At 44.3% G+C, this 144,179-nt stretch overlaps 3 protein-coding genes across 21 annotated transcripts in view; 1 reads left to right on the top strand and 2 right to left on the bottom strand.

The window, feature by feature from the left end:
- Window positions 1-8,325, bottom strand: part of ATP10D (ATPase phospholipid transporting 10D (putative)) — a 79,686-nt gene extending 71,361 nt beyond the window's left edge. For 9 of the 19 annotated variants that reach the window (XM_028745105.2, XM_028745106.2, XM_077934334.1 and 6 more), the window contains exon 1: window positions 7,947-8,324. Coding sequence is in view for 3 of the 19 variants with exons in the window: in XM_028745103.2 (XP_028600936.2) it covers window positions 2,331-2,377 (47 nt within the window). In the remaining 16 variants the exon portion in view is untranslated. Of the gene's footprint in view, window positions 1-2,330; window positions 3,859-7,946 lie in introns of those variants that run through there. The other 10 variants (XM_028745111.2, XM_028745113.2, XM_077934337.1 and 7 more) reach the window with 8 other exon arrangements.
- A 3,172-nt stretch (window positions 8,326-11,497) lies between these two features.
- COMMD8 (COMM domain containing 8) lies at window positions 11,498-20,187 on the top strand. The gene is made up of 5 exons (XM_028744096.2): window positions 11,498-11,695; window positions 12,946-13,101; window positions 14,823-14,975; window positions 17,851-18,006; window positions 18,849-20,187. Exons 1-5 carry the CDS (start codon window positions 11,498-11,500, stop codon window positions 18,867-18,869), a joined length of 684 nt encoding a protein of 227 aa, XP_028599929.2. The 3' UTR covers window positions 18,870-20,187.
- A 12,548-nt stretch (window positions 20,188-32,735) lies between these two features.
- On the bottom strand, window positions 32,736-117,492 carry GABRB1 (gamma-aminobutyric acid type A receptor subunit beta1). Its single transcript, XM_028744163.2, has 9 exons — window positions 117,117-117,492; window positions 116,819-116,910; window positions 116,292-116,359; window positions 61,568-61,788; window positions 48,037-48,119; window positions 41,137-41,274; window positions 40,890-41,042; window positions 38,969-39,210; window positions 32,736-33,272 (listed from the first exon to the last, which is right to left on the bottom strand). The coding sequence occupies exons 1-9, from the start codon at window positions 117,323-117,325 to the stop codon at window positions 32,925-32,927; spliced, it is 1,554 nt and encodes a 517-aa protein (XP_028599996.1). The 5' UTR covers window positions 117,326-117,492; the 3' UTR covers window positions 32,736-32,924.
- Window positions 117,493-144,179: the final 26,687 nt, after the last annotated feature.

Here is a 144,179-nt window from a genome sequence, read left to right as displayed (position 1 = left end):
CCTCAGGAAAAACGTACAGGAACTAGAAAGTCAAATTGTTGGTGGGCTGCATTACCTAACCTGACCCAAATATAGTTGTTTCTGCCACAAGGAATGCTGCAGAATTGCTCTTCAGTGTGCAGAGAAAGTCGATAAGCAGCTTACGCAACCTTTCTGCACGAGGAGGACTGGATCCAGATAACAAACCTCACCATGGAGAAGTATATATAAGGGTGCTGCCTCCCCGGCCCCTGAGGGCAGCTCTGAGCATTCAACAGCTCAGCAACAGGTAGAAAATCAGGTGCAGCTGAAGGAGACGCAACAAAGAGGAAAGCCACTGCTGTGCTCAGTGCACAGAGCCACTGCTGGCTAAAAAACGAGAAGCACACCTGAAAATAGCAAGGCCCTTTCCGCCAGCTAATAACACGGTAAGGGCCAACATAAAGTTTTATTTAGTATTGTTTTATTATTTCTTAAATCTGCATACCTCCCTATACCCAAAGATCTCCGGGGGTGTGTGTGTGGGTGTGTTTCGCAACACAATATGTCAATATAAAAAACAAAATACATAATAAAAATAAGAACAAAAACAAACTGATAATCCCCATGACCACTCTCTGAAGAGTCTTGGCCCTCTTTGCTGACTCGATGTTTGCGTTGACACAAGCAGTGGAGTTGAACCAGATCGTTACTCCTCCTAGCTCAATACAGTCTGCACTGACTGGCAACAGCCGTCCAGGGCTTCAGATAGGAAATATTTCCTTGCCCTACACCAGGGGTAGGCAACCTAAGGCCCGGGGGCCGGATGCGGCCCAATCGCCTTCTCAATCTGGCCCACGGATGGTCCAGGAATCAGCATGTTTTTACATGAGTAGAAAGTGCCCTTTTATTTAAAATGCATCTCTGGGTTATTTGTGGGGTCTGCCTGGTGTTTTTACATGAGTAGAATGTGTGCTTTTATTTAAAATGTATCTCTGGGTTATTTGTGGGGCATAGGAATTCGTTCATATATTTTTTCAAAATATAGTCCGGCCCCCGACATGGTCTGAGGGACAGTGGACTGGCCCATGGCTGACAAAGGTTGCTGACTCCTGCCCTACAGTGATGCAAGAGATCTAAACAGCAGATGCTCAGCAGATGTTGTACCGCCAAACTAGGACATCCCCCCCCCCCAAAGGCTTCTCACAAAATTCAGTACGTAGCTAGAGCTACCAAGGAGCCTTAAGCCCTTCACAAGACATCCCACATCCCACCACATTTGGGACAACACCTAAAGCTATCCCAAAGGGAGGATTCCCTGGTCCTGAATGGGGTAACTCTGCCCCCGAAGGACCAGGTGCGCAGCCTGGGAGTCATTTTGGACTCACAGCTGTCCATGGAGGCACAGGTCAAATCTGTGTCCAGGGCAGCTGTTTACCAGCTCCATCTGGTACGTAGGCTGAGACCCTATCTGCCTGCGGACTGCCTTGCAAGAGTGGTGCATGCTCTGGTTTTCTCCCGCTTGGACTACTGCAATGCGCTCTACGTGGGGCTACCTTTGAAGGTGACCCGGAAACTACAACTAATCCAGAATGCGGCAGCTAGACTGGTGACTGGGAGTGGCCGCCGAGACCATATAACACCGGTCTTGAAAGACCTACATTGGCTCCCAGTATGTTTCCAAGCACAATTCAAAGTGTTGGTGCTGACCTTTAAAGCCCTAAACGGCCTCGGTCCAGTATATCTGAAGGAGCGTCTCCACCCCCATCGTTCAGCCCAGACACTGAGGTCCAGCACCGGGGGCCTTCTGGCGGTTCCCTCACTGCGAGAAGCCAAGTTACAGGGAACCAGGCAGAGGACCTTCTCAGTAGTGGCGCCCTCCCTGTGGAACGCCCTCCCACCAGATGTCAAAGAGAACAACTACCAGACTTTTAGAAGACATCTGAAGGCAGCCCTGTTTAGGGAGGCTTTTAATGTCTGATGTATCACAGTATTTTAATATTTCCTGGATTATTATTATTATTATTATTATCATCATCATCATCATCATCATCATCATCATCATTATTATTATTATACAAAGGGGCGATGCCAACGATACCTGGGTGTTAGCATTTGCTGGGGGACAAATGGTCTCCCCATCATGGGCGTAGCCAGGATTTTTGTTGTGGGGGGAGCAGAACCTCAGTTCACTATGTATTTTTACACCCATGCTTCTCTTACTCATGGGGAACAGTGCCACTCACTTAATAAGGATGAATGCCTTTCAAATGCTTGGCGCCACATTTTAGGTGACACCAGGCACATAATGATTTTTCCAGCCTAGCAACTGCTACAACAAATCAAGTAGTTTAAGCAAAATAGCACCTTACCTATTCTGGATCCACACAGCTCCAAAGCAAAGTAACATTATTTTCATGCAACAACATTTAGCGACTCTTTAGCCATCGCCGCTGAAGGGATTTGCAAAAGGAGCAGCACAGCAGGCTTTCTAAACATAATTCTTAAACGGAAAAATACTGGATTACGGGACTGCGGCCTAGGCGGTCAAACCGTTTCTCACAAATCATATATGGCTGCCGTGCAGTTCAGGTGCGGCTCCTGACAGGTTTAGAAAGGTGAAGGGAAGAAGCTGATCTATAAGGGTAAGTCAAAAAATGTGTGAGAGAATTGGAGTGCCTTTTCTCCTTCTCTCATCCCTTTCCCTAGCCACACAGTGGCCAAATGGATCCCCGGAGCATGGGGTAGGGCTTAAGGCTCAGGAGGAAGCAGTAATCGCTGGAAAGCAGAGGGAAAGGAATAGTATTATGCCTGGCTGAAGTTGAGGAAAGGGAGAGGAGGAAGCAAGGCCCTGGCAAAGGAAGGGGGTGGGAATCATAGGGGGAATAAGGAAGCAGTGTTGACAGCCAGGTCCGTTGACAGAGAAGATATAACTAGGGAAGGTACTGTATGGGGATCGTTGCAGAAGGAGAAACAGCAGCGAGGCTGTGCCTTGTGGCTCTCAACCATTGGAAGATATTGGCAGGATTTCCTTTGGCACAGAAACTTGGGCCGCCCCTGAGCTGCAACCGCCTTCCTTAAGCTCAGGGACTTCCTCTTCAGAACTATAAACTAACTCCCACTGTTCTCAAATTCTAGAAGAGCTGGAAAGAGAGTCATGTGACCCACAAGATGGCTGCTCCAGAATTCCATGGCTCCCACACTTGCCTGCTCCTCTCAGCCACACACAGACATGTGTACAACTGCCGGTCCCTCCCTTCTGGACCCAAAAAATAATTGTTACTAGGCTCAGACCACCGACCCTAGGGAACCTGAAGTCTGTAGGAAGTCAGATTCAGAACGTTTCCTCTTTCCCCAGAACCGTTAACTTCAGACTCCCAAGATCCTCAATCAGCCTCACGCTTAATCTCCAACTCCAAGACCCCCTTCCACAGCCTTACTTTAATACTAAAATGTATCAAGGAGGACAGAGGCCTAGTCTCCTTACACAGACAACTAAGAAGAGCAAGCTGATTTTCTGAGGAAAACAGAGGAGCATGTGTACTGCGGGGATCACTGTGAAAATGATTAAATTGGTGGAATATGTGGGGAAGGGATATGTGTCCCACCTTACAGAAGACAGCTGCCAGAGGACTGTCCTCTATTTGAATGATTTTTCTATTTGAAGTCCAGTCTAATAAGGGAGATCAACAGCCTTGTCTATTAACACCATAGGCAAACAGGTCACCTGGTCACAGTCTTCCTCATGACAGTGAGATGTACAGTGGTACCTCGGGTTAAGTACTTAATTCGTTCCGGAGGTCCGTACTTAACCTGAAACTGTTCTTAACCTGAAGCACCACTTTAGCTAATAGGGCCTGCTGCCGCCGCTGTGCCAATGCTGCACGATTTCTGTTCTCATCCTGAAGCAAAGTTCTTAACCTGAAGCACAATTTCTGGGTTAGCAGAGTCTGTAACCTGAAGCGTATGTAACCCAAGGTACCACTGTACTGGGTTTCCATTGAAATTATAGTAATTATTCACAGGTTAGCATATATACAAAAATAAATTGGCATATGCAAATATGTGGCCTCTTTTTGCCTCCTATTTATGGAATTGAGCGTCCTCTTTTTTTGATGTGTAAGTGGTCTTTCTTAGATATTTTTTTTAAATGGATAATTTAAGAGTAATTATCCTTGCAAGCCCTCCCCAGGGTCGGGGTGTGAGCTTTCACTCACAGGTCGTCCGAAACCTGCCTCTCGTTCCGATGGAATGTGGGGCGGCAGTGGGGGGGGGGGAGACACTGAGTGCATAGCACTGCACGTAATGGAAACTCTTCAACGCAGCCACCATGAGCAGAGGTACTTCTGTTTTTTTAAGATGGATCTGAATTTGGACTTAAGAAACAGGTATGTTCTGGACAAAGGAGACAAGATAACCTGCTAAATGAATTAGCCACTGAGTGCCAAGGTTTTGATCTAGAGAGGATTTTCGCCATAGCTGGATTGGTATGTAGGTGGAGGGAAGCCTTTGTTCTCTCGTTACATTATATATGCTACTTTATGATTCCTTCATCGAAGAAAAAATTAACTACTAATGGAATGTAATTATTAATGGAATGCAATTATTAATGGAACGCAAGAGGGAATTAACAAGAACTTCATAATATTTACGGATTGATTGAAAGAATGGAACTGTGTGAAAACATCGGAATGATTTGTGGCATTACCCTCTAAAGAGGACTCTAACTTTGATTTATTATGGCTCTGGCGAGACACCAGCTTATTAACAGATGGGAAAGAAATCAAAGAAGAAAATGCTGAAAGTCTGCCCGGAGCTATGGACAGACACCAGATCTCTTTCAGTTTGGAAAAGCAAGATGGCGTGAGGCTGTGGGGCAACAAGAACCGAATCCTTGAAGTGGGGGGGGGGGGAGGAATACTGCAAATGGTAGATTACAACATAAAGGGAAGGACAAATGTTAAAAAAACAAAACATTTCACACAGAAAGTTACAAGATATAAACTCCTCTTGCATAGTTAAATATGAATGAAATTCATCACATCAGTGGCTGTTAAAATAAAGGATTAAGATCAGAACTGTTTTATTTGGATTAAATAAGAGGATTGGAACAGGACGAAGTAACATCATCATCTCCTGAGAAACAGAAAATGGGAAGTCACCCAAAATGTTTAATTTGGAATTGGATACTTGGCTCTTTTGATTGTATTAAGATTTGGTACTGTATTAATGTGGCTTATATTCGACTGTTGTTAATGAAAAAAAAATCATTTTTTTTAAAGGGGGAAAAGAACACAAACATATAATATCTAGTAAAACAAAACAAAAAGAAAACTCCAGTCTTGTGTTTGAATGTTATGAGGTATATAATTAATAAGACCTTAGCAGATAAATCACAATGTAGCATAGTGAACACCTGTTTATTTCAATAGGACTACAGTATAGTGAGTGACCTGAGACTTTAAAAACAAAACACTGAACCCAGAGTGTTTTAAGAAAGGGAAAAATATGGTCAATGACATTACCTCCTGCAAACCAACTGCACAGGAGGAAGACAGGGGATACTTCATTCAGGGGGTGCTTCTTGTGGCACAATGGATCTGTGTGTCTGGCTGTTAACCAGAGGGCTGGTGGTTTAAGCACCAAATCATGGTTTAGTATTTTGTGAAAACCAGGCCAGAATACCAAGTAGAAATGCAGGCCTAACTCAATGTCATAGCGAGGCTTATTAACCCTTCCACTTTAAACAAGCCGTGGCACAAACATGGCACTTCAGGTCTCTATGCTGTCATCAGCCATGTGTTAATCCGATTATGATTCTTTCATTGGGGCTGGGAGTGGGGAAGATATAACAAAATCAAAACCCTTTTCACATGATCTGACAAAATCAACTCAGAAAATGGGAAGCCTAATTATCTTGTGCAGGGCAGCATGGTCTGACGCATAATTATTCACTCAGCATTAGAACAGGGCATGATCCTACATGCTTTACTGACACTCAGCTTATTGAGTTAAGCATCTGGTTTTATTTTATTGTTATTTTTGCTACAAGAATCCCACAAGCAAAATACTCACATACAATGCTGATTGCTCCCATTTTGCTAGTGTCTCCTAGTTCAGGTTGCTGTAGCAAGCAGGTCTCTAGGCTACAATGCAACAGGTGAGGGAAGTAGATGGAAAGTGCCCACATGAAAAACAGGTGGGAGAAGCCAAAACTGCCTCATCTCCCAGGAGATTTAAAGGCACAAAGGAAATCTCTAGTTTGTAGCTAGGGAACACTAAATGGCTTCCTGGGTACTCTTTTCTTTTTTTACAAAATAAATATTTTATAGTTCCCTGCCTACTCATCAAAGTAACTCAAGGGAATTTACAATCCAAAACACAGGGCAATTAATAATATATATATAAAACCATCTTTATTAAAAGTACAAATTAACATCAAAGCCAATCCGTTACCAAAAAAATCCAAACAAAAATCGTAAGACCACTAGTCTCAATACACACTCAATACGTTTAAAGCACCTGGCTTCCCCCAAAGAATCCTGGGAACTGTAGTTTATCGCTCGCAAAGCTACAATTTGCAGCAACCTTAAGAAACTACAGTTCCCAGGATTCTTTGGGGGGCAATCATATGGTGTGTTCACAGCAGAGAATGATCTACAAGTCAGGAATTCCTTGGTTCAAATTTTGCCTCTGCAATGAATTCACCTGCTGGTCTAAAAGCAAGCCACACACTCTTTCTCATTCTTTATCTCCTCCACCCATGCAATATGGGGACCAATAACACTAACTGCTAGTTCTAAGGGACTGCAACAAGATAATGCACGGGAAGCTCTTTAAACATATGGAAGTACTATATAAATGTTCAGAATTCTGTCTAAAAATTTAATTCCCTCTCTTTACTTCACTATGGTCAACAGGGGCAAAACTAGAAAATCCAGCTTGCTTGTGCCATGAAGCCACAGGCTGAATTTTCCCAAAGACAGAACCCTTAATACTGAATGCAAATGTTAAAGCCCCAATACCAAGATGGAGAACCTGTGGCATAGGCAGTTAGGATTTGCGGCACACCTGGACAAGTGCAGGAGAGCCTACAGGCCTGCCCACAGGATAAGAGTCCATCAACTCTCCTGCCTTTCATTCCTAAACTGTGCTGCTACCTATTCTACAGCTCAGATACTACAGGCAAAGCCACACCAAGGCAAGTAGTATGGGACACTTGTGCTGGCCTACCTTATACAGTGGTACCTCAGGTTAAGTACTTAATTCGTTCTGGAGGTCCGTACTTAACCTGCAACTGTTCTTAACCTGAAGCACCACTTTAGCTAATGGGGCCTCCTGCTGCCGCCGCGCCACCAGAGCACGATTTCTGTTCTCATCCTGAAGCAAAGTTCTTAACCTGAAGCACTATTTCTGGCTTAGCGGAGTCTGTAACCTGAAGTGTATGTAACCTGAAGCGTATGTAACCTGAGGTACCACTGTACAGTACTTTAGATTTGACTTACCACGCATAAACCTAAAAGATTGGCCATCAAATGTCCTAATGAAATGCAGCTTACAAACTCCACACAGCTCTGCCCTGCGTCCATAATTACAAAGATCACATGAGGCTTTATTCTACTTTCCCCAAATCTGTTCTAACTTCCCATAAAGTTCAACAAATAGAAGGACACCAACCTAATTTGCAAATACACACCTATACCTGTCCTGGTCTATTTCAAAGATACAAAACTGAACGACAAAACAGAATCAATCATTCTGAGCAAAGCACAGGTTTGCCTCATGTGGCTGTGATAAAACCTTCCTTAGGTTACTCCTGCCTACTCAGAAGTAAATCCTAAAAGTTCAGTGCGGCTTCCTGTACCAGGTACTGTAATGTTGTAACGTGCCTGCCCCTGGGACGTTAGGGTGAAAGGTGTATACAGTATATTATAATAAAGATGCACAAGACTTGCAGCGTTGGAGAGGGGCGTCTGAGGAATACTTACGTTCGTTTTTCTAGCTGAATAACAAGCACAGTAAAATCCCGATTTAATAAAGCATAGCCAGGAGAATAGAACTTTCTGACTATGTCGAGGGGATTCCGATAGAGCGGGGTGGGTGGTAAACCGCTCTGGATAGAAAGGGAATCAGCAACGCACCAAAAGGAAGGTGAAGACGAGAATGAATTCGCACGAGAAGATGCCTCTTACTACCTCTCCCCCTGGGCGCATCACAAAAACGGCCTCGATTCTCCCCGCGCACTCGAAGGATCTGCCGCCGCTGTTCCCACTACGGTCCGAAACCTAAGCTCGCAGCCAGCCGCCTGCAGCTGGGAGCCGATCCCCTCCCCGCCCACTTCGCCGGCTGCAGTAGGAAGAACCAACCAAGGTGGGGGGGGGGGGGGAGGCTGGGACAGCGAATCGCCTCCACAAAAGCCAATCTTTGCAAGGACCCGGCCTCCGCCCTTTCTGACGCCTCCTTCAGGCGTTTCTCTTCTCCCAACTCTAGCACAGAAATCACAGATCTGCAGAGCTGGAAGGGAGCCCATAGGGTCATCTAGTCCACACCCCCCCCCCGAAAGCAGGAATCTCAGCCCGTGGTCCCCCAAAACTATACCCGACCCTGCTTTGCAAATGTGCCAGCAGTTTTATTTCTGCACCACGAGGACCCGTTTAGAGCAATGCGGCGTTGGCTTCCGTGGCAACTTCTGTGTCGTGTTTACTTTTCTCTTTCACATATTTCTTTTTGCAGCTGCTAACTTCTGTTTAATTTCCCCCTTTTTACTCCTTCTGTCTTTATTAGTTCTAAGTCCCGCCGAGATCCTAGTAACTCTTGTTTAGGAACAGTGCCTTCCTAGAAATACAATATTTGTTTGTATTTGAATATCCAGGAGTTCCCATTTATTTAACAGCAACTGTGACAGAAATGAGATCTCCACATTTTATTCTATGTGACTAACAGTCCTGAATGCCCCCCTAAATTGTCTTCTCCAGACTTTTTACCTGGTGCCTGGGAGACAGGCACTGCACGTTGGGAATCACTAAGATCAGGACTGACCCAAGTCATTTTGTTGCCTGAGACAAAAAAAACTCAGAACAACAACCTCTGTCACTAGTTAACATAGAGTAATTGGCAAATAAGTGGGAGTCTTCTGGGCAGATTATCAATTCAATCTGATTCCCAAAACACAATCTCCCACACTATTGCTTTCAGTGGTATCCCAAACCTGCTGAGGTAACTGCCTCACCTTGTATCATGACAGTCTTTGGCTAGAATGCCAGATTAATATCTGGATTACTGTATTAAAATATTTCTTAATCAACTCTCAGGGCACAACCCCTTAAAATTAACTGTATAAGTTAAACCAAAGTGCTATTATGACAAATGTAGATGAAAATTAAAATACCATATTTTTCTGTGTATAAGACTAGGGTTGTTTTTTACTACAAAATAATGTAAAAAATTAGGGGGTGTCTTATACACAGGGCCATCTCCCCACATTTTCTTAAATCTGAGTCCCCCAAAATAGGGGTCATCTTATACATGGAAAAATACAGTATGTTCATTTAAAAACAACAACTAATAATGATGGAGCAGAGCCACATGGATTTCCAGGGAGAATAAATTTCATAAATTCGGTACTACCACCCCAAAAAGCCATGCTCCCAATACCCATTGGCCTTCAGACATCAGTCTTAATGCACAGGGAGGCTCATATTGGTACAGATAGTCCTTCAGATAGTCAGGCTCCCAAATCAGTAGTCTCTGATGCAAAAAGCAGAAGGTCACACTCTTATTTGACTTTAGAACGAAAGTGACTACCGTGCTAGTTCCATTTCTAATATCATTAATGCACTTTAGAATCCTCAACCATTTTCTTTGGATGTACTATGAAGATCCCCCTCTCCCAATATGTATATACCTACAAACTTTATAGACTACTTTAACCATCTAGCACAAAACATATACCACATTTACTGTATTTCAGATAAAAGACAGTTCAGTATGTTTTGCCTGGTTGGGAATATCATAAGGTACTAGGTTTGTTAAGTGATAATTAACCAGAAGTCATTGACCATGAGAGTATGAACCCAAAAGATTCCTGACCTTTTGCCTCCCACTGAAACCAATAGGACTTTCCTAGAGTTTCATGCAGGTGGCCTGTGGCATGTCCCTATTAAATATCCCCATTGATTTTTCATTGTATTCTGATTACTTCTTTTAACTCTTATAGTGTATTTTATTATACTGTAATTTGAATTTTATGGAATGAAACATGTAATACAATACAATACAATACAATACAATAATAATACAATATAAGAAATAAAAGAAGCAAAGAAATACAATGAAAAATAAAATAGCATCTGGCACAGCACGTTACAATTGTGACAAGAGACATAAAAATCATTAAGTGGTCCTCCAAGGCCACCAGCAATTTTCAAGTGGTTGGCGGGGGGCAGTTTGGGAACCACTGACATAGGAAAACCATGATACTTAAAGCACCAAAAACAACTCTTTGGGCGGAAAAGAATGCTGATGCATCTCAAAGGGCGCAAACTTCATGAATATGTATGATCTGGGATTGTTCAAAGCTTATTTGGGATGGCAGAGGAGCTGCTGTCTATTGGTCAGCAAGAGCTGCTGTTTCAGATGAGAAACCAAGCACCAACTTCAGCCTTGCAATCTTGAACTAGATTGCAGGCAAGCAGGCAGGGGCTGTTGTTTGTTTTTTTATCATTCACTGTACTGTAACTTCCAGTTTCATGCAGCAGCATCTTATCACTAAATAAAATGCAAATTTGTCCTGCAATTTTAATTGAGAATTTCTCTGCTTAGCTGGATGGCCTTGAATTCTAGAGTTATGATGAAGCAAAACTTCTCCATATCCACTTCCTCTGCACTAGGCATGATGGCTGGAACACTAGCAGAGGGAGAATGAATTGTTTCAGGCTCCAGGGTGAGAAAAACCCACTGTTGTAGATCTTACAGAGGAGACAGGAGTGGGTGCTATAGGTCAAGTTTGTACGATTTCTCACCCTTTTTTCACCAGCCTCTGGTTATCCTAGTGTGGGGTTAACGAGCATTTTGTCTGCTGGCTGGTTGGCTACAGTGAGAGGAAAATGCGGTTTCTGTCCCAGGTGAGAATGTGGGTATAACCTGTCCTTCCAGGCGAAAGACCCTAGGTGAGAAACATGGGGTTGCTTGATTGATGGTTTTCTATTTCTTATCACAAGGTTAACTGGAGTGCCTCACATCATCTAATGCGATCGATTAGTCTATTGTGATTTTGCTAATTTATATTGTACTTTTATTATATACCGGCTGGTTTGCAGCTTATTCTGCTGAAACATAAACACATTGATATAAAGATCTGCCTTAGGGTAGGACCACTAACCAACGGCCCTCCCCTCTGGAAGTGCCTGGCTAAGCACTTCAACTCAAATATAACAAGAGCCGCGGCTTTGAAGCTGGGAGGGGGGGATAATGCGTTGAAAGAGTGGGGCGGGGCTTCAGCCTCTGCGCAGGCTCCTTACGCAGGAGGAGGAGGAGGAGGATGACGCGGAGGCGGAAGCGGCTTTATTCGGGCGCTCTGATAGGGCGAAGCCTGGCCAGCGCGCGGTCACGTGGCCCCGCCGCGTTCGCAACTTTCTCCTGGGGAAGCGGGTCGAGACCGCCGCGCGTGCGCAGCTTGGATGGGTGGGGCAGAAAGATGAAGCTGACGGAAAAGTTGCCGGTCGAGGAAAGGCTGAAGGTGAGAACGCGGGGGGGGGGGGAGGGAGGGAGGAAGGCTGGCCGCTGATTGGGTAAAAAAGGCGCGCTCCTGTTTGCCTGCGTTGGAGGGTTTGCTCTGAGGCAAAGAGGTGGTTCTGAAGGAGCGATTGCGGCCCATTCCCAAACTTGGCCCTCCAGCTGTTTTGGGACTACAATTCCCACCATCCCTGACCACTGGTCCTGGTAGCTAGGGATGATGGGAGTTGTAGTCCGAAAAAAAAACATCTGGAGGGCCAAGTTTGGTCATGCCTGAAAGCCAAGAGTTTTGCCTCCAGCATATGTGTGACGGTTTCACAAGCAGGGTGTGGAAAAGATGGGCCGTCCCCTTTCCCGAATGACCCCAACGGCCCTCGGGTTTCAGAGGAGCACTGCTCCTGTTCATGGAGGCTCCATTCGCTTCATGCCAGCAGTGCTCCAGCTTCTGAAGGGTTGATGGCAGGCAGAAGCTGCCATCTGGGCTTTTCTGGTGGAGCCCTGAACTGACTGCATGGCCTCCACAGCGTGACCTGGTGTTTTTGCCCTTCGCCATAGGAGTCAGCTCCTAATGGAAGCCCCCCACCCAATAAAATATTTTTTAAGATTGTTGGGCGTTTCCATTCAAGTTGTCTCACCTGCCCCCCATATTTTATTCAAGTTGGCACCCCATGTCCTTCACTAATGCACCTGAAAAGGCTCAAAGATAGTGTGTTCGTAACACAGACATGGGCACAGAAACAGCAGGTGATCTCACAGGCAGGGCCGGCCCACCCCACCCATGAGGCGACTGCCTCAGGCGGCAGTTTCCACAGGGACGGCAGATCTTTATGGTCCCTCCTTGTTCCTGATGTAGATCTTCACTCACCTCTTTTTCCCAGGTGGGGAAGGGGATGCCATTTTGTGTTTTTTCCTCAGATGCCAAAATGTCTCTGAGGATAGATGATTCTGAACCGTCTCCATATGGGGTGGGTGGGTGATCAGATTGTTAAGTCAGTAATTTCAACAGAACCCCTTGCTGGACAGAGGCATACCCGGAGTCCTGCAGGACCGTTTTGTTAATTTTAATTAATATTGCTAAGGCTATCATTTGGGAGTGATCAAACTGTTGATTGCATAGCAAAGTAGATGTGCAAAGATCCTGTTCACTACTTATAATTACAAACATCACAAAATACAACATCATAAAACCAACAACATGCAACATCAGTAGAACCAGCTGTCTCTTAAAGCTTTGTTTATGCTCATTTCTTCCAGTTTTTTCACAAAGTAATTGATGGGATTTGTGGCCGCGCATACCCTCGATATCAAGACTATAACACTATTTGGAATTTGACAGAATGGATGGAGGTTCTAGAACAAACCTCGGCATTTTTCAAAAGTACCGTTGCCAAAGATCGCTCAGATGAAGAGGTATCCGCACTTGTTTTGCAAATAAAGACTCAGTATTGCTATTCTAATTTAAGTAATAACATAAACTGTTATGAGAAAGTTATAAGCAGAGCTTTTGTGTATCTGCAACAGGTATCTGCTTCAAAATTAAGCAGAGTTAAGTTCAATTTGCACTTTTCAATTAAAATAGATTATACATGAGTACTTCAGACAGTGTATTCTGTAATTCTTGAAAATAATCTAATGAAGTTTAATATGTCTTAAATCTTTCATTTGGAATAATGTTCAGTTAAAGACTTTTCTTCTCAGATGTATTAACCTAGAGCTGGTAAAACTCGTTGAGCTGCCTGTACTTGATTTTTATTCCTGAAATGGTTACAATTTTTCTGATTTTGATTTGATGCTCTAGAACATCTCTTACTCTGATAGCAAACCCAGTTGGTGAGTGCCAACATAGACGAAGCCGAAATGGGGGCACTGAGAAACAAGAGGGAGGTACTAGCAAGCATGGGGGACCCCCAAGGTTTTCAGAAGTAAAAATAATAGTATGTATATATTTTAAGAAACCCAAAAATGAAAGTGGGGGGAGGGAAATTACCCCAACAAGGCGTGTACAGTGGTACCTCTGTTTGCGAACAGGATCTGTTCTGGAGGGCCGTTCGCACCCTGAACAGAACGCAACCCGTGTCTCCGCGTGCACGGGTCGCAATTCGCCGCTTCTGCGCATGTGCGTGACATCATTTTGCGCATCTGCCGAGCGGCGAAACCCGGAAGTAACTCATTCCGTTACTTCCGGGTCGCCGCGGGATGCAACCTGAAAACGCGCAACCTGAAGCAAACGTAATACAGTGGTACCTTGGGTTACATACGCTTCAGGTTACATACGCTTCAGGTTACACACTCCGCTAACCCAGAAATAGTGCTTCAGGTTAAGAACTTTGCTTCAGGATAAGAACAGAAATTGGGTTCCGGCGGTGCGGCAGCAGCAGGAGGCCCCATTAGCTAAAGTGGTGCTTCAGGTTAAGAACAGTTTCAGGTTAAGTACGGACCTCCGGAACGTATGAAGTACTTAACCCGAGGTACCACTGTATGAGGTATGACTGTATTGCCATAATTGTACAGCCAACAACCACAGTCATTCCACTGCTACATGATTAGAGGACTTATAATCAGATGATCAGGGACCATGAAACAGCTGGAAAGAGGGGGGCAGGTGCAGACACCTGCAGCCAAACCAAGCAGTGTTTGCTTCCTCCTGCACTCCCAGGTTGGAGTTTTGCCATGCACTGCTGGATGCCATGTTATTCCTAGCCTGCATTTCTTACAGTCTGCCATATAGTCATTTTCTCTTTCAGGCACTTCCCTACACCATAGCTTTGACAAAGGGGAGGCAGTTTAGGATTTCACAGCTGGGCACATGAAGGATTTTGCGAGCCCAGCTGCTTGTTGCTGGTTATTAAAGCAGTAGGAGAGGAGCAGCCCTTGCCTGCGTATCGGTGGTACCCAGTTGCATGTGGTCCTCAGCTGCAAGACTGAGGCCCATATTTTAGTCAGTACTTATAGTAACAGTAGAACTGGCGTAATATAGACATTCTGGTGGTTTTGATTGTGCCTACAAAACAGACACAGAAATGATGTGGTCTTTAAAAAATAACTCTTGTATTTACAAGTACAAACAATGCCAATTGTTATCGTATAGCTTGTTAGGTTTACGTGTTTTTTCCCATTTTTTTGTTTTGTAGGCACTTCAGCCATTGGACGAGCTGAGTTCTGACTCTCAAAAAGCTGTGGTGACTTGCTTGAAAGGCAGAAAACATGACATCAGGCATGCCCTGATTGAAAGAACAAATGGCATCTGTTCGGCACGTCTCCTGGATTTTGACTGGCAGCTGAAGGTTAGGCTAACAGTTTCATTCCTAGCTGTATAAGACTGCTAGATCAAGGGTAGCCAAACTGTGACTCTCCAGATATTGCTGAACAACAGCTTCCATCAACCCTGAGCATTGGCTACAATGGCTGGGGCTTATGGGAGTTGGAATCCAGCAGCATCTGGAGGGTACCATGTTGACTATCTAGACAAATAGTCTTTGACTATTATCTAGACTTTGAAACAGACTATGGCAGATCAACTGAGGGGAGAGGAGGCAGCCTGAGGTTCCCCATCCCTGCTGTATAGTATGTAGTTAAGGTTCCAAACAATTGTTATTAAACGGTTGGTAGAATAATGAGAGTTTGTTTCTCGTAAGATTGTGACGAGCCATAGAATAGTGGGCTATTATGTCTTATGCCAGGGGTTGGCAAGGTTTACCTCGCCTGGGCCGGTTCACTCCAGCAGAGATCCCTCCCTGGGCCGGATCACGCACGCCTGCAATTTCCGTCGTCTGCGCAGACGTGATTTCCAGCGCCACGGAAGCAAGTTCCTGCGCAGTGCCAGTTTAGCGCAGCGGGCGGGGACTCGCCAAGCGGACAGCTCTGGGGGCGGCTCGTGGGGCTGTCAAACAAACCCTGTGGGCCGCTTGCGGCCCATGGGCCTTAGGCTGCTGACCCCTGTCTTATGCAATAAATGAACGATGTATATAATACAGCATTTCTTCACTATCCTGAATAGGACTGCTTTGCAGCATATTTACTGTATGGCATAATACGTTGTAGCAATGTAACATGCCAATATAATCTACAATTCCCCTTGGATTATATATAGAACATTCAGGTTGTTTATAAGATCTGCATAAGAGGATCTGTGTTAAATCTATTATAGTAGTCTGGTCACGTTAATGAGAATTATGCAGCTGGTAGTTTGCAGAACATCTGGCCATCATGCAAAATGTTTGCTCAGAAGAGTGATTACTCTTCTAATGTGCTTCTGCTTGCTTTGCTGTGGTTATAAATTGCCTCTTGCTTAAATTTGTTCTGGAAGCCATTATATAAAGAGAGGTGGTTTTTTTGTGTCTTATTGGAGTTCTTAAAAGCGTTATTTGTTGAATGTGAACATTTTAGCAGGAACCTAATTGAGAAATTGTGAGCCTTTAATCTGTAGCCACACACGACTCTTCATTTCTGAAGGGCTTGCAACTTTTCTTTATGGCTAAGGTTTAATTTTTAAATCTGGTTAATCTGAAGTTCTTTTCCCCCTCTGGTTAATTTGAGTTTATTATGTGTGCGTATTTTCAGCCTTTGTGAACAATACCTACAGCCAGACCACCTTCTGTACCTTCAGGTATATATGTTGATTATAAACCCCATCAAACATTTTTGCATCCAAACCCTAAAAATACCTCCTTAAAAGTGAGACCCTTTGAAGTCTATGGGAGTATTTGTTGGCTGTTTGTTCTTGAAAGTATGCTTATGACAGCGACTGAGCAGGCTGGAGAGGCATATATGGTTTGACAGGTTGTATTAGCACTGCCAGGGACGCGGGTGGCGCTGTGGGTAAAACCTCAGTGCCTAGGACTTGCCGATCGTATGGTTGGCGGTTCGAATCCCCGCGGCGTGGTGAGCTCCCGTCTTTCGGTCCCAGCTCCTGCCCACCTAGCAGTTTGAAAGCACCCCTAAGTGCAAGTAGATAAATAGGTACCGCTTTATAGCGGGAAGGTAAACGGCGTTTCCGTGTGCTGCGCTGGTGCTGGCTCGCCAGAGCAGCTTCATCACGCTGGCCACGTGACCCAGAAGTGACTTCGGACAGCGCTGGCCCATACGGGCAGTGGTACCTTTATTAGCACTGCCAGTGAGTACTGTATTAGTACTGCCAGTGACAAATCGCAGTGAATCCTGGAAACCAAAGAATTACTCTGATGGAGTAAGAATGTTTTCTGAATAGACAGTCTTGCTTTATTATGGATTATTCCTTGCTAGGTTGGGATAAGCAATGTATTACACATGGACAGCTTCTGTCTGGCCAAGGTTTCTTTCCTGAGTGCTTCTATACTGCCTTGCTAAGGACATAGTATCCAAGCCCAGCTGATTCCATAATGTGTGGAGTTTTGTGGGTTATACTGGGGATCCTATCCCCTGCTATATTTTTGGCAGTTCTGCTTCACAACAATCTATATGTATAAATATGAATTAGTGTATTTATTTAGGATACATACTGCTCTTCAACAACAAGGCAAGACATTCTCAAACTGTACAAGGTGGCTTACAATCTTATTTCAGTAAAGTTTCCATAGCAGGGCTGGGCTTCCACAAGTGTATTCCCCACTCTAGAACAGAGGAACAGATCCATTTATGATACTTGGGTTCTGGCTGCTTTGGCCTTGGTAGATCTGGGGGCAGATTCCTTTCTGCAAATCTGAGGTTAATAACCGTGTCTGCATTGAGGGCTCTCTCATCACACAGCACTTCCTAGAGACAGCTCACCTGATGGCAGCTAGAATTCTCCTAGAAGAAGACATGTTGTAGTTGCTCTCTTCCCTTGCCAGTATCAGTGGGGGAACTCTTGGCCTCTATGTTTTATTGTCACTTTTAAAAAGTCAAATTCACATCCTTTAACTGGGGTATTTCTAGAGGAAATTTCACTCCAGCTGATTTGAAACCTGTGCATTTGCTCCATATAGAAAGCTGCTCAGATCTTTGTTGCTGTTGTTGTTTCTGATTAATTTTTTTTGGTCCAGGGTTCTCGGTTATAGGAGGATACCCTGAATGTACATCTTCATGACTATATAGTTAGTATAAAAAACTTTTTATCAGCCTTTCAGAATCTGGTCACTGTGTTGTAAAAGTGCTATCATAACTGGCCTAAGCTGTTTTTTTCCTAATTATTCTCCTGTATAGCTTGCCCTCTCTAGTGATAAACTATCCATGCTGCAAATGCCGCTTCTAAACCTTGATCTGGATTTGACAGAGAATGGTAACCTCAAGCCGTACTCCATAGAAATGAATAAGGAAGAGCTACAGAACTTAATAAGTTCACTGGAAGCAGCCAATAAGGTGTGTATCCCATTATTTTAGAAAGCTGAAATTACCCAAATGATTATTCTGATAAAACTAGCAACAGTTATTTGTATGCAAAGAGTACACTTTATGGGATGTATCCAACAAAGTTGTCTGTTGGTGCAAGGACGTCTGCCTGTGCAACAGGATATCCTCTCCCTCTCCTCTTCCTGCCTGCCTCTTGCCCTCCCCATTTGCTCTGGAGGAACCCACATTGGGGGGCACAGGGAGAGGAAAAGGAAATCCTCTTGCACAGATTGAAGTCCTTGTGCCAATAGGACAACTTTGCTGGGAAAAAGCCCTCATTATGTAACAGGAACCTTATCTGGGGCTAGGAGAGACTTCTTTAGGTCATATCAGTTAGAAGATACTTGTCTTAGGACAAGGATGGGGAACCTGTGGCCCTCCACAACTTAATTCAAATGCAGTGGGAAGGCTTGCTAGTGTTAGCAGTGGGGTTATTCAGCTGTCTTTAATTCAAAATACTTCACTATGGGTGGCAAGATCTTTGGAGTCCCTTTCAGTTCTGACTTCCTGCCCTTGTTTGTTGCCTTGGAAATGTCTCTTCTGGCAGAAAGTGCTATGAAAGTGAAAGCCTACTATTTTTCAAGTGGAAGAAGATTACCAATCCACCCCTTAGTTGTGTGAAAGCCATTAGAGACTTATTTTATCCTTTAGATGAGAAGACAAAAAGGCAAAAAATGTGTGGGTGTAAGTTTGAAATGTATTCAAACATTTTAAAAGGCTGTGTAAGCCGTTGTCTGAGCATGAGAACCTACATAGTTGTTACACGTTGCTACTCAGACTTACTGCTTCCAACTTTTGTATTCCTCTTGAAGGTTGTTCTGCAGCTGAAATGATTCCGCCATCAGAGGTGTCAGCGATAAGAAAATAGATGTGTATTCTTCAAAACAAAAGGAACTGAAATGCTTCTGAAGTGCTGAGGTTGACGCATTAAAGTGAGAGACGGAAAGATGTTATTCATAATCTTACTGAGAGAACAACTCTTGATCTCTGCTAGGCCAAAATAAATGCAAAATCGCATTGTGGCTAACTGGTGAACATAACTTTGATAGACTGCTGCATTTCTGAGAAGTTTTGAGTGCCATTTGTTGGAGATCCTGAAGAAAGGGTGGACTTTGTCTTAATCATGTTACTAACAAGCAGCCAACAGTTACCTGAAATAACTTGATGCAAACATTCCTTTTCTTCTTCTCTTGGGATTTATGTAACTACATTGCAGACCAGGACTGTGAAAACCATTTTATACTCAAAGACACAATTTGCTGTTATATTTTGGAACTGCATAAAAAGAGGTTTTGTTTTGCAGATTGAGCACAATAGAATGTGTCTACAATTAAGTGTAGTGGATTGAACATGGCTATCACCAGACCATTTTAAGCATTCTACCTAGCTGTACCTTGTAATGTGCTTCTGTGTGAAATAAATTGATTTCTCTTAAATATTAAAGTCGGGCTGTGAAACAGTACAGTTTAAGCCTACACAACTACTCCTGATTGGTGTGATCTAGCTGATATATGCTTATCAGAATAATTGCTGGTAGACTAAGTGAGTACATGATGTCAGCCCATGATTGCAAACAATAGACTCCAAGAGTTTGCACTATAAACTATATGTATCTATGTAACCCACTAAAGAAAGTTATTGAAAGAAAACTTCCAAAGCACTTGACTTTTCGCCTTACAAAGCACCCTACACCATTCTGAACTAGTTCAAAGAAAGTCAGTGCTTTTTTGTGAAGGCCATGGGAGTTTGCCTTGAAGGTTTCTGTCTGCAAAGAGCCGCCATCATATGATGGCTTTTGATATTGCACTTGTTTTGTTGTCTCTGTAAACCCTAACTTACCTGTGAGTTGGTCTTTCAGTTGGCTGCAAAGGTATCTGGGTAGATGGATAGTGCCACACTTCTCTTAAGATTTTCATTTGTGTATCCATTTTGTTGAGAATTAGAGAAAAGACTCACAAATTGGCGAATAGCTATAGTATTGCTGGAATAAGTAATATATCATTTCCTATATACAAAATGCTTCTGAGTTATAGAGAAGATCCATTATTACCACGTGTTGCTACACAAGTACTTCAATGCCAGTATGGAAAGGAGTATTTTTCAAATGCTTAAAGTGTCTGTATGATTGACTGATAAAATATGACCTGAGAAGAGATGTAGCAATATCATTTTTTCATGAATTTTTTTTAAAAAAGGTATGGGGAACAGATTATTCATGGTTTTATTTACACACACACACACACACACACAGCCTCATAATGCATGCTTGAAATATCCATATAAAATTTCAAGCTGTACAATGGAAAAGTTTTTTTAAAAATGTTTATTTGGTTACTAGGAATACATCAGCTAATGAAATTTACATTTTATTACATTTTCAGAAGCTATGAAAACTGGTTTAATGATAAAACGTAAATAATGCTACTTCGTTTGCATCTCTCCCCCGTCCCCCGCTCATTCCTGCGGCATTTAAAAGGGAAGTCCGGAAAATAAAATACTGAGTAAAAGAACAAGGGGATGGTAGTTTCTGTACTACAGCAAAAAACAAAAGACCCCCACAATTTCTCTGAGTGCTGTGTTTCAGAATTGATTTTTTTCCTAACATACATAAAGACTAAAATCAAAATATGTGAAAAATCAAAGTTGGGACTGGGGAAGGGGAGTGAGAGAGGGCACCAGGCACGTTGACACTTCTAAAAGGAGAGGCTGAAAAATCTTCATAGTTAAAGGAACAGCCATATATGTGAACCTGAATGTTATGTTGCATCCGGTATGTGGATGAACAAATAGTCCATTGTAAATGAAGAGCGTGGTATAAAGAAGGATGGCTCTTGTGCAGCTTATTGGATCAGAATGATGCAATCCTGGGCCATTTTAAAGATCTGCAATCTGACTATGCCCCTGATCAGTCTGTGATGTTGCAATGAGTGGTCAGTACTGTTGAGACCTGGGTCCATATCCTTCCGTGGTCATGAAGGTCACTGGATGGGTTTGAGAAAGTTAGTAAGTTAGTATTTATCAACCTGGCTTGTCTTGTAGGATTGCTGGGAGGATTATCCCAGGTGTACACTGCAAAAAGGTAAAGGTACCCCTGACCGTTAGGTCCAGTCGCAGACTACTCTGGGGTTGCACGCTCATCTCGCTCTATAGGCCGAGGGAGCTGACGTTTGTTCGCAGACAGCCTCCGGGTCATGTGGCCACATAGCTGTCAACTTTTCCCTTTTTTTAAGGGGAATTCTATTTGGAATAAGGGAATTTCCCTTTAAAAAAGGGAAATGTTGACAGCTATGTGTGGCCAGCATGACTAAGCCGCTTCTGGCGAACCAGAGCAGCACACCAAAATGCTGTTTACCTTCCTGCTGTTTACCTTCCCTATTTATCTACTTGCACTTGATGTGCTTTCGAACTGCTAGGTGGGCAGGAGCTGGGACCGAACAACGGGAGCTCACCCCGTCGCAGGGATTCAAATGGCTGACCTTCCGATTGGCAAGCCCTAGACTCAGTGGTTTACACCACAGCGCCACCCGTGTATACTAAAAGTGTATACTAAAAATGAGAGAAATAGGTGAACACAGGCCATCATTTTAAATATTAGGTGCAATTTAGGATTGTTTTGTAAATAAGCAATTCTAAACTACAAATGGCTGTCATTACAAGGAGACCCAGTTAGCAACATGAAGATTACTTTGAATGCCACACCCAACTGCATGTTGGTTTAGAACAAGCAATATGGAAGAATGGCGTCAAAGAGTGAATACTGTCTGCTTAACAAGGATCATGATCCATTAATGTTTAGGGAGCAAGCAAATGTGCATTCACTTTGGTGGCAAATAAGCAACATATGAAAGGTGGTGAAGAAATATAGCTTGTTTTTGTCTTGGTTGAACTAACTTCAGTTCTCCTAAGGCTGTTAAAAAAGTGCCCTTTCTGTGCAGATTCATATTTTCTTGGATATAGGTGCTTAGCCTGTTTATCTACAGACACTAGATACTACAATGTTAAGTACTTCACACAATGTAAGTTATGGGGTGACAAATATGATAGACATAGTTTATTGAAAAGGATGGTTCCTCTGTCACACAGCTGCTATTCTTGTGGGTTTCTTTTGCCATGATGTGTGGCTTGCAAAATATGTACAAAATACCCCCCCCCCCAAAGCAGTGTTTTGAATGAAGGCTGCAAGAACAAGGTCACAAACCAGGGAGTTTTCTGGCACCAGCCCATCATTGCTGGACAGAAAGGTGTTTTCCGCACGTGTGATCATTTCTCAGGAGTGTCGTCTTGGCCAAATCACAGCACCTGCACACTGACTTTTGTTATAAACAGAGTCCAGTATGCATGTCAAAGGCAAAAATCTAGCACAAATATTAAACATTGAAAACTTTGTTTAAACAAAGGATAACACTGTTTAGCTGTTGCAAGGTTTAGAAGAAAATTTCACAAATGCTGCTATGGAACACACTGCTTTTTCTTGTTTTGCAGTTTAGCTTTTAAGATCGCCAAGAATGAACTTTGCACCTCAAAGTGAAAAGATGCCACTGCTCTGTTGCAATGAATGAGAACTCAGCAAGAGTAAATGGAGCTTGCACAGGAGACCTTCCTGGTGACCTTTGTCCTATACTAGATCAGTTGAATCAGCGTATGAAAATAATCACAGTATTGTGGGCTTTACAGGTTTTTTTTCCAAAACATACAAAAATGTACAGTTACTCCCAGAAAACACCTTTGGAAAAATATTTGAAAGAACATTTGTGTTGACAGCAATAGAGTCTAGTGCTACATTATGCAGGATGTGCAAAAACAAACAAACATGCAGTTATATACAGTAAGGAAACAGAAGCCTAACAAAAATTATAAAAGGCGCACACTCTAAAAAGTTAAGACGTGGGATGTGTAAAAAGCAAGTACATAAATTCACATTGCATTAACAGATCAGGAATTTTAATCAGAAAATGCAGCATATCTGTATACAAAATAGAAAAGTTAATCATAAAAAATTAGTCTATTTTTCCTCTCTTGGCATTTTGTTGATTTTATTTCCTAGAAATCTTTCCTTTCGTTTTAGAAAACAAATATTTAAAGGGATCCTTTTAGCAAGTGAACTCCAGAAACTGCATGTATAAAAGCTCTTTCATGTCAAATAAATGGTTTGGAAAATGTGTTTGCAATGAAAATTCAGCTGGAATTTATAAGTTTTTATGAAAAATTAACTCAAAATATTTCTTTAAAATACGTAAATGAGATTGAAACGAGCCACAGAGAAAGGCTGCCCCCCACCTTCTTAAGGAGATTCTGTAATGTGTGTAATTGTATTAGGGCCTTGCTTTTATTAGACAAATTCAAAAATGAAAAACAGTTACTTGGAAATAGTTCATTTGTTGCTGGAAGTGTGTTTTGATGACCACATCAAGCTGGTCGGGAACAATTGAAAGTTGTGAAACTGGCTTGGGGAATAGAATCTCGGTGTGTAGATGTTTTAGATAGATTTGAACCACCGTATCGTGGTTCATCTTTGCCTTTGGGTAAGAGTTTCACCTTGATGACCTCATCCTAATAGCAGCCATGGACACCTAATACTGTAAATTGTTTAGGCCAAATTTTTAGATTTCTTGTGGACTGAGGCCTGTAGAGTTCAGATACGTTGCCTCAGATTCCATCCCTGATATATTTCCATTACTAATCAGCTGCTCAAGCCACAACGGCAATCCTTCCCATTTCATTTTTAATTAGTTGGCAAGTTTATACATAAAAGGTTTATGCAATTGTTCTTCAAGTTACTTAGCAAGTACTGTACAAGGTCAACCCAAGCTATCCTGGCTAACAAGGAGGTTGCACCAGGCTGATTCACTGGTGTCTGAAGGCACCAATGGTAGACCACGAGTAGTGATGGAAGACCGAGAAAGTCTCCATCATGTGCAAATGCAACCAGGTGCCAAATAGGCAGCTCCATGCTTATGCAAGAAGGTCCTGATTGCTTAATGATACGACTTGACCTGTCTGCACAACTTGTGACCTACCAAGCTGTTTACAATCCCCACAACCATGTTCAGCCAAGAACCTGATAGACCTCAAATTTTGCTGCCTGCCTGTGACTGCACAAAAAGGTAGGATTATTGATACAACCTGTAGGCTTAGCAGAACATAAGCTGTAGAGACCTGACTGCAGGACAAGCCAGCGTGGTGCCCTCATTTTTGGACACTGGCAACTGGGGGGCACTGTATTGGTTACCACCACCCTACCCTACCATGTTCTTCTGTGTGCGTTCATGTAGATGAAAATGTATTTGCAGCAAAAGGAATACAGAGCAGATTATTGACCAAGAACAAAGCTTCATTTTATTGTTCCTTCCACACGCTAATAAAACTATATAATCAATGTTTTCGTATATTCTTTCCTCCTTCAGTTCTACTACCGTATATTTAATGTGTCTTGTTCCTTTTTTATGCAAGACGGGTAATTTCAAACGTGGGACTCTCACATTCAAGCAATGGTTAAACAATTTCACAGAATGTATGCTGTAATGACTTGCTGGGTTTACATATTGGGTGAATTGCCACCTGACTCCCTAATGACTCATGCAAGAAATGGCACAAGTAGATTTACCACCTTGTTATCTGTGGCAAAATGATGTATCTCTCATGGAATTAGCTGATAAGATATACGCTTTTGTATGATTTCATATCTGCAGAGAAAATGTTAGATAAAGCCCATTAGTGATTCTAGTCAGGGTAGACTTTTTAAAAGGACATTTCTGCTATGTAATCCATTTCCATTCAGAAGCAAATCCTGGTTAAGTTCATTGGAACGTACTCCCAGATGAATGTGTTTAGGATTTGCAGCCTTACCAATTGTATAAGCAGCTAGCTAGGAATTGGTGGAAAGGGGGACTGAAGAGACTAGAAGGTTAGCAAATGGTGATTAGTGCTTCATCTTAATTTTAAAGTGTTTTGACCCTGATGGTCTCTTGTTCCATAAACTTCTGCCCCTCATATTACAGTTAAGAGTCCAAGAGTCGGAATGTATAGCCATGCTCCTCAAACTCTTATCACTCTTATCAACTATACAACTATACAATTTCTTTAGTTGTTGGTGCCACTTTGCTTTTAATCTTAGAGTGGCACCAGAGAAAGCTTTGGCTCTCAAAGGGTTGGTAAATAAAAGAGGAATGAAAGCACACACTCTCTTTATCATCGTAGGAGAGCATTTTTCATTTGGAAATTCTAAAGCAAGCCGTTAGTGCCAATTTAGCTCCTTGAATTCTTTTTTTTTTTTAAGCTCCTTGTATTGATTATATGTACCCCAACTCCCAAAAGCTGGCAGCAATGGTGAATCAAGCTATAGAGCTATTCTTCCTGTTGCTGAATCTTTAATTCAAAGCCACTGATTAGGTTTTTAGAGGTGTATCCAGATGTATGAGCTAACTTTCTCAATGCCACAAGAATTTAAGCATCTCCATATTCACACACACAAAAAAGAGGAACAGATGAAAGTCCAGCATTTGAGAACTAGGCAATGGAGAAGAATTCGTTCCAGTAAATGTCAGCTTTAGAAGATTAAGATGCTGTGTTTTCATGCCTATTTGTACTATCGTTTTGGAAAAGAAGCAGGCTTTCAAAAATAATAATTTGAAACTGAAATTCCAGCAAAGCCGCATACAGTTTCAACATCAAGAATATTGGCGTTAACTTCATGGGATATCGTCCAACCATTTTCCTTAGTCTGTCCTGTATTATCTGCATATACGCTCCCAACTGACAGCACATGGCAGTAAATTAGCTTTTTACATTAAATATTTCAGGGTCCATTTGCGTAGAACAATTTTTTGGGGGGCTATCTTTTTAGGAATCAAACCTCCTCCACCCCCCTGCAATTACCCTCATTTTAATAATAAAAAGTTTGGCTCAGTTCAAAGAAAATTGAACCAAGGTTTGTATGAATAAGGCACTTTGAGGATATGTTGTTTTCATGGATACTTTTTTCATGGATTTGGATAATACTCAAGCATGGATGCATAGAAAGGCACAATGTGAGTAAAACCTCTTGGCTCAAATTTAGTGCTACTTTGAAAAGGAGCTTAAGATTCTGCTTCCCGTTTGGCACTTTGGGTATTTCTTTAGCTGTCAGGATTTTAGGAGAACATTATAACAGATAAATAAGGAATGGGAGTCTTGCTGGGATAACACTGCATTTGGGAATCGAAACCAGGGCTGGCCCAATACATTTTGGGAGGGAATTCGAAATGCAGCGGAAGTGTTGCATGCCTGTTGGGTGTGGTTTGAGAGAGGTGATGATGTGTCTTGTTACTCTTGGCTCTAAGGAGATCATTCAAGTCACATACGGAAGGCCTCCTATTTCAGAAATTACAATTTCAAAATGTCCTTTCTTTTTTTCTTTTTCTTAAAGTTCTGGTCTAGTAACTCTAGGTCTAGATGATGGTAGCACTGCGTTAACCCAAGCTATGGTTTTCACTTCTCTGATAAGATGTTCACTAGTGAGACTGAATATATGGAAGTCCATCACTTTCTAGCAAAGAGGCTCAGCTAAAACAAATGTCCTGGGAGATAGGAGGTGAGCAACATCGTATATTTGTTGATTCTTGCTTTGTTTATTGGGAACAATTTATCCATTGTCAGTAAGGCACGTTCAGCCCCATTCCCATGGATGCTTAATAAGAAGTCCTGCTTATTTCAGTAGGATAGCATTTTAAGTAACGCAAAAAGTTGTGAGTGACTTCAGCTTAAATTACGCATGGGAAGAGCTGGTGATTCATTTTTGAAGATCCAAACTATTACCGAACATTCCACCTTCCTGAGGCACGGAACCCTGGCATGTTCATGATGTATGTGTAGCATCAGTAACCAGATTTATATGTGATATCAAGCACAAGGGACCTATCCAGGTCACCACTTTTGATACCACACCTGGAAAAGAATAGCAGTACCAAAAATTGGGCAGGAGTATGTCTTAAATTCTCATGAACTGAAGGCAATATTGGGCAGGAAAATGGCAAGCTTTGAAACGGATGTGCAAAAATAGCTTTTGACTTAATCGAAAGTGTCAATAGAGTCTTGGGAGACTGTCCGATCATGTATTCACCAAACTAATGATCCTCCACATTGGATGAGTTATCACCCCCCACTTCAAATAACATGCATGACTAGGTGCATATATGGGTGTATGCCCATCCTACTAAAAAAGGGTGGTAATGGTAAAAGTACTGTAGGCATTGGGTATATGTGTATACACACATACTTGCCTTTCCATCGGTCCCACATAATGATGAATGCATGATCTGGGCGCATGTGCATGAGTTCACTAAAACAACAAAGAACAGAGATGTGAAATTTGTAGCTCTTCAGATGTTGCTAGACTCCAGCTCCCATCAGACTTAGCTGGTGTGAGATAAACAAGTCACAGTGAGCTACCGTTGGCTCTACCACCTCTTTTGGGCCAGCCTGTAAAAGGCCTCATACTACAGTGGTACCTCGGGTTAAGTACTTCATTCGTTCTGGAGGTCCATTCTTAACCTGAAACTGTTCTTAACCTGAAGCACCACTTTAGCTAATGGGGCCTCCTGCTGCCGCTGCGCCACCGCTGCACAATTTCTGTTCTCATCCTGAAGCAAAGTTCGTAACCCGAGGTACTATTTCTGGGTTAGTGGAGTCTGTAACCTGAAGCGTATGTAACCCGAGATACCACTGTACTTGGAAAAGCTCTGCCAGACGACATAACGAGGATGCAATAGAGGCAGCAAATTATGCCTTTTTTGCTGCCTTCACTACCACCAGGTAGGCTCGATAATGAGCTCTTACCAGTGTTCAGTTGCATTCATTTGGATCTTTCCTCCACTTGCCATCTCCCACCTTGTTTCCTTGCCCTAAGCTCTGAAGTACACCGGGGGCCAAATGGGCTCCATGAAGTGGGAGAGGGCACTCAGGGGCGATCGTGTCAATAGCCTGAGCCATTTGGGTGTTCAAGAGGTCAGGCAGGGCTTGAACACGGGTGTCAGTCATATCAGCCGGAAACACCCCTAGAGCTGTTTGGAATCCCACTGGATCCATCAGCCTCCGAGGGCAGACTTTCCTAATAGGTCCCCCGCCTCTGTAGAGTGGGAAAGGTGCTGACAGCCTAAATCTCAATAGGAAGTGATCGAACCACGACAAGGGACTAATGTCAGTGTCCCCCACTTTCAAATCACCCTCTTCCTGCCAAGTCAACAAAATAAGGTCCAGAGTGTGGTGTGCCATGTGCGTTGGGCCGGTGACATGTTGGGACAGCCCCATGGTTGTCATGGCGGCCATGAAGTCCTGAACTGCCCCAGAGCCAGCTGCCTCAGCATGAATGTTGAAGTCTCCCAGAACCAGCAGTCGGGGAGTCCTCAACACTGCCTCTGAGACCATCTCAGTCAGCTCAGGCAGGGAGACTGCTGGGCAGCAAGGCGGGCAGTAAACCAGCAGAATCCCTAATCTGTCGTGATTGCCCAATGCCAGGAACACACACTCTAGACCCGCCGGCCCCCGACTGGACAGAGAGCCTGGAGATAGAGAGAGAATATAAACCACAGCAACTACCACTCCCTGACCCTCACGTCTAGACTGATGCTGCACTGAGTACCCAGGTGGCCACAGCTGATTGAGACCCTGTTCACCCACACAGATTTCAGTGATACATTGGACTGGATGTAATGGACTGGATGAGAGCCAACAAACTGAAACTCAATCCAGATAACATTGAGGCACTGTTAGTGGGTGGTTTCCTAGACTGGATGGGTGGGAGATTGCCTGCTCTTGATGGGGTTACACTTCCTTTGTAGCTTGGGGGTCCTCCTGGATCCTTTGCTGTCGCTCGAGGCTTAGGTGGCCTCAGTGGCCCGGAGTGCTTTCCATCAGCTTCGGCTGGTGGCCCAGCTATGCCTCTATCTGGACAGGGATAGCCTAACTACTGTTGTCTATGCTCTGGTAACCTCAGGGTTAAATTACTGCAATGCGTTATACGTAGAGCTGCCTCTGAAGACGGTTCGTAAACTTCAGCTAGTGCAGAATTTAGCGGCCAGGTTGCTCATTGGAGCAAGATGGTTTGAGCATATTACACCGATCCTGGTCCAACTGCACAGGCTATCAATTAATTTCCAGGCCCAATTCTAAGTTTTGGTTCTGACCTATAAAGCCTTAAACACCTCAGTACCGCAATACCTCAAGGACTGCCTCTTTCCATATGAACCTACTGGTACCCTGAGATAATCTTCTGAGGGCCTTCTTTGTGTGCTTTCTCCTTGAGAGGCCCAGAGGGTGGCAACATGAGAACGGGGCCTTCTCTGCAGTGGCTCCCCATCTGTGCAATGCTCTCTTCAGGGAAATTTGTCTGGTGCCTTCATTATACACCTTTAGGCGCCAGGCAAATAAGTTCCTTTTTTACCAGGCTTTTGGTTGATTTGATTGATATCCTATGCCCTTTTAAAATGTGGTGTTTTTTTGGGAGGGGGGGCTATTGGGTTGTTTTTGTTTTGATTATGTATTTTGGGGATTTATATTTTGATTTTATTCTGTGAACCGCCCTGAGACCTCTAGATAGTATGTTATATCTATCTATATCTATATCTATATCTATATCTATATCTATATCTATATCTATATCTATATCTATATCTATATCTATATCTATATCTATATCTATATATCTATATATCTATATCTATATCTATCTATATCATCTATATCTATATCTATATCTATATCTATATCTATATCTATATCTATATCTATATCTATATCTATCTCCACATCCCCTCACCTTGGGAGGAACTAGGTAATCAAGTCATTGTTGTCTTCCAGATTACCTGATGAACTCATCATATGAAAAGGTTTGAGCTGGTTACTCCAGTTTAGCCACATGGCTCTATTCCTATAAATTTAGGAACTTCCACCACTTTTTATCTAAGCCAAGTTTTAATGCCTGTGCAGCTTTCTAAAGCAGGTGAATTTGGTCTTTGGAGAGTTTGTAAGCAAACCATTTTAAAACTTATCAAGTATGTGGCCTTTTCCTATGCCTGGGGGAAGAGGGACATGTTGAAAAGAGATCTGTTAAGGGGACATTTTAGAACCCTGCCATGCCAACAACCCCACTCAGCCATGAAGCTCATTGGTGACCTTGGGCCAGTCGCCATCTCTTAGCCTAACCTACTTCACAGGATTATTGTGAGGATGAAATGGGGAGAGGAGAACTATATACACCATCTTGAGATCTTGGAAGATAAAGGTATTACCGTATTTTTTGCCCTGTAGGACGCACTTCCCCCCCTCCAAAAATGAAGGGGAAATGTGTGTGCGTCCTATGGGGCGAATGCAGGCTTTCTCTGAAGCCTGGAGAGCGAGAGGGGTCGGTGCGCACAGACCCCTCTCGCTCTCCAGGCTTCGGGCAGATACCCGCAAGCCTGGGTAGCCCGCGGGAGTTCCCGCCGGGCTCCCAAGGCTTGCGGATAGCAGCCTGTTCTGGGGGCTGGGGTCGGGGGAAGCTCGGGCTTCCCCCGCCCCAGTCCCGTGCCTGGGGAAAAAAAAAATAACTTCCCCCCCTTTATTCCCCCCCCCAAAAAACTAGGTGCGCCCTATGGGCCGGTGCGCCCTATAGGGCGAAAAATATGGTATATAAATGTAACAAATAAATAATGAACTCACTTGGAGGCTCACATATTTTAAAGGTCTAACAGCCTGTATCTCCACATTTAATTTTGCTGCATATTTTGTGATTATAATAAATCCCTGCTTGGGTTCTCTCACCAAAGAGTACTTGCCCCAAACTTGGATCTTGGCACCCAGGAATTCTCCTTTAATCTATCTCTATCTCTATCTCTATCTCTATCTCTATCTCTATCTCTATCTCTATCTCTATCTCTATCTCTATCTCTATCTCTATCTCTATCTCTATCTCTATCTCTATCTCTATCTCTACACCAATATCCAGCATGGCCAAAGATAAAGGGTGATGAAATTTGTATTCCAGCTCCGGTTCCTTGCATCCTGGGGTGGGGCTGGGGTACCATGGAGTTGCGGAAGGGGGCATTTAACCCTTTACTGGATTGCACCCTGCACCCTGTGACTTCTATTTGCACTAGGAGGGAAACTCCTACTGGTACCAATGACAGCTTCCTTCCTAGGATAAGTAGCAGCCACGGAGATGGGGGTGACTACCCAGATCAGCACTGCAAGCTTCCTCCTTGCTGCCCCTCTCCCCACAAGGCTATGGCTGCCTATTAAGTAAAGGGAAAAAGGAACCCAAGCAGACAGTGGCCAATTGTGGAATTCAGGGCTCACCAACCTTTTTGGGTGCATGGGCACACTCACATACCAGAGAAACTGCTACAGGTACCACAAACACACAGTACAACCAAGCGCACACCACAGCCTGTTCTATTGCCTATGTTAGAATGCTTTTATCAAGCCTAATTTCAGTTGGGGGTGGGGAGCAGGGAATCCTTTGGGCGCCTGTGAGTTCATGTGTGCCCTCAGGAACCAGTTATTGGTGACCTGTGATGGAATGCCACATCTACTTTAGCTCCTAAAAAGAGAGAAAAATGTCCTCTGATAGGGGCCAGGAATTGCTAATAAAGACTCCAGCGTGTTCTCACAAAACTAACACCATGACAGAGCAGGAAAGGCAAAATCTGAATTGGCACTTATTTTCTTCCAGCAACCCTTAATATGTAATGTTGGTACAGCTTCACTTGTGCTGTAGACCAGCCATCGAGCCCAGATCCCAAAGACACACATTAGGTGTTCTGTCTAGATAATTGATTATTGATTAAATCCGCATACATCTGCATATAAACGAAGCTATAGTTTTGAAGAAAGAAAAGCATTCTTTGCTTTTAGAGAACTATGGTTATGTTGTAGCAGGCATTTCTGCAGTTTTGAAAGAGGCACTGCCTTCATAGAAGTCTGTTTCTAAGATGCTCCCTGCTAGCCATGATTTTTTTTTGCAGTCATTTGTATTAGAGTTTATGAACAATAAACCAGTTCATCGACATGTTTTTGATCTACGAATTATCAGATTAAGTGATACAACCCTAAATCTGCTCTGATAGTGTCAGAAGGGTGTTCTGGGCATTCAAGCTATATATCAGTTCTTGATCTGGGAACCTATTTATGGTGACATGTGTACAGCGCACTTCTGTGCATGTCTACTTGGAAACCACTTTGTTCAATGGGACTGACTCCTAGATAAGTGTGATTAGGGTTGCATGCAGCTGTAGCTTTGCCTTTTCTTGAATAACACTTGAGCTTGGTTTGGCAAATAATATGGAGGTACTAGGAACACATTATGTTTCGTGAGTGTACAATCTGTGTACACAAACAGTTGAGCTGCACACGCAAACATGTAACATTCCATGAGTGTATACCTGTGCTGAGATGTACAAATCAACAAATTAGCTGCACACTCTTTCACACAAACACTTGTACACGTGTTGGAGAGAGCTGGTACCTGTGTTCAGTGTAATGTGTGAACAAGCCTACGGTTAGGACCAATGTATGTGTTTTGGAAAATAAGGCAGAATTTTCATGCCATGTTTTAAATGCTAAGAAAAAAGAAAGGAAAGATCACCAGAAAATAACCTTAGAACAAAACAGAGGGGTAGCACTTCAGTGTCGCTCTTTGAAAGCAGATCTAAAAGGATGAGCGCAAGTTCAAATAGATATTATCTATTAGATATTATCTTCTTTTTTGAAGTAAACATGGTTTGATTTTTGGGATATGGTTAAAAGGGCACCCTAACCCACAGAATGGCTGAATATTGTACCTTGAATATGTAGCACTGCGGCTACAACAGTCTTTAAGGTTGGCAAATTTGAGAACAGGAGTCTGGGCTAGGCAGGTGGAGGGATCACAGCATAACTCAGTGCACATAATAAAGCCAGTAGACCACATTGAAAAGGATAAAGGTGATGGGAAAAACCATCCTGGACCACTTGTCTATGGAATTGACATCAGTCAAATCTGGGATTTTGACCTTGAGCTGCGACGCTCTTCTCCGTAGGCGTCCCTTTTGATGGGTTGTCTGTCTATCCAAAGTGCTCCTGTTGTAGAGGTCCCTTGTGGTGGCAGGCCTCCTGTAATGGATGCTGGCGCTGTCGTAGGAGTACATGGTAGCTCTCGGGTCATTCAAAGTTGCCAGCACATTGGCGCTGCTGACTTCATTTCTCATTTCCAGGGTAGTAAGAAGAATATTCCCACGGGCGTCAATCTAAAGAAGGAGCATCATCATCATCATCATTTATTATTTATAATAAATAATAAATAATTATAATTTATAATAAATTATTACTCTGGGCGGCTCCCAATCGAATGTAAAAACAATACAGCATTAAATAATAAAAACTCCCTAAACAGGGCTGCCTTCAGATGTCTTTTAAAGATAGGATAGCTGCTTATTTCCTTCACATCTGAAAGGAGGGTGTTCCACAGGGTGGGCGCCACTACCAAGAAGGCCGTCTGTCTGGTTCCCTGTAACCTCACTTCTTGCAATGAGGGAACCGTCAGAAGGCTCTCGGTGCTGGATCTCAGTGTCTGGGCTGAACGATGGGGGCGGAGATGCTCCTTCAGGTATACAGGACCGAGGCCGTTTAGGGCTTTAAAGGTCAGCACCAACACTTTGAATTGTGCTTGGAAACGTACTGGGAACCAATGCAGATCTCTCAGGACCGCTGTTATGTTGTCCCAGCAGCCACTCCTAGTCACCAGTCCAGCTGCCGCATTCTGGATTAATTGCAGTTTCCGGGTCACCTTCAAAGGTAGCCCCATGTAGAGCGCATTGCAGTAGTCCAAGCGGGAGATAACTAGAGCATGCACCACTCTGACGAGACAGTCCGCGGGCAGGTAGGGTCTCAGCCTGCATACCAGATGGAGCTGGTAAACAGCTGACCTGGACACAGAATTGACCTGTGCCTCCATGGACAGCTGTGAGTCCAAAATGACTCCCAAGCTGTGCACCTGGTCCTTCAGGGGCACAGTTACCCCATTCAGGACCAGGGAATGCCCCACACCCGCCCGCCCCCTGTCCCCCCAAAACAGTACTTCTGTCTTGTCAGGATTCAACCTCAATCTGTTAGCCGCCATCCATCCTCCAACCGCATGGCTTTAGAGAAGGTCTCTTAATCCCTTAGTGGTGCTCAGTGGCGTAGTGTGGGTTGCCAGTGCCCGAGGCTGCACTAAGGGGTGGGTGGGAGGGAAACTAAGTACACATGCATATTCAACTACCTAACGCTGTCTATGCCACCCAGGAGATCATGCCTGCAGAGATAAGAAAAGAAGAGTAATTCCATTGTCTGGAGATGTCACTTCCTGGTTTGCACGGAGAAGCCGTTTTCAATGCAGCCCAGCAACGGAAGCACGCAACTGTATTGAGGCAGCACTGGGTATTGAAATTTTGCACCCCTAACAATTTTGTGCCTGGGGCAACCACCCCTGGGTCCCCCACGCTATGCCACTGGTGATATTTGGCACACTGGCAAATGAGTGAGATGATAACGAACAAAATGCATGATAGGAAATGACGAGGGCAGAGAAGGGGTAGCCTTCCAGTGCCAACGTTGATGAGGAAATGAGAAAAAGGAATCTGAGAAAGAACCTGGAGATTGTTTTAGTTAATGGGAACACTGGTATTTTGTAACCTTCCAGTCTCCGCCCCCCTTTTCAGCCATTTCTGTCTGTAATAATACTGATTATTCTGTGGTTCCCACTGCCTATCTTCACAGAACATCAGGAAGGTATTAGTGCTTCAAAACGGTCAAATGGCTGATGAAATCTTTACTTGTATTTCTTATGGGTTTTTCCCCCCCTCATTAAAATTTAAAAATTAACAGAAGTTGCTAGAAGTAAGTGAAGTGGTAGGAAGGTGGTAAGTAATATTCACCTGTGCTACACATGTAACCTACAGTAGTGTCTTCCTTAATGGCCCAGTGTAATTGAACTGTTTACTGTTGCAATTACAGTCTCTGTGAGGTTCACAGTCATTATCTCCCTCAAAGAAACGGGACCTAGAGTCACCCAGCAGCCTCACAGCCCTTGCCAGGTATCCATTTAAGGATTCAGTCTAAGGAAGGGAGGAATGTGCAGTGAAATAAATGTTGCGCTGGTTGAAATGCAGAGTGGTGTATTGGGCTGAGCAGCCATTATTGTTGACCACAGGCCAGTAGCTCAACCTGTAATTATTGCAGCGGTTTTTCAGACTGCATTTGGGAGTCTCTGGGATTCCTTGGAAGCTAATCGGTGAATATTTGCAGAGAATATCGGTAACAATGGCAAGCTTTCCTGAAGAATGGCTGGCCCAGTAATGGTGACCCCCCCTGCTTCTCCCAGCTGTGTTCGGTCACAGAATTCGGTGTGCTTTCTCAGTTCAAGCACAGCTGCCCAATAAGCCTGAATGGGAAACCTGCTGGTGGGTGTGACGCTAACATATGAGAGTGCTGGAGGTGAAATAGTTAAACAGGTTACCCAATCAGAACCCAGGGGGGTGGAGTCAGAGGGACTATAAAACCAGCTCTGGGAGGCGCGAAGGGAGGAGTTCGTTGGGAGTTGGGTGGCTGGTTGGAGTGGGAGTGAATTGGGACAGAGTCTGTGGGTAGGTTGAGTTAGTGTAGCGAAATAAGCTGAGTCAGGAACAGTTAGGGGCTAGGAAGACAAGCAAATATCTGAGAGGTGGTTTAGTGAGTGAGAGCAGGTAGCGGAAGTTATAGGTCTGGATAGGCAACCCATGATTGTAATTGACCGATACCATTTATGAAACCACATGCTTGTTAAACTGCAGTAAATAAACAGAAGTTTATGTTCCAATTTAACCCTGACTGGACTCAGTATTGTACCAGGTAGGGCCTGGGTGGTGGCAGCGAGAAATAAAGTGGTGGCACAGGGATCAATAGACGGTGAAACGTCCGGGGACCCTGTGTGATCGTCACAGTGGGGTGGTGGCACTTGCCCAAATTCCCATCTCCAGTGCCGTTGTGGCTTAGCAGGAGGGAGAGGGGTGAGGTGGTAGTGAAGCCTGGGAATGCTAGATTGGCTCCACCAGTGCATTCGTACCATGCCAACCACACTGCCATCTTAGCCCTTTCCTTCCCAGTAAGCCACAGTGACACCAGTGATGTGAGCTCATGTGAGCATTGCTGCCCTGCCAACAGCTGGATGCTGCTGAAGTCTAACTCTCATCACTCCCAGCCACCAGAGCCAATAGTCAGGGATGATGGAAGCTGTAATCCAACAACATTTGTAGAGCTACAAGTTCCCCACCTCTGCCCTATAACTTTCCTCAGAATCTTCTGCAGGAACTTCATGGCAGATAATTCAAGGTGGAATGATTTTTTTTAATAGGAAATGGTGATGGTGTCTAGCTTTAGAAAAAGATTTGACGAATTCATCAATTGAATTTATCAATGCTTATTAAGCCATGATAGCTAAACTTCCATATTCAGAGACACTACATTCTGGAATATAAGATGCAGGGAACGAACAACAAGAATCCCGTAGGCTGTTGTTATTATTGCCTGAATGAACTGCACATCTATAGTCTTTTAATTACTGAACAATTCAACTGGCAAATTAAAGGCCTTCCCAGATTTGTTATATAGTCACCTGCAATAGTAGCGCAAATATCATTAATATCTCTCTGTTGTTTTTTTCTCCATTGTAAAGACTAATAACTGACAAATGCTAATGGTTTATATTGATGATTCATGTGAGTCCCCTCATTTAAAGTACTGTGCACTCATTGCTTATTACAAGGCAAGTGTTGGATGAATTACTGCTTTAATTTAAAGTGTTATGAATGAGCCTGCTACATTTTAAAATGAGTTTCTAAATCACTTTGAGACCCCTGTTCTGTATAAATCATCAGACTATTCATTTTCTCTGAATTATAAGTTTTGCAATTCATAACAAAGAGTTTATCATGATTGCTAACAAATTAACACATTCACCCAAACGGAAGGAGATAATAATCTCTATTTTTCTTCTCTGGTGCACCTTTTTTTGCCCAAATTCTCTGCTTGCCCAGTGTTACAGACTGGGCAATAGAAAGTGATTCAGTAGATAATGTGGTCCTTTTCCATTGTGAGGAAACACGTACAGGATGTCCTACGTTCAGGACAAAATTGCTATGGATAGAAAATTATGTGCCTAGCTAAGGCTAAATGGCCTGGTGACCAAAAGAACAGGGAGAAATTATTATTCAACTGCCCACATACCCACAAATGACTGCCCATCTTCCTAGAAGAACTATTATCTCCAACCTTAGGTCAGTTGATAAATAACTTGCAAAAGGAAAGAACGTCACAATTATCCAGCATGTGACATTTCCGTGCAGGTTAAGGGTAGGGACATCCAACCCACAGAGCTCTTTTCAGATCCCATATTTCAGAGACTTCTACAAAAGTAGAGTGAAGGAGAAAGATGAATGGAGACAAAAGGGGAAGGCCAATCTAAATAGAAATGGCAATAGCAAAAAATAAATAAAAATAAGGCAGAGGATGATATTGTCAAAATGGCCCCATCTGGGAGATCAAAGGCCACCAATCCAGTCCATTTCAGAATCCACACTTAAAAGAAAATGGCCCTATTGGAGGCTGGTCCATTAGGGAGATGGGACACTGACCCACCAACCTCATGCTGTGTTCAACCAGCTCCCCACCTGCCTGTCTTCTTACTTATAACCAGCACAGAGTGTGGCAGCATTAGCTCTTAACTATGTCCTCCTTAGACTCAGACTGGCCCTTGTAGAACTCAGCAGGGAGGATTCTGGGGAACAACCCAGAATTCAATGGTTCGATCTTGCATTGGCTGCTGGTCTCCCTGCCTTTTGCCCTACTGGTCCGAATGGGTGCCACTCGCCACTGCTTCAGTGTATCTCCACTAAAGAGTAAAGTTGTCGGGACTGGCAACTGGTGAGAATTCAGCCTGTGGTTACACCACTAAGATGGCCAGGAAGCATTTCAACAGCAAAAAGACCAAATGGGTCATGTCCTACTGCCTGACTGATATGAACTTCCAACTCTGTTGTGGTCTGCCTTCACCTTTGCTCTGCCCTGACTTGCTTTTGCATTTTCTCTTCCTGCATGATAGCAGCTGGGGTTGACAGTATGGTCCACATGCATATTCCCTGCACAACTGTTTTATGTTACTAGTATTATTTCAGGGGGTATGTCTCCATCCAGTTCCTCCATGCCATACACAATTCTATAAACTATCATGTCACCTCTTATTTCCCTTTTCTTCAAACTAAGAAGTCCCAAAGGCTGCAACCTTTCCATATGGGAGGTCATTCCTTCCCCTGGATCATTTCGGCTGTCCTCTCCTGAACCTTTTCCAACTCTGCAAAATCCTTATTGAGCTGAGGTGACCAGAACTGTACACAGTTCTCCAAATACGCTTGCACCATAGAGTTATATAATGGCATTATGACCTTAGCAGTCTCATTTTCAGTTCCTTTCCTAACGAAATTTGCCTTTTTTGCAGCTGCCACATACTAGGTCATGGGTAGGCAAACTAAGGCCGGGGGCCAGATCCGGCCCAATCGCGGACTGTCCGGGAACCAGTGTGTTTTTACATGAGTAGAATTTGTGCTTTTATTTAAAATGCACCTCTGGGTTGTTTGTGGGGCAGAGGAATTCGTTCACACCCCCCCCCCAATATAGTCCGCCCCCCCCCAAGGTCTGAGGGACAGTGGACTGGCCCCCTGCTGAAAAAGTTTGCTGACCCCTGTACTAGGTCAACATTTTCATCACTGTCCTGTCCTGTGCTGCATACAAATATTCCATATGGAATTCTGTCATGTGGCACAAGTGAGGATAGCTCTGTAAGGGTTTCCTGAGGTGCTGCGTCCTTCCTGCTTCTCAACCTCACCCTGCTATACATAAATGGAAATATATGAAAACTCAGGCAACCAGTTACCTGAACTTTATTCATCTCCAGTTTCCTCTTGTCACTGCTGGCCTTCTCAGCTGCTTTCTTCTGATGCTGTGGGCCTTTGCCGAAGAAGGTGTAGTTCACAAATGCGTATTCCAACAAGGCAAGGAACACAAACACGAAGCACCCCATTAGGTAGATGTCAATTGCCTTCACATAGGGAATCTTTGGCAGTGTCTCCCTGAGATGAGTGCTGATGGTGGTCATAGTCAACACAGTGGTGATCCCTAGGAGGAAGGAAAGAGCTCTGTACACATGGCAACTCTTCATGTGGAAAGATGCCACCAACCAACCTGCTAAAATCCTATATACGAATGGCAAACTCATTCTACGCTGCCTTGGTTGTGTCCACAGAATGAAAGATGGCAGGATCCCCAAGGATGTGCTCTGCAGGGAGCTGGTTTCCCACTGGCAGACCAACTCTGCATTACAAAGATGTACGCAAACATGACATGGCTGGCAACATCAACCCTGCTGCGTGGGAGTCCCTTGAAGATGACCGCAGTGCCTAGAGACAGGCAGTCAGGTCATGTATCCATAGCAGTGACCAGAGGAGGAATGACCACTGGGAGGAGTGCAGAGAGAAGAAACGCTGCAGTGCATCTGCAGCAACACAACCAGACTCCTTCATTTGGAGTTATCCCCTATTCACCAGAAACAGCTAAATGAGGATGAGCATAGAATGCTAACTATTGAGAGGGGGAACAAAACTAGGGAGGGGTGAATGGAATGGAGCATCCTCAATCCTGCCTGACTATCTGGCTGAATCCTTAACAGGTCCCACCTGTACATTGCAAATGTATTTTACATAGACACCCAATCCCTGCATTCCTACATCACTGTAGCAGCATAGTTGCTACATCCCATGCTGGAAGATGGCACTTTCATAGGGAGCACAGGGACTTTTGGAAGTAGTAACATTGCTAAGGGCAGTGTGGTGTAGTGGTTAAGAGCGGTGGACTTGTAATCTGGTGAACCGGGTTCACTTCCCCGCTCCTCCACATGCAGCTGCTGGGTGACCTTGGGCTAGTCACACTTCTCGGAAGTCTCTCAGCCCCACTCACCTCACAGAGTGTTTGTTGTGGGAGAGGAAGGGAAAGGAGAATGTTAGCCGCTTTGAGACTCCTTCGGGCAGTGATAAAGCGGGATATCAAATCCAAACTCCTCCTCCTCCTCTTCTTCTTCTTCCTCAACCTCGGCCCTCCAGATGTTTTGAGACTACAAGTCCCATCATCCCTGACCACTGGTCCTGTTAGCTAGGGATCATGGGAGTTGTAGGCCAAAAACATCTGGAGGGCCGAGGTTGAGGAAGCCTGGCTAAGGGTAATCTAAGGTAGTTTCCCATACCGCCATCAGTTATCAGTTATTGTAACTAGAGAAGCTTTTTTTTTTGGTCAGCCGAAGATGCATTGCCAACATAGCACATTATCTTTTATGACTCCTTTTCAGAGTCACCATCATTTTCTCATGAGATCCAGGCAGAGAGATGGTCTGCAACTGTATAAATTATACAAACTAAGCTTGTTTTGTGCAATGACTAGAAGACAGAACACAATGACTAGAACTGGGAGGGTATGACTCATATATTATGGCTCTGGAAATCTTATTCACACACACCCCCTTTCCAGTTTCTGGGATACACTGCATTTCCCCCATACTTTCAACCACTCTTCACAACTGTAAGGGCTTGAAATTTACTTTTTTTAAAAAGATACATGACCAGTAGTATAAAACTGCCAGGATGTTAGGTGCCATTATGGGTTTTTAAAAAGAAAGAAAGAAAACCAAAACAACGCACGGAGCACACAGGGCCCTCTAACACGCTAAAATGAATTAATAAATGAAAAGAATAAATCTCACACACCAAGGATATTTAAGTAGCTTCGTTGTCCAAGTAATAATTTACCTAGTGCAACTCGAGCAGCAGATGCATCATAGTTGATCCAGAAAGATACCCACGACAGAATCGTAATCAGAGTAGAAGGCATGTAGGTTTGCAAAATGAAGTAGCCGATGTTTCTTTTAAGTCGAAAGCTCAGTGACAGCCGAGGGTATGCCCCTATTTAAAAAATAAAAAAGGGAAAAGTGAAACCACAGCGTGTCTCTTTTCTACTGCCATTCCCAGAGTATGTCTCGGGATGCTCACTGCTTACCCGTTGCAAACTCTACTCTTTTTGAGATCATCTTGTAGTCGATAATTGAGAATTGAGGGAGCTCAATTTTATTAACTCCACTTACAGCAGATTCCCCTCCATTCCAGTAGAACTCAATATCATCCGTTGTGTATCCATCTGCAATAGGAAAGATATACCCAAGCATGTTAGTTGGTTGACCAAATGTTTTATAAATTAGTTGAGTTGTAAAATTTAATCTCAAAGCCAAGCAAATGTCAATAAAATAAAAATAAGAACAAACATTACTGACCATTACTGTGAACTTCCGCCATTTTAATTTTATTTCTTGTTGGGCAATTTCTGATGGTTAGAAATTATAAATAAGCTTTCATCACCAGATTTTATACCAAGCCACTTATTTTTCATGAGAAACAAATGAAAGATTAACAAAAGTAACAAAATATTATGTCTGTGCTTTATATAATGTTTATTGCATTTCGATAAAAGAAAGCATCTGTTCCAAAGTTGAAGACTATTTATTTAAATGTTTCTCCAGCTCTCTATCAAAGGCAACATGAAGATATTGGAGAAGTTCAGACTTGGGCTTTCTTATTCTTCTTAATTTAAATAATATTTTTTAAAATGGAATTTCACAATTACTGTATAACAAAGTATAAAATTATAGATCTCAAATTGTATAAAATATACAAAACAACAACAATAATAAATGGAAGAAATATAATTGATAAAGAACAGATAGCCCTGTAGAATATTACAGAGGAACTGTTATGGGCTTGGGGATTTAAGCCTAAATCATAAGTTATCACTGGAATGATGGGCACTATGTCAATAAGGCTACAATCCTATGCACACTTTCTTGGAAGTAAGCCTCACTGAAGCTCTCTGGAATAGTTCAGACTTCGGCTTTTTTATTCTTCTTAATTTAAATATTTTTAAAAATTGAATTTCACAATTATAACAAATTATAAAATTATACATCTCAAATTATATAAAACATAAAAAACAACAATAATAAATGGAAGAAATATAATTGATAAAGAACAGATAGCCCTGTAGAATATTACAGTTATGGGCTTGGGGATTTAGGCCTAAATCATAAGTTATCACTGGAATGATGGGCACCATGTCTATAAGGCTACAATCCTATGCACACTTTCTTGGAAGTAAGCCTCACTGAATGCAATTGGGCTTTACTTCTGAGTAAACATGCATAGGATTGTGCTGCGCCTCTCACAGATTTAACAGTGAAACCCTATGCATATTGATTCAGAATTAAAGCAAGGCTTTTCTTAGCCCCGGTAGAAAAGTGAAACACATGGCTCAGGTAAGCAGTAAGGAATAGTTAGCAAACATGCTGCAAAATAAGACGCGGGTGGCGCTGTGGGTAAAAGCCTCAGCGCCTAGGGCTTGCCGATCGAAAGGTCGGCGGTTCGAATCCCCGCGGCGGGGTGCGCTCCCGTCGTTCGGTCCCAGCGCCTGCCAACCTAGCAGTTCGAAAGCACCCCCGGGTGCAAGTAGATAAATAGGGACCGCTTACTAGCGGGAAGGTAAACGGCGTTTCCGTGTGCGGCTCTGGCTCGCCAGAGCAGCGTTGTCACGCTGGCCACGTGACCCGGAAGTGTCTCCGGACAGCGCTGGCCCCTGGCCTCTTGAGTGAGATGGGCGCACAACCCCAGAGTCTGGCAAGACTGGCCCGTACGGGCAGGGGTACCTTTACCTTTACCTTTACCTGGCAGAGCAGGATCTGAATGAGCCCTGAGACCAGCTGCAGGGGGCAGACATGACTTGCAAGATACCTCACTGCTTTGTGCAAGAACTATCTGACTTTTAAAAAAAATAAAAATCCCTGCAGTTTTCAATTTACGGTTTGCTTACGCTTCACACCTATTTTTCACTCATCCCACATGTGAATGTTGCATCACTACCATTTGCAAACTTTGCATCTGAAGGCAAGATTCATGTTAAACTCACTTTGTGCAACCGCAGAGAAAGTAAATAGCAGCCAGACTGAATCAGGTACCGGTGGATTGGGAAATGGCTGGTTATAGAAAAAGGGCTTTGACTGGGTTTCAGACCCAATCCAATCACAATATTTTTGTTTGTTTTTTGTTTGTTTGTAGAGTGCAATATTTTAGCTGCCCATCAAGATATTCACCTATCAGGATTTCATACCCTCCAACATTTCCAAAATTGAACCTATAAGGTTGTCCCTGGAACTTCCCACTGCTTAGAAAACTGGGGAGTACAAAACATGATTAAGATGTGAGCATCGCACAAGTGTTGTACAAGAGAACGAACATCTTCTGAATGTTCAATCATAATGCGAAACTATGGTTTGGAATTATGCAGACAAAACAGAGTGAATTTCACATGTTTCCCCTCCCCTCTAGCACTTCCACATGGAAGAAGATGGAAATTTTTGTTTTTAGTAAACTGCATTTAATGTTATTTCTGAACCCTAAACTGTGGCTTATGTTCTGTTTTGTTACTGAAACAAGACAGCTCCATAAACTATGCTTTGAAGTTGGCTTGTTTCAGTAAACCGGAGCTATCCAAACTTGGTTAGAAGAGCAATAGTTTGTCTTGGTTTGAACATAATTCTAAACTGCAGTTAGTAAAAGTAGAAGTGAAAGCTTTCGATCACCACATTGCGACCATACCATAGCAGAGGGGAGGGGTGAGCAGGCACATTCATGTAACTTTAAACAAGGATTGCTACAAACACAGCATTACTGCAAATACAGTGTGTGGCCTCACTCAGACATGTTGTTAACTGGTTGCTATATCATTTGTAATTTTTTAAAAAAGAGTGTTTATAATTGTGGACACATGTTGAATTCATTAAGTAAGAGTTGAGGATAAAAATGGAGGATGAAAATGGAGTCCCCATTGCGGCGAGGACTGGAATAATTTATCATATGCTGCAGCAAGCTCACCAACAGACAAAGAAAACCTTTAAATTAATTCTTTGCTTAGAGAGTCTGTGCTTCAGGCAGCTGTTCACACATTGGCAGAAAACCAGTAAATGCATAAACTGTGCCAAAGGCCAACAGTGTGAGGATGAATGCATTACCATCAAACAGTCCTTGCCTCTTCTCCCCACACACAAAAAAAGTGAAATGACAAGATTCACAATTTCAGCTGCCTGCTCATAGAGATTTAATTGTGATCTGACTGAATAAAAAGTTGCTAAGAGCTATCACACAACAGACTGGGAGTTCCAAGGTTCTTACAGCATCACACGCTAAGGCATGCCTGCACATCTGCTTTGTTTGCCAGAACTTTATGAAAGAGCTGGGTTCTTAGGTACGGCTGGGAAAACGTAGGCGATTCAGCCTTTGAGTTTAGGAGTATGGCTGTCGTACCCTGAGAAAGAATGAACATCAAAGCAGCTAGAGGTTCAGCATGTAACCTTGCACAGGACTTGAGTTGAAATTTAATGACGCATTCTTTCAAAGGCTCTTAAATATTTTCTAACAGGAAGTTCGACAGCTGATTCATATTGCAAGAGTGTCAGCTCACAAACCAAAGCAGTCTAGTGGGCACATCCCGCAAGAAACTTAGTCCCAAGCAGCTGATGGCTTCTAATACCATTATTAACAGCTTGAACTTGGACCAGTTACAAATCAGCAATTAGTGCCGATCTTTGAGCAGGTCTCACTCCTGCTAGCAACCATGTTGCAGCATTCCAGTTCAAGCACAAGGGAACCCGCAAATAGAGAGCATTGCAATAATCCAGTCTTGAAGTCACCAGTACCTGGAGTCAAGTTCTGGTCCACAAACAGTCAAAACTGTTACCTGTCCCCCTCCCCCAGACCAGTTCGGATCCATAAGCCCCCCTGGCCTCTTCTCTAAGTTCATTAACACATCGCTTGACAATCCTTATCTGACTGCATTAGGCTTTCATTGAATTTACAGGTCACTGGGCAGCACTAAAGTGCATTGAGAGACATTCAGAAGTCAGTTACAATTCATAAATTCATAGTTTCTAAGCTCATGACAAGGTTTTTGATGAGCTGCCTTAAGCACTTGTTTTCCTGAGATGGCTGCGATATTCTGTCAGGTGAGGGATTGTCACCGTCCTAAATTCAAGTCTCCACTCAGGCATAAAGCTGCTCCTTGGCCTATTCTCCTTCACAGAGTTGTAAGGAAAATTTGAGAGGGAGAATCTTGTGGGCCACCTTGAGCTCCTTGAAAGAAAAGTGGGATATTTATGTAATAAACAGACAACTAACATCTTAAGCCTCTTTCCAAGAAGAAGAGGAAGAGGAAGAAGGAGGAGGAGAAAAGCTTAGTTATGTAGACTGGTTCGTATTACTCCTGAGCTATATGGCTGTTGTTGTTTCCAAGTTCCCCATAACTAGATATCAGTGCTCGCGGGGATTCGAACCACCAACCTTCTGATCAGCAAGCCCAAGAGCCTCAGTGGTTTAGACCCCAGTGCCACCCGCGTCCCACAATGGAGTGAGCTCCGCTTGCTCTGTCCCAGCTCCTGCCAACCTAGCAGTTCGAAAGCACACTAGTGTGAGTAGATAAATAGGTACCGCTGTGGTGGGAAGGTAAATGGCGTTTCCATGTGCTCTGGCTTCCGTCATGGTGTTTTGTTGTGCCAGAAGCAGTTTAGTCATGATGGCCACATGACCTGGAAAGCCGTTTGTGGAGAAGCGCTGGCTCCCTCGGCCTGAAGCAAGACAAGCACCACATCCCCATAGTCACCTTTGACTGGACTTAACCGTCCAGGGGTTACCTTTACCATTTTTTTATCAGTGCTCTTGGACTGTATGGGTTCTAGGATACCACATTAGCTGTAGCCAGTGTAGTGGGAGTGAAAGATAAGGTAGGTTATCAGCCATCTACTCTTTCCCAAAGGCCCAGATAAGCAGTTGGGATCTTTAGCTTCCAGCAGAATTGGCCTTCCCCAATGATATGCAGTGTGTTTTCATGCTTCCTGTGAAACCCTTTCAAGTCAAGGTATTGTATATGCAGCCACCGTAACAGTGCAGTATATTGTCTCAGGAAGGGAGTGATAATGATTCTGCACAAATCGGTCAAAATGCTTTTTGCCAATGTAAGTGGCAATGACGGTTCAAATAAGAATGCAGCTATTGGAGTGCCCCCCCCCCCCCGGCTTCCTGGCAAGCAACCACTGAGCACGCGGCTGGAATATTTTTCTATTGATGCATACCATTGCCTCTTCAAATTGACCCCTGTCTTTGTTCAGCCATTATGTACATTTAAGATTGCATCTATTTCCGCAGAAAGAAGGAAAACACAGCGACGGGCTTTTCCAGAATCATAAATGCCTTAATGAGACATTTTCTATTCCTCCCACGATCTCTTATTTAACGTGGAAGCCAATTCTATGGCGGCACCCGCTGAATGCTCACAATTTGATATTTAGTGTTTTACATTTGGCAATTAGTATTCAGCGACTGCTGTTCTATATTTGATAGTAATTGACGATGGTGGATAACATTGCGAAAGATGACAAGGATGCTAAAAGTGTTGTAAACAGAAGAGATACCAGTCAGGGCAAAAAGAAAGCCAGAAAATTGCTTATGCAGGAATGCACAATTTGTGACCCACTGAGCCTCATGTAGCCCAGGACAACACCCCCAACCCTGTTCTTGAAGTCCTAAGTAGGTATTATTTGTACAATTTGCTTTTTTATTCTATCTTCCTTCAGAGCTCAGGGTGGTGCACAAAGCACACACACAAACGCACATATCATCTCAACAATGCTGTGGAGTAGGTTCAGCTAAGCGACTGCAACTAACAAAGTCACACTGTGCTTCATGGCAGAGTGGAGATTCAAACCCAAGTTTCCTAATCCAACTCTCTAAGCACTACACCACGCAGGCTGCAAGAGGTTTATTGAGACCCTGGTGCGGCTCCGTATAAGGATGGTGGGCAGTGTTTTTATCTGCTTTTCATAGTAATCTAATGGTATTGCAGCCAATGAACTAATACAAACAGGTGCAAGATATCAACCAACCAGGAAGCAAAGCTATATTTGCTGCTGTGGAGCATTAGATACAATGAATCTGGAGTAGGAATTCCCACTGCAACAAAGGAAGTTGCCTTGGACAGAGTCAGGCAATTGGATTGTGTAGCTCAGTACTTTTATATGCCTGTTGTCTTTGTCCATGGAGTTTTCTTGGCAGGGATACTGGAGTGGCTTGCCGGTTCCTGCTCCAGGTGGATCACGTTTGGTCAAAACTCTCCACTATGACCTGTCCATCTTGGGTGGCCCTGCACGGCATAGCTCATAGCTTCTCTGAGTTATTCAAGCCCCTCGCCACAGCAAGGCAGTGATCCATGAAGGGCCACCTCATGAGAAGAGAAGACTCCCTGGAAAAGACCCTGATGTTGGGAAAGATTGAGGGCACAAGGAGAAGGGGACGACAGAGGACGAGATGGTTGGACAGTGTTGTCAAAGCTACCAGCATGAGTTTGATCAAACTGCGGGAAGCAGTAGGAGACAGGAGTGCCTGGCGTGCAATGGTCCATGGGGTCACAAAGAGTCGGACATGACGAAACAACAACAGCTCAGTACTATCTGTACATGGTATATTTAACTGATTTAAACTATTTCAGTACCGTAATTAATCTAGATGCACCACCATACTGTATATGTGACCAGCTAGTTATATTCCTATTTTAAAGATACGGTAAAGAGGCAGCGTAATGTTTCAAAAAATGTTTTAAAACATTAATAGTCAAACTATACTTTATACTTTAGACAATATTGCAAATTAGGCAAGAGATATAAGCAATTTTATTTGGGCTCAGAAATATGGTAGCAATTTAGGTGTAGATGGCGGTATGCATTGTAAGATTCCTTGTCACACATTGTACAAAAGTACAAAACAAGTTTGAGCTTTTATATAAGCAGTAAAAAATGGTGAGACAACTTACAGCTTTCAATTTCCAGCGTGCAGTTTTGTTCATCCAGAGGGTACCTTCGTAAATCCATCATGCAGGCAGCCGTGGTAGTGATCCTGAGAAAGAAGGAAGAGGAAAGAGAGAGAGACAGGGAGAGGGGGAGAGAGAGAGAGAAAGAAAGGAGGAGAGGGAGAGAGAGAGAGAAAGAAAGGATCAAGATAGAAGGATACGTGGACTTGCAGCTCAGGTCAAACATTTTAACAATCTTAAAAAACTTTTTGAATTATTATTGCAAACTTTATTGAATTTATTCAAAAACAATTACCAAACATCAAGTGTTGTCTTCCAGGACAAATAGTCATTCACATGGCATCAAAACAGACTTTAAAAAATCAGTCAAAGGCTGTGTGCAGGGGGTGGAAGCAGGGCCAGATTTAGGTTTGATGAGGCCCTAAGCTAGCAGGTGGAGCTCATTACTTACACCAGGCATGGCCAAACTCAGCCCTCCAGATGTTTTGAGACTACAATTTCCATCATCCCTGACCACTGGTCCTGTTAGCTAGGGATGATGGGAGTTGTAGTCCCAAAACATCTGGAGGGCCAAGTTTGGCCATGCCTGACTTACAACATAGGAGCCTACACAACACAAAACACTGTTGCTGTAAGTAGGCTTTATTTAATTTATTTTTTATTTTACATTTTGGAAATGTACATCCAGTCCTTTAAATTTTTCGGGGGCCCCCAAGAGACTGGGGCTCTAAGCTATAGCTTGTTTAGCTTATACGTAAATCTGGCACTGGGTGGAAAGGTGTCACCTCCCCACAGCCTTTGTCCCTCTGGCTAGTGCCCCGGCCAGGTCGCCCTTCCCTTTCTGCTTTGAAAAATTTTCCTTGTCTATTCCCTTTGTTGATTTCTTCCAACCCAGCCGTGTGAAATGCTAATGGAAGAATCCTCGGTGCCATGCAAGGCAGCCGTTTCTCAGGTAATTAGTTGCATACTGCACCGTGTGAGTGTGGGCTCATTATTATTAATTTCTATGGAGCGGCAGCAGTACATGAATCAATCTGTGATTCGGATTCTGCCTTTGGGCTAGCACTGTCTCTGCTTGCTCTGCATATCCCTACTGTTTCTTTTCACCCTGCACATTTTTTAAAGCAAACAAATGAAGCTATAAGCATCTCCCATAAATCTCCAGTTCTTGCTCCTTCAAAGGAAAACAGACTACAGTGGTACCTCGGGTTAAGTACTTAATTCGTTCCGGAGGTCCGTTCTTAACCTGAAACTGTTCTTAACCTGAAGCACCACTTTAGCCAATTGGGCCTCCTGCTGCCGCCGCCGCGCCGCCGGAGCACGATTTCTGTTCTCATCCTGAAGCAAATTTCTTAACCTGAAGCACTATTTCTGGGTTAGCGGAGTCTGTAACCTGAGGCGTATGCAACCCGAGGTACCACTGTACACAAATAGCCCCTTCGGATTTTCTACTGTGTGGGAAAAGATAGAGAAGCACTAGAAGAGCCAGTTAACTTAACTTATTTTAAGATCCCTAGCCTTTTGGGACCTGGGGGTACATTTGGAAACCTAAGGTACTGTTTTGGGTACCATAAAAACAGAAAATTAGCAGAAAAACTAGGAACCCCCCCAAACAAAGGGCAACCCACCTACACCCCTCTCAAAACAAATCAAACCAATAATAAAATAGGAGGATCCCCGGAAGGCAAACAGCAGCAGCAACAAAGGACCAAACCCTTAATTAGGAAAAATAATAATAATAAATCAGCAGAAACAGGAATTCTTGGTGGAACCCCTGTACGCCACATTGGGAATATTAGGAAAAATTGGCTGTTCAAACTGAATTATGTATTAAGACTTGCTCAGGAAAAAAATTGCCCTCTCTAAAGAATTAATAATTTTTATTCAGCATTGACAGTATTGATTTTTTGCGTAATATCTCTTAAGAGTTTGCTAATGGACCAAAGGAGCCAGGTTTTCCCCACCCCCCAGTTCTATAAGGCACGCTGAGCTGTATTTCTAAACGGTTTTGCCCCAAAGCAGCAATAAGGTAGACAAAAAGTCACGCAGCATGAGAAATTCAATGTTTCCAGTGACAAGATACAAATTGGCATGCAAAATTCTAGGGCCTAGGACTTGCCGATCAGAAGGTCGGCGGTTCGAATCCCCGTGATGGGGTGAGCTCCCGTTGCTCGGTCCCTGCACCTGCCTACCTAGGTGGACCTAATGGTCAGGGGTCCCTTTACCTTTATATATCAGCTTGGATAGCTCAGTTGGTTAGAGTATGGTGCTGATAACACCAAGGTTGAAAGTTCAAGCTGTATATTCTTGCTATGCAACTCTACAATTCTATGAGGTGTTGGTGTGTGTGTGTGTGTGTGTGTGAGAGAGAGAGAGAGAGAGAGAGAGAGAGAGAGAGAATGAGAATAATAAAAGCTTTAAATTCAAACAGATCTCACCCTGAAAAAGTTCAGCTACAGCTTTTAGTTCAGCCTTGGGAATCATGCACACAATAGCATTTTAAACGCAACACACCAGGGGTAGGGAACCACTGGCTCTCCAGATGTTGTTGAACTACAATCCTCACTGACACTGACCATTGGTCATGCTGGTTGAGGCTGATGGGAGCTGGAGTCTAACCACAACTAGAGAGTCGCAGGTTCTCCATCCCTTCATTGCCCCAGGCAAAGAGAGCAGGCAGAAGCCCATTTTGTATGTGTGTACAGAATGAGCCCATAGCTGAGTCAAGGTAAATTATTTTGCAAGGTACCATAAAGGCTACCTACCAGGTGTTCTGAAGATGCCAAATACAAAGTAATGTTGCACCGTTTTATTTTTTTATTTTTATTTTACCAAATATCCTATGGGACTGAGATCTATTGAAGAAACCTCAGCACAGTTAGCCCTTTTCACTGCGAGGCTATAAATACAATCAAATAACATTTATAGCAGAAATTCTGACAATGCTATAACTACACTCCTGCAAACAAGCGGCTGTAATAAAGGTTGTCTGTGAATGGGAAGCACAATTTATTGCAAACAACAGTTTTGTTTGACAGAGCAAATAGACGGTAGAGATATATGTGTGTGTCTTAAACCCAAAAGGGAGTGGGAAACGGCAAATTTAAGAAAGCAAGAAGAGAAAAGCAAGCTTTGAGGACTGAACAGGCATTTTGGATGTGAAAATGCAGAGGAAACACAGCTTAATTTTAGTGGTTCAATTAAAAAAAAAATTCATTGAAAGATGATTTCCTCAAAAACCAGCTCATGATGGATGCTCTTCCCCTCATTGGCACCTGGAAATGGCACCAGTTTATTTGTGTATATACTTCTGATCTATTGCAGTGGCATAGCATGGTTTGCTGGTGCTTGGAGCTCACGCAGGTGCATGCATGCTAGGCCAGTGTGGACCGCAGAGCGTGAACATAGCCCACCATGCAAACCTAGCCCTCGCTGCTGATGCCGCCACAGCGACTTGCACAGGGGGAGCCCAGCCAGTCAACGTGCATCTTCCTCTCTCGGTGCTCCTGCATGAGTCACGTGACCCTTATGAGATCATGGAGCCCAAAGCACACACTTGGGGGAGGGCATGCTCTTATAGTACCCAAAAATGGGTACTGTAAGTAGAGATCACGGCCCCTCCAAAAAGTGCTTGGGGGGCGAGACCTTGGCATGAAATCACGTGATATCATGGTGCCCAAAATGACCATTGTGTTCTTGCGGGGAAAACAGGATGTCCCAGTTTTTCCGGGACACTTGCGGGGTATGTGGTACATGCCTGGTCTGTATGTGCAGCAGAATGAAGTGACAGAATCTTGAGGTGGCAGAATCTATGTTGCCACTTGCTCCGAGTGTGTATGTGTGTGTCAAGTGCCATTTCTGAATGCCCCTCTGCCTACAAGATTCCATGCAAGGAAAAACCCAACAAAGAATCCGGGAGAAAAGTCCTAATTCTGTTTTCCCCTGGCTGCTTTTTACACACAGGGATTTTCTTTTTCTACATAGACATAAAAAATTGACCTCCATCAGTAGTTTGCGGTAGAGCAGTCCATTCTGCCCCCCACCAAGACAAGTACCACTTCATCCTCATCTTCCCATGCTCATTGTGTAGGATCCAGACTTTATTGACAGATGTGATGGGCTACAGCAAACTAGAACAACCCGAAAATGTATACCTTGGGTCATTCATTTTCATCTACAGTTGAAAATATAAGCAGTAATATAAGGCGGAACATAGCAGGCAGGGTTCCACTTTTCTTTCGAGTAAACAATAAATAAGACAGGAGTAGTACGCTGAGCAATTTTCTTCCGACATTTATGATCGCCTGAATTTTAGGCAGCAAAAACAGCCATTTCTCTACAACATTAAAGCACAGAGTTTATTAAGTTTTTATAAATAGCCTCATTTATTCTCCTTTCAAAGTTATCCATCACCCCAAGGAAACTCTTCAAATAAAATCAACAGAGAGGCTGTTTGCTATGTTTAATTCTCATTGGGCGCAGCTCCATTATGTCTCTAGTGATATTTCATGCCTTCCAGATGTACGAAACTGATATTTAAAGGATTTCATTCTCTCCCTCCCCCCACAGTTCAACACGAAAACGAGTGCAGCAGAAAATGGAAAGCTGCTTACCAACCATTAAACATTATTATTGCCCTCCTGTGGCTTTCTGGCTTTCATACATCTCTCTAGTCATCCGTGCCATCTTTTCATTCCGATTGCTTTGGGATACTGTGGAAATGTGTGTGTGTGTGTGTGTGTGCATTCCAATATGTCAGGTGGCCGGCTAGTTGAACTTGCTGCAGTTATAGAAGCTTGGGAGTCCAAAAATGGATGAGGTCCAGCTTCAGATCCCTGTTTTACTACACATTTTAGCACATCTCTGCATGGGATGTTGGTAAGCTACTTTGGCCTTCTGAATAGGCTCTACGTCTGGCTTCTAAGAATATACTTCAAACCTTCTGGGGAATAAGAAGCATTAAATGTTCTGTCGTTTTGCAGAATTGGATAAGATGACAGGAAGGATTCGAAACCTGCGGGATCAGAGATTCTCATAGGACTGGAGTAAATAAATGAATTATTTGAAAAGCAACTGTAATCAACAGATTACGCTAGTAGGATTGCAAGAAGTTTTGTAAGGAGGATTATGCGAAATATTGCAGAGAAAACTATGATAAGACTTATTAGTGAAGGAGTATTAAATGTAATACTGAAAATAATGAAATGCAGATTAAGTGATAAAGATGGAAAAATCTTCAGATGCGGTTGATGGAAGTCCAAAGCATTGTCTAAGATAAGAAAGTATGTTATATGATGTAATGGGAATTGGGGTTGCTTGTGCGTAAACTTCCCAACCGTTCCACGCTGGTTGTATAGCTAAACCTTTCCCTGGTTTGACAGCCCTCACAACACGACTGTCTCAATCACTGGCAGAATCCGTCAGTGGGCGTTTCCTGAACTTCTTCCAACATAAGAGTTCCTTGACAGCAAGTCTCCGCCTAGCTTCTCTGCGCGGAAGCCTTCTGCGCAGAGTGGGCATGCCAAGCGGAGGTCCTGCACTCTCCCCGCTGATCTCACTGGAAGAGTCCCTGAGCCTTCCCTCCGAAGTCCTCTCAGCCTCCCCCTTCTTCCTGGTGTCACCTTGATTTCCTTCCCCAGCGGAAGCTCTCTCTCTCTCCTTGCTAGTTCCCTCCCCTGCATCATTGGGGCGACTCCCCTCTCTGCTAGTCTCTGATGTCAGTTCCCTGACATATGATTTTTGGAAATTATTTGTAAAAATCAATAAAAATATTTAAAATAAAAATAAATGTTCTGTCATTTATAAAGCACACATGTGGAAAAGCGCTACCCACTGTTTCCCATTTTTATCTTCACAGTGATCAAAGGATCATAGAACTGTAGAGTTGGAAGGGACCCTGAACATCATCTAGGACAAGCCCCTGCAATGCAGGAATAAGCGGCTGTCCCATATGGGGATCAAACTTGCAACCTTGGCATTATCAGCACCATGCTCTAACCAACTGAGCTATTTCTCAGATGAGTTCAGTCCCTCCAATTTATGGGAGGAAGATGAGCTGAGGAAGCATGTTTCCTTATCTGAGCCGGGATATACATTCCCCCCATCCACCTCCTAGGTCCATATCCAGCCCTAAGAACACAGGAAGTGGATTAATACAGAGTCAGGCCATTGGACCAGCTACCTCAGTATTGCCATTGACTGGCAGCAACTCTCCAAAGTTTCAGACAGGGGTCTATCCCAGCCCTGGAGCTGCCTGGGATTGAACCTGGAACCTCGTGCATCCAAAGTAGATGCCCTTCCATTGACTTACAGCTCTTCCCTTTCCCAAGAGGTCCAAGATCTAAATATCAGGGTTCAAATAAGCCTCTTCATGCATTCAAAAGAATTGTGAAGGGGCTAAATGGCCACAGAGGTTCCTCACCAATGCCAAGGCCCATGCCTCACTTTTAATGGCTATATCAAGCGCCCCTCTTCAGGCACGCCAACTCTAGGGGTCAAAGACAACTCAACCACCTCAATATTTGTTGTCAGGAGGCTGGGTCCCCTCAATCTTGGGGGCAACCTGATGTTTCTGGGGCCCTATGTATCTACTGAAGGAAGCGGGTGGCGCTGTGGGTTAAACCACAGAGCCTAGGACTTGCCGATCAGAAGGTCAGCGGTTCGAATCCCCGCGACGGGGTGAGCTCCCGTTTCTCTGCCCCAGCTCCTGCCAACCTAGCAGTTCAAAAGCACATCAAAGTGCAAGTAGATAAATAGGTACCGCTCCAGCGGGAAGGTAAACAGTGTTTCTGTGCGCTGCTCTGGTTCGCCAGAAGCGGCTTAGTCATGCTGGCCGCATGACCCAGAAGCTGTACGCCGGCTCCCTAGGCCAATAAAGTGAGATGAGCGCCGCAACCCCAGAGTCGGTCACGACTGGACCTAATGGTCAGGGGTCCTTTTAATGTATCTACCAACACAAACACGTTGAGCTGCCTTTCCTGAGGGGGCTCTAGATTGACCCAGGATTCCCAATTTCATGGAGGAGTTTGACCCAGGCTGAATTGGTGGTGGTGGGCCATGCTAGACTGTTTGACCTTACAACTGACACATTCAGCATATGTTGGGTGGTGGTTGAATGAACTCCATTAATGTTTTAAGCAAGGATTTCAATGGTACAATGGAAGGCACTGTTTGTTTTACCACATTTGTTTCTCGCCTTTTCTCCAAGGAGCTCTAGGCAGTGCAAATGGTTCCTCCCTGTCCATTTTGTCCTCATAAAAACCCTGTGTTAGGTAGGTGAGACTGAGAGGGACTGGCTGGCCCAAAGTCACCCAGTGAGCTTTGTCACAGAGCGCAGATTCAAACCCAGTTCTTCCTCCCACAGAGGGGTGCTTAATATCTCCAACTCCTCGAAAGATTCCAGTGTCTCCAAAAATTTTTACACATCACTTGGGAAGACAGGTGAACTAATATCAGTGTACTGGAAGAAGCAAAGATCACCAGTGTCGAAGCAATGATTCTTCAACATCAGCTTCATTGGACCGGTCATGTTGTGCGGATGCCTGATGATCGTCTTCCAAAGCAACTATATTCTGAACTTAAAAATGGAAAGCGTAATGCTGGTGGTCTACAAAAGAGATTTAAAGACTGTCTCAAGGCAAATCTTAAAAAATGTAGTATAAACACTGACAATTGGGAAACACTGGCCTGCGAGCGCTCCAGTTGGAGAACAGCCTTTACCAAAGGTATCTTGGGCTTTGAAGACTCTCGAACTCAGGACGCAAGGGAGAAACGTGCTAGGAGGAAGGCACGCTTGGCAAATCCACACCGTGATCAGCTCCCACCCGGAAACCAATGTCCCCACTGTGGAAGGATGTATGTATCCAGAATTGGCCTCCACAGTCACTTACGGACTCATTGTTAAAACCGTGTTAATGGAAGACAATCTTACTCGGCTATGAGTGATCACCAAAGAAAAGGAAAGATCATCTCACAAAATCTCAAGCACAGTGCTTTACATCTTTACACTGGGCCGATCCACATGTTCGCTGCAAGTTATTAAAAAAACCAATAATTCAAGTGCTATGTGTGAACCACTTCTATATGAAATAACCAATATGTGTTTCATTTCATCACTCTGAGAAGGTAAACTAGCTGGAGTACAGTTTGAGAAAGTGGGGCATCTTTGCTGCCATGACAAATAGCTTATGTGGGAATGCCTAGATTTCTATTGAATGCCACCTCGCCATTTAGGACGATGTGTGTATTTGTTCTGGAAAATGTGGCACCCAACCATGTTACCAACAATGGAATTATTTCACTGTTCTTGGCATATGCTGTCTGGATCTGGTTTGACACCGTGCGCTTCAGCTAAACAATGGACCAAAGCCTTTCTCTTTTCTGCTCTGCCATTGCAGGAGCTATTATGTCGTCAGACGCAGGTTGTATGGGGAGCAAAACACACAGGCTTGCATTGTGCTCTCTCAGCAGGCTGACACTCTGGCTCACGGAAAGGTCATCCTGCTTTTGCAAAAGGTGTCGCCCTTTTGTGGATCTGTGCGAGAGCATTTTTAAGAGGGTATATAACATTGGCCCCAATCCGTGTGTGTCAGAACAGGCCAAGGCATTGTGGTTGTAAGATCCTGGATGATTCCTAATTTTGGGATGGATGGATGGATGGATGGATCCCTATATAACTGTCCCGAGCTGGTTTGATTTCCACTGCAAAAGACAACAACTCTGTTTTGCCTCATTTATGGGTGGACTTTTTAGGAACCCTAAAAATTGGCCCACATTTACAAAAAGGAGAGAAGTATTTACGTTACGAGGTGTCGGCCTGTTGAGAGAACACAATGCACACCTGTGTGTGTTCCTCCCCAAACAAGGCTGAAGGATAATTACTTTCAGAGGCCACACAGAAGTCTGGGAGGTGCAGATCAGGTCCATTTTTGCATCAGAATTCACAGGAACCAAATTCTTCAAGCACCTTTAGTCCATATACTCCCTGCTCTCTGTCTATGTTCTAGGGATCAGAAGGGTTGGAGCGGGGGGTTAAAGATGGCAGAAGAGAGGAAGTGTGTGCCTTGTTCTCAGTGATGGGGAGACTGTTTCAGTGGTTAAGGAGGGGCACTGCAAGTTTCTTAAGGACACTCCTGCCCTTCTGAAATAGGCAACAAGTGCTCTGACAGCGCTGACAGCTTATTGTGTTGATGTCTGGTTTACCTCCTGACCCTCCCCGGTTCCTATTTTATACTATACTATACAGTACTATACTATACTATACTATACTATACTATACTATACTATACTAGGTGGAGGGACGCAGGTGGCGCTGTGGGTTAAACCACAGAGCCTAGGACTTGCCGATCAGAAGGTCAGCGGTTCGAATCCCCGCGATGGGGTGAGCTCCTGTTTCTCTGCCCCAGCTCCTGCCAACCTAGCAGTTCGAAAGCACGTCAAAGTGCAATTAGATAAATAGGTACCACTCCAGCGGGAAGGTAAATGGTGTTTCCGTGCGCTGCTCTGGTTCGCCAGAAGCGGCTTAGTCATGCTGGCCACATGACCCGGAAGCTGTACGCCGGCTCCCTGGGCCTGTAAAGCGAGATGAGCGCCGCAACCCCAGAGTCAGCCACGACTGGACCTAATGGTCAGGGGTCCCTTTACCTTTTATACAATGGTGGACGAGTAAAAACATGGAAGATTAGTAATGCTAACCTGCCGCCCAATTATGTGTGGAGGTTTATAATGCCGCTGGTGTTGGGTGGCAATTTCCTCCCTCCCTTCCCGACATGTTGGTGGGGTTTGCGACACCAAGCGAGCTTACCTGGTGCCTCCCACCTGTGATAGGGTGGCCATTGTCCCGCCCCCGGCCTGGGAGGACAATGGACGGCCAGCTGGGGGTGGGGTGAGGGCCAAGGGAAAAGAGGCTGACCCCTTCGACCAAACCTCACTTTGTTTCCTCCTCTTCCAGGTTCACCCACCCAACCCTCCCAAATTCATAATATTTTCTTGCAGTGTAATATTTTGCGTTCCAGGTCAGCGGGCGCTGCTATGGTCATAAGATGGTTGCTGTGTTCAGAACTGGGAAGGAATTTCCCCTGCATTGGCAGGTTTCGCCTTCCCTATAGCATTTTGTCACAACTTTGGCGGTTTTTAGGCCTTGGCAAGGTATCTTTTAGTCTATCTTTGAGTGTGTGTGTGGGAAGCATTCCTTGCACCACCCCCCACGTGGTGGTGTCTGCAGGGCCCGTTAAAGGGTTGATTGCGGGAGTCCCTGGCCCTAGAGCGGCGGCATGTGGGTCAAACTCTGGGCTGAGGTAAAGTGGGAGGGCACGCTGTGTAAGTTCGTGCTTTGTAGTCCCCTCCCACTGCACCTCATTGCCCTGTACATCCTCAGTCCCAGTTGGACTGAGAGGGTTACATGCCCTTGTTCTCTTTTGAAAGAAAACTATATGAAAATTATGTAAAGATGGTATATTACATCAGTACAGATAGCAAAAATGTACAAAACCAGGTCAAACACATGTTGGAAATGTAAAGAAAAAGAAGGGACTTTTTATCATATGTGGTGGGAATGTAGAGAAGTTAAATATATAATGAGTTGAAAAAAAATGTTTAAAATGACATTTGTAAAAAAAACCAGAAGCATTTCTGTTAGGGATTGTAGGACAAGATCTGTCAAGAAAAACAAAGAACTTATTTATGTATGCTATAACAGCGGCAAGAGTCTTGATAGCACAAGGATGGAAGAATGCAGAAATCCCAACGAAAGAACAGTGGCAAGAAAAATTGATGACTTACGCAGAGTTGGCGAAATTGACATACAAATTGCGGGAGAAGGACAACTGTGACTTTAAGGAAGAATGGGAGCTTTTTACAATTTATTTAAAAATACAACAAAATGAATTGGACTCCTTGGCAGGTTTTGAATAAACATACACAAATTTATTGGTTGAGAACATGGTAGATAGATAATGTAAGGGTATGTATAATTTGATAACATGCAGAGAATAATATGTGCTGAGAAATCAGAGAGAGGAGCTGAGGGAAGTCTCGGGGGGGAGGGAGGGTTTGAAGGGGGGAAGGGGAAAAGTAATGAATATTTTGATAATTTGTTATGTTGAAATTGTTAATAAAAACTTTTTTTTAGAAAAAGAGAGGGTTACATGCCAAGGCCTATGCCAAGTTTCCCACATTCTCAAGTTCAATAAAGTTGTGGCCAATTTGAACCCATACTTTGGTCTCTTGTCTCATTTTATTTTTTGGGGGGGGGGTAGGTTCCACAGATGGGGATCAGTGCGTGTGCTCGCAATAAAATTCTGTAAGCAAAAGTAACCTATTTTTACATATCACCTAGAAAGGCTCCAAGAGGCTATATTGATTGGCTGTATGTGAACATCAGAACAATCCCTGTTTCCCATTATATTCATTCTGACATTTAGCATCAAGGTGTATCACCGATTTGTCACCTTTGATTGTTGGTTGATATGGATTTGTTATATGAATAGCAAATGTTTTCCTTCGGCTCAGTTTGCTCTTCTTAGATTCCTTACTTTGGAGAAGACCCATTTACTGCAGTGGATTTTTCCTCCTCTCCCTCCAGAGTCAGTGGCTTAAGGATTGTGGCTCTAGAACTCATTAAAAGCATTGTTGGGGGGGGGGACAAATCTATTGCCGACTTGCAGAAATAAAGATGAAAGGGGCAGTAATTAAAGTTGTACCTTACATTGGATTTCCAATTTGCATGCAATTACCTGACATACTGGTGACAACACTAATATATATCAAGAGAAATCTAGCAGCATGGATTCCAGTGTGAATAAGCTCTGCCTGATTTTTCTTTTCCCCTACAGGCAGGGGGATTCAAAGGCGTTGTTAGTGTGAAATTGGGGTTATTATTATTATTTTTTAAATGCACAGATGAACCCAGATCCTTTCCTTTCAGCTGTCAGAAACAACAGAGAACTAGGAGATGTGGTGATGCACAGCACCGCAGAAGCATAACCAGAAACTACCCACAAAATGCACTCCAGGAAAGCTGTGATGGTATACCGAATTTATTTCCCTCTTTTTAGATCGTCCTTGGATCACAAAAATCAGAGATGACTGTTGGAAAACTGTGGGCTAGGGCTGTGCAATAAATCGTTGTATCGTATTGAAATATCATTGTGATAAGTGTTTCAACAAGGCAATATACTAGATCAGCTGAACTGATACTTTGCATATACTTTGCCTTATGTTGCCTTATGGTGTAAACTTTAAAGCTATGAAATGTTTTCCCTCCTAGTACATTTTTGTACACTTTTATTTATCAAAACCTTTCTGTGCCAGGATAACAATACCATTTTAATGTCATGGCCAAAAATTTAAGAGCTTCCCATCTCATGTATCGGAATAATTGTATGGCTGTCCAGCTACAGCAAGGCAGCAAAGGCACACTAACATGTTTCCATTGCTTTTTTCTGGGGGGTACACAGGGGTACGCATACCCCTAAACATTTTGTGAATCTTTGTAGTTTTACTTTATTTATTTTTCCCAATTTGCACTATAAAATGGTGATTTTCTTGACTCAAAATGAGAGTACCCCTAAACACCTTTTTTAAGAAAGAAAAAAGCACTGCATATTTCCAAAAAGCATCTAAATATCCCTCAAAGTGTACAACGGATTACAAGCTGCTTTTCATTAACCAGTTTGATGGATAGGAACTGCAGCAATGAAGATTGAAGGCAATTAGAAAGACACATTTTCCGCATGCTCTGTTTAACAAATAATAACCACATTCTGGAACTTATCAGCCATTTCCCCAGTGCCCTGTTTTCTCTTTCGCTGCTGAAACACCAGTTTCCCCGCTCCCCTGAGAAAAGCCATTTATGCACACCAGTGTGGTCCACCATTCCCCAAGAGAGACTTAATAGCATTATTATTATTTTTGCTTGAAACATTCATAGAGGAAGCAAGAAGTGTGGGGCAAAATTAATGAGAGTGCAATTCTTCTTCTTACTATGGTGGCTTCAGTTTCATTTCAAGCTTCCATCTATTTGCTATCCAGAATAAGATTTTGCTGCTGCTGAAATGACTGCAGACACCTGTCATTGCTCACACAACGATCTAACCACTGAATGTCACCATCCTGAACAGATTTGCTAAGCGGTAAGTTTGCAGGACACTTGACCCATTCCTTAAATCACAATTTGCTAGGACTACCAAGAGCCCGGTAAAACTGCTTGGCTATGTGTCTGTGAGGAGTTTCTGAACAGGTTAAAGGTAAACATTGCCCAGCTAGCCGATATGATGTCATGCACCCTGTGGCCTCAGAACCTGACTTCTGGTGGCACCGCAAGGCCTCGGATTCGACTTCTGGTGCTTCGCGAGGCACCAGAAGTTGCGTCGGAGGCCCTGCGGTGCAGATGCAGAACACCCAGAACAAAAAGTTTTGAGGGTTCTCGGGCCCCCAGGGTCCCCTAGAGATAGCTGTCATCGGGTATTCCAGTTCCTATGATGAGCTACACCCCAGTACGTAACTGCACAGCAAGCTTAAATACAGCATTACCTACCGCAAACCGTAAAGAACAGTTCCATCCGGATGTAGCCGAATCATTCGATTTTTCACAGTAACTCCATGAACAAAGGACTTCTTGTCATTCAGGAAGTATGTATCTGGTACCCAGAGATAGTCAGCCACTCTGTTATCTAACGTCAGATTCAAAGGTATTCCAGAGTATGATAGTCTTTTATCCCTCCAGGACTGCTGGAAATACATAGTGAGTGTGTAGTCCTGGGAACAAAGAAGAAAAGAAAAATAGTAATTCAGTGTGTGTGACTTTAGCATAGTTTCTAATACGTTTTATGATCTGAAGAGCGCAATTATTGCCACTGTACAATGAGATTCACTGAAAAAACAAACAACTGTGAGGGTCATGAATGCTGCTTCTGTTGGCCTGTTGACGCGAGCTTTCTTCTTACAAGTGGTACAGTGAACAATCTTGTGTCCACCTTTTTCCATGAGGGACTTGCTTAAACTCCAAGATGTAACTGAGAACATCCTGTACAAAGGTGTCACAGTGCCTTAAGCGTGACCATTCAGACTTTGCAAAACAGATCTTCATGTTCTTCAGCTTAAGGTCAAAGCTACACGGCAGGCTTGACGTCATTGTTTACCCAAATCTTACAGCCCCAGATCCAAACGCAGAGAATGTCAGGTACCTTTGAATTCAACTAGATAGTTAAGACATTGTAGCCAAGCTTCAATCAGACGTTTTTAAGGATGAGGTCCTAATATGGGTGCCGGCCCTCAAAAGTTGTGTGTGTCAGTGAGTGTCATGGACTGACTGGTTGCACTAGCAGGGGGGGGGGGGGAGGCTCAAAGCCAGGGGGTTGCTGGTGGGATGACCATGAGTGGTCAAAGGGAGAAGAGAGAGCAGGCTGGGAGGAGGAAGTGTTGGAAGCTTAAGAAGTAACTGGGTTTCGTGATGAGATGCTAGAACAATACTTGTATTTTGATAAAAAGTGCCGTGGGTGTAGGGCTGCCATACATCCGTCAGAAATAGCGTCCAGGCTAAAAATGGCAACCTATGCTGGAAGTGTTGATTTTTTGGGCGTATTTCCTTAAAAATAGCTCAAAAACTTCAATTTTTTTGAAGATTTTGCAAAAAAAGATTTTCACTTTTTGAAATATGGCAACCCTACGTGGATGCTAGCATGAAATGGCTGCCATGGGTAGCAAAAAAGGAGGGGGGGGGCTGTTATTCTCTACCAGTGGGTACTGTCACCTCCACTATCCAAAGCCCTGGTCTTATATATGTTGTTAATAAAAACCCCCCAATAATGATGTATTTTTAAACTATCTCTAAGCGACATAAAATGTAAATACAGTTATGTTGGTCAATAGAAACCTGCCCCCAACATCCTGCAACTTCATATTTGGGCAATGTCAAAAATATCCCAGAACTCAAAAATCTTATCCGCTATTTTGTGACATTTTTTGTCGCCCTAATAAACTGGATTTTGGAGTGAAAACTTGTTATGGTGTATTTATAATTGTTTTCATTCATAACCATTCCTCAGTTCTGGAGGGTGTGTATGTGTGTTAAGTTTATCAGGATCTCTTAATTTGGATTATATAAATGGATGTGCTTAGTCGTCCAGGGGATAAACTGTACTTGTAGGCCCAGAGGAATCTGGATCTACAAGTGGTAAGGTCACTTATTACAGTGATACTGGGCCTCCTTCCCCGGAAAGATGTCAACTAATGCAACCATGACGAGCTTTTTAATTGCTTGCAAGTGCACCAAACATGTGTGTTGCCGCCATATGGTGACTCTTCAGGTTTTCTCAGAAAAGGGACTTCAGTGCCAGCTCTTGCCGCCCTGACAAGCCTCTCCGTCTCACTAGATGTTGTGCCTGCTCCACGCCAGCTTGCCTGGGGCAAGAAAAGCAACTGGGAACCAAAAGGCAAAGAAATGAGAACAGCTGGGCTCCTGTAAGGACTTTAATGAAAAATGCAGAGAGGCTTTGAGAGCCAGTAGCTTCCATTGCCATCAAACCCATTGTCATATGTAAGTACTGTAGATCCTGTTTACTTCATTAAGAGGTTACTTTGCTTCATATTTTACTTCATGATTGTGTTTTAGTAGTTCAGGATTGCCTGTTACTAATTCTCACGTGCCATTTCCAGCGCCTCCACAGTGTTTTAGGGGCAGATTTGTAGTGTAGACGGCCTCTTCTGTCTTTGTCTCTACTGCAATTCTCTATTTCCACAGAGACATATATTTAATAAAGGTTGTGTCTTCAGAAGGCACCATTCACTTGAATTCTGTCCAGAAAAGAATTGTGAGCAGGAGGTAGCACATGGATCTAGTGTCCTGCTTAGGAATAGTTCCCAAAAAACCTTTATGAGTGACTAATTCTGACTGAATTTCTCATACTTGTGAACTGGAGCAACCTCTTCAAAGGGAACCATTGCGGACAAACAGCAAAATTTTGCACGACAGCCTACAGAATGCGTCAGTCGTTTTTACCTACTCGGCCTACATAGACCATTTATCTGTCCTTTAAATTACTAAAGACTCAGCTACATTGGCAAAGAAAAAGCACTTTATGTGCGTTGTTTATGCATTCTAACACTGTGACAACAGATGGCGCTGGTGGAGTTCTATTTTTGCCAACCCGATTTCTCATACAAAGTTTAAAATACGTTTAATTGAAACACTTCTTTGATGTGTTTAGATCTAGCCTAAGTCTTCAATTTTGCTTAAAGGTAAAGGTAAAGGGACCCCTGAGCATTAGGTCCAGTCGTGGCCGACTCTGGGGTTGTGGCGCTCATCTCGCTTTATTGGCCAAGGGAGCCGGCGTACAGCTTCCGGGTCATGTGGCCAGCATGACTAAGCCGCTTCTGGCGAACCAGAGCAGCGCACGGAAACGCCGTTTACCTTCCCGCCGGAGCGGTACCTATTTATCTACTTGAAATTTGGTGTGCTTTCGAACTGCTAGGTTGGCAGGAGCAGGGACCGAGCAACGAGAGCTCTCCCCGTCGCAGGGATTCGAACCACCGACCTTCTGATTGGCAAGTCCTAGGCTCTGTGGTTTAACCCACAGTGCCACCTTACACACCTTTTAATTCTACTTTATTTTATCCATACCAGTATTAGTTGTATTAAATAGAGTACATGTGTTTTTAACCGAATAATAAATTATAAATATACATAGGAACTGAAGGGATTTTGCAACTCTGATGGGCTACTCTTCACCCGCTTTCTACATCTAAAATGAGTTCATGTGAGGTTGGCATAATCTTGCCAGATGGCATTGTATTGCCAGAGGCATCCCTTCAGTTTTTTTCAGACTAGTATTGATGTTCAGTGCCTCTGGCAACTGGAACACAGATGCAGCTGCTATTAAGATTTGCTCCCTCTGACAGAGGTGGCATCCAACATCTTGGGAGGGCAAATTGGGACCCACACCATGTCCTGGTCTGCCTGCCATCACTCCCTGCCACTTCCCATCCACCTCCACTGCCTTACCTTCACTGGCACATGCCATGGCAACCTGAGTGTAATCTTCGACACCTCCCTTTCCATGGAGGCGCAGATTGCAGCTATAACAAAGGCGGCATTTTTCCATCTCCGCCAAGCTAAGCAGTTGGCTCCTTACCTCTCTCGCCCTGACCTAGCCACTGTGATCCACGCGACGGTCACCTCCAGACTGGATTATTGTAACTCGCTCTATGTGGGGCTGCCCTTGAGACTGACCCAGAAACTCCAGCAGGTGCAGAATGCCGCGGTGAGACTCCTTACAGGGTCCTCACTGCGAGACCACATTCACCCAGTGCTATACCAGCTGCACTGGCTCCCGGTGGAGTACAGGATCAGGTTCAAGGTGCTGGTTTTAACCTTTAAAGCCCTATACAGCTTAGGACCCTCATACCTACGGGACCGCCTCTCCTGGTATGTCCCACGGAGGACCTTACGGTCTTTAAAAAAAAAACATCCTGGAGGTACCGGGCCACAGGGAGGTTAGGCTGGCCTCAACCAGAGCCAGGGCTTTTTCGGCTGTGGCTCCGATCTGGTGGAATGCTCTGCCACAAGAGACTAGGGCCCTGCGGGATTTGACATCTTTCCGCAGGGCCTGCAAGACAGAGCTGTTCCACCAGGCCTTTGGCCAAGGCACAGCCTGACTCCCTCCTTTGGTAATCCTCACAGAACTCTAGCCCAATGGTTGCCATTAATTTGATTTGAACTGATTTTATAATGAATTGATTTTAGAATGCTGTATTATTTTACTGTTGTTAGTCACTCTGAGCCCAGCTTCGGCTGGGGAGGGCGGTATATAAATAAATTTTATTATTATTATTATTATTATTATTATTATTATTATTATTATTAGAGTGAGCGCACTATGGCAACTGCATGGGGACATCCTGGGTGGGCATCTCAGCACCAACAGTGGGTCTCTCCCTCTCTCCTTCCCTCCCTCTCTCTCCCACTCCCTCTGCTGCTACGGCCTCTGCCTCCTCCTCTGCCATGGCTGCAGCCTCCACTTCCTCCTCCTCCGCTGTACTTCCTGCGCATCACTTCCAGAACCTGGTGCCTATGGAAGTGTGGTGGCAACTCCTGAAGTATGACTGGTGGTGGCGTTGGTGGCAGAGGCTATAGCAGAGGATGAGGAAGAAGCCAAAATGGGACATCTGGGATTGCAATCAGATGCCAGTGTGGCTTCAGTAAATCTTGGATGTCCCACTCAAAATGGGACAGTTGCGTGGTATGGGGTGGGACCTCTGTGGCTTTCCAGAAGTTGCTGGACCACAACTCCAATCATCCCTGGCCACTGTCCATGCTGCCTGCAGTTGATGGGAGTTGGAGTCCAACAATCTCTGGAGGGCCACAGGTTCCCTATCTTTGCCTAAGATAATGTTGCTTTAGTTTCAGCCTTCTGCTGTTGCAAGGGGTGGAGGCTGCTTCAAGAACATTTTTGATGATCTGTTGGCCATAGGAATGATGCTAGTCTTATCCCCTACTTGTCTTGTCCCATTAATAAACCCTTTGCATGACACAGCGGTGCTATGAAGGGGCTGGTGGAGAGGACTATTGGGGCAGATGAATGAAAAGCTACTTCTGTTCCAGCTTTAAGGCTGGGCCCACAAGCCTGTGCAAAATAATGAATTGTGCCGGTCCTGGCATCCTTTCACCCTGTTATTATAAAGCCATTAACTGAAATGGCCTTAAATGAAAAGATGCATTTACATATACCTATAGCAGTGCAATTAGCACTGAAGCCCATTAGTGGGGAAGTGCTGCAATGCAGAAGTCAACCTAAACTCCATATTCTTTATAAAATTGTGATGGCTCAAAAAATCTATTCATGCATTTGGCCTACCCAGGGTGCCTACCTAATTACCTGTTCTTGCCTAATTTTTATTAGGAGTTTTTAGGAGCTGCTTGAAGTCTCTGATTAAAGCCAGCAGCACAACCTCTGATATTTATTTATTTAGCTAGATTTATTTATTGCTTTGGGACGCAGGTAGCGCTGTGGTCTAAACCACAGAGCCTAGGACTTGCCAATCAGAAGGTTGGTGGTTCAAATCCCTGCGACGGGGTGAGCTCTCATTGCTTGGTCCCTGCTCCTGCCAACCTAGCAGTTCAAAAGCACATCAAGTGCAAATAGGTGTTTCCGTGCGCTGCTCTGGTTTGCCAGAAGTGGTTGTGTCATGTTCGCCACATGACCCAGAAGCTGTTTGCGGACAAACACTGGCTCCGTCGGCCAGTAGAGCGAGATGAGCGCCCAGAGTCGTCCGCAACTGGACCTAACAGTCAGGGGTCCCTTTACATTTTATTTATTGCTTAATCAAATGAATGATCTCTAAGTAATAATATTAAATGTTCATTACAAATATTGATGAAAATAAGCACTTAAAATAATGAATAGATCAGTTAAAGACAAGTTCTTAAAAAAGCAAAAGGCTGAAGAAATATGTATCCATAACAGATTTCTAGGGTCATTTTTCATAGAGTCTCTTAGGCTTCATATTAGATTCCATATCAAGGACATAGTCACCTTCCTGCTGGTAGAGTTCTAATATGCTACCAATCAAGTTGTTTTGATGTGTCTGGTGATTATTTTCTCCTCACTACAAGCTGACACCTTTGGCTAAGGAAGAATTTGTTGCCCCATTGGCAGAACGATTCCACATGGAGAACTGTGATGAAAGGAAGTTGAATAGTGTGAGGGGAAATGTTTCATCCTCCAAAACAAGCTATTAGTCCTTTCTGGAGTTACAACCTACTAAAAATTGTGCAATTTTGCACATGTGTCGCTTAAATGCCATCAATGGCATGGACAGGACTGCAGGTTGCCTCTGAGCATAGCTGTCAACCTTCCCTTTTTTTGCGGGAAATTCCCTTATTCCAGCGCCTGTTTCCCGCTGCTTCCAGCTGCTATCCCGGATTGTTAGATATCCCGTAGACTGTCCCCGGGACGGGTGAGGCTGCTGATCCCTTATTTTCAAATCTGAAAGTTGGCAGCTATGCATCTGACAGATGAAACTGTAAGCAAAGTCAGCCTGTTCTGCATTTAGCCCTGCTTGTCCTGCTCATGAACCATCAAACAAACACGACCCATTGTAAAATACTGCAAATATATTTCATAGAAGAATCAGATTGTGTTACAGCAAACAAGAGTGATTCAATTAAAGCAGGAATAGAAAACATGTGGCCTCTAGATCAGAGCTTTCTAAACTTTTCATGTCGCTGATACACTTTTTAGTTATGCATCTTTTTGCGACACAGTAATTTAGCTTTGCATCATTTTGTGACACAGTGATTCAGTTTTACTAGCCAACCTGAGGTTAAACTAGCACCTTTCCAGCCCTGGGAGCAGTGCTGGGAGCATTTGTGCGACACACCTACACACTGCAGGCGACACACTAACCTGTCACGACACACAGTTTGGAAAGCTCTGGTCTAGATAATGAGGGACATTAACTCTCAACAGCCCTAGCCAAGATGGCCAATGGCCTGGGATGGCAGTTAAGAGTCCAAGAAGATCTCCATAACATTCTAGAGAGAAGATATGCAAAAAATTATAGCTAGCATACAACTGGCCTCCAAAGTTCTTAAGAATTATCAGTAAGCATCAATATTCACAAATTTTATAACATTTATCACTGCATACATATTAACTGTGGATGGTGACTAAACTCATGCTCTCTTTTAAAAGACATTGGTAAAACTTGCTTGAATTTATGACAACTCTTAAAAACCCCCTGCATATTATACCAGCCTGCCCCTTTACATTCCATATAACACCAGACCAGAATAAACATTTTAGATCATGTTTTTGAAAGGAAGGAATCATTTTCATAAAGTATATAAGGGGCCTGGATGAAAAATCTGTAGTTTGAACTAGAGTTCACCAGGTCCAATTGATAATGCTGCCAACACTTCATTGTTCTTTGAAATCTGTCAGTGCTTGAAGATGAAACTAAGAGAACTTCAGAGGTCTCCCTCCTCCTCCTGAGAAGGGAATGCATTTTAATTAACTTTTGGCACCCAGAAATGACAAAGGAACAGATCGGATTTTCTTGAAAACCAATGCCTCAATGATGAGAAAATCCTGCAACTTGTTTTCTATGACCTGGAAACTGGTGATTTCATTTGATGTGATCCAAAATCAGTATCCCTCTCTGAGTTTAAATGAAGATGCCATTCTGAGTTTGCCTCTCAACCCTAATTTGATATTCAATGCATTGCCATCCATCTTTTATGCTTTCATGCCAATGCCGTCTCATATCAAAGCCCTAGCAGATGAATTTCCACAAACACTTGAAAGCTAATTCTCTAACGCTTGACGTGTTCATTGGATTTTTCGATGCATAACAAGCTTAGCTTGGATATCAGTATTCACCTGTACCAGTGCCTTTAGCCTTATGTCTGAGTGTCTCCTTTCTCCATAATAACTGAGCTGAGGCAAAGATGGAAAAGGAACAAAAACACATTACACTGCATCAAAGCTCGTAAGTTTGCACAGAAACATTTGCAGTGACAAATAACAGAACATATCAAAGGCAATGTAATAATTTAGTTGCCGTTGTAAAACTGGGGCCTTTCAAAACCTTTCCTTGCCATATAAAGAGTCAAAAATTCAAAGCAATCATAATAAACACTTCCTTGACAGCCCTTACACTTTCAGAGTACAATGTAAGGCAGCCCATTATACATTCATCCTAAAGGAGTGTGATCCAAAACTCATCTAAGTCAACCAAATTATTTTCTTTCTATTGCTTTTGTGAATTCGGAAGATTTTCAACCCTGCAATAACTGCCCATTCTTATAAAAGCAAAAGTGGTAACAAATACTTAGAGAGTACTTTCTCTTCGAAAGAGGAGAAAATGAATGTCAGCGTATGAAGAAATTAATATGATTCATGACTAAGGGTCTTCCAGATGGAGGGTTAATTTGTAAACTGGATTCTGGCAATGGAGGCTTTGTTTTCCTATTCCCCAGAAAGGGTGAATATGGATTACATGGGGAAAGCTATGTTGTGTGGATGGTGGGAAAAAACAACCCTGATCAGCAGCTATTCTACAATAAACACCCATCTGGAGGCATCCTTTGAGCTGAACCTCATTTTATTTCTTTACTTAAAAATATTTAATGCAAACAGATGCCAGGGCAATGTACAATGGGCATGAAATAAACTTGGTTCCAAATACCAATACAACAAAACAAAACAATAGCACATCAGCATTAGTGATGAATTAGCAAGATGAGAGGTGGCAACAGAACAACCATGCAGCCTAAACATAACTGTTTAAAATGCCTGGACATTTTAACATCCAGAATAATGACCATACCATGGTTCTGTGCAAACTTCTTATATATAATTTTCTCTTGGTCAGCACATTTTCTGAGCTACCAACTCCTCAGTCATGTATAACTGAATAGCCCAGCAGGTGCTCAGTTTTGCTCCTTGCCCTGGACTGCAGGAACAAGCAGCTGATAAGCAACTGACTATGATAAACTACAGTTTCCAGGATTATTATTAATTTTTTTGAGGGGTGGAGTCCTGTGATTTAAATGCATAGTGTGTATACAGTCCAAGACACCAGGTGCCCCATGTTCATCATAAAAGCTGCAACGAGTATTTAAAGAGAGAGAGAGAAGGAGAGAGAAATAATTTGAATGCGCTCCCCCCGCCATTGTTGGCAAGTTACACAACAAGCAGCCATTGTAGGATCACACGCCGTATTTCTAATAATAAACCAAATTCATAAAGTCTGACAGTGTCCTTCAGCACAACTGCGTTAAGTTGTTATAACGTCCATTATTATCCGGTTGCTATGGCAACTGTGTTTCTAAGACAACTTTCCAACCCCACTGGGAAGTTGTGGAGATGAGGCTGGTGTTGATAACATGACATTAATGACATGCTAGGTATTAAGAAAGCTCTGTTTAAAATCTGAATGAGAATAGAAAATGGGAGACAAAGTGTATGCAAAATTAGTTCTTCTATTGCACTAAGTAGGTCAAGGTCTCCCAAACGGCAGATGAAGTGGTACGTTGTAACACTTCAGACTGCTTATTGATGGGGACTCATATTATTGAATACTCATATTTAAAAAACACCCACATATAGGGGCGTAACGTGGGTTGCTGGTGTCCGAGTCGGAGCAAGTATTGTACTGGTGAACTTTGCAGCGGTCAGTCCCTTCACTGCCCAGCATCTAATCAAGGGAGTCTCTCCTTACAAAGCCAGTGTGGTGTAGTGGTTAAGAGCGGTAGTCTGCTAATCTGGGGAACCGGGTTCGCTTCCCCGCTCCTCCACATGCAGCTGCTGGGTGACCTTGGGCCAGTCATGCTTCCTTGAAGTCTCTCAGCCTCACTCACCTCACAGAGTGTTTGTTGTGGGGGAGGAAGGGAAAGGAGAATGTTAGCCGCTTTGAGACTCCTTAAAAGGGAGTGAAAGGCGGGATATCAAATCCAAACTCTTCTTCTTCTAGTCCAAAACTGTTCCCCTGACAAATTTTTTTCACAGCATATTTTGTAATTAAAAACCAAAGTGTTCCTATGTCCATGCTGTAACATACAGTGAAGAAGTAAAAGTTGAACTTATAACCTTGCTCAGTGAAAGGAACAGGAGTATTTCTGCCTGCTGAAATATAATGCCTACCACTTTGCTGACTCCATCACAGTTTATTCAACAGGAGGAAATCTAAGAGTACTCTGAAATATTGCCTCACCTTTTCACTACTAATGATACAATAGACGGAGATAAAATAGCAACTCTACTCATAAGTGTGGGGGCTTGCACTAACAATTCAATGAGAACTTTGCTACATTCCTCAAAATTTTGAACTTTTGAACAGTAGCCAATGACATGTGTTATGAAACTTAAATGTAATTCACAATTGAGAAGGTTTAGAGACAAAGTAGTAGAGTTTGTGCCAGAACTGACGAAGCTTTCTTAGAATTGTCATTATGATGCAGTTATGGCACAACAGACATACTAAAATGTGGAAGTTCTTCTGGAAAAAAATGGCAGAGAATACTGTAGTTTGAATGACAGATAATCTCTGATCCTACTTTAAAGCTAGACTGGGCTGTTGAATTAGGAAATAAACATGCATCAAATTTAAAGACACTACTGTGGAGAAGAAGAATAGTAGGCTCACGTGGTGATTATATATTTGACTGCAAATAAGGTTTTGCAAGCCTGACAATTAATTCAATCTCCTAACTGGTTCTTTTCGCAGTCTTAGCAGAAGTGCACCTTTTAATACAACGCATTCTTATCAACAACTTATACCGGCTCAGGATTCCTAGTACAGTGGTACCTCGCAAGATGAATGCCTCGCAAGACGGAAAACTCGCAAGACGAAAGGGTTTTTTGTTTTTTGAGCTGCTTCGCAAGACGATTTTCCCTATGGGCTTGCTTCGCAAGACGGAAACGTCTTGCAAGTTTGTTTCCTTTTTCTTAACACCGTTAATACAGTTGCGACTTGACTTCGAGGAGCAACTCATAGCACGCGGTGTGGTAGCCTTTTTTGAGGTTTTTGAAGACTTTGGTGATTTTTGAAGCTTTTCCAAAACTTTTCCGACACCGTGCTTCGCAAGACAAAAAAAATTGCAAGACGACAAAACTCGCGGAACGAATTAATTTCGTCTTGCGAGGCACCACTGTAATATTTTACCATCAACACAAATAGAATATTGTTGCCTGCCACCCCAATCTTTGAGCTGTGCGAGATTCAAGAGGTTTCTGGTGCTTACCCAGGGTTCATGTTTTCTTTGGAATGAAGAACAGCAAAGGTTGTGGTGTCTTTATAATACAGTCATACCTCAGGTTACAGACGCTTCAGGTTGCGTTTTTTTGGGTTACGGACCGCCAAAACCCAGAAGTGCCGGAACGGGTTACTTCCGGGTTTCGGCAGTCATGCATGCTCAGAAGCGCTGAATCGCAACCTGCGCATGCGCAGACATGCCGCTGCAGGGTGTGAACGTGCATCCCGCATGGATCATGTTCGCAACTCAAGCGTCCACTGTATATGGTTTATTTACACCTATATACAACCTGAGCCTACGATAGAGGGGTTCACAGCATTAACACCCCAAAAGGGACTTGCTTGTCCCATAACCAGAGCCTTGGATTCCCAACCAAGAGGAGAGGAGGAGGAGGAAGACTAGGGACCACATTTTCCCCACCACCGATATGTGCAGCAATCTAAAAAATATTTTTGAAATGGTTTTCTATAGGTCATTCTGGCTGTACCCAATTTTGCTTATACAGTGGTACCTCAGGTTACAGACGTTACAGGTTACAGACTCCGCTAACCCAGAAATAGTACCTCGGGTTAAGAACTTTGCTTCAGGATGAGAACAGGAATCATGCAGTGGCAGCTTGGCGGCAGTGGGAGGCCCCATTAGCTAAAGTGGTACCTCAGGTTAAGAACAGTTTCAGGTTAAGAATGGACCTCCAGAACGAATTAAGTTCTTAACCCGAGGTACCACTGTACATGCAATGGCCAGGAACACAACCCCCCATTTTTGCTGGGGCTGATGAGGATTGTTGGTTTCACATCCTTGCCTTAGGCTATGATTTGCACTGGCTTTACACTATTTTTGTGTTACCCCTTTAAATGGAATATATCATGTGGGAATCAGCTGTGATTCTTGACTATCTTTGCAGGGGGAAATTATTCTAGTTGAGCTTGCCTATCACTTTCTATACGTCAGGGTCGCGGGGGGAACTGCCTGTACTTTTTTTGTTTATCCTTTTCAAAAGACTGAATGATAACAACAACAACAATAATAACAACAACAATTTATTTATACCCCTCCCATCTGGCTGAGTTTCCCCAGCCACTCTCGGTGGTTTCCAACAAAATATTAAAATACAACAGTCCTTCAGATATTAAAAGCTTCCCTAAACAGGGCTGCCGTCAGATGTCTTCTAAAACTCTGGTAGTTGTTTTTTCCTTTGACATCTGGTGGGAGGGTGTTCCACAGGGCGGGCACCACTACCGAGAAAGCCCTCTGCCTGGTTCCCTGTAACTTGGTTTCTCTCAGTGAGGGAACCACCAGAAGGCCCTCAGCGCTGGACCTCAGTGTCCGGGCAGAAAGATGGGGGTGGAGACGCTCCATCAGGTATACTGGACTGAGGCTGTTTAGGGTTTTAAAGGTCATCACCAACACTTTGAATTGTGCTCGGTTTCGTTTAAAAGCCACTATTATTTAGCTAGAAGTGTCTGATCTGTTCGCATGCTAATCAGAGTTGTTAATCATTCCCTTTTCAGCAGGCCAGGGAAATGGCATGTTCATGCCACTGTATACAGTGATAATTAATTTCCCATACATTTTCTGCTGTTCAGACTGAGTGGTAGTGAGGCCATCCTAAAGCTATTTATTCCAAACCTTTGATTGAAATCTTTATGGACAGCTCTTAGCAAAGAGCAGAGTTCAGTGATAAATGGTTGCTCAAACATCTACCATGGCACAGCATATCAGCAAGAAGATTACATAATGCTTTAGTAAATGTCTTGTTTTGTGGCATGGCATGTAGCTATTCCTTTTACCGCTCTTCAAAGAGCCAAGTTGCATGGTCAAAAGTACTGTGTTGATGCACTGTACAATTTCCAGCTACAGGTGAAGGACCAATGTTTTGATCAATATCATATAGGTGTTGCCTAATTAAATTCTTTGCTTTATCAAAATCCAATGTTAATAACTGTTGGGGTGATAAACCAGAGGAGTAGAGCTTTTGAGTAACAGCTTTGGTCCAAGCACTCTGGTGTCGGTCCTGCAATATTAAGGGCAATAGACCGGTGGGGGTGAAATTCAGATGAAGCTAGTAAGTAAATTGTCCTGTATGAAATTTGTAATTCAACTGAGGGAAGCTTGGCCTCCAACTGCAATGAAGCGTTTGGAACACAAGATGGCACTGAGAAAATTTGCCTTAAGAACTTGGACTGAACAGTTTCAGGTTAATCACGGATCTCCGGAATGAATTATGTACTTAACCCGAGGTACCACTGTACTGGATTTGCCACTTTTTTGCTCTCCAGTTTCTTCACAATCACATGACTTATTCCAACTCCCAGGTAAAGGACCCCTGGATGGTTAAGTCCAGACAAAGATGACTATGGAGTTGCAGCGCTCACCTCGCTTTCAGGCCAAGGGAGCCGGCATTTGTCCACAGACAGCTTTCCATGTCATGTGGCCAGCATGACTAAACCGCTTCTGGCACAATGGAGCACCGTAACGGAAACCAGAGAGCACGGAAACGTCATTTACCTTCCCACTGCAGCGGTACCTATTTATCTATTTGCACTGGCATACTTTCGAAATGCTAGGTTGGCAGGAGCTGGGACAGAACAACGAGAGCTCACTCCATCGTGGGGATTCGAACTGCTAACCTTCTGATTGGCAAGCCCAAGAGGCTCAGTGGTTTAGACCACAGCGCCACAGGTGCTTATTAGTAGGCTGAAGATGCTCATTTATCCTAGCGCTCAGTACCTTCTAAATGCTATACATTTTCACAGTATGTGTGGCCTTGCGAAGTTGCCCTGGCAATTACAAAGGAAGGAAGGAAGGAAGGAAGGAAGGAAGGAAGGAAGGAAGGAAGGAAGGAAGGAACTGTACATGTTAGGGGATGAAATAAGAATAAAAGAGAAAGGCTCCAGCTTCAGACCCCAGAAGTTTCTTGTTCAAGACTCAGGGCTCATCCACACTTTTGCTTGTTTCATGCCTAGAAAGCACAGGTTGAGGAGGTTTTCCACTTCCCCCGTGCTTTCTAGGCTGCTCCCCGACCTGCTCTTTGGGGCTGGGGGTAGGCTTCCCCCTGCCAGCCCCAAAGAGCAGGTCGAAAGGAATCCGAAGCCTCCGGAGCACAGCAGGAACTCCCACCACGCTCCAGAGGCTTCGGGTTGCCTTCACTGAAGTCTGGAGAGCGAAAGGGGTCAGTGTGCACCGACCCCTCTCGCTCTCCAGGCTTCCAAGGTAGCCGCCTGAAGGCGACTGAACGCACCTTGAAAGGCACCTTGTTTTAGAGGGGAAGAACAAGGGGAAAAAATCTCCCCCTCTCTGCGCAGCACCTCCTGCTACTTCGCTGAAGGGGTGCTGGGCAGAGAGGGGGAGAATTTTTTTTCTTGTTCTCCGCCTCTAAAACAAGGTGCGTCCTATGGTTGGGTGTGTCCTATAGAGCGAAAAATACGCTACTTTCCAATATTTATTCTATTCCATAATAATAATAATAATAATAATAATAATAATAATAATAATAATAATAATACCCAATTCATCTGACTGGGTTGCCCCAGCCGCTCTGGGTAGCCTCCAACGTATATAAAAACATAATAAAACAGTGAACATTAAAAAAGACCCTTTCCTATAAAGGGTTGCCTCAGATGGATTGGGGATCTGATAACTCCATACCCTCCAACATCTCCAATGAAAACAAGGACATCCTAAGGAAAAGTGGTACATTCCAGGATCAAACCTGGATGGCTTCTGTAAATCAGGGACTGTCCCTGGAAAATAGGGACACTTGGAGGGGCTGTGTGTGGTCTTTCTGGTCACCGCTGTCATAGAAGAGCACTTTTAAAACAGAGGGCCAAGTCAGTTAAGATGCTCAAAGAAGCTAATTCCAGAAAGAAGCTTCCATGTCCTGTTTAATGATACACTGCCAAGAGAATAATTTCTGTGTAAACTGTCAAGTGCTCATCTGGGCCAGAGAACAGTGCACCACTCTTAATAAATCAAAAGGCTCCACCCCATAAGAAGGAATGTACAGGATACAAAGGAATGACTTGCAAAACTCAGCAGGACAGGCAGAGCCTAAGAAAGAGTTACCCACATTTCAGCCATGGATAACAAAGAGTTTTAGGGTGGATTTGATGATCAGCCTGTAAGAAGTGACTTAGCATTGCCACCCCTTTATGTTGGTTGTATTTTGGAAGCTGTGTCCCATTTATTATGAGTAGAAAGCACAGATGGAGCAATTGATTCCGTGCGCTCTGGTTTCCGTTGCGGCGTCCCGTTGCACCAGAAGCGGTTTAGTCATGCTGGCCACATGACCCGGAAAGCTGTCTGTCGACAAATGCCAGCTCCCTTGGCCTGAAAGCTAGATGAGCACTGCAACCCCATAGTTGTCTTCGACTGGACTTAACCTTTTTACCTTAATTGCACTTTGCAGGTAGATCTAATCCTATTTTTCTAGAAAAAGAGGTGCCAGAACTCACCATAAATGCCTCCCTCATTCCCTTTAGAATGGCAATGACCTCAGAGGTGACAGAACTGAGTTCCAGCTGAAAAAAAGCCCTGCGTAGACTTATCCAAATACTGTTTTCTTACAGGGAAATGTGCCTCGAATAGGATTTTATGAACAGAGTTATTACACGTCACGTTGCTTTCTGAAGTTCAAGAAAAGGGATCATGGCAAGTAGAGGCACAGTGAGCCTAGTCACAAGATGAGGACTGTCACCCCAGAGTCACATCCTAATAAGAAAACGGTTAGAGGAACCCATTCTCATGCTACTCACATTCCCAGTCCTGGTGTGAAACGGCAGCAGCTGAGAGCAAATCTCCATAGTTTATGTTAATCACTTTTACCCAGCTGTGCTGTAATTTGAAACCTCTGGAGCTGAGTTCTCCGCCTCCCCCCCCCCCCGCTCCATCCTTAATGCCTTCTGCTGAAGAGGGTACTCTAGCATTACCAACAGTATGATGCAACAGACGGATTATTATAAATATAGTATGCAAATATACACAAACTCTCACCTGCGTATGTGATAAGTCCAAATTGCTTTTCATTCTATCTACCGCTAGCAGATAGAGGGTGGCAGGCAGCTCCTGCTGTAATATGCATTATGCAGCAGGCAGATTATTTTCTGTTCGTTATGAGAATGGGAGCAACCTGCTGGGGTCTTCTGCTCTGATTTTTGTAGGTAATGAGCAGTTCACTGAGAAATGTTTCTCCAGTTGCCTTCCTTCCACAGTCACATTTGCAGGGACCTAACTTTACATGGACGTGGGTGGCGCTGTGGTCTAAACCACTGAGCCTAGGGCTTGCCGATCAGAAGGTCGGTGGTTCGAATCCCTGCAACGGGGTCAGCTCCTGTTGTTCGGTCTCAGCTCCTGCCCACCTAGCAGTTTGAAAGCATGTCCAAGTGCAAGTAGATAAATAGGTACCGCTCCGGCGGGAAGGTAAACGGTGTTTCCGTGTGCTGCTCACCCAGGAGGACTCCCCTGCTCAGCGCCTGAGGGCCCCAGTCCTGCCACTCAACACCTGGCCCAGGGCGGGGCCTGATGGGCTCTATAAAGGACTGCTGCTGCTGCTGGGCAGAGAGGGCTCCGTTTTGTTTTGATTTTTTGTATAATAATAATAATAATAATAATAATAATAATAATAATAATAATAATATATTTATACCCCGCCCATCTGGCTGGGCTTCCCCAGCCACTCTGGGCGGCTTCCAAAAAAAATATTAAAATACTGTAATACATCAAACATTAAAAGCTTCCCTTGCTGTTATTTTTTACCTATGTCATTTTAAACTGATATTAATGCTGAATTCTTAGTTTTAGATTTTGATTTATGTGGAAATTGTTTCCCATTTGGTTGTGTATTTTTGGATGTGGTTTATTTATTGTTTATGACTTTTGTAATTATGTAAATCTTGTTATGCTGTAAGCTGCCTTGAGCAATGTTTTGTAACTGTGGAAAGGCAGCATACAAATAAAAAATGATGATGATGATGCTCTGGTTTCACCAGAAGTGGCTTAGTCATGCTGGCCACATGACCCGGAAGCTGTCTGTGGACAAATGCCAGCTCCCTCGGCCTATAGAGAGAGATGAGCGCACAATCCCAGAGTCGTCTGCAACTGGACCTAACGGTCAGGGGTACCTTTACCTTTACTTTACATGGACAAATGGAAACCTAGATACAGTGGTGAAGCATGTGAGGGGCCACAGGAGCAGTTGTCCCGGGCACAAAATAGTTAGGGGTGCAAAATTTCAACACCTGCTGCTGCGCGTTTCCATTGCTGGGATCTGTTGAGAACTTCTTCTCCATGCGAACCAGCAAGTGATCTCTCCAGACAATATCCATCATCTTCAGGCAGGACTGAGAGATACCCATGCCTGAAATCTTGGAGAACCATTGCCAGTCGGATGGACTAATGGTCTGGCTGACTTAGTATATGGCGGCTTCCTATGTTATTATATCTAGGCAGTGGTGTAGCATGGGTTGCCAGAACCTGGGGTGGGTGGGAGGGAAATGGATGGAGTATGCATGTGCATCGCAACCACAGATTTAAGAAAAGAAAAGTCGTTCCATTGTCTGGAGAGGTCACTTCCTGCAGCATTCTGCATGCAAAGCAGCTACTCTACCACTGTGCTGCAGCCCTTCTGCATACCACCTCTACTGCTTCCCTGATAAACCAAGGGGACTGAGCCACGAGAAACAGAAAATGAGACATATCTTACTGAGCTGAACTGGACAAGATCAGTCAGATTTGGTATTTGCATCTTATTGCTTACCTACTCCTGATACCTGCCCTGACATCAGCCATAGGAGCTATGAAACTTTGTTGGGTTCAAACAGATTTTAGGAGCATATAGCAAGTTCTAGCAAAAAAAGAAAGGGAAGAAAAGGGAAGGGAATACAGCTACCTAAAAACTGAATGGGAATCCTTAAAAAAAAAAAAGGGAGGACAACCAATGATGCTAAATTAATCCAGCAAACGGAGGAATTATTTGTGAGCAGACTTTGATTTTTCACGAATGGATTCACGATTGGGAAAAGGCTTTAATAATGTATTCAGTGACCAATTTCAGCCCATGGGATAGTCACAAACACTTTGAGATATGTCGTGAGCGCCGTGGCCATTTCAGTCATATAGTATTATTTCAGTTTCCTAGATGAAAGCCTGAGAATTATACAAAGAAGAGGAAATTTCTGTCTTCACGGGTGGATTGATTTTGTGGGATTTATGATCACATGAGCTTCCCTGCTCTGCTGTCTTGAAAGAAAATTCAGTGGGAGGAATCGAGATTTACAGTACGCTACACAGGCCTGTTCAGTCGTAAATCCCATTGTGTTCAATGAGACATACTCCAAGGTAGGTGGGTACAGCATTGCAGCCTGTACAGTGGTACCTCAGGTTAAGTACTTAATTCGTTCCGGAGGTCCGTACTTAACCTGAAACTGTTCTTAACCTGAAGCACCACTTTAGCTAATGAGGCCTCCTGCTGCCACTGCGCTGCCGGAGCACGATTTCTGTTCTCATCCTGAAGCAAAGTTCTTAACCTGAAGCACGATTTCTGGGTTAGTGGAGTCTGTAACCTGAAGCGTATGTAACCTGAAGCGTATGTAACCCAAGGTACCACTGTATGTGGATCTAAATATAAAATCTAGGGTATGCATCTATTTAGCTTCAATATTCCAGATGGTTTAAAGATCGATTTATCTGAGAATATGCCTCAATGGAATTTTCTGGGTAGACATTTATCTATAGGACTCTGCTGTTATTCTGATGGTTTATCTGTATGAGTTGGGTGGGTCATTTGCACTATTGATAAGGAAAATACAGAATATCAAGTGATGATGTAAGGGTGATGTAAACTTGGTTTGTGTGCGAAAAGAACAGAAGCAGTTCTGGGAACAGAGAGACGTGGGAACTACAGTCTTAGAATGAGAGGCAGACCGAGGGAAGGTGAACAGAAGGCCAAAAAAGCACTTTGGTACTCTACTTCATGGCCTCTCTCTCTCTCAAGATCTGACGTGGACCTATGCTCAACTTGTGCATTTGTAAATAAACATGAAACATTACAAAACGCCGCAAGTCTCCCAATTACGCCTCCTTCCAAAGGAAACGAAACCTGGGGAAGCATTGCCCCAGGAACTTCTCGCCATCTGGGGAATGCTTAGCAATATATCAATAATGGAAACGGTGCAGTTTACTTTAGGTGAAGGATGGAAGAAATGCCAAAACCAAATTATCTATGCCTTCTCATTTGGGGGAGCCAGCTATTTTGGGCTCCGTTCACTGGGGCCGTCTCTTGAGGCAGCCCTAGTTGAAATGAATGAGAATTCATCATGCTTTTGTGACTCTCCCGTTAATTTCAATAGCACTCGTTGAAGAACAGTTCCCAGTGGAATGCATCCTTCCTTAGTAAGTAATTTTCTCTCACCATGCTGCATTTGTTAAATATTTAATACCAAATCTGAACAGTGATTAGCAGGCTCATAAAGCACATGTTTAGGATATGTCAAATCCTGCTACAGAGGCAGTTGTGTATCTTGGGATGTATTTTCCAATGAGCTTTATTTATTTTTAAATCCATCTTAAAAACAGCAAGTCCCCTGATGTCTCTTTTCAACATTTTAAAGGAATCCATAGCCATTAAGGCTAGTATACTGAGCAGATACAAGTGGAAACAAGCAAAAGCAAAGTAACTCATATTTTAAAGCTAAAAATCTGTTCTAATAAGATTGCACATTTTTTAAAATAAATTTTCATCCTTTTCAACCCCTCTGGAGGCCTAGGGGAACAGTGATGCTTCTGCAATGAAGAATGGAAGCAGTGGCAGCTGCAGGGCATTAAGTATTCCCATTGATTTTTAAATGTATATTTATTGTATCTTTTATTTCTTATTCATTCTTGTTATTTCTTAATGCATTTTGTATTGTATTCTGTGGAACTGAACAGCTGGAGGGTACCTGGAATTCAAATCGTAATATCATAAAATACAATATAAGAAATAAAAGAAGCAATAAAAATACAATCGAAAATCACATTGCATCTTGCACAGTGCATTACAATTGCTAAAGAGGAGAAAAATCATTAGCTGGTCTGCCAAGACTCTCAGAGGTCTAGGGGGGAGTGTGGGGACCACTGGTATATAGCTTAAAGCAGGAATGGGGAACTTTTTTCAGGTAGTGGGCAGTTCCTAACCTCCCCCATGGGCCACTTTGTCAGGTGGGTGGGTCTGCTCACTGTCAATCACTTCATGCCATTATGACATCAGGTGAGTTCAAAGGGCCTGGTTGCCAGCACTGACCAGCTGATTGGTGCTAACAGATGGGATCCTCCTTAATGAGGGTCCTGGTTGTGCGCGGGCCCCATAGCCACCGCCACTGGGAGAGTTGTTGCCAGACATGGCCCAAGCCTTAACCGTTGGGCCCCGGGATCGTGCCAGGTTGTTTGGGCCAATCGGGGCAGTTGGGGTGATTCCTGGGGCCTATAAAAGCGGCAGCACGGCGTAACTGGGGGAACTTGCATTGTGCTGCCGAACACCCACCCTCCTTCCCTACATTTAGGTGCTGCTGCTTTGGGCTTGCTTTGGATTGGGTCGCCTGCTTTGGAGCAGGAGATGGGTAGGAATTTTTCCATTTGGCAGATTGGCTGTAGCCACTTGGTTTTCGCCTACCCCCTTAGCAATCGTCACAACTTTGTAAGGTTTGGCTGTTAGGCATTGGCTTATTGAAGTGTGTGAGAGGGGAGGTGCAGCCATCACCTGCACCTCCATGAATAAGGGTATTCCGATAAAGGAATCTGGGGGTCCTAGATCTCGTCCGAAGTCCGCTTGAGGGGCTAGGGCCATGCCAGGACCACAGGAACCCTGGGGTGAGCTTCATTGGTCTCCATTGATGTTGCTCCCTCTTTTGGTGTTTACCCTTCCAGACTTCCAGCCAGAGAGGCAGGAGTCAGATATAGTCTGTTGCCAATGCCTAAGCCAACACCACTCTCTTTGCTGTAATCAATAAAGTTGTGGCCCAAATTTTGCCCAATAACTTAAACTAAAATTACGTGTCAGTGTGAAGTTATTTTCAGGGGAAGGGCTTGGGGGCCTTACATTATTTACGTATTTGCAGGTGCTGTTTGAATCCAAACCCTGCCTGCAAAGACACACTTTTTGTCTGCAGATTGGCAAAGCTACCTACAAAGCTGGAAAAATGTCCCTCTGCCGGCATGGTTTGAATCCAGGGATGGGAATATGTGACTCTCCAGATTTTGTTCAACCACAGTTCTTGTCACCATTGACCATGCTGATGGGAGTAAGAGTCCTGCAACCTCTCCAGGGTCACATCTCTCTGCTCCCCAATGTTGTAGACCAGGGACGGCCAACTTCTAAGAGACTGCGATCTACTCACACAATTAAAAACTGGCAGTGATCTACCCCTTTTTTGGGGGGGTTCAGGTCAAAGTTGTTGAGTTATTTTAGGGAGGAACATTCCATTTTTGGGGGGTTCTCATCAAAGCTGTTGAGCTTTTTTAAGGGAGGAAAGCCCCCCCTTTTAAAGGAAAATCCTGGGTTTTTGGGGGGGATCAGGGTGGAATAAAAAAAAGGCGCTCACAAAGAGATCACTAATGATACAGTCAGCATCGCAGTGAGAGCTTCGTCTTCCGGTATAGCGATCTAGAGGGCGGGGCGAGGGGCTGGGGCCGGGTGGAGGAACCAGCGATCGACCGCGACCTACCCGGGGATCGACCAGTAGATCGACCTGTTGGACATCCCTGTTGTAGACTATGTGTGTGTATGTGTGTACAAGACACATGGTCCCAATGAAAGCCTTGTGCATGCAAACTTTTCAGCCACTGGTTTTGTGAACCAGCCCAGAGTTCCACAATTTGGACACGTGTGAAAATTATGTATGCAGGTCTTGCAGGGAAAGTGGAGATGAGCTTAAAACCCACATGCCATGTATCTGTTGTGGAGCTGTATGTCCCATTGCAGATCATGGATAGGGAAGTGAATGCTCAAACATGCCATTACATCAGAATACTCTTTACACCAGGGGTCACAGCTAGCATGGCAAGGGAAAACCTTGCCTAGAACTTTGATATGTCGATTTTGCAGGTGCAAAGAATATTTGATGCGTGAATCATTTAAACATGCAGTATCTCATCTGCAGTCTGATGTGGTACAGCTCAGTGACTGTGTCCTATGAGGCCTCTGCTCATCTGGTTTTGCTCTAACTGGGAATGGATTTGTGCAAAAAATAAAAATGCTAGGATTCTGCAATAGGTGTTTGACCAAATGTGACCCTTAGAAATTGTACAGATTCCTGCCCTCCTCTTGCTCTTCTAACTATGGTGGGCGGGCTTAACCTTTGGCCCCTCAGATGTTGCTATAGCTGATGGGAGTTAGAGTCCACCAATATATGGGGAGCAGAGTTTAGCCACTCCTAAGCCAATGAGAGGAGGACTAGGCAAGTGTGATCCTAGCAAGTGATTTAATTTGGACTGAACCGCAAGAAGCCCCACCAATCTGAAGTCAATAGACAGCCACTTATATACAGATCCAAAACCAAGTTACATTTTGACTAGCATGCAATCCCCTCCAGTGTGGTGTAGTGGTTAAGAGCGGTAGTCTCGTAATCTGGGGAACCGGGTTCGCGTCTCCGCTCCTCCACATGCAGCTGCTGGGTGACCTTGGGCCAGTCACACTTCTCTGAAGTCTCTCAGTCTCACTTCACAGAGTGTTTGTTGTGGGGGAGGAAGGGAAAGGAGAATGTTAGCCGCTTTGAGACTCCTGAAGGGGAGTGAAAGGCGGGATATCAAATCCAAACTCTTCTTCTTCTCCCTACCCAATTGATATTTGCATTGTTGCTATAGTTATCAGAACAGAAAGTTATGCTGATGAGTCACCCGCTCCCTCTGATATTATTTATTCATTCCAATCCTATTCTTACACAATAAGCCCACAGCAGACACATCATGAAATCTGGCAAGGCTTCTGTTTCCAGATCGAAAAACTGGACATTTTAAGAGCAGAATAACTCAGGTATAGGCAAACTCAGCTCTTCAGATGTTTTGGGACTACAACTCCCACCATCCCTAGCTAACAGGACTAGTGGTCAGGGATGATGGGAATTGTAGTCCCAAAACATCTGGAGGGCCGAGTTTGCCTATGCCTGGAATAACTGTTGGCTAGTTTGAACCACTGAAGGTTGGGTATTCTGCACCACAGATGAAAGTTGCAGGTGGTGCTTCTCTTTCAGTTCTGAAAATGTACAGAGCCTCTACCCAACACACTCATCAGACCTATGAACACATACAGGTGAAACTCAGAAAATTAGAATATCGTGGAAAAGTTCATTTATTTCAGTAATTCAACTTAAAAGGTGAAACTAATATATGAGATAGACTCATGACATGCAAAGTGAGATATGTCAAGCCTTTATTTGTTATAATTGTGATGATTGTGGCGTACAGCTGATGAAAACCCCAAATTAACAATCTCAGAAAATTAGAATATTAAATGAAATCAGCAAAACAAGGATTGCAAATAGACCAATATTGGATCTCTGAGAAGTAGAAGCATGCATATGTACCCAGTACTTGGTTTGGGCCCCTTTTGCATCAATTACTGCCTCAGTGCGGTGTGGCATAGATGCTATCAGCCTGTGGTACTGCCGAGGTGTTATGGAAGACCAGGAAGCTTCAATAGCAACCTTCAGCTCTTCTGCATTGCTCGGTCTCATGTCTCTCATCTGTCTCTTGGCAATGCCCCATAGATTCTCTATGGGGTTCAGGTCAGGCGAGTTTGCTGGCCAATCAAGCATAGTAATCCCATGGGCACTGAACAAGGTTTTAGTACTTTTGGCAGTGTGGGCAGGTGCCAAAGTCCTGCTGGGAAATGAAGTCAGCATCCCCATAAAGCTCATCTGCGGAAGGAAGCATGAAGTGCTCCAAAATCTCCTGGTAGACGGCTGTGTTGACCCTGGACTCAATGAAGCACAGTGGACCAACACTAGCTGATGACATGGCTCCCCAAATCAACACAGACTGTGGAAACTTCACACTGGACTTCTAGCATCTGGCATTGTGTGCCTCCCCATTCTTCTTCCAGACTCTGGGTCCATGGTTTCCAAATGAGATGCAAAAGCTACTCCCATCATGCCTAGCTAACAGGACCAGTGGTCAGGGATGATGGGAATTGTAGTCTTAAAACAGCTGGAGGGCCAAGTTTGCCCATGCCTGCCCTAGACGAACTGGTGATGCAGTCAGAGAATCATAGAACTGTAGAGTTGGAAGGGACCCAAAGGGTCATATAGTCCAATTCCCTACAAAGCAGAAATCTCAAGTATCTCAGTGACAGATGGCCATCCAACCTCTGCTTAAAGGTAAAGGGACCCCTGACCATTAGGTCCAGTCGCGGACAACTCTGGAGTTGCGACACTCATCTCGCTTTATTGGCCGAGGGAGCCGGCGTACAGCTTCCGGGTCATGTGGCCAGCATGACTAAGCCGCTTCTGGCGAACCAGAGCAGTGCACAGAAACACCGTTTACCTTCTTGCCGGAGCGGTACCTATTTATCTACTTGCACTTTGATGTACTTTCAAACTGCTAGGTTGGCAGGAGCAGGGACCGAGCAACTGGAGCTCACCCCATTGCAGGGATTTGAACTGCCAACCTTCCGATTGGCAAGCCCTAGGCTCTGTGGTTTAACCCACAGCACCCCAATTAAGGAGAATCCACCATATTCTGAGGGAGTCCATTCCACAGCTCTTATTGTCAGAAAGTTCTTCCTGATTAGTCGGAATCTCCTGTTTTGTAACTTGAAGCCATTAATTCAGGTTCTGTTCTCTGGAGCAGGATAAAGCAAGCTTGTGCCATCTTCCATGTGAATTCATTTAAAGTAGCTCAGTGTTCCCTTGCCACCTCCGTGTCAATAAAGAAGAAGACCTCGAGATCTGGGGTGCTTATAAACTGTGCTGTCAGAAAGCTCTCTGTAGTTCATGTCAACTTAACACAAAGGTGCTCCCTATTTAAAACAACCATGCTGGTAATGTGCTCATTGTAACCATTTGATAATGATTAATTCATTTGATCTTATAACAGGTGACATGAGCCCTACCATAGGAAGTAATGCATTTTGCAGCTGAGAAACATTCCCAAAGGTCACTGGCAAATTTCTCTCCCTGTGCCCCATTGTGCACTGAAAACTGTCTCCACAAAGTTCACCATGTCTATTTTAATTGTCTTCCAGCAAATACCCTAACAGAGAGACAGACTAATTGATGTATATTGATGTGCATAAGGAAGTGTGAAATTAGGCAGAGGCCTTCGAGAAGAAGTAACATGGCTTATGTCATTATGAAACTAAGAGATGCACCCAGCGGGAGGAGGTCTGTGCTTGCTAGCAAAATGCTCATCATTTTGAGGGATGGTATATACCGTATTTTTTGCTCCATAAGACGCACTTTTTTCTTCCTAAAAAGTAAGGGGAAATGTCTGTGCATCTTATGAAGCGATTGTGTGGTCCCTGGAGCTGAATTGCCCAGGGGCAAAAAGCAGATCATGCTTTTTTTTTTTTTTGAAAGAGGGAAGTGGGTGTTGAAACAAAGCCGCTGATCGTTTGCCGATCGGGGAGAGAGATAAGGGACACTAGAGATAAAGGAGGCTGCCTGGGAGGGGGGGAGGTAAAGGCAGCAAACTTGCAAAGGTGGGGAAACAGGAAGACTAAAGCAATAAGGAGAGAAATTAGAAGAAAAGGAGGAGCAAAAAACTGCTCCAGCTAAGGAAAAGACACTAAGGCAAACAAGAGGGAAGAGGGTGTTGAAAGGAAACAGCTGATTGGTGGGATTGGGAAAGAGATAAGGAGCGCTAGCGATAAAGGAGGCTGCCCGGGAGTGGGAAGGTAAAAGCCCATGGATCCTCAGGATTTTTACATTGGGTCACCCCAAATTCACCATCAGATCACATAGCATGTCCATGGCTACAGCCTGCACCAAAAAAACCATGCATCCACTGTTTCCTGGGGCTGCAATGGTGCAAAAATGTGGTTACAAAGCATGGATCCACATGGATCCTCAGGATTTTTACATTGGGTCACCCCAAATTCACCATCAGATCACATAGCATGTCCATGGCTATAGACTGCACCAAAAAAATCACGCACCCACTGTTTCCTGGGGTTGCAATGGTGCAAAAATGTGGTTACAAAGCACGGATCCACATGGATCCTCAGGATATTTGCAGGATTTAGGTGTGTCTTATAGTTAGGTGCATCTTATGGATCGAAAAATACAGTATGTGGAGGGAAGACTCAGATTATAGGAACCCTAGAATGTGTGAGTTGATACGCATCACACTTCTCGTGGATGAGAAGTTGGTGAAAGCTGAGAAGAGCAGCCATTTATGCCTCTCCGAAAAAGGAGAGTGTGGAGTTGTATAACATTTGCATGTGCTAATTTATATTTATAGGTGTTTAAAATAAAGACAAAACATCTCACCATTGTGGTGGAAGACTGCGACCAAGTAATGCGTGTACCTGCTTGCTCTGCTGTCCAAAAGCTTACTGTTGGTAGGCAACCACTGTGCTCCCTCTATATCTTTAAACTGGATGTGGATGGGTGTTCCTTCCACTAGAACAGACCAGTCAAATAGATCACTGCCCTCTGTTAAGTAGGACTTGTAGCTAGCTACCCTGGAACAGAGCCATGGAGTGCTGCAGGTAGTAACAACATTGTCCTCCTAGCACGGCATTTTACTTTCTCCTGTAGGAATGAATGGCAGGCATTTGCTGATATGTGGGTTGAACTAGATGTGAACAGCAATGGACCCAAGATTTTAAAAAATTGCTCTGGGATTTAAGACACAGCGGCCCCAGTTCAGGCTATGGGCAGTACATGAGGGATACTGGGAAGTCACAGCTTCAATAAGCCCACGAGAAACTATATAGAGGGCTGCTTTTATTTACGAAAGCTACCACTTAAGGGTGTTTATTTGGAAGCAGGTTTCATTGGAGTCAATGTGGTCACATTCATAGCTGATAAGCATATCAATGGCTACCAGTCAATTCAGCTACATTCTATCTCCACTGTTGGAGACACCTTGCCTCTGTATACTAGTTGCTGGCAATTTACAATTGGTGAACAGCAACTTACAGTTGTTTTCAGGCTTCCCATAAGCACCTGGATGGCCACTGTGGAAGTAGATGCTTTGGATTTAAAGTTATAGTGGTACAGCATGAGTGGAAGTAGCAGACTACGATCATATATGGAAGTGGGAGCAGAAGTAATAATAATAATAATAATAATAATAATAATAATAATAATAATAATAATAATAATTTATTATTTATACCCCGCCCATCTGGCTGGGCCTCCCCAGCCACTCTGGGCGGCTTCCATAAAAAAGTTACAGTCATAAAGCTAAGACTTTGAGCGAACATGTATGAGGCTCCTGTGGCGCTTGCCTCCTAGGATGGGTCATAAGGAAAGGGTTAAAATAGGTGTGATGTGATTGGCCAGTGAGAATGCAAGGGGGGAGTAAAAGTTAGAGTGGGAGGTTTTGAAAGTTAGTTGAGTTGAGGTTTGGGAGTTGAGAGTTGAGGTTTGGGAGTTGAAGAAGGAAGAGGGAGGTTTAGGTGTGGGTTGGTAGAGTTGTGTTGTGAGGGAGTGAGAGGAATTGTTAGGTGGACTCAGATAGATAGTTGGAATAATCAGTTTGGAGTTGTTAGGAACTAAGAATAAAAAACTGACAAGAGAAAAATTAACTGAAACCATAAGCTTTTTCCTGCACTTAAAAATAAACTTGATTATTTGTTTATATTAACAACTGACTGGACTCCGTGTGTCCCCGTGAGAAACGGGATGGTGGCAGCGGAAAAAGCAATTGCAGTGGCGGCATAGGGTCAATAGACCAGTGTTTCCCAACCTTTTTTGGGCAAAGGCACACTTGTTTCATGAAAAAAATCTCGAGGCACACCACCATTAGAAAATGTTAAAAAATTTAACTCTGTGCCTATATTGACTACCATATTTTTCGCCCCATAGGACGCACCGCCCCATAAGACGCACCTAATTTTTTGGGGGGAGAATAAAGAAAAAAAAAATTTTCCCCTCCCCAGGCACGGGGCAGGCGCGGGGGAAGCCCAAGCTTCCCCCGACCCCAGCCCCCAGAACAGCCTGATATCCGCAAGCCTAGGGAGCCACACTGGTCTCCCCAGGCTTGCGGAGAGGTGCGTGAAGCCCGGGGGCGCTCTTCAGCGCGCACCAGGCTTCGGGATGCAGGCAGCTCTGCGCTACCCTCCAGAGCCCCGTGCGGCTTCGCGCTGGGATCCGGGGGGTGGCGCGGAGCTGCAAGAAGCCCTGGAGCGCAGGCAGCTTCGCACCACCCTCCGGAGCCCCGTGCGGCTTCGCGCCAGGATCCAGAGGGTGGTGCAGAGCTGCAGGAAGCCCTGGAGCCCAGGTAGCTCCGCGCCACCCTCCGGAGCCCCGCGCGGCTTCGCGCCGGGATCCGGGGGGTGGCGCGGAGCTGCAAGAAGCCCTGGAGCGCAGGCAGCTCCGCACCACCCTCCGCAGCCCCGCGCGGCTTCGCGCCGGGATCCGGGGGGTGGCGCGGAGCTGCAAGAAGCCCTGGAGCGCAGGCAGCTCCGTGCCACCCTCCGCAGCCCCGCGCGGCTTCGCACCGGGATCCGCCCGCAAGCCGTGCACGCGGGGGGGGGGGAGTTCCCCTGGGCGCGCAAGGCTTGCGGACAGCTGCGCGAAGAACGGGGCGTCCTCCGAAGGACGCCCCGCGCTCCGCGCTGCAGGCTGCTGCCGCAAGCCTTGCGCGCCGGGGGGGGAGTTCCCCCAGGCGCCCAAGGCTTGCGGACAGCTGCGCGAAGCACGGGGCGTCCTCCAAAGGGCGCCCCGCGCTCCCGCCCGCAAGCCTTGCGCGCCGGGGGGGGAGTTCCCCCAGGCGCCCAAGGCTTGCGGACAGCTGCGCGAAGCACGGGGCGTCTTCCAAAGGGCGCCCGGCGCTCCGCGCTGCAGGCTGCTGCCCGCAAGCCTTGCACGCCGGGGGGGAGTTCCCCCAGGCACCCAAGGCTTGTGGACAGCTGCGCGAAGCACGGGGCGTCCTCCAAAGGGCGCCCCGCGCTCCGCGCTGCAGGCTGCCGCCCGCAAGCCTTGCGCGCCGGGGGGGGGAGTTCCCCCAGGCGCCCAAGGCTTGCGGACAGCTGCGCGAAGCACGGGGCGTCCTCCAAAGGGCGCCCCGCGCTCCGCGCTGCAGGCTGCCGCCCGCAAGCCTTGCGCGCCGGGGGGGAGTTCCCCCAGGCGCCCAAGGCTTGCGGACAGCTGCGCGAAGCACGGGGCGTCCTCCAAAGGGCGTCCTCCCTCCCACGGCACACCAGGCAAGGTCTCACGGCACACTGGTGTGCCGCGGAACACCGGTTGGGAAACACTGCAATAGACCATCAAACATCTGGGGGGGCCTGTGTGTGATCGCCACAGCTCCATATCCTAAATAAAAATTATGAGTTTGTTGTTGTTTAGAACTGGGGCTGAATCAACAGTTATTTAGGCTTCAGTGTGTCTTGACTTACATGGCAGTTGGCTAGTTAGTTAATTAATTAAATAAATAATTCAATCAATCAATCAATCAATCAATCAATCAGACCTTTAATATTCTAGACAACCTGTTTATTATGCTTTCATCCTGATTTGTTTGCATGGAAATTAGATGTTGCCATCTGTTTATTCAATTTGATTTGTCTGTGGTGCGGTTAGAGGTTGTTGCATCAAGTAAGTGCTATCCTACAAACTTCCAAGTGCATTCCCCCATCAATTTCCTTATCATGAGAAGTCTGATTTGGAGAGAAACAGGATTGTTGTTCAAGAGTATTAATAAACTTTAATTGTGCAACCTGGATTTGCTGGTATGTGATTGAACCGCACCCATACAAAAGCAACAGCCTGGAAGTAACTTAAATACGAATGCTTCCGTTTAACTGAAGCATTGGGAAGCAAATTGGGCTTTATGGGGTATATCTCCCCCTTCCACCTCTGCTCCTTCCATCAACACCAGATTCTTTTAGAATCTGCAGCAAAGGCCCCTCCCCACATCTCTGCCCATCTTGTTACAAACAAGTTAAGATAATATGCATTTGTGATCTAGGTGCCGAATACGCATGTTATGGTCGTCTGTGATATATGGCAAGTAAGCTGAGGGCCAGATCTCTAATATGAATGCATGGCCAATAGAAGGAGAAGCATCATTAGAGCATTTCCACACTCCAAAACAACCAGTGAGCAGTGTGACTTCAGACTTGGTCCCCAAATTTATTCTGCTTAGAAAAAGAATGATGTGCCACAGAGAATTCTCATTGATTTTCAGAGAAATGGTGAACAGCACGCCTGTGCTATCAGACACCATCAGAAGTTCCAATGAGTCACATTACAGCTGAAAAGCGTTGGGAGTAGATAAGAGCAATCTTGGTCCCCCTGCAAGACAGCACCTCTTTGCACCACTTGTGAGTAATGTCTGGCCGAGAGCAAAACTATGAACTGTGAGAAGCCAGAGGGCGAACCAGGGAACAAGAAGCATTGTAAAGCTCATACAGTGGTACCTCGGGTTAAGTACTTAATTCGTTCCGGAGGTCTGTTCTTAACCTGAAACTGTTCTTAACCTGAAGCACCACTTTAGCTAATGGGGCCTCCTGCTGCCGCCGCGCCACTGGAGCACAATTTCTGTTCTCATCCTGAAGCAAAGTTCTTAACCCGAGGTAATATTTCTGGGTTAGTGGAGTCTGTAACCTGAAGCGTATGTAACCCGAGGTACCACTGTAATGGGAAATCCCATTGTCAAAGGATCAAACTCTACAGCGCCATCTGGTGCTATGACACATTTAAAACACTTTTTTTTATACAGTCGTATCTTGGAAGTCAAACGGAATCCGTTCTGGAAGTCTATTCGAGTTCCAAAAAATTCAGAAACCAAAGTGCAGCTTCCGATTGGCTGCAGGAAGCTCCTGAAGCCAATCGGAAGCCGCATAAGTCACGCTGGACCTTCAGGTTCCAAAGAACATTTGCAAACCGGAACACTCTCTTCTGGGTTTGTGGCATTCAGGATCCAAAACCTTCGAGTTGCAAGGTTTCGTCAACCAAGGTATGACTGTATTCTAATGTAGCTGAGTCCTGTCAGTGAAGCAAGAGGCCTGTCCTTTTTTGTGTAAAAGGTAAAGGTAAAGGGACCCCTGACCATTAGGTCCAGTCATGACCGACTCTGGGGTTGCGGCGCTCATCTCGCTTTATTGGCCAAGGGAGCCGGTGTACAGCTTCTGGGTCATGTGGCCAGCATGATTAAGCCACTTCTGGTGAACCAGAGCAGCGCACGAAAACACCGTTTACCTTCCCACCAAAGTGGTACCTATTTATCTACTTGCACTTTGACGTGCTTTCGAACTGCTAGGTTGGCAGGAGCAGGGACTGAGCAATGGGAACTCACCCTGTCGCGGGGATTTGAACCGCCGACCTTCTGATCGGCAAGTCCTAGGCTCTGTGGTTTAACCCACAGCGCCATCTGCGTCCCCCTTTTTTGTGTACCACCATCCTAAACATAGCAATTCAGTTAGCTCCAGTGAAAAAGCAGGGGAATTCACTCCATTTACTAGTAGAGGCCTGGACCATTAGCGCAAATGGAGCAGTGCTCCAACAACATCAGTCTGACCTTCACCATCTCTTAACTTCCTATTCTCTTACTTTCAGAAAGTCCAGAGGGTGGCGCTGGCTGCCAGCTTCCTCCTTCTTGGTCTCAGTGTTGCCTCTGTAGAACTCAGCAGGTAGGCAGATAGGGATAAAACTAGAATTAGTGGCTCTGGCTCCATGTACTGTTGATCTTCCACCCTTCTGCCTTCCATCCTTCTGCCTCCCTCATTGCTGTCCACTATAAAATAACTTTTGACAACACAAGCTTGAAATGGAGGGACACATAGTTGTGATGGGAAATCAAGTAGCCTTGCAAATACCGGTATATGTTTCGAACAGGCAGATATGCATTCACTCTTCGTTTGCTAAAGAATGTTTATGTATATCCGTTGAAGATTCATTCCCCGTGCTTGCAGTCATGTGATTGTTGTCTATCACATGATGGTGTATGTTTTGATTCCACTGAGTGGGAAGTGACGGAGACAGGATGTTTGTGTTACTGTGTTCCGTGAAGTGGGACTATTGTCCTTTGTTCTTCCTCTTTTTGCTGTCTGATGAGAAAGAGGAAGGAGCTAAGTCAGAATGCTCCGAGTGTTTTATACGTAAATAAAGTAGATTAGCCAAAATGCTGAGTTGCTGAGGTATGTTACGCAAACTGCGAAAACTCTGTGGATCTGTGAGTGTGCTGATGTCAGTTTGCATCAGTTACTGTGATGTTCGGGCAGAAGAAAGCTTTTGAAGCTCCCAAGCGATCGACCAGGAGGGAGAGAACATGCCACTTGGGCATGTGTCTCTGCCAGGGTTCACCTCACAAGTAGGATGGCTCCTGACAATATCTACATAAATTTTTTTTTTAAAAAAACCTTTAATGCCAGTTGTGAAATAGATTGGAAGTTTGTCACTTGGCCTCTGTAGCGTCACAGGTGCTAGCCTATAGGTGCACGCGATAACCACCAAACATTTGATGAGTCAGCATTTGTCTGCAAGAAGGAACTGGAGGTTTTCCTAGCAGAGTTTGGAGGGTGCTGGAAACCTGTAAAAGAGCTTGCTGTGGGACCAGAGTAGTAGGGTGTGGGATAAGTTTGTTCTATATCTAGCCTCAACAATCTCATGCCCTCATAGCTGTCAACTTTCCCCTTTTTTAAAGGGAAATTCCCTTATTCCGAATAGGATTCTTCACAAGAAAAGGGAAAAGTTGACAGCTATGCATGCCCACCAGACACAGAATCAGTCTGTATTCTGTACCTTCTATCCTTTGATGCAAATCCTTTCATCCCTCTTATTGGCAAACGTGGACAGGATTTGTGAACCACCTCCCCGCCACAATTCTACATCTAAATAGCACGTCAACAAATATAAGCAATATGGTTTTGTTGGAAACTCTTTCCCCTTATCATGCTGTAGCATGTAGAAAACGAGAGGTGGTTTTTTAATTTTATTTAAATGAAATGCTCTTATTAGTCTTCTGCTGCACCATGTGTTGCTTGCTGATCTTAAAGCTTATTTACCATTTGTCTTCTTCGCATCGACTGCCATTTTAAAATGTCATCAGTCTTTTCCCCCTGGCCAAATAAAACCACTGAACGTCATTCAAAATGTCTCACAGGAGGCAAAGCATCGCTGCAAAAGCCATAACTGAAATTCATGCTGAGCGTTTCCCCTACACGCTGCCAGGTTTTCCCCCTCTCTTCGCTTGCCAGGCAGGTGTTTCATGCTTGCTCCCCTCTAAGCTAATGAGGCCAGCCACCTGGAAACCAACCTCCCAACTTGCTCCTGTCTCTGCACTGTCTATCATTCGCTCCCCCCAGGAATGCAGGAAGCTGGTAATTGGAGTGCCACTTACGCACCCATAACGACCACTGGGGCTGGGGGCCCCCACGATGGTTAGTTCTGCAAAGAGAAAGCGCCCACTCTAGGGCAAATGGTATGGTTCGTGCCCTACAGGGTTAGGGATGGGAGAAAAGATGGATTCTACTCACAATTGAATGTGGATATACCCAGGTGGCGCTGTGGGTTAAACCACAGGGCCTAGGACTTGCCGATCAGAAGGTCGGCGGTTCGAATCCCAGCGACGGGGTGAGCTCCCGTTGCTCGGTCCCAGCTCCTGCCCACCTAGCAGTTCGAAAGCACGTCAAAGTGCAAGTAGATAAATAGGTACCGCTCTGATGGGAAGGTAAATGGTGTTTCTGTGAGCAGCTCTGGTTCGCCAGCAGCGGCTTAGTCATGTTGGCCACATGACCTGGAAGCTGTACGCCGGCACCCTTGGCCAATAAAGCGAGATGAGCGCCGCAACCCCAGAGTTGGTCAGGACTGGACCTAATGGTCAGGGGTCCCTTTAAAAGGTAAAGGGTCCCTTTAAAGGTAAAGGGTCCTTTTAAAAGGTAAAGTAACCTTAATACCATGTGTGAACTGAAACACACCCACTCTTTGGAATTTCCACTTCTCCAAAGTGTGCAGTTCTGTTCTCCAGCCAAGTGACATGTACAAAAATGCTTATATATATTAATAATAATAAAAAAATAACTTTTTATTTATACCCCGCCCTTCCCGGTACAGAAAACCGGGCTCAGGGCATCTAACAACAAATTTAAAACACTTAATTGATGCAACAAAAAACAGCATAAAATACAGTATAAAATGTGAATAACAATAAATTCAGAATTCAAAAATCAGTTTAGGGGGAAATCCATCCAATAAACATTAGATGATCACCAGGGCTAGCTGGCTAAAGTAATCCTATTTGGGCCAGCGGGGAGACCAGGGGAGAATTAGCTGTGGGATCCCAGAGTGGGTAATCTTCATAAAACGGGGAGGGGGAGAGAAGGAAGGGTAAAGTGTGAATGTAAATGCATATATTAGTGAAAATAGCATACAAAATTTATTATATTGGGGGGAAGTGCTTTGCAGAAATGTGTATAGTAGGAGAATTTTATACTAAAATGCTGATGAATTTTCACTAGGTTTTGGAGTTTTTTTAATTGCAAACTTGTATACAAGGAGCACTAATCTGAAGAAACATGAGGAACTGAAATGGATATATTCACCGATCGCTAGGCATGAGCTGTGGGCTAAGTCAATTTAACAGAACATCTTTCTTCTGTTTTTCTGTTGTTTTTAGAATGCAATTTCTTTTAATGGATTTTGATTCTGTATTATTGTGTCGTCGTATCCTGTCCTGGGAACTTGTTGTGAAAGGTGGGCAAGAAATCGTATAACTAGCTGGGTAAATAAAACCTTCCACCACAGTTGTGCGCCAATGCGCATTGTCACATGGATGTCACTTGACATCCTGCTTTCATGCATAGTTCCTGGGCTGGTGCTACTTTCTCACCAAGCCTGGCTTTTGTCAAAGAGAATGACAAAACAGCTCGTTTATCAGTCTCGTCTTCCGTATAAAGGATAATAGATTTAATTATTAGGCATTTTAGGCCGCACATCCTATACACACTCACCTGGAAGCAAATCCCTTTGAATTCAATGGGGCTTACATCAGAGACTGTGGTAGTGTGACCAGTATGGCCATACTGGTCAGGGCAGCTGTTTACCAGCTCCATCTGGTACGCAGGCTGAGACCCCATCTGTCCGTGGACTGTCTCGCCAGAGTGGTGTATGCTCTAGTTATCTCCCGCTTGGACTACTGCAATGCGCTCTACGTGGGGCTACGTTTGAAGGTGACCCAGAAATTACAACTAATCCAGAATGTGGCAGCTAGACTGGTGACTGGGAGCGGCCGCCAAGACCACATAACACCAGTCTTGAAAGACTTACATTGGCTCCCAGTACGTTTCCGAGCACAATTCAAAGTGTTGGTGCTGACCTTTAAAGCACTAAACAGCCTCGGCCCAGTATACCTGAAGGAGTGTCTCCACCCCCATCGTTCTACCAGGACACTGAGGTCCAGCGCCGAGGGCCTTCTGGCGGTTCCCTCATTGCGAGAAGTGAGGTTACAGGGAACCAGGCAGAGGGCCTTCTCGGTAGTGGCGCCCGCCCTGTGGAACGCCCTCCCACCACATGTCAAAGAGAACAACAACTACCAGACTTTTAGAAGATGGCAGCCCTGTTTAGGGAAGCTTTTAATGTTTGATGTATTACGGTATTTTAATATTTTGTTGGAAGCTGCCCAGAGTGGCTGGGGAAGCCCAGCCAGATGAGCGGGGTATAAATAATAAATTATTATTATTATTATTATTATTATTATTATTAGTAGTAGTAGTAGTAGTAGTAGTAGTATACTGGGTGCCATGTTGCAGGGGTCACCCCAACAATGCTGTAGACTGGAGCATGAGAGGCAGGGTGGGGTGCAGAATTTTAGCCTCGCACAGGACACTGCTGAAATTTGAGAGTCTAAAGTCTGCCTTTGCTTATGTCTAAGTAGGCATGTGTAGGATTGTGTTAGTATAGAGTATTTGGATTCCCTTCTTGCGATTGTATAGACATATAAGATTCTCTCTATTGGTCTTGCTGCATGATACCGTGGGACGTGACTCAGTGTGATTTTGCCAAGCACCTAGCAACAGCTCTTCTTCATCTCCATGCTGCCAATGTGCTCACTTGTAAACATGCTGCGGCGGACAGCTGAAGCGAGCGAAGCTAAACCTTCACAGTTGCCTGTTGCTATATCTCAGCGTGTCAGTCAGCAGCCCCGCTGAGCGGAGTGTAATTATCATGCGGCAGGATTGCACTGCTTTGGAATCACTTGCAAGGTAAAGCCCGGAGTAAATAGCTGTCAGGGAAAAGGAATATTGCGTGCTGGAGCTTGGGGAAACAGCCATGCTGAGCCTCGTGAGCATTGCTGAGTGGAAGATCATTGGGGCAATTTGATGAACTGCATTCTGGGGCAGTCTAACTCCCTGACCAGTGCACCCTGTTCTCTTTCCTTTGTTCCCGGAATTCGCACAAAGGTGCAATAAATAGGATCCTCCTTACAGAGGGTCCTGGTTGCGCACGGGCTCCGGGAATAACCCCACAGGGTTAAAATTGTTAGCTAGCCCCAGCCCCCTCAGCCCAGGGATCATGCCAGGCTGTTTGGGCCAATTGCCTGAGGTGGCGTGATCCCTGGGCTCAATATAGGCGGCAGCGCGATGCAGTTGGGGCACTTGCTTTGCGCTGCCAGACACCTGCCCTCCCTCCCTCTTATGTAAGGCTGTGTTGTGTTGTCCTTGCTTTGGATTGGGTTGCCTGTTTTGGAACAGGGGCTGGGTAGGAATTTTTCCATTTGGCAGATTGGCTTTGGCCACTTGGTTTTCGCCTACCCCTTCAGCAATTGTCACAACTTGTAAGGTTTGGCGGCTAGGCATTTTGGAATGTGGGGGAGGGGAGGTGCGGCCATCACCTGCCCCTCCAGGAATAAGGGTATTCTGGTGAAGGAATCTGGGGGTCCTAGTTCTCTTCCGAAGTCCGTTTGAGGTTCTAGGGCCATGCCAGGACCACAGGAACCCCGGGGTGAGCTTCGGTCGGTCTTCATCAATGTTGCTCCCTCATTTGGTGTTTACCCTTTCAGACTACCAGCCAGAGAGGTGGAGTCAGTTATAGTCTGTGCCAATGCCTAAGCCAATACCGCTCATCCTTTTGTAATTAATAAAGTTGTGGCCAAAATTTGCCCAATAACTTAAACTAAAATATGTGTCTGTGTGACGTTATTTTTTTTTTTTTGGGGGGGGGGGTCTTGGCGCCTTGAAATGCAATGCTGGCAGGCATCATCCCACAGCTGAAATCTCCCATGATGTAATGAAACAGGGTCTGTCTGTTACTCATGCCGGACAGACCATTTGTTTCTATCTCTCCCAAAAGAATGGAATGCAATCATTGCCACTCCTTGCCTAATAACAGAAAAACAATCTCCATCTTGTTTGATATCAGAAATGGACATAGATTTACTTCCTGTTCATAATGCTAGAAATTACGATCTGTGTCAATTCTATCATTTGAATTTGTGGCTGCTGTTTCATATTTCTTCTGTACAATGATGTAAAATGAGTTTAAATTGTGGCCTTTCATTTGGTAACCAATTCACAAAGGTAAGAGAAAGCCATATAGTTTGTGGCCAGACTTCAGAATACTCAGTACAAGCGATTTTCAGCACCTTGGCATGCGCAGACACGATTTCCAGCACCACAAACATGTGCAGACATGATTTCCGGTGTCTGGGCATGCGCAGGAGCGATTTCCGGAGCCGTGGAAGAGAGTCCCTGTGCTGCACTGCACCGGTTTAGTGCAGCGCGTGGGGACTCACCAAGCGGGTAGCTCGGTTCGGGGTTGGCTCATGGGCCGGTTAAGTGATCCTGATGGGCCCCTTCCAGCCCATGGGCCTTAGGTTGCCTACCTCTGGCATACACAGCCCAGCAAGACAACAACACGAACACACCAGCAGCATATGATTCAATATGGCTACCTTAACCCAACAATAATAAATAATAATAATAATAAAATATTTATATCCTGCCCTCCCCAGCCGAAGCTGGGCTCAGGGCGGCTAACAACAATAAAATAATACAACATTCTAAAATCATTTCATTATAAAATTAATTCAAATCAAATTGATGGCAACCATTGGGCTACAGTTCTGTGAGGATTACCAAAGGAGGGAGTCAGGCTGTGCCTTGGCCAAAGGCCAGGCAGAACAGCTCTGTCTTGCAGGCCCTGCGGAAAGATGTCAAGTCCCGCAAGGCCCTAGTCTCTTGTGACAGAGCGTTCCACCAGATCGGAGCCACAGCCGAAAAAGCCCTGGCTCTGGTTGAGGCCAGCCTAACTTCTCTGTGGCCTGGGAACTCCAAGATGTTTTTGTTTGAAGACTGTAGGTTCCTCTGTGGGACATACCCGGAGAGGCGGTCCCGTAGGTACGAGGGTCCTAGGCCGTATAGGGCTTTAACCCACTGCCCTCACACAGGCACAAACAATTCCCACTGCAGCCAACCAAAGACAGTCAACCACACCCTAGACCACCCCAACCTCTCTCACCACCAAGGAGACATAACAAGCGAATAGAAAGAGATCCTACCCAAGTGACACTGACACAAAACCACCACACACACTAAGTAAAAGAACACAGTCTTTACCACCCCACCGCCTCCCTCCGTTTTCTTCCCAACCCTATACTGCATATAACACCAGTGTCTCATGACAAATGTAACTGATTTGTAGAAAACACAACCTGAAGAAAGAGACGAAGCATGTGCTTTTGTCAACGAGGAAAATATTTTTTTAAAACAACAACAACAACAACGATGAGTAGCATTAGCTGACTGAGCAGCACAGTCCGTTCTGTCTTTATCTTTGAACTCTTAATATATTTTAAACTCTGGATACAGTGCCACATGTTGAGCTGAAATGTGGACTTGGGAAAAGAAGAGGCAGAAAAAGGCACCTAAATGCCTGAGCTTCTGTTAAAAACAAAGCCAGCATTTAGCAGGGCTTTGTCAAAATCGATAGGCATAAAATCTAACCTACCTATCACCTCCTGTCTGCTTTTCTTTACACAGTGCTGTTGATGTAACAGGAGGACAAATCGTTCTGATTTGGCAGCATTCCATTATATCTTATCATTTCTGTGCATTTTATTCTGCCTGCCTGCATGTATGTATGTGTGTGTGTGTGTGTGTCTGTCCCTCTAAAATTCTTATGAGTGCATGTGCAATTTTCAGAAAAGGCCTAAATCACAGGCTAATTTAAATGCATAGAACATCCCCCCCCCAAAAAAATGTTGAAGTTTCAGCTTCTGTCCTTTTAGCCTGACCCTAAATGGGCTTACCCAGAAGTCAGTTCTACTGACTTTGTTCAATGGCTTTTATATGTGGCCTTCTTACACACCCTGAATCTCTCTTTCCCTGCCTACCCCGTAAAGTTCATTAAATAAAAATGCGATTAAATAAAAAAAAATACATGATAGTACTTTAAAAAGGTGGGAGATAGGAAGCAAAATATAAAGGGAATATTAGAGAGTGGATTTTTATTTATTTTTTGCAGGCCATGCTTGTGGACTTCCCATAGGTATCTGGTTTAGGTACTGTGAGAAGGGAATGCATGATATATTCAGGTCTTTGGTCTGATCCACCAAGGCTTTTCAAAAGGCCATGTTCTTAGAGATGGCATCAACTTTCATATTTCTAGAACTGAAAATACGAATCTATCCAGACTGTGATATTCACCTGAAATACGAGGCTAGTATTCTGGACCGAAAAGCTGTAGTCCAGATTGAATCTTTATATAATAATAAACTAGTGGTCCTTAGTGCTGCTCTATCAATAAAGTAAAGGAGGGAGAGAAAAGTCTCCCTCCGCCTTTTGATGCCTGGTTTGTTGCTATGGGTGCATGCCAGGCACCAGGAGGTCTGAGAGACGTCACTTCCCTAAAGGTAAAGGTAAAGGGACCCCTGACCATTAGGTCCAGTCGTGGCTGACTCTGGGGTTGTGGCTGTCATCTCGCTTTATTGGCCGAGGGAGCCGGTGTACAGCTTCCGGGTCATGTGGCCAGCATGACTAAGCCACTTCTGGTGAACCAGAGCAGCGCACGAAACACCGTTTACCTTCTCGCCGGAGCGGTACCTATTTATCTACTTGCACTTTGAGGTGCTTTCAAACTGCTAGGTTAGCAGGAGCAGGGACTGAGCAACGGGAGCTCACCCCTCGCAGGGATTCGAACCGCCAACCTTCTGATTGGCAAGTCCTAGGCCAGTGTTTCCCAACCTTTTTTGGGCAAAGGCACACTTGTTTGATGAAAAAAATCTTGAGGCACACCACCATTACAGCCCCGTGACGTCAGCGCGCAGCGTCACGCCGGGAGGGACGCACGAAAGTGTAAGTTTCAATTTTTTCCCTCCTTCTTGCCGGGGAACCTCCAAGCTTTGGGGGTGGGGGGGGGGAGGAGGCAGCAAAGCGAAGGACTGAGGGACTCCTCCAACGACAAGGGTTGGGGAAGAAGAGAAAGGGCTATTCCGCTCCAGTCACGGGAGGGGAATATGTACTGGCCCAACTGGTGTGCGGTCTTCGGAAAGCGGGGTGCGGGAAGGAAGCCTAGGCTCGGGGTCCACCGACCTCAGCGGAGAAAGGCAACAACCGAAGCCTCCCGACGGTTTCGGGGGAGACGTTCAGAGCTTCCCTGGGAGTTTCTCAGCCTGCCTTTCGGAGGAAGAGGCGGAGGGGGCCTGGGGATGGCGGGCCTCGGCCTCGCCCTCCCTCCGTCCCTCTACCTTTGTGGTGGACGCGCAGGTTGTTCTGCGAGAGGCCGATGTAGCTGAATTTGTCCTTCAGGCTCCAGGAGCGCGGCAGCGGCGTCTCCTGCTCGTCCACGGCCGGGTAGAGCCGCTTGAGGCGCCGCTTGAGCTCCTTCTCCTGCTCGTTCAGGGCCGGGTCGCCACCGTGAGGGAAGGGCGCCAGGGCGCTGCTGCTGCTGCTGCCGCCGCCGCTCCCGGCAGGCATGGGCCCAGCTGAGGCGGCGGCGGCTGTTGTGGTGGTGGCGGCGATAGCGGGCGGAGGAGGGGGCGGCGGCGGGGCCGAGGTGGCCGGCGGCGGCGGGGGAGGCGGCGGCGGGTGGAGCAGGAGGGCGGCCGAGGCCGGTGAGGGAGTTGGGTTGCCCGGGGCTTGAGGAGCCGTCGCCGGGAGTTGCTGCTGCTGCTGTTGCTGCTGCTGCCCGGACATACCGGCCTCCTCCTCGTCCGCTGTCTCGCACTCCTCCCTTTTGCGCGCGCTGCCGCGCCGCCGCCCCATTGGCCGGGTCCTGTCAGCTGATCCTGTGTTATTTCCTGTGTGTGTGTGTGAGGGGAGAATGGAGAGAGAAACCTCGGCACCACCACCGCGGAGCCGCCCCCGGCTCGACGCGGATCCTCGCCGCCGCCGCCCCGCCTCTCGCCGCCCGACTCGCCCGCCTCCCTCCCACGGCACACCAGGCAACGTCTCGCGGCACACTAGTGTGCCGCGGAACACCGGTTGGGAAACACTGTCCTAGGCTCTGTGGTTTAACCCACAGCACCACCAGCGTCCCTGTCACTTCCCTAGAACTGCAGATATTGATCAGTAACACTGGGGAAACAATTGTTAATTGTGTGAAGGCAGGAACATCTAGTCTGCCCAGTGTTTTCAGTTACTAAGGAAAGTTTTCAGCCTAAGTCTCCTATATCTCAATCCTTTGCCCTTTCCCGTGCAGCAAACTAAAGATCTGTGCCATCCTAGAATGTCATTCAGGTTTTTGGTGGAATCCATCATTCTTCTTTTCCCTTTTTGTTAAAAGCAAAAAGCAGACTCGCCTTTGCAGAACGCCACGCATCTTTATCGAAAAGCCCACTTAGCAAACAGTGCCCACCTAGCTCATCACATCCAGAAGTTTGGTGGAATTAATTAATGCTGGGAAGCCAATTTCTAAAAGCAGGTGGGGGGACTGCAAAATGCATAAATGAATATTTTTCTACGCAGTTATTTTTGTATTTCTGAGACTGTATTTCTGTGTCATGTAATGTAGCTGTTTCCATGGCAACACTTGGTGACTCACGATGATTATGAAGCACAGCCCCAGGTAAGTGGTTCAGGTTCCAATGCTACCCTGCTCTTGGTTGTTTAAATGGATAAAGCTATTTCCATTTCCCCTTTATTTCCCCCCCTTTTCTCCCTTTTTGACATGTGGATGGTCAGCTTGACATTTGAACTAGCATCCATAACCAGCAGGTTCATTTCATGTAATTTGCTGCTGGGTCTTTAGTCTGCAAGTGGGGAGTGTATATTTGAAACACCCTCCACATTAAAAGAAACAAGCAGCCCATTCTATTGTGCGTCACAACCAACCAACCAACCAACCAACCACCATCATCACCACAACCACCACCCAACACCATGCCCATGTTCTCCCAGTAGGGTTGTCAGATGGCCACCTAGAGATTTGCTCTGCCCCTTTCCAATCCCCATTAAAAAGAAGTACGGGAAGACAGAAGGAATAAGGTAGCCACAAATTCAACTGGTTGAAATTCAAGAAACCTGCACAACTATGGTCATGAATCAATGATTGGTGGTAGTAAAAGTGTTTAGGACTGTCCTCTAAATCAGTTTACTCCCAGAGAGATGGAAGAGACTGCACTCAGTATTCTTTTAAGGAGAGGACGTGATAGGACTTAGATGAATTTGTCCTTAGGGAACACAAAATGCAACATACACACATGATGGCTGTTGAAATCTGTGAAGAATATGGGGAGGTTGCATATATACTTGGAATGGACCGAGATACCATTCTTCAGTATCCCAACCCCATATTTCCAATTATCTAGCTTTTCCAAAAGAGCCCTGTCATTCTTCCTGGCAGAAGGCACCTTTTAGATAAAGGTCATTTATTAGATTAAATAAATCTAATTTAGAACATTCATATTCCACCTTTCCTCCATCGTGGAACTCAAATTAACTTAAATTCCAATGACATTATTATTATTATTATTATTATTATTATTATTATTATTATTATTTCATAGTTGTTTTCACAAATGTGAACTCAAAGCAACGTATTGAAACAAGTATGAAAACAAGGTTAAAAACAACCTAAAATTTTCACCGACACATGTGTGTGTTGTGTATGTATACATTTCAATGTGCATGACAACTAAAAACCTCACAGTAACTTTCTCACTTACGCAAGGTCGAGGAGGAGCATTGAATTAAAGAATGACAAACTTAAACTAAACCACCAAATCCAAAGACTGGGCAGGAGCTTCTTCTGCACTGAAGCTACTCATTCTCCTTTTCAACGCAGCCACAACAAAAGGCCAACCCCTTCCCTTTCAACAAATGCTCTCCTACGCCAGTAACCAAACTGCTCACCCCTCCGTCAGATATTGCTGTGGCTGGTTATTCTGTGTTATATCATTTATTGAATGGATGCAATTTATTGAATTATGTGACAAGGACAGCTTTCATGATTAAAAATGTCCACTATTTTGGGGGAACTCTGTAAACCAGTGGTTCCCAATTATGGGTCCGGGGCCTCCTCGGGGTCTGCAGAACGCACCCAGAGGGTCCGTGGCCCCATCCCTTGCCTCCCCCTACAACTATTTTTTTGTCATTTTTGCATGGTAATATCACAAATTTTATGGTCTTTTTTAAAACTATACCTAAAATCATTTGCTTAGGGGCCAGCCCACATTTTGTTTAAAAAATTGCTTTGCAGAGGTAACTACCATAGAGCATGAGTGTATCCAGGACTTTTGTTGGGGGGCAGAACCTCAGATTTGTATTGATTTGGGGGCAGCTGCCCCCCTTGGCTACACCCATGCCATAGAGTTATCAAAACTTTCAAAAGTAGGGGGTCCGTGGCTTGGCTTTTGAAAAGCAGGAGGTCCTTGGTAATTAGCTATAATTGGGAACCACCGCTGTACACAATTACTTTCTCTTGTGCATAGCAAGATTACAAGCATTCACCGGCTTCTCTTATAAACAGCCTGTTTAACTCAAAGCAAGTTGCTTCCAGAAAGCAGACAGCTCATGTTGACGGAGTCTAATAGATTTTGTCGTAGTCATAACCCTGCTGCTAATGGACTCATTTCCGAGTCTTGTAAATGTTTCACAAGCCTTTTGTTACTGCTAAATTCTGTTAAATTGCTACTAATTGATGCTATGCCAAAGGGTCACCTTGTAGATTCCAAAGATGCTCTGTAAATGGCAGCAAGAGTGTCCAGAAAGCAGAGGTGAAATAGACTCACATTAACATATGTCTCATGGTAGTCTAGGACACAGGGTGTGTATATTGGCTACAGCAAGGGATAGTGACACCTGAAGTTCATGCTCATGTACTGTCTTTGATTTTGGACACGCCTTTAATCATTTGGCTGCATGGAGCATGCCCATGAAGTGCTTTGCTTTATTTTTCAGGCTGACTAACTGAGGGGATCCAGTGCCAGCAAGCCATGTAGTAACTGTGCTGACATTGCCCTGATCTCATGATGAATCACTGTGGCTGATCAAATCAGAGGATGGGAAGATGTGCAGAGCAACAGGATACTTTCCCCTAATGTGCTTCTAGTTTCCAAAGAACCGAAGAACCATGCATAAGTGTCTAAGGCTGCACACCTGTCACTCATGCTTCCAAGGGTTTGCCGCATTCAGAAAACAGGTGTCACATTTGTGAAAATCACTTTACAAAAATGCGTAACATTTGGTGAAATTCCTTGCACAAATGTGTACATTAGTCAAAGTGGTGTATGAAACACCGTATTTTTCACTCTAGAAGACACACCAGACCATAAGATGCACCTAGTTTTTGGAGGAGGAAAACAAGAAAAAAAAATTCTGAATCCCAGAAGCCAGAACAGCAAGAGGGATTGCTGTGCAGCGAAAGCAGCGATCCCTCTTGCTGTTCTGGCTTCTGGGATAGCTGTGCAGCCTGCATTTGCTCCATAAGACGCACACACATTTCCCCTTACTTTTTAGGAGGGAAAAAGTGAGTCTTATAGAGCAAAAAATACGGTAATAATAATAATTTATTATTTATACCCTGCCCATCTGGCTGGGTTTCCCCAGCCACTCTGGGCGGCTTCCCACAAAATATTAAAATGCAATACAGTCATACCTCATGTTACGTTTGCTTCAGGTTGTGTGTTTTCAGATTGCGTCCCGCAGCGACCCGGAAGTAACAGAACGGGTTGCTTCTGGGTTTTGCTGCTCACACATGCGCAGATGCGCAAAATGACGTCATGCGCATGTGCAGAAGTGGCGAATCGCGACCCACGCATGCACAGATGTGGATTGCATTCTTTTCAGGTTGCAAACGGGCCTCCGGAATGGATCCCGTTCGCAACCAGAGGTACCACTGTAGTCCGTCAAACATTAAAAGCTTCCCTAAACAGGACTGGCTTCAGATGTCTTCTAAAAGTCTAGTAGTTGTTTTTCTGGTGGGAACGTGTTCCACAGGGCGGGTGCCACTACTGAGAAGGCAAAGACGAAAATTCACGTTAACATTCTGAAGCATTTTCATGAGGATTTAAAAAAAACAAAAACCCACAGATGTCTGCAGAAACGCAGAGAACCTGTTTAAAGATGGGAAAACCAGAAACTGAGAGGACTGAAACTGGCAGACTCTTCTATCCCTCCTACTGAGCAAGGCTGCCTGACAGTCAGGGTGAGACGGAAGTCAGAAGCAACACAGAGTAGGGATTTGAGGAAGAGGCAGCGGAGGGAAGCATGGCCCTTGTAAATGAATGGACTGTAGAGAAACTGGGGCTGGTACAGATAAATACCAGCCTTCTTATACAAATAATTTAGCTGTGCAACATCTGACAAACTAGTGCAGGGCAGTAACAGCGGCAAGAATATTAATGGCCCAAAAATGGAAACAAGAGGAGTTACCGACCCTTGAAGAATGGAGAATGAAACTTATGGACTATGCAGAACTGGATACACTGACTGGGAAGATTAGATACCAAAGGGATCACAGGTTCATCGAGGACTGGGGAAAGTTCACAGATTATCTGAAAAGTATATGTGATGAACAGACAACGCTAGTGGGATTTAAAGAGGCTTTGTGAAAGTTAAAGATGTATTGTAAAAAAGAAGTAGATCTGAAAGGATATATCAAATGGCAATATAAAATTAGAGAATGCATAAAAATAGAAAATATGGATGATTGGTGGAAAAGCTGGTGGAAGTCCAAAAAGTTGAAATTAGTGAATATTGTTTGGGATGGCGAATTTGTAAAAGGAAAATTTAATAAAAAATATTATATAAAAAAAAGACAAACTAGTGCAGGGATCTCTAATGTAGGGATGGGGAACCAGTGGCCCTCCCAAGTTGTTGCTGGACTCCAACTCCCATCAGCTCCAGCCAGCATGGCCAGTGGTCAGGGGTGGTAGGAGCAGAAGCCTAAGAGCACCTGGTTCTCCAACCCTGATCTAGTGACCGTGCATTAGAGGACTGCGTTAGAGCACTGCAATAGAGTCTCATGTGCCAAACTGAAGCAGAACATGAAGTAGAATATGCACGCATCAGAATAGAAAAGTTGATTAGCTGCTCTCTACAATCCCTGGAACTTTTAAAGCATCAATTTGACTCCATTGTTAAGAGTGCCCTGAGCAGCTAAATGCTAATCAAGTTTATTTGAGAGGAGAGATGCCATAATCATGTTCCTTGTCAAAGGAGAAGTGATTGGCTTTGGGTTCTTTGGATTCTCTCGGCCCTGCGTGTTGGGATTTATTCATTTTTCATGGACTTTCCTGAAGGGATTCCTTAATGCCTTTACTAACTGAGTCACTCGATCTCGTGGCAGCTACACAGCATTTCCATCAATAATTTTAGCATGCCATCATCCCCAGGCAGTTTTCATTTATGTCAACCATGCTGCAGTTTGATTGCCCGTTGTTACCAAGGCTGATTGAATCATCCATGGAAGTCCAACATTCCTTTCTTATTTCTTAGTTCTAGTAGAAGAGCATATTCCTGCCATCTCATTTATGTCCACATCATGTTATTGTACACAAAAGGTCCGTATAGTTAAAGCTATGGTTTTCCCAGTAGTGATGTATGGAAGTGAGAGCTGGACCATAAAGAAGGCTGATCGCCAAAGAATTGATGCTTTTGAATTATGGTGCTAGAGGAGACTCTTGAGAGTCCCATGGACTGCAAGAAGATCAAAGCTCTCCATTCTGAAGGAAATCAGCCCTGAGTGCTCATTGGAAGGACAGATCCTGAAGCTGAGGCTCCAATACTTTGGCCACCTCATGAGAAGAGAAGACTCCCTGGAAAAGACCCTGATGTTGGGAAAGATGGAGGGCACAAGGAGAAGGGGACGACAGAGGACGAGATGGTTGGACAGCGTTCTCGAAGCTACTGGCATGAGTCTGACCAAACTGCGGGAGGCAGTGGAAGACAGGAGTGCCTGGTGTGCTCTGGTCCATGGGGTCACGAAGAGTCGGACACGAGTAAACGACTAAACAACAACAACATAAGGTATATCAGGGGGCAGCATTTCATTAGGGAGGGGAATGAACTTTTTGAGGCAGACAAGATTCTCAGTAAGTTTTCAAGGGTCGTTCTTGGACCAATTCAAAGTTAAGCTGCAAATGTGAAAAAGAAGAGTAGGGTAACCATGTTTGTTGCGGCTCTTAATAACTAAAGCAATTAACTAAATGGTCACCCTTCTCTTAAGCAAAGGTGTGTTTTTTGGTGTGTTTTTTTTTGTATTCATACCTGATAACGTACACCCCTTTCAGTGTTTATAATAGGTACTCCATATGCTGGACCAGTGAGTAGGCCAAAAATAAATATGTTTCCAAGATAATAGGTATTGTTATGCTTTTATACACAATATTGGAGTGTGGTTTTTTTGGGGGGATGCGCCTAGTCTAAATGGAGGTCCTCTTTCATAATAAAAGAATAAAATACAGGTGTGTATGCAGGCAAAGGACTAGAAGCAGGAAGACCTGTTATCAAATCTCCACTCAGCCATAGAACCATAGAGTTGGAAGGGACCAGAAGGATCATCTAGTCCCATCCCCTGCAATGCAGGAATCTTTTGCCCAACATGGAGCTCGAACCCACAAGCCTGAGATTATGAGTCTCCTGCTCTACCAACTAGTACATACTCAGCTAGTACAAACTGGGTGACCTTGACTAGTGCTGAGACCTTGCAGGGCTGTTGTGAGGATAAAAGGGAAAGCAGGGAGAACTATGTGCACCACCTTGAATTTCTTGGAGGGAATGTAAGAGGCCAAAGGTCCGATCTAATCCAGCACCCTGTTCTCACAGAGGCCAACCAGATGCCCATGGGAAGTCCACAGCAGAACCTGAGTGCAAGAGCACTGTCCCAACTTGCCATTTGCAGCAACAGATGTTCAAAGGCCTACTGCAATGGACATAAAACACAGCTATCATGGCAGGCAGCCATTGGTAACCTTATCCTCCATTAATTTGTCTAACCCTCTTTTAAACTTAAGTTGGTGGTTTTACTTGGTATAGTGGGGGGTGAAATCCTCCAAAAGAATGTCACTTTTTTCTGTATGCCACAACATACAGCTGCAAGAATATTACAGGCGAAGAATGGGAAGAAACAAGATTTACCAACTATTGAAGAACGGCAGATGAAGATGATGGACTATATGGAACTTGCTGAACTGACTGGTAGACTCCGAGACCAGAGAGAAGAGCCGGTGGAAGAAGATTGGAAGAAGTTTAAGGAATATTTGAAAAAAATATGTTAATATTTAAATCTTAGAATAGCTTTGGAAGTGGATATAAGCTGTAGGGGTAGAGGTAGAAGACAGGGTATTTTAAAATAGTATTATCTGTAAGTAATGAAATGTGAAGATTTTTATGGTTAAAGTAAGTGTGAGGGAAAAAAATGGTTAGAAATTATGATATATGCAACTGCTAAAGATGAGGTAAAATGAAAATCAGATAGGGGGGATTTGGGGAAGCCCACCTAACAATGTTTAGAAAAAATAAGGACAAGACAAGAATTTGTTTGTATTGTTTGTTTTTCTGTTTGTGTTTTTTCCCCTGTTATAAAATGAATATTATTTTTTTTTGGGGGGGGAATAAACTTAAGTTGGTGGTCATCACTGCCTTTGTGGGAGTGAATATTTCTTTTGTCTGTCCTGAATTTTCCACCGTTTGGATTTGATATCCTGCTTTATCACTACCCGAAGGAGTCTCAAAGCGGCTAACATTCTCCTTTCCCTTCCTCCCCCACAACAAACACTCTCTGAGGTGAGTGGGGCTGAGAGACTTCAGAGAAGTGTGACTGGCCCAAGGTCACCCAGCAGCTGCATGTGGAGGAACGGGGAATCAAACCCGGTTCCCCAGATTACGAGTCCACTGCTCTTAACCACTACACCACGCTGGCTTCATTGGATGTCTCCGAGTTCTAACCCTATGAAAGCAGGAGAAAAACTTTTCTCTTTTCACTTTCTCCTCACCATGCATAATTTTATATGCCTCTTACTTGCTTACATCCCTTCTTACTTGACTTTTCTCCAACCTTAAAAGTCCCAAATGTTGTAATGGCTCCTCAGAATGGACTTGGCCCATTGCCTCAATCATGTCGGCTGCCCTTTTCTGAACTCTTTCCAGCTGCACGATATCTGCTTTGAGGTGAAACGACCAGAACAGTGCACACTATTTCAAGTCTGGTAGCACCACAGATTTTGAAAATGACATTATAATATTGCCTATTTCGTTTTCAATTGCTTTACAAATGACCGCTAGCATTGAATTTGCCCGTTTCACAGCTGCCACACAGTGTGTCAACATTTTCATCAAACTATCCACCGCAACACCAAAGTCTCATTCTTGGTCAGTTACTGTAACTACAGACTCCAGGTGTGCATATATGTGAAATTTAGACATTCTCCCCCCCCTCAATGTGCACTACTTTATACTTGCTTACATTGAATTGCATTTGTCATTTTACTGCCCATTCATTCCGTTTGGAAAGATCCTTTCAGAACTCTTCACAGTCCCTTTTTGTTTTAACCACCTTGAACAATTTGATATATTTGATATCATCAGCAAACTTGGCTGCCCATTCCTAACTGTAGACCATTTATGAATCAATCACTTTCATCTGCTCCTAAGTGACAGATTAATTATTTTGATGAGTAACAGATTGTGTCTCCACTTTTATGATGCATTGTTCATAAGGCAAATATTCTGTGATGATAACTATCTATTACTGCAGAAAACCAGCCTTTTGGCTTTACACTCAATAGCAGTTGTGAAGAACCTATCTGCCTAGTTAGAACACAGAAACATTTAGCCAACAGCTCTTAAATTCTACTAAAAATTGAAAAAAGTCACTATAAAATATTCTGGCTGAACTTGGCGTTTCCTGCAAAGTGGAAGTGAGCAGGTATCACCTGTTAAATGCCAGCTGTAGTCTAATCCAAACACATAGACTTTGTCACTCATTCCAGTGGAAGCCTGGCTCTGGCAGTACAAAGGGATACATGCAAAGGGATATATAGTTGCTCCTCCCATTGAAGGGGGTAAAATGAGAAGCGTTTTCTTAGGGAATGCAGGTGGGGCTCTCAATTTGTGCAGCAACATACCTTCTTGGCATCGTTCGGTCTAAGTCTCTACAACTGAAACAACCGGGAACGCCCATAAAACAATTGGGTAGGTTTAGGGGGGAGAAGGAATGAAGAGTGCTGCTTGTTGCATAGACTCACTGAATTGTAGAGTTGGAAGGGACCACATGGCCCACCTAGTCCAACCCCCTTGCAATGCAAGAATCCTTTGCCCAATGTGGGGTTCCAACCCATGATCCTGAGATTAAGACTCTCATGCTGTACCAACTGAGCTATCATTCCCACTCACCTGTAGACCAGAAATTCACTTGAAAGCATGGACCTCTGTACAACCGGGAAGGGCGGGGTATAAATAAAAAAATATTTATTTATTTATTTATTTATTTATTTATACGAAATGCCAGAATAGTTAAAATGATGCAGCTGGTTGACTCATGGGCCCGCTGCCAATTCCCTCTAGAGCAGGGGTGGAAAACCTTTGGGCCTCCAGGTGTTGCTGAACTACATCTCTCATCATCCATGGCCAATAGTCACGTGGTCCAACAACACCTGGAGTGCCCAAAGTTATCCACCCATGTTCTAGAAAGAAATATATCGAAGCGCTGTCCCTCTGCAGATCTCTTCTGGCTCCTTCATGCAGTATCTATGGGACTTTGGGGCCAGGTGCATCTAATATTATTGGCAGGTGTGCTTCAGGTGTATCCAGTAGAAAAGGCAGGCATATCCATTAAAAGATGTATGGACGCTCCAGGAATATTCAACAGCAAGGGCAGGGGCAGAGCTTTGCCTAATGGAACAGGGAAGAGTGAGCTAATTTTGTCTCGCTTGAAACTCAATTGCACCCAGCTGTGGCGGAAGTGATGCGCGTTGCATTTCTACTAGTAAAACTAATCTGCTAGCTTGGGCAGCACAAATGTTATAAGTCCTTTTAGACCAATTTAATTGCCCTAGGGTGAACACATCCTCAGATGCTACAAGGCATGTTTCTGCCACCTCAGCAAGGAGTAATGTGAAACCTTGGCATAGGACAGGCATGCTATGAATCATGCTGTCCTGAAGACCTAGGAGAAATATTGCTGGTGTAAGCAACACAAATAAATCCCACATTCTGAGTCCCTTCAGCTCCCAGTGAAGTTAACAGAGCACTCCCAATGCTTGGAAGTTCACGAGCATCTCTTATAACAAGGCCTTTAACTCTGCTAGGGACAGTATTATTTCACCGTGCAATTACACACCCAGGCAAGGAGGTTAATGCAAACTCATGTCAGGCTCGACAAAGCATTGTTTACAGCGTTGTGTCAGAAGGAACCGATTGCCCTGTTCAGAGATCCTGACCTTTGTCAACCAATCATAATTTTGCTCCTTAGAAAGGTTGGGATAGTTTCAAGCCCTGTCCTTTGGGAAACATAATTCTATCTAGATTGGAAAATGTTTCAGCTGTGACCATTGTTTTCTTAATGAAAGAAACATTGGGATGTACCACATGACATGTGGCGAAACATACAAGCTATAGCACTCAAACCTTAACCCTGTGAGATTTTATAGCTAGATAACTCTAGGTAGCTTTTCTTGTGAGTTAGGTAGTTTGTCTTGTATAAGTGCTGGTATACAACAGATAAGTTGTATGCATGTGTGCATGTACAGTGGTACCTCGGGTTACATACGCTTCAGGTTACAGACTCCGCTAACCCAGAAATAGTACCTCTGGTTAAGAACTTTGCTTTAGGATGAGAACAGAAATGGGATGGCAGCAGCGGGAGGCCCCATTAGCTAAAGTGGTGCTTCAGGTTGAGAACAGTTTCAGGTTAAGAATGGACCTCTGGAACGAATTAAGTACTTAACCCGAGGTACCACTGTATAACCAAAGCAACAGGCAGCTAGGACAGATTTCTGGGCAGGAACATGTAGAAGAGATGTCCATGTGCCATTTTCTGCAAAGGCTTGTGCTGTTTAGAATTAGGAACAGCCAGGGGATAGGGACCTGATAATATAGAAAGACAATAAAGATGGGGGCGGGGTGGGGGGGAGACTGTGAATATCTATATCTGTAACCATGGCTGCTAAAAAAAACCTTATATTAAATTCAGCACTGACAAAAAAATAGTAGTACAAATTGGCCCTCAAGACTTCTTTGTGCAAAGCTATTTACTCAATGCAGGAAACGAAAACATATGGAGGTAGGCAGGCAGGCAGGAGGCAGGCAGGCAAAGTAAAACACCAGAAGCCTGCTTCTTCCCCAGCTGGACTTCCTCTTCCCCACCACAGGGCCATCTAAGGCCAACTGGCCTGTGATAAGGAATCCAGGAGCAAGAGTCATGCAAAATGCCTGGGTCTGTGCCAGCTGGACTATCCCCTCCACTCAATAGGGGGCCATCTGATCCAACTGCCTTGTGGGAAATAACATCAGCTGTTAGCTCCTGCTCAAGCAGAGTGGGGCGGCCTTTGTTTTCAAGTGCATGCTTCTTGCTGCATCAGTTTCATATTTGTAACAAATAAGGTTGGGTAGTTGGCTACTAGGGAACACCCCAGTGGTTGCAGCCCAGATAGTCTTGCTTGGTGCATATACTCTGGCTTTTGAAAAAATGGAACCAGGTGAATACTTGTTTCCTTTCCCCATGCCTTTCCTTTCCCAGGCTTTTAAATCTTAAAACTGTTTTGATATTTATAAATTTGTTGTTTCTGGAGTTTTGAAATCTGTGAAATGTTTGGTGCTGCTGCTGCTCTTTAATACGATATTTATTTATTTTTTTAGGTTTTAATTTTGCATATAATTGTTTTATTGTAAGGCACCCAGAGAACTTTTGTCACTGAACAGAGTATAAATACTGTAAACAAATAAATGTGAGATGATTTGAGGACTGTAGTCATAAAGCAGCATATAAATCTACTAAATCGACAATAAATATTGCATGGCCCCCATTTCCCAGCTGCAAACAAGACACACCAGTGGACATATTCTAGTAAGCTTTCAAACCCATAATCTGAGTTGTCTCTTGAATAAAGTCATCCAGACCTTCATACTTAATTCTTGTCATTGTTTTTTATTACTCAGCAGGAGTCCCTCAAGTCAGCACTGATATTCAGCAATCATCACTCAGCAGTTACTGTTCATCTTCACAAGAGACTGTCAAAACATTGTGGGGCGGGGGGTGGAATCAACAGGCGTCTGTATCTCCAGTAGCAATTCAGCTGCCAACCCTTCCTAATGAACCAAACACTGATTTAGCCCATCACTGAATAGCAGCAAGAATTTGTTGCCTAAATAAGATCAGCACAGTCTTAAAGTAAAATAAAATAAATATGGCTTCTTATTATAAATATTCCCCTCCATCACCCGCATACCAAGCTAGATCACTGCAACGAGAGCTGCAGTCGTTAGATTACAGGAAGCTACCAGTTGCATACCAAGTCCTATAAGCTCCATGCTTGCACCCCTTTTTTGCGCTTGCGCATCCTTTCAGCATTTGATTCCCAAAGATCAACTGGCTATCCATTCAGCTCACCTCTCTTTATTCTATTTTACCCCAATACAATTGCAGTTTAATTCCTTATCGAAATCGAACGCTACAGAAGGAGAGAGCGGAAGAAGCGTAGAAATACCATTTTAAAAGCCTAGGCACAGGTCGCTGTCCGCGGTGCTGAAACCAGTTCGTGACCTGCGGCGGTCGGCAGGTGGCGCCGTTCCACATTTCGAAAAGGTGAGGCGAACGAGGTGGCAGCAGCCAAAGTCTTCCCCAAACTGATTTCTCCAGCACACCTCAGAACAGGACGCCACGACATTAAACTCGACAAACGGCCAATCTCTCCTGAATAGCCCTCTGCAATCTCAGAGAGCGCCTTGCGTCCCCTCCGCCCAATGTTATTTATTCCAAGAGAGAGTACTCACCATGTTGACTTCCGAGACCATATCTATACTGGCAATCTCTATTCTCATGCCAACGTCAACGGGAGAGCCTGGAAACGGAAACAGGTGTTTGTTTTTAATGGCCAGCAGTCAAAAGGGTTGGAAGGTCAGGACTTCTGAGCCTCAAAGCATCACACACACACGAGTGCGTCCTGTACCTGTTCACATGCTTAAACGTTGGTGCGCTCTTTTTCATGTCTGAAGAAGAGCTCTGTGAAATCTGAAAGCCTGCCACCCGACCCCAGCAAAATCCGTTTATATAAGGACATCGATTGACTGAATCAATTTAGAGCTCACACGTTTGGAGCATGTCTATAGATGTCCGAATGTGTGTATGAGGGGGGTGGAGGAGAGAAAAGAGAACGTGCCCATTTTGAGGGAAAGGAATTGGCTATCAGGGACCCTTTTCCCGGCTGATTAGAATTCCAACCGGCCCTTGCCTCTGACCCTACAGGGACCGGCACGCAGCCTGGTGATTTCCCCTTGTAAACAAATCCCAGCAGACTCACCTCCGAAGTCCGGCCTCAGGCGAATGTCGTATCCTTTCAGCAATTTGTCCACGGTCTCTTTCACGTAGGACATGTTGCTGGGCTCATTCAGGCTGAGGGAGAGGGAAAGATTCAGAGCGAGCGCTTGAACGCACACACACAGGCACCGACGCAGCCACAAGCAGGATCCCGACCAGCCTCCCAGCAGAGGAAGAAATCCACGGAGCTGAGCTCCCCGGAAGATGAGGTCCATCATTCAGCCCACCACACACACAGACACACACACACACGTCCTCTCGCGTCCAAGCGCCAGTCTCACCTCTTGGCATAGCAGACCATGGCTATCATCGCCGGGAAGAGCAAAATCCCCACGCGCTCCCGCGGCCGAGCTGCCCACATTCCTTCCTCCGGGTGGAGAGTTGCTGCCTCTTTCTCCCCCTTCCCTCTCCCCACCCCCTCCCGCGAAGATTCAAGGGATGTAACTTTCAATCCACAGGCAGAGCTGTGATGCCGGAGAGAGCGGCGCATGCGCCGAGCTGGCCCAGTCTCCGAAGGCACCTTTGCGCCTTGCCAGCAATGTCCGGCGAAGCGAGCAACAGCTGCGGCGGCGGGACCTTGGGGAGTTCCCTCGTCCTGCGCCCTGGGCGCACCCAGCGCTTTCCCCGCCTGTCTGGGCAGGGTGGTCCGGCTGGTTCCAAAGGGGAAAGCGAGCTCCCTACGGAGCGCCTGGGCTGCTAGAGGTCGCCGATCTCCGAAAAGCCACGGGGGCAAGGGCGGGGGGGAAGTTGTCCAATGGCAGCAGCCGCCCCCTCCCCAACCTTAACCCGCAGCCTCCTCCTTCCACATGCCATCATCGCCTCCCCTGCGCGCCCTCCAGGACCTCCCTTCCCGTAGAAAAGGGATGCCCAAGGAGGCAGGCACTTTGAACCGGCCGCGTTCAGGTGTGACCGTGAAAGGAGGAGAAGAACATAGGAGACGCCACCCATTTACCCAGTGGAGAATCTAGCCTAGGACTGGCGGGAGGTGGGGCGCGTGGCAAAGGTCTTTAGCTGCAGAGCCAGACCTTACTGTCAAACCCAAGTCTAGTGGCAACGAGCAGCACTTTTGTGTGGATTTTTTTTAATGTGTGCGTGCGTGCGCGTTTGCTTAGAGAAGCTCCAAATGAACTATTTTCGGGGTTTTTTTTTGCTCCAAGGGCTCTTGGTGGCTTCGTTTCCAGGATGAAGGGATGGAACACACTGGAGTTCCATTGATTCCAGCGGAAGTTTAAGTCATGCCTAACATGCCCCATTGGTTTTAATGGGACCGCAGGTCCACTCACTTTGCCTGGATCCAACCCAAAGAGTTTTGTTTCTGAGACAGGAGGAGAGAAGACGATGAAGGGTTTCATGTGGGGTTTCGTGTGTTAAATGGGAAGTTGTGGAAAGGGGTAAAGGAGGAGTCTTTCCAGAAGAGGGTTTGCAGTGGAGGGGGGCATGGGCGTAGGGCAGTGGCGTAGCGTGGGTTGTCAGCACCCGGGGCAAGGCAAGTAATTTGCGCCCCCTAACCCGTGGATTTGCCCTAACCCCAGATGTTGCGCCCGGTGCGGCCGGCCCCCCCTGCACCCCCCACGCTACGCCACTGGCGTAGGGAGCATTTATTTTAGGGGGGCAGGATTAATGTTAGGGGGCAGAGTTTATGTTAGGGGGCAGTGTTTATGTTGGGGGGCAGGGTTTATGTTGGGGGACAGTACCGAGTTGTCAGCGATGCAATTTGCCAGCTAGCTACATATTTTTATTTATTTACTTGATTTAGAGGGGACAGCTGCCCCCCTGGCTATGCCCATGGACTGCATTGGGACTGAAAGAGCATGGAGTGCTTTGTAGGAAGGTGTGTGTGTGTGTGTGTGGGGAGTGGAGAACAGCAGGTAAGCTGCCACAGCTGGAGCAAATTCACATTGTGATTTGGAGTGTGGGCTTTTGGGGGGAAATGGGGAAAGCGTAGAAGCCAACTCTAGGGGCCAAGGTCCCTTCACTCCCCAAAATAAACTAACTGAGGGAGCTGGGCTGGAGTCCTCCCCAAAGTTAATGGACAAATTGTGTATATGCATGTTATGTACTGAGCTGAATAGGATTCAGAATGCAGCAGTCTGATTGGTCCTAGAACAATAGGATTCAGAATGCAGCAGCCTGATTGGTCCTAGAACAATAGGGTCCAGAATGCAGCAGTCTGATTGGTCCCAGAACAATAGGGTCCAGAATGCAGCAGTCTGATTGGTCCACAGGAGCCACCCAATCCAGCTCCAGGTGGAAGTGAATCCGCAGCCTGATTGGCCTACAGGTGAATCCCAGAATTAGCCAATCATGTGGGGCCCATTGTGTAAATAATAGTGTAAATATAAAGCACATTCTGGGGGAACTTCCATTCCTCCTCACCACTATGAGCTGAATAAAGAGCATGAAATCCACTCTCGACTCCGAGTATATTTCAATGCACCACATCTTGTGATTGATTATGCGGGGTGGGGCTTACCTCCCCTCCAATATTTTATTCAAGTTGGGTCCCTGGCGGGAAGGTGATCCTTTGGGAGGTTAAGGGAGTTTGCAGAGAGAGAACATTAAGGTGCACACTGAAGATCACTCAAGAGTAGGGCTGCAGCATGCAATTGATCAATTTGTTACATTAATCAATTAAAACCTTTTAATCAACTAAATCAGGTAGCAAGCTAGATATGCATACGATTTTATGTGATTTCTTTATTTTAAATATTCCTTCAGCTCCTTCTAATCAAAAAGGTGTGTGCGCACAAAAGTGAGCATCAAATGCTTCTTCCAACCCTACTCAGAGTAGGCCCATTAAAAGGCGGGGCTGTTTCTGCTGAATGCTAAGTGTGCAGAACATACACACCAAGAAAGTATGCTTCTCGCTTCAGAATTCTTTCAACCCATCTGTCAATTTAATCAACCAATCAATCAATTAAGTGACTTAAATCATATGATTAATTGGCTAAGATTTCTTCAATATGATGACAGCCCATTTGGGCAGAGATTTGTTACTCTGTATCAGTTTATTTGCATAAGGCCACTACACTCGTATGGCTAGCACTAAGAGCTTATAAAATCATCTGTAGCATCAAATTAGAGCCAGAAAATTGCAACATCCTGATAGAGACAAACTTGCTCTAAGCATCTCTCTGAGACAGTGAAGCCTCATTCATAATTTGAGAAAAATGCTATGGCATTATATCAAGAAATAACTATCTATTAGGAGGAACTTTTTTTAAAAAAATAAAGAATCTAATAGCACACAATGTTTCTTTAATGAGCATTGATGGCTAGTAGAGATCTGTTAAAATAATCATTGATGGCTGATGATTACATGATACTGACAACCCACTGGCTTAGGTGGAGGCTGGTGAGAAATTGTTTGCTGTTGAAGGAGACAGAAGTGTGAGTTTTGCAGCTGGCAGAGTTGGCAGATAACAGCTTGGAGGCAGGGGAGGTTGTCAATGCATGTTGCTTGCTTGTGGGAGTGAGGTTTAGGGATGATGCTACTTTAAAGACCAGTATTGGGGTTTTTTGGAGATGTTTGCTTATCTGAAATTGATATCACATCTAGCTTGACCCAGGGTGGCGGGGGAAGTAATTAGTAAGCACACATATTATTATTTTAAAAGAGAAATAGCTGTGCTGAGGGCCCAAATAGGATCAGGGCCAGAAAGGGGCTTTAACCCTTTCCTACCACCACGGTGTCAATGAAAATTACCCCACCTGAAACTACTGTTAGCCCAATGAGTGAACCTTCCTTTGGCACAAACGTTTTTACTGACATTCAAATTTAATCGATAACAAAATTGACTAAAAATCGATGATTTCAAAAGTTAAAAATCCTTTAATTGAGTTTCAGCCTGATTTTTTAAAATTTATTTTATTACGAAAAAATCTATCTATTTAGGGAACTGGGAGCACAAAATAGCTCCCAGACATGGGAATATATGTATCAAGCCTGAAGGTGGTTTCAGATGAGCATTCGTGGCGGGGTGACAACAACTGCTTAAAAAATCACATTGTTGAAGCTGTGTAGAGAGAAGCAGGAGTGTGAAGCCATTGGCTGTGTGGTGAAACTGACCAGTCATCCATTCTGGCCATCTGGAAAGAAGTGGGAGCATCGAAGTGCTTGCCTTATTGCTTGGCCAAAGTCTACAACCAATTGGCTCTCCATTAAAACAAGCCGCTGTTTCCAGAGTGAACTAGAAAGACAATGGGTGGCATTCAGCTAAGTTTTAATTAGCGGAAACCTGATGAGCATGACTAAATTATGTCCATTAATTCCAACAGGTCTACAGTGAGTAGAACTTAGTCTACTGCCACCCAATGAACTCATCGTACACCCAGTGGACTCTGTGTGGCTCTTATACTCTTTCCCCCCAGCTGTTGGGTTCATTTGCCCATGCCTCCTTCACACTTGGTGTTATCTTGATCACAGGTTGTCTGCACATGGTCAGAGAGACAGCAGTGATCCTGTATGTGCCAGTCTTCTTTCCTGCTGGAAAAGTGTCCTTTTGTGTGCTTAAACGTGCACGTCTTACTTACACCATTCAAAACTGACTCGTGTTGCATTGAGGGCATTGAGAGCCAGTGTGGTGTAGTGGTTAAGAACAGTAGACTCGTAATCTGGTGAACTGGGTTCGCTTCCCCGCTCCTCCACATGCAGCTGCTGGGTGACCTTTGGCTAGTCACACTTCTCTGAAGTCTCACCTCACAGAGTGTTTGTTGTGGGGGAGGAAGGGAAAAGGAGATTGTTAGCCGCTTTGAGACTCCTTCGGGTAGTGATAAAGTGGGATATCAAATCCAAACTCCTCCTCCTCCTCCTCCTCCTCTTCTTTTTCTTCTTCTAGTACACTTGAGGACAATATTGAAGGAAGGTAAAGGCAGTTTATAAAGAAAATGGGTGGAGTTTATACTCAGAAACTGGACCGGAAGGATTAAAGGCCTCTAATAAAGAAAGAACATACATGAATACTTGACATGAGTACCTGCCTCATAAAGACATACTCAAAATAATGTGTCACATGTCTATATGTCATGGTGTTTGCTTCTTTAAAGATGGGGCATGGCCATAGCTGGACTGAGAGGGTGCAAGGTAGACAAGGAAAAAGTGAGGTGCTACAAGATGAGGAGAATTACACTTGCAAAGAAGTGCCTGCAACGTTCAGTCTCCAGGAGGAATGTGAGGAAGCCATAAAGGACTCTTCCACATGGTTTTTGAGAGCATGGAGGAAGAATGCATCCTTTGGAAAGGTTAATGTATTCTTCTGCTTCCAAACACTGGTGGAATACTAATGAAGAGGGAATAGATAACAAAAAACAAGCTGTCTTTTGCCAGGATGGCAGATGTTTCGATGATCCATGACCACAGTAGGTCCTCATGGGCATGTTCACTTACCTCCCTGTCTCTCCTAAAGCAGAAGTTGAAAGGGCAGAATAATATTTGCAACAAAGGGCAACCGTGTGCAGCCTTCTGCAACCTGGCATTCTCCAGATGTTTTGGACTACACCTGCCATCTGCCCCAAGCAGCATAACCCGCAATGACTTGGGTTGAAGGAAGATGCAGTCTGAAGCATCAGGAAGGCACTGGATTTGTGAAGTCTGGTCTGGAGGCAGCATATTGATCAGAGCCAGAGCCTTGGGACAAGCAATAGACACTGGACATCACCTTCCAGCTCTGTCAAGTGCTGGACTAGGTGGTCTGATTTGGCAGTGCAATCCCTTATGCTGATATATCACGTAGGAGATGCATCACCTGGGCTTCACTAAGGTCCATATACCACTTTCAGAACATTCACATCTTTAAGAACAAATTTATCAGAGTGAGTAGCACAACATCCACTTAGACAATGACACAGAACATTGTACAGTGGTACCTCGGGTTAAGTACTTAATTCATTCCGGAGGTCCGTACTTAACCAGAAACTGTTCTTAACCTGAAGCACCACTTTAGCTAATGGGGCCTCCCGCTGCCGCTGTGCCTTTGCAACACGATTTCTGTTCTCATCCTGAAGCACTATTTCTGGGTTAGCGGAGTCTGTAACCTGAAGCGTCTATAACCTGAAGCGTATGTAACCCGAGGTACCACTGTATTTTAATTTTCTTGAGCTTTCAACTTCTGGATATTTGATATTGCAATACACCTGAATTTGGCATTTTTATTTAACATGGATTTCTTTCTTCAAGCAACACTCAGTTTTTTTGAATGCAAACTTGGAGCAATCTTGGATAGGTGACTAATATAGTAAAATATATAGACAGTTTTATAACTCGTTTTATTTAAAGATCTATTGCATCCAGGTGGTTTTCCATTTAGGCCAGACCTTCCAGGGCTTTAAAAAATTTGCTTCAGTAGATGAACCACACGGGTACCAACTTCACACCAATAAGCTGTGTGCATCCCAACCTCTCTTTGAGGAGCTCTGGAACACATATGTATGTGTAGGATTGAATTATGCTTTTGTCTGGGATAGCAATAAAGCTTGAGTCAGCCTTGAATGCATCCTTATAGTTCAGATGGATCTAGAGGTATGTGAGCAGCAGTTTCTAATACGTGGTACTTAATCCAGCTGGGGATTCACATAAGGAAGCCTGCTTCTGCACACTTAGGCCCATAACTAGATCACAGTCATTAATGTTCTTAATGTCCAGGCTTTACTTCTTTCACTGAATTTGGGGGTTGGACCATCAGTGGGTGTCAGGCTGCTGCAAGTGACTCCTATGGCCGGTTGCCCAGGAACGTACAAAGACAAGGAATGTTCTTACCGTCCGCTTTTTATTTCGTATGTACAGAGAGAGGCTATAAAACCCAGCCTCTTGGATAATGGCGTTGTCCTGAGTAAATATCCATCTCTTCCACTTCCTCATTTGTCAAGCGCAACGTCTCTCCTATGAGTGCTGAGAAGTGCCCTTTGTCTTTGAGCTCTTTGCTCTCCTACTTTCAAGGCTTGCCGGGTTCTGGGAGATGGGGAGTCTGGAATGTTTTCTAAAGACACTGTGTCCATCAGCTGTCATCCCCCGGTGCTTCCTCTTCCTCCTCCTCCTCCTCTCCTGTTATTTCCCAACTTTTCTTCTCATCTGCCTCTGAGCTGTGAACCTCCCTCAACCCCCTGTAGTTAATCTACTGTCTTCCTCTTCTCTGGAAGGGTCAGGCTGGGGAAGCGGTCTCCACCATTCCTCCTCTGACCAGCCCCTGACAGTGGGTCAGGCCTTCCTGTATAGGGAAGTTTTTAATGTTTGATGTTTTACTGTGCTTAATGTTTTTAATCTATTACAAGTTGCCTAGAGTGGCTGGGGCAACCCAAGGCAGATGCGCAGAAACTGAATGAAGGAACGAATGAGTTGCCTGTATGGTTTTAAGCTTTTGTCACCACAATAAGGATTGAAAACTAAGTACAGCTTGTTGAGAACAGCATGGAGAGAATAATCAACAGACAGAACTTAATAAAAAAGCATTGTGAACCCAGTTCACAAATCCACTTATTAATTATCAAATGTTTAAGTGAGTTCATATACAGCCTTGCTTCCTTTGAAAACCAGGATTCCACATGTACTAAGGGTGCTCAAAGGTTGAACCCTGGTAAACCCTTAATTTGTTGCTGGGTGGAGCCAGTTCTCAAAGCTGTAGATTAGAACCTAACATCTTTTTCTCAGGCAAAAAATGGCCTCCTGCCTTCATTAGCAAAAAACCCACCACCAATATATAGCATTATGCTGTTACCTATTCCGACCTCCTACAAGCAATTTTATACTGACCAATAATCAGGTTTCCATGAACAATGTTGCTGCCTCTTTTCCCTGCTCAGAGATACCATTTATTCTTCTCAGTTTCAACCTCCCTGATCCATGCACCATATACTTCCTTGCACATTGACCTGAGAATGTGGAATTTCGATTTTGAAAGATTTCACCTTCTCCAACACCCACCTCCCAGTCACCTAATGATTGATAATATTTTCTTTATCACTTTCAAGATACAGCATATGCAACAACTCTTTTCTTCTTGTTGTTGTTTTAGGGAAAGATACAAATCCAATCAAACCCAGTGCTCCAAATTCCAGGTTTATATCGTACTATCTTTACTTCCATGTACTTGCTTGTGCGATGTGCTGCTTTAGGGGGAATTAAAAGCAGGATGGAATTATAAGAGGAGTCAAAGTTTTCAAATGCTTAGTTCCCCAAACCTATTTTTCTCTGGAAGCATAGCTTTTCAACATGGACATGATGCCCTTTCCCCACTAATATATATAAAAAAATTAAAACAGAGCACGATACATTCCTTTTTAGGTAGGCTCACTTCAGATGGAGAAGGTGGTAAAACAATATGTTTCCTGCTTGGCAGGGGGTTGGACTCGATGGCCCTTGTGGTCTCTTCCAACTCTATGATTCTATGAAAGCTCCCCCTGTTTTTTAAAAGGACCTCATGTACAGCGAAGGCAGAGTTCTCTCAGGGCATTTTTTATGTGAGAGCATTTAAATATCCAGCTCCCCCTCTAAAGTGGTTCGCTCCAAGAACAACTATACCATATGCTATTTTTGCACATTTTAATGGAGAAACCATGAAAAAGGTTTCTAGGGATGTGGGCTGATTTTCAAACAGGCATGACCCCAGTACTTCTTTCCTTCTTTCTTTTTTAATTAAGCACTGTAACTAGATGCAAAAAAAATATTCAGGTTTTTCTTTTTTTAAATAGAAAAAAAGGAAGTTGAAGCCTTTTCAAAATAAAAGGATATCAGCAAATGGTTCTTCCAGGATAAATGTATTTTATTTATGCGGTTGCTGACAAGTTGATAATTGTCTGTGTAGTCGTGTGGGAGGGTTGGCTGCGAAAGATGAGACAAAGCCTTGATTTCCTTCCCCCTTTCAGACTCTTCCTTGGAACAGATTTATTTAATAACACATAGTGCTCAACATAAATTTCTTCCAGCCACATCAGAATCTCTCTCTCCGGAATATTTCTTGCAGGGCATTATCACACAGCTACATTCAGACCCAGATTGACACAATGTGGTGTTTTTATGAATCTGATGGTGTGTCTTGCAAATGGATCCAACACACATTTGGCTATCCTTCCACTACATGCCTGATTCTCCCCCCTCCCCAGTTGAACTTACTCCTAGGCAAGCAAGTATAAAATTGTAGCCACTGTCTTTCTCAGCAGTGCTCAGGACCACGTATAAAGCCTTCCACAGCTTAGAAACTCAATACCTCAAGGTGTCTGGAGTGGGAGCCAGGAGCAGGTCAGTGATAACTCACACAGAGAAATCAACTCTTTATTCGAAGAAACAAACCGCTCAGGAGGCTAGGTCTATTGAGCACAGGAACTCTTGCTAGTAGTCCTTGTCCCAATGAGGCGATCGTGAGGACTGAAGGTCTCTACCTTCCCACAGTTCTCTATGTCTCTTCCTCCCTTGGTTCCTTCCCAAACAATCTGAGACTCTCTTGGTCCCTCTTTAGGTTCTGAGACACCAGTGGGGAGGGGAGCTAGTCACCACAGGAGGGGAGACAGCCTGGCTTCCTCACTAGTCTGACTCATTGCTGCCTCTCCAGCCTCTGCTTCTGCCTCTGGTTCTGGACTGCTCTCTGGCGCAGACTCTTCTTGCTCACTAAACCCTGTTACCTCTTCAGCTTCTGACACCTCCTCCTCCTCTCAGTCTGCCCCCGCTTCCCTCTCTGACCACTTATCTTCATTCCACACCATTCCCCTGGCTCTGAGCCTTCTTCCGCTGGGGGTTCCCTTGGGGTCCCCCAGCAGATGCTTCTCAACACTCCTCTGCATCCAGCCAGTCCATGACACAAGGACTGCCTTGTATGAATCCTATCTGATCTCTTATATCAACATTCAAGGCCCTTCCCTGTGTGCTTTTGAGAAATGTTCATAGGGTGGCAATGAAAGAACAGGTTTTTCTCTCTCTGGTGGTCCCCCAAATTGTGGAATCGTCTTCCCAAGGAGGGTTGCCTGGCCCTGACTTTGCCATCATTCTGGTGCCAGACAAAGACTATTTTATTCTCATCGGTGTTTTGTTCATTTATTTCTGGTGTTCATTCTTACGCACTTTTCAGATCCATCGATTTCAATATTGCTGAAATGAATAGGACCTAAAAGTGTTGGACACAGGCTAGATCGAGCTCCTTATATATTCCACTTAAATAGAAAAAAGGGTTAATAACTAGCTGACGTGCTATATTATTAACAGAGCACGTAAACTTCTGAAGGCAAATGCAGTTGTCCCCATATGAGAAAGTGTGTCACACTTCTATTTAGTCCCTGCCCCAGTTTTGTTGTCCAAGGCTGATTAGCAGATGGCACATTGCTTCCTGAGAAGGCCTGTATTACTCAAAGTATCACTCGCAGAGAGATGTTTCCGACATAGCCGTTGGAAGCTGGAGTGCTTAATAGAGCAGACTAATATTTATTAATTTATTGCCCTCGAAAAACTGCAATTAGAATGGAACATCCTCCATGTCAGATTTATCCATCTTGAAGGATACTAGTTAAAGCCGAGGATATGGATACCCCAGCCAAGCAATCCGCTGAAGGTTGTGTGTCTTTCATTGACTTCCTAACAAACTAGTTAAAACAGAGAACGTAAGAGCATAGGAAGAACATAGAAAATCCCACCTAACTCAGCAGTGGCGAAGCATGCTTTAATGGTGCCTGGGTTGCGTGCACACCCAGGTGGGTGGGGCATGGGGTGCGGAAGGTGAAAGGAGCGCACTGCCAGCCAGCTCAGCTCTTGCCACCTGTGCCGCTGCAGCGACACAGGCCTTGAGTTGCTTTGCAAGGCTGGAATGATCCCAGCCTTGCAAAGCGACTCAAGGAGGGCACTGTGAGTAGGACCCCATGTGCCCTTCGATCTCAATCTCAAGGGGCTGGGATTGAAGGGTGCATGGCTCATGTATTCCTTCTCACGCTGCGCTCCCCAAGCTGACCCCACTTTGCGAGGTCGGGGTCCGGGGAAGGCAACGTGAGAAGGACACAACAGCAGTGTGACCTTCGATCCCAGCCCCTTGGGGGTGAGACTGGGATCAAAGGGCACAGGGCCTCTTTCTTAGGCTGCCCTCCCTGAGCCTGCCCTGGGCCATTTTCCAGGTCCCAGCCTCACAAAGCAGCTTGGGGATAGCAGCATGAGCTGTGTGTGCCCCCAGGAAAATGTGCCTGGGGCAATCGCCCCAGCAGCTTCCCACACTACACCACTGTAACCCAGCATTCTGTTCTCAAAGTTGCCAACCAGAAGATTATAGGAAGCCTGGAAGAAGTATCTAGGTGCAACAGTGCTCTCCCCACTTGCAATTCACAGTGAGTCATTAACAACTTACTACTCAAAGATTCTTGGGACACGGATGGTGCTGTGGGTTAAACCACAGAGCCTAGGACTTGCCAATCAGAAGGTTGGCGGTTCGAATCCCCATGAAGGGGTGAGCTCCCATTGCTTGGTCCCTGCTCCTGCCAACCTAGCAGTTCGAAAGCACGTCAAAGTGCAAGTAGATAAATAGGTACCGCTCCAGCGGGAAGGTAAATGGCATTTCCGTGCACTGCTCTGGTTCGCCAGAAGCGGCTTAGTCATGCTGGCCACATGACCCGGAAGGTGTACACAGGCTCCCTCAGCCAATAAAGCGAGATGAGCGTCGCAACCCCAGAGTCAGTCATGACTGGACCTAATGGTCAGGGGTCCCTTTACCTTTACCTAGTCATAGATAAATGTCCAGCCCTACCATTAGGCAGTGAGACAACCATCTCAGGCGACGGATGCTGGGTGAGCATGCAGGGGCAGCGAGGGGTGTTGCAGAACAGGGCTGTGTGTGCCACATGACCTGGCCTGTATCCCTTTAGGTAGCCTGCAAGTATGGCGCTCGAGGAGATTGGCATTTTATATCAAAAGTTGGCAAACCTACTGACAGGTCCATGTATGCAGGACTCTGCTGTGCTGTTAAAATTCATCCTGTTAAAAGTTTGCCCAAGGCACTTCTAAATGCATTTTTTAAATAGATTGGCATAATTTACTTGTCCTATATCCAGTACCCTGTGATTTTTTCATCTGAGAGAGAGAGAGAGAGAGAGAGAGAGAGAGAGAGAGAGAGAGGGGGGGCAGGCAGCCAGACCATTTCTTCTATCTCAGCAAGCCAAGTAATCAGCGAAGTGGCAGAGTGTTTTCTTCTAGTGCAGGCAGCCTGGTGACTAAGCCGTTCCAAGTCTGCCATTTCAGCCCAAGACAGTTTATTTCCTTGCACAGCATTAATCTCATGTGCTGTGATGGCCTATATCCATAAAAGAAATATTTAGAAAGCCGATTACGGATTAACCCACCAGAGGGATGGCACAAAACTTGTAATATGGAGAGTTTGGGTTCAATACCGACCTCTATGGTAATAATATTCAGCATTTGTAAAGCGCTTTACATGTTCAAGTCACTCTACAAATATCACATGATTCTGATTTCATCCGCATCCTTACAAATTATGTAAGTATAGTTTTCAGTCTCCAGTTTGCAACCTGTAGAAAGCCAGGCATAGGATATGGATTAGTTGAGCACTCCATCTAACACTCTGACATTTTTGGGCCACTGCTGTGGCCTCAGCACATTGGTAGGTTCCATCTCTGGCCCCTGCCAGCCTGGCACTCTAAACAGAGGTGGGTGTCCAGTTCCGGCTGCCATTTTGAAATTCCCACAATGCCTCAGAGAAACCCTGTACCAGGAGTCTTGTGGGGAATGCAAAGTATGCATAGATGCAGCTGCCCAGCATGTTGCCATCCCAACCAGCTTGTCCAGAACCCACTGATGAAGGGGGGGAAAGGACCCACCATAGAGCACTTTGTTCTGGATTCTCTTGAATCTGGAGCCAGCCTTAAATTGACTAGACATCTAAATTGACTAGAGCAGGCAAACTTTTAGAATTCTTACTGGAAATATTAGGCGTTTGGGATTGTATCCAGGGGTGGTTTTGCCCCACTGGAAAGCTTTTCTGCTCGTGTGTGCATGCCCACAATGGACCTCAGGTTTCTGGATCTGAGGGAGACCAAAGCAATACTAACTGAGGGAAGTGCCAACACAACCCATTAATGTGGATGGGAAACAGTGAGATAAAGCCCAGTTGAAAGTGTTAATGTGTGTGTGGCACTTAAAGAGAATTTATTGAAAATGATGTATCGTTGGTACATCACACCGAGTAAACTTGCCAAAATGTATAGAAATCAGGACAAAGTTTGTTGGTAATGCAAGGAGAAGGAGGGGAATTTCCTCCATATGTGGTGGACTTGTACTAAGGTCAAAGCCTTCTGGGATATCATATATAATGAACTGAAAAAGGTATTTAAGTATAATTTCAGTAAAAAACCCAGAGGCTTTTCTGTTGGGGTTAGTTGGTGAGGAATTCTTTTAAAAAAGATGTAAATTTGTTTACGTAGGCCACAACGGCTGCAAGAATTCTTCTGGCCCAGAAATGGAAGCAGCAGGAACTTCCTACACTGGAAGATTGGCAGATAAAGATGGTTGAATATGTGGAGTTGGCAAAGCTGACAGAGAAGATCCGGAATCGGCGTGACGAACTGTTTCAAAAGGACTGGAGCAAATTTATATTTTATATGAAAGAAAACTGTAAGCAGCTGAAAACGTTTGTAGGTCTGAGCTGAAATGTTTGGTAATGTGAAAATAAGGAGCTGATTTACATATAAGGAGGTGAATGCTAAAAGATAGATATAAGGTAAAAAAGTGGTAACAGAAATGTGAAGAATTGGTAAAGATGTGTGGAAGTCGGTTAGAGGGAGGGAAGATGCCTTGTGTAAGCAATGTCTTAAGTTATGGATTTGTGTTATGAAAATGTAATGAAATATGGAAAACTCAATAAAAATCATGTTAAAAGAAAAGAAAAGAAAGTGTTAATGTGTGGGTGGATGTGCACATGGAAATAATGGATCTGTGTGACCCATGTGTGCATTAACACTCAAAGTGCTCAGGAAGCAGGAAAGAGTCTGTTCTGGTGCATCAGAGTGCTAGTGATGTGTGTGGGAACGTTAAGGAAGGTAGGAGAGGATATATTGTTTTGATATTATCCCTCCTCACTCACGCTAGTGAGTAAACAGCACAGCACACCCCCTTTGCAACTTATAGGAAGCAAGTCGATGATTCATTAGTGTCCTTTAATTAAGCAATCCAGTCTGGATTGTTCCTGGTAAGTTTCCCCTTTATTTTCCTCTTATCTTAAAATAATAATAGCACAACACAGTCTTCTTTAAAGAATAAAGTTTTACTCACATTCAGTTCACAGCAGTGATCTGGAGGCAGGCTTTATCTTGTGGTTACAGTGAAAAGAAGTCGGAGCTCCATCTCAGGCTTTCTGCTTGTGGGCTCCATCCTATGTGAAGGCTGAGCCATGCGCTGGCTAAGAGCCAGGAGAGCAAGAGTCCAAGAGTAAGAGTCAGAGAGTAAGGGTCCAAGAGAGAGATGGTTGTGTGGCCAACACTTTTATCTGGTCAGCTAGGGCCACGTCCATCTACCTGGTCACACACAGGGAGAGGAAGCTCCAGAGCAGGTATGACAGGAAGTCCTCCCTGTCTGGAGCCTAAACATTAGGAAGAACTTCCTGACAGTAAGAGCTGTTCGACAGTGGAATTTGCTGCCAAGGACTGTGGTGGAGTCTCCGTCTTTGGAGGTCTTTAAGCAGAGGCTTGACAACCATATGTCAGGAGTGCTCTGATGGTGTTTCCTGCTTGGCAGGGGGTTGGACTCGATGGCCCTTGTGGTCTCTTCCAACTCTATGATTCTATGATTCTATGACTCTATGATTCTACATTCCCCTGTGTGTCCATTCTAGGCAACAGGAAAATGTTGTACTTGACTGCTCAGTAATAATACACCCCACAATGTGAACATCAGAGCACTCCTGTTTCCCGACTGTGCCAATGTTCCTGGGAATGAAAGAGGCAGTGCCAATGGCAACTGTGTGCAAAAGGCACCATCTTTACATGCTAGGCTTGCCATACGTCAGGTAAATTCCTGACATGTCCTGGTTTTTGGGTGTAAAAATGGTGTCCGGGGGAAATTTTGTTGAAATGGCAAAATGTCAGGGGAAACCCGGATATATGGCAATGCAATGGAAAAAGCAACAGATACAGCTCAAAAAGCTTAAAATCACTATTTTGGGGGTAGGTTTTCCCCAAAATGTTTGATTTGGGTTTGTCCCCTCCTCCCAAAAAAGCTTAACAAAGCTCAACAACTTTGCGGGTGTCAGGAAATTTACTTTTTGAAATATGGCAACCCTATACATGCTGCAATCATTGCACTGCCAAATTCATAAATGCCGGAATCACTTCCGGAGGCGGCGCGAACCCGTGATGGCGGACCTCTTCGAGCTGTGAAGAGGGGCACCGCAGAAAAGGGTTGTTCGCTACGGCGCAGCGGCAACCCATTAAGACAAACCACGAGTAGAGTGAGCTCGTGGCCGTGGGACTCGGCGGGCACCTGGAGCGAACCCGAATTCGCGGAAGGAACCCCGTAAGGGGCTCCGGAGTGAAGGAGGGGGAGCGGTGCTGTGAGTTCATCGCTCTTTCTGCGGAGGCGAAGCCGCGAGGCTGTCACGGATGAGCGCCGACCTTTCTTCCTGGAAACATCAGGCTGAAACAACAATCCCGTGAGTAAAGACCTGAAATTCGGTGGAATAAATTTAAAGAATTTGGCTGAAACCGGGAGACGAGAAAAAGGAAGTCCGTCTTCCGGCACTGCTTTTAAGATCAAAGCAAAGGACAGGAGGAGCTGAATGCGCTGTGTGGGGAAGCGTTAAAGAGGGACGTTCGTGCATCTTTAAACTGACTTTTAAAGAAGAAACACAGAATTACCAGTGAGTAAACCTTTAAAAATTAATTTGGAGCGGTCCCCTTGCCTGGGGGCAACAGAGGTTTTGATCTCCAAATCATCGGGCTGCCGGGGGGAAGTTGCCTTAACTGTGGAACTGTTACAAAACTCCTAGATACTTTTGGATACTAAAGTGACACTTTTGAGCTCAACTAGCTAGACTGGATATTGTTGCAGGCACCTTGTTGGAACTTTGTTAAAGTTTGGAAGTGCTCTGCAGAATCTGCTTTCTTAGTGTTTTGGGACAATTGTGCTTTTAAAATTGGAACAATAGGGACTTTAATGGCGGAAAAGTTGCCTTCTTCTTACTGAACTTTGGTGGCACTCCCCCTAGAGGATTTTGGGAATATAAAGGCCTGGGAACAGCTCTATTTGTTTACTTTCTCTCATTGGATTGTTTTTAAAGTGGACTTGTCTTTCCCATGGGATTACAATATTTGACCTTGAACATTGACTGATGAGTGGTACAGGAAAGACAAGAGCAGCCAAAGCTAAGGAAGCTAAGGAAAAAGAAAAAGCGAAAAAGCAGGCACAGCTTGTACAAACAACTTTGACTCAGGGACGCAGATTATCGGTTCCAGCTGTGCTTGCAACGCAAAAGTTAGAAGTTGAAAAGCCTAAAGAACCTGAAGAGGAGGATATGGCAGCAGGAGGATCAGAGGCTGTTTTGAAGCAAATTTTGGAACAACTGTCAACTTTAAATCAAAAAGTAGATAATCAATCAATCAAAATTGACCAAGCTACATCCTCGATTCAGAAATTGACGGATCAGGTTTCCCAACATACACAAGCAATTGAAAAATTGCAAGGAGCAACAGAAGAGAATCGTAAACTAGCAGGGGAAGCCATTCAAATAGCAACGTCAGCTAAGAAAGAGGTCGAGGAAGTTAAAGCAGAAGTCAAGCCTCTGCATAAACAGATTGGGGACCAGCAAACCTATCTTTCTTTGGTGGAATTGAAAAATCGGGAGACCAACCTCAGATTGAGGGCTATCCCAGAAATTGAACAAGAAGATCTGATCGGATTTTTGACAACAGAATTTTCAAAGTTCTGGGCTATAAAAGAAGAAACTGACTTTAAAATAGTATCGGCTTTTCGACTGGGAAGATTGGTAAGAAAGGACAGATCTAGAGACTGTTTGATAGCTTTGAGAACAAGGGAAGAGAGAGACAAGATACTAGGCCTTCACTTTAAAAACTCACTTGAGATACAAGACAAAAGGGTGGAAATTTATAGAGATATACCTAAACAGTTATTGGACTTGAGAGCCACCTACTCAGAATTGGCAAAGTTGTTGAGACTCAACTCAATTCTTTATAGGTGGGAGTTTCCACAAGGATTATCATTTTCCTACAAACAGAAGAAGGTTAAAATAAGAACACCAGAGGACCTACAAAAGTTCCTGCACGACCACGGAGAAGATCTCCAAAAAGAAGCAGCAGCTCATTGGCCCCTACCTCAATCTGGGCCTATACCGCCTGGTGGCGGAGGAACGCCTATACCTTCGGGACCAGAGGATAAAGAAGATACACCACTCTAGGTGGAACAAAATAATACAGGATGTCTCTGCAGCTATTTAGTTGGAACATAAATGGCGGAAATTCCCCGGAGAAAAGAAGGAAGATATTTCATATATTGAAGAAAGAACAATTGGACATTATTTGCCTACAAGAAACTCATGTGACCAGGCTCCACAGAAAAGTTTTGGTTAACAAAAGACTAGGCCAAGAATTTATTTCATCAGATAAGGTTAAGAAAAGAGGAGTGGTGATTTATGCTAAGGAGAGCCTGATGCCCAAATTCTTATTTAAGGATGAACAAGGAAGAATCTTGGCGATTGAAATCCAGACACAAGGAGAAAAAATCTTGATATTAGGAATATATGCTCCAAACGACGGGAAATCAGAATTTTTCAAGAAGCTGCATGAGATTTTGCTGGATTATTTGGACTATACTAACATTATAATGATGGGAGATATGAATGGAGTGGTGTCTACACATATGGATAAGTCTCAAAGTCAAAATTTAACATCAGACGGTAGACTGCCTAAAACTTTTTTCGAATTGACTGACAATTTGGATTTGATTGACATATGGAGGACAAAGAACCCCCTAGGTAAAGAAGGAACTTTTTTCTCTGAGGCCCACCTGTCCTGGACAAGGATCGACCAAATCTGGACGTCTAGAGGGCTGGCACCTAAGACCAGAAAGGTGGAAATCTGCCCAAAAACATGCTCCGACCACAACGCTCTGAAATTAGAATTCAGACTAACTCAATCCGGTTCCTTCAGATGGAGAATGAATGACACACTATTAAGAGATCAAGAGATTGTGAAAAAGGCCCAAAAAACGCTAAAGGACTATTTTGAGATAAATTTGAATACTACAGTAGAAAAAAGAACGATCTGGGACGCAAGCAAAGCCGTTATGAGAGGGTTTCTGATACAACAGAACACAATTAAGAAAAAGCTCTGGAATGGAAAGAAGGATAAAATACTGGAGAAAATACATCAAGGAGAGAAAAAATTGAGAACTAAACCAAAGTCAAAGGAGGTGCTGAGAGAAATCAAATTCCATCAAGCAGAATATTCTAAGTTGATAAATCAGGAGATTGAATGGAAAATTAAACAGATGAAGCAAAGATCGTTTGAATCAGCAAATAAATGTGGAAAGCTGCTAGCTTGGCAGCTGAAAAAAAGACAAAAGTTAAACACAGTTACAAATCTAGAGATTGAAGGAAGAACGGTGCAGAAACCAGAAGAAATTAGGAAGTGCTTCCACAGATATTTTAAAGAACTTTATGCACAGGGGCCTCAGAAAGAATCAGAGATAGATCAATTTCTAAAGACAAATGGACTATCAAAAATAACTCAAGATAAAAGATCAATCTTGAACTCTACAATAACTTCACAGGAAATCGAAGGTGCCATTCAGAATATGCAACTAGGCAAATCTCCAGGCCCGGATGGGCTTACCTCCAAATACTACAAGACTTTGAAGGATTATCTGACACAACCTTTGTTGGAGGTATGCAACCAGATTATGGATGGGAAGAGGGCACCAGAAACGTGGAAAGAAGCTTTCATCACATTGATACCTAAGACAGAATCTGAAAAGACCCAGCTTAAGAACTACCGTCCCATCTCACTCCTGAATGTGGATTACAAAATATTTGCAGACATTTTGGCAAGTAGACTTAAAAAGGTTTTAAATGAAGTAATCCACAAAGACCAAGCTGGCTTTCTCCCTGGTAGACATTTATATGAGAATACCAGAAACATCATTGACATTTTGGAACTTTTGCAAACCAATAGGAACACAAGGGCGGTGTTAATTTTTATTGATGCGGAGAAAGCATTTGACAATATATCTTGGATGTTTATGAAGAAAAATTTGGAAGGGATGGGAGTGGGACGGGGGTTTGAAAATGGAATACAAGCAATTTATTCAGAACAGAAAGCTAAACTAATAGTGAACAATGTGGTGACGGAGGAATTTAAAATTGAAAAAGGGACACGACAAGGGTGCCCTCTATCCCCTCTTTTATTCATTTCAGTCCTGGAGGTGCTACTGAACATGATAAGGGAGGACCGGTCGATACAAGGGATAGAGGTCGGAGTGAAACAATATAAACTGAAAGCTTTTGCAGATGATCTAGTTTTGACACTGCAGGAGCCAGAATCCAGTACAAAAAGAGTTCTTGAACTTATATCTGAGTTTGGTCGGGTGGCGGGATTTAAGTTGAACAAACAAAAAACTAAGGTTCTGACCAAGAATTTGACACTTACAGAAACAGAGGGGTTCCAGAGAGAAACAGAATTAAGTGTGGTCAAAAAAGTGAAATACTTAGGGATCTATTTGTCTTCCAAAAATTTGAATTTATTTAAAGACAATTATGAGAAATGTTGGTTGGAAGTTAAAAAGGATTTAGAAATTTGGTCAAGATTGAAACTTTCCTTGTTGGGAAGAATCGCAGCCATAAAAATGAATGTATTGCCGAAAATGTTGTTTTTGTTTCAAACCTTACAGATCGTGGACAGAATGGAATGTTTTGGAAAATGGCAGAAGGATATATCCAGGTTTGTTTGGCAGGGCAAAAAGCCCCGAATAAAGTTTAAAATATTAACTGATTCGAAAGAAAGAGGGGGGTTTGCCCTGCCGGACTTGAGGTTGTACTACGAAGCTGCAGCCTTCTGCTGGCTGAAAGATTGGTTCTTGTTGGAAAACACTGATGTTCTAGATCTGGAAGGTTTTGACAATGCTTTTGGTTGGCATGCATACCTATGGTATGACAAGGTTAAAGTTCATAAATTGTTCAGAAACCATATTGTCAGAAAAGCAATTTTTGCAGTCTGGTTGAAATACAAAGACTTATTAGAGAGCAAAACACCGAGGTGGTTATCACCGGTGGAGGCCAAGGCTCGAAAAAGACCCAATATGGAGGCCTATTGGCCGAAATATTGGGAATTAATTGAAAAAATTGGAGATAACTGGAAGTTGCAGAGCCAGGATAAATTAAAAAATAAGGTGCGAGATTGGTTACACTATGCTCAAATTCAAGAGGTTTTTAAAATGGACAAAAAAGTTGGTTTCCAGGTGGAAAAATCAAAATTAGAGACGGAATTGTTAGAATCAAAAACTAAGACACTTTCGAAAATGTATAACTTGCTGCTTAAATGGAATACACAGGATGAGACAGTTAAATCTGCCATGATAAAATGGGCACAGGATGTTGGACACAACATTATGTTTGAAGACTGGGAAAGGTTATGGAACACCGGAATGAAACTCACGGCATGTAGTGCCCTGAAGGAAAACATTATGAAAATGATATACCGGTGGTACATGACCCCAGTCAAGTTAGCTAAGATACATCACCTGTCTGACAACAAATGTTGGAAGTGTAAGGAGGCAGAGGGGACCTTCTTCCATCTCTGGTGGACCTGCCCAAAAGTGAGGGCCTTCTGGGAAATGATTTATAATGAATTGAAAAAGGTATTTAGGTATACCTTTCCCAAGAAACCAGAGGCCTTCCTGCTGGGTATGGTGGACCAAAAATGTCAAAGAAGGACAGAACTTTGTTTATGTACGCTAGCACAGCAGCAAGAATACTCATCGCAAAGAGTTGGAAGACACAAGATTTGCCCACGCTGGAGGAATGGCAGACGCAGTTGATGGACTACATGGAGATAGCTGAACTGACCGGCAGAATCCGAGATTTGGATCAAGAAACAATTGAGGGGGACTGGAAAAAATTTAAAGACTATTTGCAAAAATATTACAAACTGTATGAATCTTAAGATAGTGCACGATCAGGAAATGTTATGCTTTAGCAACTATGATTAAGTAAATGGTAAAACAAGTGATAAAAGAGAAAAGGAGACAAATTGAATCGAATATGTTATGTTTATTTTAAAGGCATTAAAACTGAGATACAATACATTGAATTTGGATACATAACAATTGAAAGTTACAGTGAGGTATGAAATAAGGTAACAAATTGCTGACATTGTCAATTTAAAGAACGCAGATCCGGAAGGGGTGGGGAAGTCCAAATAGGGATTTATTTTCTTTTTGTGTTGTTTTTTTTTTGTTAAAAAAGAAAAAAATTGTTTCTTGTATCTACTGAATGTGTCTGGAATGTACAAAATTATGGAAAGAAACGCAATAAAAATTTTTATAAAAAAAAAAAAACATAAATGCCGGAATGGGGGAGGAAGACCTGCCCTATGGGTCAGCGACTTACAACTGTGGGCTTAATGTGACCTAAATTCCGAGCTTCTGCAAGGAAATGCATGAGACACATAAGAAACTGGCTTTTACTGAGTCAGATCCATTGGTCTATCCAACTCAGTACTGTCTACACTGACTGGAGTGGCTGTTCAGGGTCCCAGACAGGGTGCAATTCCTAGTCCTACCTGGAGATGCCAGGAAGTCAGTCTGGTACTTTTTGCAAGGCAGATGCCCTTTCACTGAGCTACCACTTTAGCTGTACTGAAGAAATGAACCCATGCTGCCAATTCTCGTAGTAGACCAGTATAAAGTAAGCTTATGAAACTTACCTTTGTTGATATCCACAGGAGCCTGGCTAAAAGAACTTTAAAGACTGAATCTTCCTTTTGGACACAATTTGAATGAGTTTTCTGTTTGTGGCTTCTGTAGTAGATCTTGTACATAGCTCCCTCAATTTTTGGATTATTAATATAAGTTTTAGAACGTAGAATGGTTTGGTAGTGTTTTGTGTGCCGCTTATGTGCTGCTTATGTGCCGCTTATGTGCTGCTTATGGGACGCGGGTGGTGCTGTGGGTAAAAGCCTCAGCGCCTAGGGCTTGCCGATCGAAAGGTCGGCGGTTCGAATCCCCGCGGCGGGGTGCGCTCCCGTTGTTCAGTCCCAGCGCCTGCCAACCTAGCAGTTCGAAAGCACTCCCGGGTGCAAGTAGATAAATAGGGACCGCTTACTGGCGGGAAGGTAAACGGCGTTCTGTGTGCTGCGCTGGCTCGCCAGATGCAGCTTGTCACGCTGGCCACGTGACCCGGAAGTGTCTCCGGACAGCGCTGGCCCCCGGCCTCTTAAGTGAGATGGGCGCACAACCCCAGAGTCTGTCAAGACTGGTCCGTACGGGCAGGGGTACCTACACCTTTACCTTTTATGTGCTGCTTACTTCATACTGGACCACTTTAGCTGTGGCTTTTGGCTGCCTTGCACCATCACCCAAAGCCATCTATTTTGGTATAATAATAATAAATATAATAATAAATTTTTATTCATACCCCGCCCTTCCCGGTTTAAAAACTGGGCTCAGGGCAGCTAACAGCAAATATAAAACATGGATTAGAATGCGACTTTAAAACAGCATAAAATACAACATAAAATGCAGCATTAATATCAACAGAATTCAAAAATTCAGGGGTCAATTTGGGGAGGGAAAACAACAACAACAAAGTATGTACGTTGATCACAATGAAACATGCCTTCTATGCTTCACATTTCCAACTCAGTGTGGGGAAGAAGAGTCTGGGGGCCTAATTTATTAACTGCAGCCCAATTATTGAAGATGGCTTAATTTGCCTTTAATGTTCAGTGACTCCATGACAGAGGGTTTTGGTGCTCAAAAAACTTCGCTGCAAATGGTGAGCATGTTGGGGGATCTGTTCAGAACCATGCTATATCATTACTTTATGCAACATTAAATTAACAGCCTGGTGTTCCTTAATTGCATCAGCATGTTATTGGCTCTCTTGGAGCACTGGAGATGAGGAAGCTCTTCGGGGAATCGCAGCTGATTAATGAGAGTGCGTCAAAACTTGTCAGAAGCCAGCAACCCCAGTATGTTTCCCCTATGGGTGAAGATGATAATGAATGAGATATGAAGATAGGCATGGGGGAAGGGGCTATAATGAAAAACTGCTCACACCCTTAGCTAATGCATGCCTATTGGGAAGTAATTTCCTCTGAGTTCAATGGGATTTGCTCCCATCCAAGTGTGTATATAGTACCCCGGCTCAACCAGTTGAGGGACCATACTGGTAATGGTTACTAGGAAAAGATGGTTCAGATGCTGGAAGTGTGAGGTTTGCAGCCAAATCACAAGTGTATGTTTTGCAGGACAAGCATGGGGCTAGTACACAGAGACTTCTTTTTGTGTGTGTGCAATTTAATCTTTATTGGTTTTAAATATTAAGTGCCTTCACCACAAAAAGAACAACAAAAACAGATCCCATCAAATACAAAAAAAAATGTTACATATAAAATAAAATTCTTCCATATTTTGAGACTTCCGTCGTCCTCAGTATGGGTCCTTGGTTTCCTTGTTTACTACATATTTGTATATTTTTTAACTTAACATAAATTACCCATTGTACACAGAGAGTTCTTAAACTTCCTAGATAGGATCCTTTGTGTGGCCCACTTCCCCTGCCTCCTCTGGGTGAGAGTTCTGTAACAAACGAGATAATCCTTTACACTTCCTTCTGTCTCTCTTTCCACCATGCTTCCAAGCTCAGCAGACATGTTTTGCTGATGTTCCTGGCTTCAGCCAGTGTTTCTGAGACTATCAACATTTATTTTACTGCAACTTGGAATTATTTTCCTGCATACTACTTTTTATATTTGCTGCCTGCATTGAAATGTAAGTAAACCTTTTTTGTTTATCATGCTAAAATGGCGATGAAGAGGGGGAGGTCAGCAGACCACAAATAAAATGGCATAAAAGGGTGTGATTGCCTAATTCCAAGTGTTAGTAAGGTGCAAAGCTACAAGTGTTTTACTCTGCTAACAGGCTTCAAATCCCACTTACTTTTTGTATGTCTCCCACACACCTAAGAAAGGAGGTTTACATTTTAATCTACAGATATAATCCATTTCCTACAGGAACTAGATGTGGCTAAAGCTTGAAAGCAGCAAGGAGTTACAAAAAATTACACTCCGTCTTTGTACATTGCAAGGCGCAGTTACACTGGAAAATCTTTATGCCATCTGGCAGAATTTTATCTTGTATGCAGATAAACCCCACTTAACAATAACAACTTATACTGCCTTCCTGTGAGATCTGGAACTCTAGAGTTAACTTTCATTTTTGAATGCAATATAGTGGTACCTCGGGTTACATACACTTCATGTTACGTATGCTTCAGGTTACAGACTCCGCTAACCCAGAAATAGTACCTCAGGTTAAGAACTTTGCTTCAGGATAAGAACAGAAATCGTGCTCTGGCAGCACGGCGGCAGTGGGAGGCCCCCTTAGCTAAAGTGGTGCTTCAGGTTAAGAACAGTTTCAGGTTAAGAATGGACTTCCGGAACGAATTAAGTACTTAACCCGAGGTACCACTGTATGTGATTTGTACCATTCTTTGTCCCTATGCTTCTTAACTGGGATTCTCTTTCACTCTCTTTTTCTTTGGGTAATATGGCTTGCTTTGCATTAAAATTGATTAAAAATGTTGTTTTTTTTAAAAAAAGGACAGTGAGCATGGGGGTTGAAGGTGAACAGGGTCAGGTAATCACCGAAAAAGTTAGCAAGATCAGCACCAGATTATGAAACAGAATCATGGATCTGAAGGAGGAAACACCAAAGAAAAGATAGTAATCTATTCTGGCACTTTGGGGACAGGGAAGTGTGAATGGAGAAAGTTGGAGAAACAGAAACTGGGCTATTGGCAAAGCAATTAATAAATATTAATCATATGTCTGTGGAAAAGACATCCCCAGGAGCTTAAGAATTGGTCTATGTGGAAAGCAGGACTGGTGGATGAGCACACACACACACACACACACACACGGTTGGATTGATGTACCCTTGAGGAGTAAGACAAAAAATTGGGATAAATTTGATTCTAAAATGGAAATATAGTTAGATAATATTCAGCTCTGTATGCCAGCATATGAGCATGATTCCTTTATCTACTTTTTGAATTAGCTGGTGCTTCAGCTATCACATTCCCAGTTTAAAACTGGTTTGCATGGGAATTAAAGTAATGTGATTAAGCAACTCCTGTTTTAATAGACATTTTGCAGATCTGGCTTGAGGTTCCTCGTGCTGCTTGGTGGTCAGTTTGTCACTTTTTTTAACAAAAGGAGGTAGGATCAGCTGGCTGACTGGATTAAGATGAACAGTTTTCTTCTACGAAGATGGACTGACTTTTGAAGTCTTATTGTGTTTGAAATTAAGGAACGCAAGCATTTCAAGCAACCCCCCCCAAGAACCTGGAAACTGTAATTTACCCATCACAGGGTTACAATACCCAACATCCTTAGCAATCTACAGTTCCCATGATATTTTGGGGGAAATGTGCCTTAAATATGTAGAGTGTATGCTAAAGAATTCATCTTATAAGGTTGTGTCTAAGACTGAGCAAAAATTCCCTTCCCCAAATCCGCTGCTCGGTCCAGCTATTCAGGGGTGTGAAGGATTATTGAAAGGATCTGTCAAATGGAGAATTACTGTTATGATGGCAGTGATCCTCTCCACTTCATTCCCCCCTCCCTTTCACTCTCTTTTAGTGCCTCAACCAACCAGCTTCAACATGGATGTTTTGGGAACAGCTTAAGAGTACAGGTATTTATGGGCTGTGGCCAGCAGTCCCAATATATTTGTCTTTCCAAATCTATGCAGCCAAAATACCTTAACCCACCTCTCCCCACCCCTAGTCTATAGGTAAAGGTAAAGGGACCCCTGACCCCAGTCGTGGCCGACTCTGGGGTTGCGGCGCTCATCTCGCTTTATTGGCCAAGGGAACCGGCATACTGCTTCCAGGTCATGTGGCCAGCATGACTAAGCCACTTCTGGCGAACCAGAGCAGCGCACGGAAACACCGTTTACCTTCCCGCCGGAGTGGTACCTATTTATCTACTTGCACTTTGATGTGCTTTCGAACTGCTAGGTTGGCAGGAGCAGGGACCAAGCAACAGGAACTCACCCCATCGCAGGGATTAGAACCGCCAACCTTCTGATTGGCAAGTCCTAGGCTCTGTGGTTTAACCCACAGCGCCACCCGCGTTCCACCCCTATTCTATACTCTCCTTTAATTTATTGTTAGAATGGCATTTTATGTGTATTGTTAAAAAAAATTAAAGTTTTAACAGAGCAGGTATTTTACAACCTTCAGAAGAGCCTTTTAGGATTACCATTTTACAATTTTGCAGCACTGGAGATGGGACGTGGCGATTTGCTATTATACGTGAGCAGACATCTGAACCCAGGCAATTGCACATCTGAGTGCAATACTCCAATCAATGCGTCCTTTCACCATAGTGGGACTGATCATTATGCACAGTGTTGTGGGGGGGGGGGGAGAGGAATTATTTTATCTTGTAGTGAGGACCCTGTAGCAATCATTGTAAGCTGGAAATCAGATTCACAAATCCCATATTGAGTCCACTGTTATTGTGAGCCGACCACACTGCTGAAAAATCCGCCGCTGTTGTTTTTCTGATGGGATACTATAATGGAGTTCTTTTCAGAGCTACATTTGCAAACACTCTCTCTGTTCAGTAACCAGCAGATGGTAATCAAGAGCAGATTGGAAGCCTGTCCGTTGAGATTTAAGCACAATACTTCTGTGGCATACTGAGCGTTTGCCAAATGAAGTTACAGTTTACAAGTTCAGTTCTAAATGCTGGATTGCTCAGCTCTTTCTAGTTCATTGAAGTGTACGGGAGTCTGAATTGTCTGGCCTATTTGGAATTACAGACCTTTTTTTCCCTGGGATGTCAAATAAGTTTACATCTGCTGTCAAAGCATCCGCTCTGTTGCAAAGCGAACTGATTGCCTGTCCCGACTGAGGAATGGCTTGAATTTGAGAACACATAACATATATTCCATCACGAACAACTTATAAGAGGTAAGATTTTGGGCTGGGGAGGGTATCCTTCACTACAGGATGCAATAAATTTGATAGTAGTCATGCTGGTCCAGTAAACTGGTGAGTATTAATGGATACTGCCAGATATAAAATAGTGGCATTAAATCTTAAGGTGTAAGATTCAGAATGTTGTAAAGAAATTGG

The sequence above is a fragment of the Podarcis muralis genome, chromosome 9, assembly GCF_964188315.1.
Source record: "Podarcis muralis chromosome 9, rPodMur119.hap1.1, whole genome shotgun sequence".
Classification (NCBI taxonomy): domain Eukaryota; kingdom Metazoa; phylum Chordata; class Lepidosauria; order Squamata; family Lacertidae; genus Podarcis; species Podarcis muralis.
Note: the sequence above shows the minus strand (reverse complement) of the source record. Positions and strands in the feature narration are given on the sequence as shown.

Coding starts and splice junctions, on each gene's coding strand:
- COMMD8 (XM_028744096.2), top strand. CDS start 11,498: ATGACGCGGAGGCGGAAGCGGCTTTATTCGGGCGCTCTGATAGGGCGA. Junction 11,696..12,945: donor CGGTCGAGGAAAGGCTGAAG/GTGAGAACGCGG, acceptor CATTTCTTCCAG/TTTTTTCACAAAGTAATTGA. Junction 14,976..17,850: donor ATTTTGACTGGCAGCTGAAG/GTTAGGCTAACA, acceptor TCTCCTGTATAG/CTTGCCCTCTCTAGTGATAA.
- GABRB1 (XM_028744163.2), bottom strand. CDS start 117,325: ATGCGCCGCTCTCTCCGGCATCACAGCTCTGCCTGTGGATTGAAAGTT. Junction 116,360..116,818: donor CCTGAGGCCGGACTTCGGAG/GTGAGTCTGCTG, acceptor TTCCGTTTCCAG/GCTCTCCCGTTGACGTTGGC. Junction 48,120..61,567: donor ACTGTTCTTTACGGTTTGCG/GTAGGTAATGCT, acceptor CTTCTTTCTCAG/GATCACTACCACGGCTGCCT.